Source organism: Centroberyx affinis, unplaced genomic scaffold (genome assembly GCF_046629955.1).
Source record: "Centroberyx affinis isolate AG114_WGS23_722 - 3 ecotype Tasmania unplaced genomic scaffold, CSIRO-AGI_Caff_v1 ptg000079l_1, whole genome shotgun sequence".
In the NCBI taxonomy this organism is placed as follows: Eukaryota; Metazoa; Chordata; class Actinopteri; order Beryciformes; family Berycidae; genus Centroberyx; species Centroberyx affinis.
In genome coordinates this window covers 25,724-156,444 of record NW_027278788.1, presented here as the reverse complement: position 1 = coordinate 156,444, position 130,721 = coordinate 25,724, and the positions used below count along the sequence as shown (strand labels likewise).

Sequence of the window (130,721 nt, the reverse complement as noted above, 5' to 3'; positions counted from 1 at the left end):
AACACAATAATAAGCATGGCGAAGATGCTGTATTTTTCTCTTTATGTATTTTATTATCTTCAGTACATTCTTTTTGATGTAATTATTTCCTCCAACTTTATGCTTGTTCTCATCTATATCATATTATATTTGCTGCAATGATTGAGTTTCCCCACTGGGATCATTCAAGTATCTATCTATCTATCTATCTATCTATCTATCTATCTATCTATCTATCTGTCTATCTATCTATCTATCTATCTGTCTATCTATCTATCCATCTATGCCCAGTATCAGTGTAAAAATGGCATTATGCTAGTATCAGGAAGAGTAACCTAACATCTATAATGGGTTTTTATAGCTTCTGTCCACCCTGTTGGTTAGCTGAAAGCTTTTTGCAGGCCAGGTTTGCCCACCAAAGAAACAATTATTAAGAGAGAAGAAAATAATGGCCAAAGCTAATTGGACAGAGTACCAGATAAGTTGCAAGATAAGTTGAAATAACTCTCCCGTTAATTATTAATTGTTAAATATCATAAAATTAAATTCAATAGCACTTAAATGACCCGCAGTACGGCATAAACACAAATTTATATAATTGGAAAAGTTTGAATGTGTAAATCCGCCAAGTTTATGCGGTTCAGTCACACTTTTAAGTACCTGACAGAATAATTCATGATATGCAGTGAAAAACTCAAAAACAGGATTAGAAACTTTAATTTCCACAGGGGTTCAACAGCGCTATACTTACAGTCCCTGATGCTGTTAATCTATTCTTATATTTTGTTATAATTTATTAGGCTATTACATCCTTTTGTTTTCCAATGCTGAATTACATTTTATTACAATGTAGCATGTCACATGTCACTATATTTTTTCTGGCATTAATACCGAATAATTCAATCCTTTGGCAACTGAAACAGTTCATACATATTGAATAATACTGTCACCATTGCTATATATGCCCATAACATGGACACACCAATCAATTTTCAACTGTTTTGACTGTTTTCGACCATGTGGTTAAAAACAAACAAGTGCCAACAAATTAAAAATAAAAATCCGATGCAGAAGTCGCAGCTGAATGATTAATGTGTCTATGCATTGTCATTATCAAGCCTTTAAATCAGTCAGCCTGTTTGATGAATGATGAGTTGGAGATGTTGGAATTGAGTGGCTCTGAGGCCGGTGTCAGCGATAAATCAGGGAGAGGAGTCTGGCTGCATATCTGGCACCACATCCTGAGAAACACTACAGTTACACAAACAGGCAGCCGCACCGAGGCTATGAAACTAAATGACATTACATTCACACAACAGGATAGGCAGCTAATGCACTCTGTATAATCACTTACTCCCTAACAAATTGTTTATGCTTTATGGTCCTAAAAGTAAGTTGCTGCCATCCACAAACCCAGCGGAAAACGGCTGTGCTAACAGTAGACAGCGTGCCTCAGAATGAAAATTTCTTCATTTATATTCATCGAAACATATTGCCTAGATAAAAAACATGGGAAAAAAAAAGATCTGTGGTGTAATATTCGCTTGAAGGCAGACTTACTGATTGCAAATACACCAAATAAGCCTGGTTGCATACATGTTTGCACATAAAACAAATGGAGCCGTTATTGCAAAATGTCCCAGTAGATACTGTACTGATTCTTTGAATCTCTATCTAATGGCAAATGCACTGATGGCTTCTGGGCAGACTGTGTGGCTGAGTTAATATTATATTGTAAGGAGGGTGCACATCTACTTTCATGGCCTCATGAGTATGACTCATGACTTGCGGTGCAGGCAGTTTTTTCTAGAGGAACCACACTACTCAGATTTGTTTTGAAGTTTACAGCAAATACTAGCACTCCAATATGTTTGAAGTGTATTGAAATCATATTAAAGGTTTGCTGAAAGGAAAACATGTAGTGTCAAGGAAAACATGCTATAACTCGTAACAGTGGTGGTACATAGTCACTGCTGCTCTAGCCATTTTAAACACAATTTACCTCAGTTAAGCATAATTATGTGGGCACAGTGTGCAGCAGGAGGGCTGATTACTGTTCTACATCTGAAAGAAATGGTGGAAGTAACAAACAAAAGACAGGAACACCAACCTCTCAGCAGCCATTGAGATGCAACACACATTTTGCTTTCCTGAACTTTCTAGTATGATTGAATTAGGTTACTTGCCAGTTTTGCCAGGATATATTGACTCATTTCCACCATTAAATGGTGTAATCAGGGAGTGGATTATATGCACAATAACTATGCATCTGTAATGTGATAATGATGTTAAGATGCCATAGCATGTATTAGCATGTTAGTTCTATATCACAGACTTTTTCTTGTTTCTAAACTGACCCAACAGGCAAAACATCTCCCCTCATCTCACTTGCATGAACCCCAAAGCCACAACTGCAGCATACACAGCGGGTAAGTAAACATTTTTGATCCAAGTGATATGCCCTAATTATTCCTGTGTGAAAAATATTTACTGTAATAACCCTGGGGTTAGGAGGCAGTCTAAATGCTTTCATTTAGGCAGGACTGCATCGAGGAACGTTTCAAGATGCCAGTGAGTGCACCCCTAGCGTTGGCATGAAAGAAAGTCTGCCACTGGTTGAAGTGCTGAAAACAACATTAAATATTTATCAATCAATCCGCTCGCAACCTTGTTGAGAAAAGGAAGAGTAACGCTTTGAGAGTCCCAATCATTCACTGTACTTACACAGCTAACTAAACATTGGGCCAACATTGCTAAATCATGTCTCATCTATAACTGCCACATCGTAATGTGAAGGCATATCATCCACCACCAACTACTAAAATCATTCGTTAAGCTGATTAAAGGCTTGGTGATTTCGCCCCACCAAATGATCTTTGCTCTTCATGACAAAAAAGAATATGATGTCATGTGTGATGGCATTTCAAAATTTGAGGAGGTGCTAATAGCTAACTAAAGGTGTTTACAGACTGTGCGATTGTGGCCATCTTTTGCATTCACTTTATGTCAGACTGTGCGATTGGAGAGAAGTAAAATCTTGATCGTCAGCCTGTCAGACCATAGGAATTGAAGCCGTTCCACAGCTGTGTGATAGGTTGAACGACTACGTCAGCCGATGGCACACCGACTGAGCTTTGTGATACTAGCATGCTAGTAGCTAATAGCTAACCAGCCACCCCTCAGCACTGAGCATAGCCCCCAGGTCGCTTTTAGGAATTTCAAAATGGCAATGACAGCAATGTTTTGCCTCAAGAAGCCCAAAAAGAGGAGTCTGCCCTCTTTTATTGTATCCCCACGGATTTTGGTTCCTTCATCATGCTTTCTTTTGAGTTGGGGGGAAATATGTTTGGTTGTGTTTACATTTTATTCAGCTGAGGCACTAATATGCCATCTTTCCTGCCGTGCTCCCATTGGTCACTCGCCAGAATAGTGTTCTGGCACCGCGGTAATACTAGGCTACACAAATATGGGCCCGAATTTCTAACATTGCCAGAACTTTGTTGGAGCCTCCATGGATTGGCTGTCCTTTACCTTGTCACACTGAACAAAGAACAAAGACTGACTGTTGACAAAGACTGACGGCCATCGTTTTACGCCGAAGATTTTTCCCAGACATGAAAAATTTGTCTGGGACGGCATTAAGACGACAAAATCTCACATTCTGTGAACACCTTTACTACCACTCAGCTTCAATCAGTGCTCAGTGCTGAGTGGTGGTTAGCTATTAGCTACTAGCATGCTAGTTAGCTAGTATCATAGGGTAACTTAAAAACCTAAATCAAATCAGAATCAGAATCAGAATCAGAATCAGAAATACTTTATTGATCCCCGAGGGGAAATTGGGTTACATTGCAGCTGCTCACATTGTAGAAGTGAATATATACAAGCGTAGAGAAATTATAAGAAATTATAAGAAAAATAGAAATACAAGAGTAAGAAATATGTAAAATATGTGCATATTTCTTACTCTTGTATTTCTATTTTTCTTATAGTGATGCTCATAAATGTACCATCTGATGTATAAAACTGGATGATGTGACACAATTAGAGACTCCTCAATGTGGAATTTCCTTTCAGAGGGTAATACACAAAGCAGCATTTCTATTGGCTAGCTTTGCGGATTCGCAGGTCAGAGTGAACTCTGCATGGACAAATGGGGCTAAATTGCTTCTCAACCAGAAAACACTTTTCAATGGAAGTGAATGGGAGGCAAAGCAAATTTTCACCCTGACCATGCCTTAATGGAACGTATGAATTAGCTGAAGATTCTGTGCCTCCAAATCTCTGTGGTAACACTAGTGCTTACTGCGACATCTGAGAAATACAAATTACAAATGCACATGCAGTAGTGGTTGGGAAAGTTAGAGATAAGGCCTTGGCTTAGTGGTTGAAAAAAATAGATAGTGGGTCTAAAAGACATTGAAATGAACCCGACTTGAAAGCAATTCTATCTTAACCTTCATTTTGGCATCTGTTTGAACTAATAGAAGAAGCAAAAGACAGATTACTTTATTGTGAATTTACACAAGACAATTGAAATGTACCTTTCTGCCTATGCCTCCTTGATAGACACACACATAGCCTCCTATACATATGAATTTCTTCAGAGAGGTCAGAGCACAGGACCGTCGTTGGAGTCTTCAAGGTGCAAAAGTTTCTCTGCAAGAAAACCACCTAGAGTACAGTGTTTGTTTTAGTACAATCTAAAAATGAACCTTCTTCTTGAATATCCTTCTCTCTCCCTCTCTCATGCATGCAACATTACCCCTTCTCCGCTATTGCATATCCCACACGCTACCCTACTCCTCAAGCAAAACTGATTGATATTCTCTACTCACCTTCAGACAGTAGTGGGGAAGCACCCATGCTTACAGCCAAACATCCACGTGTGAAAGGATTGCAAATGTCTCTCGCCTGTCATCCACTGTATTTTTTATAGAGACAGATCTACACATCATCTTTCAGCAGTGGTAGCACATTCGGCGCTCCTTACAAAAAGCCACAGGGCTTTTTCTTATTTGTTGAAAACACATCAGATGAACTGCCTTTTCCACTGTTGCATGTAATGCCAGCGAGTAGGGAGGGAAATTAACAGTTGTCTTTTTTGCCTCTATGAACTGATTTTGGATGTACTGTAATTTCCTGGCATTTCATGGTCAATATCATCACAAAATTATTTATTATCCAACACTCACTTTTCCTTTTCGTTCATTAGTTTATCAGGGGCATTTCTGCAACTACAATCCCAATTTTAAGGACATATAAACTTTAATGGTGTTTCTTTTTTGCCTCAAGCCCCTATTATTACCCTACCCGGCAACAGAAAATAACCTGAGGAAATTTTGTTTGGAGAATCTAATATCATCCTGCTCTTCAGCAATCACAACAGGATCCGTTCAAGAGGGAGAGGTAGGACATGATGAATACAAAAAGCCATAAATGCATTCAAATCATATTCATTGTTGGAAAGTATGAGTGCAGTGAATGGAGAGACTGCATATCTCACCTTAGTATCAGAATAGTGCCTCCAATTCCATAATATTCTCAGCCAAGAAGACACAGAAAAGAAACAAACAATACACCTCTTTCAAAGGTGGGCAAACCTCAGGGGAGCTTCCCTTTTTCATTACAGTCATACAATGTAGCTAAAATAGACTTATCAAATTTCCACAAGATGGGAGCTAAGTTACAGACCCGGTCAGCTTTGCTCATGAATCAATTTCTCTCCATCTCATCTGGGAGCGTATCAACATGGAAAACGTGATGAATATTAGATGAAAGAAATGATGTACCACAGATGAAGTATAAAAGAATATGTGTTACCCAACGTGTTAATATAACAGGTATTGTCTTCTGCCATAAAGCTGTGCTGTGATCTACTCCCATCAACTGAAATGTATTAGGATGCATTCGGTTCCACCACTCCCATATAGCAGCACTTCATTCTGTAGATATAAGACAAAGCAAATGGTGATATGACACGCTTCTGGTAGCTCACTGCACGGCCGTATAGCATTAGAATTCGGATCACAGGTCTGGCTGAAGCAAATCTCTGAGGAAATTGGAGTTCAAGTGTTCTCAATGGAGATAGAGAGGGCTCAAACATCTTTGCTCTTCTCTCCCTCTTGGAGCCACAAAAAAAAAATGGTATGGATCTGCACAGGGACCTTCTTCACACCACACACACACACTTATATGCACTCTCATTTGCATGCTTGCACATATGCATGCCTGCCTGCCTGCCCGCGCACATAAGCTGTGTTCGAAACTGTTCCCTATTACAGAAATAGTGTACTATATAGTGTGTCCACCATTTTCTACTAATGTCTGAGTTCTCAACGGTTAATTTGATTCAATATATAGTTCACTATTAAATACCCACAACGCACTGCAAACTGTAGTGACCAGACGATTTACCCTACAATTTCTCCTGTATACCACAATGCAATGCAATCATGTCAGAAGAAGGAGGTGAAGCTAGCTAACATGTTTGCTAATAGAAGTTGGTCTATTTTCCGGTTGACAGCGTTGGCGAATCAACAGAGGACTTCTTAGAAGCCTCATTCGACCACAAGCAGCAAAACAACTACAGGAATCATCATTGCAGGTCAGCTAGCTAACTACTTTAGCCACCAATACAGGAGGTAGGCCTAGTATGAAATCTTGTGCTAGTCGCTAGCTCATGAGCCAAAGTTAGCTAGCTCACAAGCTTACTGTTTGCCAAACCAAAACAGCTTGCTACCATTAGGAGACAGCGCCTTAGTTGACAGAAGAATTTCAACAATTTTTTTGTAATTTAATTTCAACCTGCTGTCATGAGTGCTTGGTTTGTATATGAGATGCTGGGCGCATCCAGGTGCATGACACACATTTCCAGCAAATGAATTTGAATGCATTGTTTGAAGCAATGATGTTTAATATAGTGTCCGCAACTGTGTGTTTGTGTGTGTCCATTTACACACGTTTCCATTTCCATTTACTATAGCAGAAACTATTTCACACTAGAGACTATTACCTATGTAATTTCTATGCAACTCCACCTCTCACGCATTACCTACAGGGATTAAGTTTGGGTAATAAAAGCAATTGAGTTAATAGCATTCCCATCATCAGCAAACCGAATGACTGTATGCACATCCAATTATTATGATCCTCAGTGCGGCGAGACCTCTTCCTCCCTCTCAGTCTGACGGCGTTAGTCACACCATCAGCCCAAGAAAAAGAAGAGACACATGGGGTGTCAGCAGAAGAAAGACAGACTCTCCATTCACACAACTGAACAGTGAGATAAGTGACCAGCAGTGAGTCTCTGACGGCTTTCAATGAAATATTGCAGATTTGTGGAGGGCCAAGAGGATGTTTTTAAAAGTTGTTTTCTTAATGTATTGGTAGACTGTGATAATACATCAGCTGTAGTCTATAATGGCAGGCTATTTAATTTGGCCCCTGTGCCAAATGAGTTTGTGTCCTTATTTCAAAATCACTGCCCTGCAGTGGCACAATAATAAGCGATATTAACAAAAAAAAAAAAAAGCTGAGTAATGGTGCTTTGAATAAGCACCATTGCACCACCTGTGTTTAAAGACCTTATATACAGGGTCAGCTCCAACACTAAATATAGATTTTCATTCAGTCAAATATTGGTGGGTATTTGTCCAAAGCATAAGAGAAAAAGATACACGTCTGATTATGTCCAGTTGGTCAAACAAGCATAAAAAGAGTATTAGTCCAGTGTGCAGATTTTCTTTTTACTATTCTGCCATTTGTATCAAATACCTGGCCAAGTTTTTGGAGGAGATCACCTATGCTACCTTTCTGCTTCGGTTTTGGCCGCCACATTTGACAACCTTTGTTTCAATAAAGGGATCCTCAGTAGACAAAAGGCTTTTCAAACTTTGTTCCTCTTCTCAGGGCACTGAATCACATAGTGGAGAGGGAAAGGCTCTTTCAGAGGAAAGATGTTTGCTTACTGGAGCCGAACACGCTGTGACATCCTCCTTTTCTCTTGACGCAACTGTCCAGGGGCTACCTGAGTCGATATCCAGCCCGTAGCATTGTGTCGGTTCTACTGGGACTGATTGTGGCTTTGGGGGCATTTCCATTTGATAGTATACTATCTGACACTAGAAAGATCCAGACCTTTTGCTATTTCCTACTTTGTGGCAGTGAAAAAAGTCATTTAAAGCCTTGTATGGCATTCTAGTCTGTTGGCCTTCATTTCCAGAGGGAATGTTCTGCTATTCAGATGCCAACTGAGCCCCCTTCGCTGTCATGTTTCAGCACGATCAAAAGGTTACAGTGGGACAAGTGACCTATTGGATTGCAATGGTAACCCTCTGAAAGCCAGAAAACAGAAGAAAATCAGAAAAGTTTTTGAGAATCAAAGCTGAACTAGATTTTTATGCAAAAATCCAGCAATTACAACAGCCTAAATCAAGTAAACAAGTAAATGGGGCTGCAACAGAGAAGAGCGTCCCATCCCCACTAATTGAGACACCATAGATTCACCCTGTTTACTAAACTGAAATTCTGGTGTTGGATATTTACATTTTTCCACACAAGTAGAGACAAATCGAGACTTAAGACGGAAACTGTGTCCTAAACAGCAGTGAGCAGCGCTACATTCAGAGAAAGCTGGACTCAGCAATGTTGTATCTTTGGTATCCTTTGGTATAGTATTAAAGTTCCTTTTTTTAAATTTTGTTTACTACCTTGAAGTATGACTACCTGTAGCATGACAATTTTGGCTTTAAATCTCTACTGTAGCCTACTTGTAACCTGTTTATATTCAGTCTATTGTCATACAATATATCATGTGAAGTCCTGTTATGTTGTCCTGGTAGTGTCTCAGTCCTTTGTATTTGGCAAATCAAACCAATTCTGATACTGATTCTGATTTGGTTTCCTCTCATATGTGAAAGCAGTCCACATATAGGATACGTATGTGGACTAGTAATAGTACAAAATATTTTGTATACTTTTCAATTGCTGCTGTGTTTGTAGACTTATTTGAAACAACACAAATTAATGTATATCACAGGTGTATTTGCAACACACACACATCACATAGCCTATGTTATTTTTATGATGTGTGATCAACAGACAAAGCATGGCATACTGCAGAAAAATGCCATTTCACATTTTGTACCTATGCACTGTTGACACCACCATATTTCTGCAAGTAGACTATATCCCAAATATCTATTACAGCTGTGAAGTCCAAAATGTGCTCCTATCTCTGTTCGATCACTGTGTTCTTGCTGGGTCTGTGTCTGTCACTATATTGATCGGCCATTGCCAAGAGACATTACTGCGAGAGTCTTGTTTGATTTGTTTCAAGCTTTGAGGGAGGCTTGTTCAAGTTCATAAATCTTGACCAGAAGGAGCAGCATGTGAATCATTTTTTTGTGGGGCTTCGTCCCTTAAAGTGGTAATCCATGAAATCCTTCTTGTTGTTGTTTTTTTTTCCATCTTTGGTCCTAAGCGCTCATTGCTGTGGTGTTTTTTTTTTAATTTTGTGCTCTGTGCTCATGCCAACTACTCACTTCTTCTATTTATTTCAAACAATCCTGAAATGTAAATCGTCAGAGAGTAGCAAATGGACATTTATGAATATAGAAATGTTGCGGATTATTGCTATAATGCTATAGGCCAGGTTCAGTGTAGAAACAGCGTTCTACTCAATTCAGTCAATTCAAAATGTATATTAAATCTGCAATTCATGTAAAAACAATAAAATGTCCTTACAGATTGAATGTAAAATCCTTTTTCTGAGGTCCTTGTAGAAAATTCATACATGTGAAATACTGAAGTCCACAACAGCCTGTTTGCTCACTAATTTACCATCAGCAGTGGGCATTGAACCCTATTTTTCCAAGGCAGCCTAACCAATCCTATTCTCCATATCTCGCCCATTGATGTGTCTGTTAAACTGCTTCAAACAGACGCTCGCCATTAGCACCCCCATAACAACAACAAAGAGAACCACCTCACCATGGCGACAGTGACAGCTTAGCGTAATTGGAGTGTCAGATGCATTGTGGGATTTACAGAGAGGATTCCCACAGCGAGACACAGAGGATGAAGGAGAGAGAGGAATGAGGTGATAGAGTGATTACAATGACAAGCCAGTTGCTCATGAACAGAGCAGGAATGTGTAAAACTGCTGGGTCACAGTGCGTGGCCTTCTGTAGACTTATTCATGTGAGTACCATGCACATTTGCACATTATGCATATTGCTGTAAATTCACCTGTATGCTCCTTCAGTTTTCAAACATTGTTATATGTATTTTCTGCATATCACAAACATGTTTGTATACATGCATACACAGCACATATTTCATATTTAGTAATACATAGCTTTCACTAACATCTGTATGCAACAAGATACATAAGATAATTGATATGGGCACATTAGGTAATGCTTGTGACTTACTCACTTTAGCATTTACTTTAGTTAATGCCAGGATACATTACTTAATGCAGTTTCTTTTATTGTGCATTTACTATGAACTCATTTTTGTTAATGTCACTGTTCATGCTTAATTCATGTTAGTAAACACAGTTAGTTTACATTATTAACAAACAATAATTAATGCAGTTGTTCACATGCATTTAACATGAAATAATCTTTGTTAATGTTGTTATTCATGTTTAATTCATGTTAGTAAATGCATTAGTTAACATTCGTTAATTAACACTTTTGCTGTATTGTTTTATCATTTCTACTGTTTTTATTGCTAATTTTGTACTCTATGTGTGTGTTTATGTCCTGTTTTTCTTTTTCCCCACTGTATCATAGTACTTTTGCTGCTGCAATAACCTAATTCCCCATGAGGATCAGTAAAGTTTCATCTTGTCTCACCTTAGGTCAAGTCAAGTTTATTTCTATAGCCCTTCATCACAAAGTAGGACTCAAAGGACTTTACAGAGAACAAGCCAAGATAGTACTCAAATCAATCAAAACAAAATGATGCAATGCAGTATGCAACAAAAGTAAACACAAGGAAACAAAGTAGCATGTTGAAAAGACATAACAAGTCTACCTAAGCTGCCTAGCCTGACCAGCCTGGCACCACCAGCTGGAGACCCTCAGTGAAGACAAGGAAAAACGCCCAAGAAAACCTCATTAGGAAAAGAAGAAGAAACCTTGAGTGGGTCAAGTCAGAGGGATCTCCCACCGGGACGGCTGAGCATGCAATAGGTGCTGGGACAAAACAATACAATGGACAACAATATGGACAATGATGATGAGAAAGCAAATAAGCAAATAAGACAAAGAGAAACATGATGAGGCAGGATGATGGTACTTTGATGGTACAAAAACTAGAGTAGCACCCACACCCCAATGCCAGGTAAATCATATCAGTCTCTCATGGCAGCTATTTCACAGCTCAGCTACAAATATCGGCCGTTTGTGTTTAGATTTGGTAGTTTAGGCAAAGTTCACAAGCTAGTGGTGAGAGGCCGACAACTGGCAGGAATGCCAAAGAGACGGACGAGGGAGCTGGCAAGGTATTGCCCTGTGTCAGCAATTATAGGCCGTCGTCATATTGGGAGAGAACTGCTGCTTTTTGTGCTCTTAGTGGGCCTTGTTAACATCACACTAGATATGTGACTGTGATGAAACTATGTGTCTAAAGAGTGAGACACATAATTTCTTTGTATTCATATTGTTTATGTCCTGTGAGCATTGTTGATATGTGGACATACATAGAAATATTAAAATGTGCGTGTGTGTGCATATACATACACACCACACTGCAAAAAATCTCCATCTTAACAAGTCATTCAGTCTAATATGGAGTCCTACAAATCCTAATATTCATAAAATAAGTGAAAAAAAATTGCTACTGGGGTGAGATCATTTCACTTGTTTCTGATGCAAATCAACTTGTTTCAAGAATTTTCTAGAATCAAGTGTCATTTTCTTGATAGTAGTGCAGTGATCTGCCTTATTCTGACTTTTTTCAAGATACTGAAACGAGCAAAACTGCATTGGAAAAAAGTGAAATTATCTCACCCCAATGGCAGATTTTTTCAAAAGATTTTGATTTTAGGACTCAATAATAGACTAAATGACTTTGCAGTGCAGATGTATGTGGTACAGTATACAGTAAAGACAGGGCTAGAGAGATGACTTGTAGTGCTCCAAGTGTCAGTCTTTGATAGAGGCTGTGGCTCTTCTGCGAATTGAGTTGGCAATCCCCAACTGCTGAGACAGGGCCGCGTTTGCTGGCTCAGAGTGTCACTGCACAAGGAGAATTATACTGCTTAATTATAATGAGTTTGGCCAGGCTTCATAGGGTGTTGCTCTCACCCATCGCTTTGACCCTTTGGACTGAAAAAGGGAAACTCAATTAATTGTAGATGTTGTTTGGTTAGATTCTGCTGAGTCGGGTCGCTTTCCAAATGAGTGAGGGCCTTCTTACTGCCAAATAAATCATATTTCATGCCATAAGTGGACTAATTATGAGCTTTAGTAAAACCAGTGTCCACACAGACTCCCACAGATATGGGCTTGTAATTGTCTGTTGACATTTTGGAGTTGTTTTTCTGTTTTATTCCATCTGAAAGTAACTCTTCATTAAGTTCATTGATCTGGATTAATGGGATGATCTGTTTCAGATGCAGTCTTACACACTGTGTACAAAATGCTAGGATCACTTGCTCTTTCAAATAAATTCATTAATTAGGTGAATCCTGGTGAAAGCTATCACCACTCATTGATTGAAGCCATTATATCCACTGCAGTCACTGTAAAGGACACATTGAATAAGAATGTTGGCCTTAGACAGCTGATACATGGGTATTATTATAATTCAGTGGGGAAATATGCAAGACAAAACATTGGCAAGTTTGCTAGTAAGCTCCTGAGTATATTGGGAACTAAAAAGCTGATTGGTTTTTCATGTCCAACAGTTTCCTGTGTATATCAACAGTGGTCCACCATGCAAAGGATGTCCAGCCAACAGCATGACAATGGTGAAAATGGCTAACTGATGAACAAGGCCCAAAAAGACTTTGCAGAGTGACAGATGGGCTACAATTTGCCAGCTGACAGTCCAATACAATGATGGTGCTGAAAACTCCATAAAATGAGGTCTGGTTCTTGTTGTTTCACACTTATAGGATAGGGATATGGAGAAAAGCACAGAAGCGTAGATCTATCACGATCCAGGTCAACATCGCAGGGTGAGTATATTTTCTCGGCACACATTAGGCCATTGATGAAAGCCACAGGATATTGAACCTAATTGCAAATTATGTGCATCCCGTCATGGCAGTAGTGTGAATGGGCAGGGCTGCAGTCAAGACCACCTTAGGGACCGATCACACTGAAGCGCGTCACTTGGAGCATGCAAAGAAAAAAGTTTAAATATTTTCAAATTTTGCCGTTCCGCTCACTCTCACGAAGAGGAAGTAAGAAGGATAACGTCAAAGAGGGAATTCGGGATGCATTTTATTAGAAGCTGTAATCATTTCATACACCATGTTAAACTAGTAGCCTATTAGATCTCAGTAGAGTTTCATGATGATTACACATATGTGTGTCCATGTGATTAACAAGCTTTTAGAGCTTTCTACAGATCTAATTTTTGGCTGGACTGCAACAGCGGGGCCAGCCCTACAAACGCGAATGTCTGTCACTCACTGACTGACTGACTGACTGACTGACTGACTGACTGAGTGATCAAGTTACACCATTGGTCGGCCGTGGCACATGGCACACTCATACACGGTCCAGCCATATACTAGGTTTTGACCTAGTCTTGTTATTCTAGCGAGAGTTAATAAGTTTGCATTTTGTCACCGAAATCATACAGTTTTATGGAATAACACACATATTGAATCTACTCAGAATTTTATATGTCTAGCCACTGGTCCAAAGGGGGTTGAGACCAAGTCAAGACCAAGACCAGAGCAGTAATCACTGTACATCTGTACAGTTTCTTAAAGTTTCAACAGATGTAAATTAGCTACCAGCTAACTCTGGTGCAATTACTTTTAATTGTGCGCTGTCCCTGAAAAGGGGCATTAAATAATTTGCGACCTCTATTCACGACCAGTAGGAAATGTAACAACATGACAGGTCTCTGGCACAGTTTACAGTGCCTGTAATTGACACAAATAATAAAGTCACATTTTCACAATAGAGACGAATAAGCTAGCTAATTAGAGCAGAGATCTGACAGAAAAGAGGTAATGTATCAGCATGCAAAATACTGGAATAGTAATACTGATTTGTCATTTGCTTTTTTGGCTTGAGAACCATTTTTCTGGGCTTCATTGCTAAATATAGATACAAAAATACGAAAAATGTTGAGTCAATGTTGAAAAGTAGCTGAGACCAAAACAACTTGAGACAGATCGAGACAAGTCTGAGAGAAAATAGGCATGAGACTGTGACACGTCCAAGACGTCAGAGAAGTGGTCTGGAGACCGGACTAGAATGCTACAGCTACAGGTGAACTGACATTTTCAGCAGGCAGAGATTATCCAGGACTGGTTCGACAAACATGACAGTGATTTCAGTTAAGTGCAGCGGCGTGGCCATTGGGAGAGAAACAAGACTAGGTCAAAACCTAGTATATGGCTGGACCGTGTATGAGTGTGCCATGTGCCACGGCCGACCAATGGTGTAACTAACTCCGCTGTAGACTGCTAATACAGAATAATAGTCCATACATCCATACTGATCGTTCCAGCGCGTCCCGTCTCTCTCTCCACCGCTGTCCTCTTCACCGCGCCCACGGCCCGCATTGATCCTGCCGATCCAAGCGCCAGGCGCTCTGTTACCCGTCGGTGCCGAAAACGCTGTTCGCCGGACACCGGGGGCGTATCGTCATCGGGACCCCGGCCGAAATCTCGGCCGGATCACTGGGAACAAATCGGCGCCCAGCTAGCAGCATTGGCCGGAACCGTGGCCCCGGGAAACCTCGGCGTGATGAAACCTCCATGCTTGTTTGTGTCTCTCTCTCCACCGACAGAACAGAGGGCTGTCAGGTGGACTGAGCTCGCACATATGCATCGACATAAACGGTGATATGGTATAATTGTATAGATTCTACTTTAGCTTCAGCTTACATGCATGATATTGGTCAGCCTGCTTACTGTGTGGGAGAAACGGGCTCCCGATCTTAGCGGAGACAACAAGATGGCGGAGAAAACGAAACTTAACTTTCTGGCTCTGTGATCCTATGATGTGCCACGTGCCACGGCCGACCAATGGTGTAACTTGATCACTCAGTCAGTCAGTCAGTCAGTGAGTGACAGACATTCGCGTTTGTAGGGCTGGCCCCGCTGTTGCGGTCCAGCCAACAAAGTTATATCGAGTCCACGATTTACTGTAACGTGCGCATGTTTTAGTCCATTCGTGCGCACGAGATACAATTCGTTCCCTTGATTTTGTTAAACTGTGCAATTTAGGAAAAAATGCAAAAAAAAAAGGTATTGCAGATAGGCCTAGTAAGGATTTGGTATGTTAATATCCATTGTCTGTTTACACTGAATAGGCATATCCCCCAAATATTGCAACATATTTAGCCACTTAACCTTCAGGCCATGTAAACACAATCAGGTGGCTGCAACACACCCAGGACGGAGCCACATTTAAACATAATCACCAATATGTGCACTGACTCTTTATAAGCTCGTGAAGAGCGCATGTATTATATATCGAGAGCACGATATCACTATTTCGAGGCACGTTTTGGCAATTTGTGCGCACGTAAAGAGGAAATCGAGGGAACGAATTGTATCTCATGCGCAGGAATAAACCAAAACGAGGGCTCATTTTAACCAGATCGAGGAAACAAATTGTATCTTGTGCGCATGAAAAAAGAAAACGAGAGCTCGAATTGCATATCGTGCACACTTATGTCGTGGCCACGATTTACTGTAACATGTCCTCGAAATAGTGATATCGTGCTCTCGATATATACATGCGCTTTTCACGAGCTTATAAAGAGTCAGTGCACATATTGGTGATTATGTTTAAATGTGGCTCCGTCCTGGGTGTGTTGCAGCCACCTGATTGTGTTTACATGGCCTGAAGTTTAAGTGGCTAAATATGTTGCAATATTTGGGGGATATGCCTATTCAGTGTAAATAGACAATGGATATTAACATACCAAATCCTTACTAGGCCTATCTGCAATGTGTAAAAGGTACCTTTTAAGTTGCATTTTTTCCTAAACTGCACAGTTTAACGAAATCGAGGGAACGAATTGTATCTTATGTGCACAAATGGCCTAAACCATGTGAATCGTGGACTTGATATAACTTTTTTCTCTCCCAATGGCCACTCCCGGGCTCCGTACCCGGGCTCTGTACTCACCAGATCTAATCCAGCTGAACACTTGTGGGATCAGCTGATAGGAGATATTCAGAGTCGAGGTCCACTACCAGCCAACATTGGAGGCAACATGGGCCAGAATCCCTGTGAAACAACTTGACATCTTAACGATTCCAGGCTGTCGTCTCTGCCTGTGTTAGTGCTGTTGTTGTTGTTGTTGTTGCTGTTAATGTCTATGTGAATGGTCCATGACGTTGGTAGTGTGCCCACCAAAGTGGATTAATCAATGGCTAAACGTCTTGAAATGGATTGCCGTGCCATGGTGTATTAGTGAGAAATAAACTGCTTTGGGGGCATTTAATTTCGAGACAGCTACAACAAAGTCATTACATAATGAGTTTAGCAATAATACAATGGGATGTGAACAGATATACATAGAAGAGATCACATTTTTTTTCTCTTTAGCGGAATATGTTGTTCAGAGCATTAAAAGTAACTCAGAGCAACAGAAGAGTGAAGTGCAAAAGCTCAACAAATTGCAAAAGTGGAAAGTTAGACAGCACTAATCATCTACTGTGTTTTGGGAAAAAATAAATTACCTGTGTCTTTAGTCAGTAGGCTTAAGCATGTATCAGCTTTACAGTCGAGGTAATGTCATATGTCAGAAAATAACTATCTACTTCCCTCTGGTGGTATTTAATTGCAGTGCAACCAAAGGGGAAGAATCAGTGCAGAAAGATGTTCCATTCTGGCATGACCACTGGTGTTTGGTTTATTCATAGTGCCCTCTACTGTGAACTGAAATTCAATACATCAACCTTGAATGTAAAGTACTTGAAGCCAATAAACCAAAATTATGATCAAGGGTATACTATGGATACATTTCTGCTCAACCAACAACGACAGGTCTTTGCAATATACTCACATACACAGTCTCTATTTTACTGAGTGAACAAGGGAGCTCAATTAATTGATATTATCAACATGTCATGCATTGGGTACTCCAAGTTATAATTGTTAATTCAATTTCCATATGATGTCTATCTCAGGACCACCAGAATCAATAGCCGTTAAAGCTAATCACCTCTGGATTAGCAACATTAATTACTTTGACCGCACTCCAAGAGGTAATGTTGAGCTGGGAGGCATGCTGGATCGCTGCCTTCCACCACCAGTTGGTAACGGATATGGGGCATGAAGATAAAGCATGTAGCCAGAAGTGGAGCAAAATAAATAATTCACATGTAGCACCAGACTAACACCCATCTAATAAGAACATCATTAAAACAACCACAAGGCTGGTGGGGGGAAAAGGTCAATGAACTTGTTACAAGAACAAAAAAACAACATTTTAATTAACCTCTTTGTGTGTACTGAACTGGAAGGAATTCACAGCATTTATGAGCTACAAATGATAAAGTACAATAAAGTGTAATGAATGACTGTATCGTAAAAATAACATATTAAAGGAAGCCTGATTGCTTTAAAACTAGTTTATCATGTTAGAACTATTTTGCACCCGCTGCCACTTATCGATCCTATGTGGTCACACTCTCCCACTTCTCAATTTCATGCTCTAATGTCAGTCATTGGCGGCACTAATTGTTATCAACATCAATTTGAGTTGAAAGGAGGTTATATAATGGCATGAAATATGCATGGCTTGATGTTGACGATCAGCCGCACCTTTGTGCTTTACAAACTGCCCTCTTCTCCCATAATGCTGTCAATGATCGCTTTACAAAGAGACAGCCATATGGTGAGTGGGGAAGCAACTCACCAACTCCTAATACTGGCAAGCCAACAAAACAACTCCCCACTGCTTGTGCCACATCTGCACATTCGGGAGATTTGTTCAGACTGCTCTTTTTCTCCTTTTTGTGTGGGTGCTAAGGGGATAATTTTATTAATAGCTGACATTATGTTAAAAAATGACTCACCAAAAGTGAGATCGTATTTGAAAGGAAGGCATAGAAAGTTTCTCTTTGTATTGAAAATACATATATGGAAATATATTCTATATAATGGTGTTTTTTTTAAAACAGCCAAATCAGGGTAATCATTTTATTACATTTTATAGAGCTGATTACCTTACAGTCCATCTGACAGGCCCTTCATTATACTGTCATGTAAAGGACAGGGTCCTAATTATCACAGTAAGCCTCAAGCCCCACACTCTCCTGTGCAAAGGCTTTTGCTGGAGTACTTCTCTTACTCTTTTCCCCCATGATAATGGCAGCTACCACTGTTATCACCACTGTGACTGTCAGAATAAGAACAGTCACCGTCTCAGCTATACAAAGTTGATCATGCACGTTCTCCATCACGCTCCCCTTTAATTCGGCAGGCTCGCTGCACCTCAGCTTCTTGTAGTCGTCCAGAAATAGTCGGTGGATGGTGGCCAGCTTCTTGAAGACCCTCTGCAGGTCACAGTCACAATGCCAGGGGTTGCCTTCCAGGAGGACATGCACGCTGGAGGTGCAGATGCTCAGCAGGGTCTTGAACTGCAGTCTGGGCAGCTGGTTGAAGGCCAGGTCCAGCTGTGCCAGGTTACAGAGCGGAGTGAAGACCCCTGGTTCCGTGGTGTTGATTTGGTTCCCCCGCAGCCCCAGCACCTCCAGGGAGCGCAGCGTGGAGAAGAAGTCCAACTCCAGGACGGTGAGGCGGTTTCCGTCCAAGCGGAGCCGGCGCAAGGCTGTCATGCTGCTCAAAGCTCTGGGTTTGACCTGCTGGATGAGGTTGGCGCGCAAGTCCAGCTTCACAAGACTGTCCAGGTTCTGGAAAGTTCTGCTTTCCAGGACAGTGAGGTAGTTGTGGGCCAGGAACAGCTCTGTCAGGGAGTCCAGGCCCAGAGAGAAGCCATCCCCCAGGGCAGAGAGGTGGTTCTGACTCAGGTCCAGCCTTTGTAAGCTCTGGAGGTTGATGAAAGCTCTGTCCGCCACAGAAGTGATGTTATTCTCTTTCAACAGCAACACCCTCAGGCCCCAAAGAGCCCCAAAGGAGCCCGGAGGGAGCTCTGTCAAAAGGTTCCTGGACAGGTCCAAATACTCCGCGTTGAATGGGAAGTTGCTGACAGGAGTAGAGAAATTCCCATCTGAGCAGTTGACATATTTTATGTCTGGGAGCCAGTTACATCCCTTGTAACAAGCTCTAACTGCCCTAGATAGAGGCATGAAAGAAGACTGGAACAAAAGCCACCAATAGGCGGAGGCAATCATGTCTCTGGGACAAAAAGAAAAAAGGTACATGTGTTACACAGCATTTTGAAATGACTTGTGCATTGTACTGTCATGCTTATACTTCAGTTTGTTTAGTATATATACAGTAGACCTAAATTCACAAACAAAGCAGCTCCCATGTACTTTTGAATCTGCATAAATTCCTCCTCCTGTTTCCCAGTTTTGACTTGTAAGTATACATCCTACACAAACTGTCTGCATTTAAGCTTCATTATTACTTAAATCAAAAAGTTGTGAGGAGAGTGTGACATAGCCTACTTCACTCATCTCCTCCGACAACAGCTGGCTAAAAGGTTTTTTTTGTGCTGAAGTGAATGGCTGTTTGCCAACTGTATAAAAAGCATGAAAAACAGCACCAATAACTTACTCTAAGTATAGCAATATAAGAATTCAACTCTTACCTGTTGTAGCTGTCTCTGTTATGATCACACTCTGCCCAGACAGCTAGCAGACAGCGGAGGCCAGACGCCTGTCAGCGGTTGAAAAGGGGTCGTCTGCTTGCACTCCCACTGCCAGAGCATCTGTTGATAGGTGAGGGCTGCTCAGACAATGGCGATGTGAATAATTCAAGGCACCGCAGCCTGGTGCGGTCACATTGAACTAATGGAAGATGGAGGATATGGGCTCTGGAGAAGGAAAGTTGGGACAGCTCCTATAACGCTTAGCTCTAATCAGGGGCACCGCTAGTGGGGGGTAAAGGGGGAATCCTTTCGCAGAGTGGAGTTTTAGTGCTATAAACGTTTCTCAGAGGCAGAGCCGCTCTGGAGGTAGAAATAATCTCATTGGTTGAGTTCAATCTCAGTGGACGGAGCCAAAGAACCACAGTTTTTCTGGCTAAGTAGCGTTAGACTGAAGCCCAGTGAAAAAGTCAGGAGCTAAGAGAGGAGGTAGCTAATATTAGGAAGCCTAGTGCGCTGCTACTGACAAAAATGCTATGTAGCCGTACTATGTTAGTTAGAGCCCCCTTTCCATCTGGTATTAGCATGTGTCTCTTGTTTGCTAGGTAGCTAACTAGCGCTCCAAAAAACTCCAAAAGGCAGCTCTGCCTCTGAGAAATGTTTGTAAAACTAAAACTACAATCTGGCATACTTCCAGGCTGTCCCAAGAGGGTGCCAGTCAGAGAGGTGAGGTGCTACTATACTAAATTAGAAGCACTGAGGTGGGGTGGGTATGTCACATCCTGTGTCAACCCATGTAGCGTGTACAGAGCTCAAACCTGGGTAACCTCAGTGTAACCTCAGTGTTTTATCATTATCATTCAGCAACAATGTTACACTTTCTATGCCTGTTCATTATTACATTCAATATTGACTTTATGAATAACTGGAGACATTCCTGTATGATTTCACTGAAACAGTCAGCCTATACGCTCATCCTCTAGTGGAGCACTTACAGTCATAACAATGCTGTAGCCAAATCAAAGTGAGCACAGTAAGTGCTGTCAATAAACTAAGACAGATGTTACTTAGTTGACTAAATATAGTGAGAACAGAAAATCACGAAAAAGAAGAAAAAAAGTATAATTTGTGATTTTTCTTCTTCTACAAAACTTAATCCAGAGCTGACATTTTTCTAAATTACTTATTGGTTTGGGGATATTCCATTTAAACACTCCAGTAGCCTGATGTTACTTTTGGTACGTTTTTGGTCATATTTGATAACAGAGTTTAAATGTAGAGCATTTTTGAGTGACAGGTATCATTTGCCATCATGATTTATTATTTGCTCTTTTTTATTGATGGGAGTGAGCTTATACTGCCTCCTGGCTTCTGCAGCTAGGCTATAATATACTTACAAGCAAAAAACACAGACAGAGACCCATACAACTAGTCACTTTCAACAATGTGGGGAGAAATCCTAATTAAATGGTAACATTAGATTATCAACAAAATACAGATGGTGTGGTATTGTTATTGAGCTGGTTAAGGACTCAAGGCTGTATCACATGATAGCTAAACTAAAATGAACTAAGCTAAACTAAGAAAAGCTAAGCTAAACAAAGCTAAACAGAGCTAAACTAAGCTAAGCTATGCTAACCTAAGCTAAAATAAATTAAGCTAGGCTAAGATAAGATAAGATAACATAAGATAACATAAGATAACATAAGATAAGCTTTATTGTCCCTGCAGGGAAATTCGTCTTGGACACCAAGGACTTAAAATAGAATGAAGACAACAACAAAGAGCAGCATAGGACAGGAACCACATACAACCAGCATCATGTGTTAAAAAAAGTAAATAAGCACAATCATACAATCCATCAGTACACATAAATAAATAGAGAGGAAAGCGAGGTACTGTGTTGGTGTATAGGGAGGAGAGTTCTGGGCTAAGACTAGACGTGTTGACTTGGGATTGAAAGTTACTTCAACAGACTATTTCACCAATCCATCAACTTTTTACTTGAATCTAAAAGAACAGTATAGAATAGAAAGATATTGCCTGGATGTTGAGCCAGGAAGCAAATTTGGAACATGGCAATCTAACATAACAATTTAAGTGAGTCTAAATCTTGATCTTGTAGTTATTATGGCTATAATGAAGAGCAAGGATCAAGAAAAGACTGCTACACAAAGATTTCAGAACCAGTGTTCCGTCTAAGCTGATAATTTGGGGACTTACATCTAATAATTTTCCATATTGACCTAATAATATCTTGACAGTCATCAGTTGCTCCACTTTGACCTCACAAATGTAGTGGGTTTTGGTGGCAAATGATCCTGGGTGCAGGGGCTTTGCCATAGGGAACCCATGCAGACCTTTCCCAAGCCACTGACTTTATACTTCCATCAAAAAGTCACAGCTTCCAGAGGAAAAAAATAAAAATAAAACAGCGTCGAGGAGAATGATAGCGTGTGGATGTTGAGCCAGGAAGCAAATTTTGCTCCGTAAAGATGCTTTCAGAAGCCCCTGCAGCAACATGGGTGATGAAGCTGAGGAAACATTATTGGCGCCGAGGTTCATTACTCAGCCGCGGTGAGCTGGAGCTGCTGCCGAACGCCATGGGAGCCGATGAGCCCGGAATATCAAACCAGACCAGGAGGGGGAAAGGGAAAGGGAAAGGGATGTCACAGTAATCAACAAGGCTAATCTAAGTAATTACCATTCATTTAACCACTCTCATCATAACCGCTCAATTAAATCATTTCTTCATATCTTATTCAGGGTTTGGTTTGTGTGAGACTGGAAAAGGGGGCTGATCTGATGGGCTCCTGCTAGGCTACGGTGTCCAGGCAGCAGATGGCACTGTTGCTATCTGGATGCATGGAGTCTAATAGCATTGTCCAGGAGAAGGTATTGTTTTGACAGTGTGTAGCTCTGGGCATGCTGTACCTCTGAATAACACCATTTAAAGGCAAAACACCAACCCTAAATTAATTGTGTTTTGGTGCGAATAGGTGATGTTATTTTCTTTTTTTTTCAGATTTGCTGTTGTTTGCTCCACAGGGTTACAGGGGCTGCCTATGGGCAGGGAATTAAAACACTATTTCGAGTCCTTCACATGTAGCGATGGCACTTCCACATCCTCCGAAGGCACCATTTCACACATGACCTCATCATTTTTTTTTCATCGCGCGATGGCGAGAAAAAACACAATTAATACAGCAGCTTGTCCACAGGCAACTATGTGAACTAAAGCCATCTGGAGGCTGCTAAAGCCTGAAGTATTAACACGCAACACCATAAAGCATCGGCGTCGGCCACTGTAATGGTGAAGACGAATAACAAGATGTGTTTTCAGGTTGTTGTGGTCTGACTTGGTGGCAGAGCTCTCTGTCATATCTCCTGACAGGCCATATAATAGGGTTATTGATAATCTGTCACCTCCGGCCCCTAAGACGTTGCTGTGGTCGAGGGTGATATTTGAGTGAAAGGGCCTCCGGTACTTGTGTTCTCTTTGACACGCGTGTCTGATATGTGCCGGATCATGTTTCGGCTGCGTTCCAACATGAAGTGATGCTTGCGTTTCTAAACAAACTTTTACCATAACTGACTCTAAAAGTGTTGCCAGTATCCTCTCCAGAAAATATGCGCCTGAAGTTTTGCTGTAGTGTAAACAGGTGAGAGCATGTGGGTGTCGTATTGATGTTAATAAAGAGCCAGCTACTAGTCAGACACAGCCAGACAACATCAATAAAACCTAATAAGCGTAACCTTAACCTGTTAATCAGATGAGGATCGATTATTAGGAACAATGAGTGCCGGATTCACAGCAAACCGCCTTTGCCCTTAAGCAGTCGCCCAATTCTTTTGGTTTTCCCATACAGTTTGAATATAAAAAAAAGCAGCTGAGGTATTATTCTCTATCCTGACATTTATCTCCTTGATGTCAAATCGCACAAAGTTTTATGGAGTCTATTTATTTACCATTCAGGTCTATATTATTCCTTCCAAAATCAATGATTTAAACCTTGGGATCTGCAGCCTGTTACTGTGTCAAAGTCTTTGAAACAAGGCCATAAATGATTGAGAGTTACAACACTTTTCTCTCTGTATCTGCGCATTAGTCACTGTTGTTGTGTGCCTGCAGTGGGAAGTGGAGGTCTGGTGGAAGGAAAGGGCCGGGCTGTTCAGGTAGAGCTCTGCAGGATGTACAGTGCAGTGGCAGCGGAGTTGGATAAATCTAGCCGTTCCTTTGTGCAAAACACTGAACCAAAATGTAGCCTAATTGAGTTTCCCGCAGCCCCCGATACGCTGTCAGTCCTTTTGGCTTCTTTGTCGCTTTGACAAAATAAAAAAATAGAAAAATCAGTGCTTTGTGACACTTCTGTTTTTTTCCTTGCGCTATTTCAAAGGATGACTAATCAATATGTTGTCTGGGCCTTTTTGGAGAAAAGAGTGTGAAAGTGAAGACATTTTTGTTCCTAAGTTTTGTTTTTTTTTGCTGTGAGACAGAGAATATCCAAGGCTAAGCTCATTAAAATCAATGGTGCAGAATGTTTCATTTCTTTTCAGCAAAAGTGTTAAGAGTGCAAATGGAGAAAACTTGGTTGGAGTGGTTGGACAGCATGCTGTGCCCGACAAAAACCTATATATGTCGCCCATGTTTTAGCAATCTATGTTGTTAATTAATGCACATTGTAATCTGAGCTCGCACCCTGAATTTGCATTTATAAATTCTTGATCAATCTGCAGATGACAGCGATGTGAGTGAATGGAAATTTCCCTCATTATCCTGTGACTGATATAAATGATCGCGTGTGGCAACTGTAATTTCGCAGTTATCTCCACCTCGTGTCTTCCCCTGTTATTAGCTCCCCTTGCACTCGATAAGATCATGAGAGGAATGACATCATCCCTTTCTTTCGTCTCAATTGTGCCGGTATAGGCGGGATTTATGTTTTCCATTCCCTTCGCACCGGCAGCATCAGACTCCTCCATGCACTCTCAAGGACTTGTGAGAGATGAACCCGGAAGGTGCCTTTTACATTAGCTGAAAGAACAAAGCGCTGGAAAGGAGCAGTCAGCTGTCTGATTGACAAGCTGTTGCTAACCTTCCCATGTGAGTGCTGGAATTATCATGCAGGTCCTGCTCCCCCTTGACTAAGAATAAGAACTCAGGCTTGGGAATTAGACAGCACTAGGACTATTTTCTACATTTTCACTCAGCCTGGACCTAAACCCGAACAACAATTTTTTTTGTGGAAAAAAACCCCCAAAACTGTTCTATTATTAATTGACCACAGTGAATATTCAAGTTCTACCTGAGCAAATGCTACCCCTGCCTCACTATAAAGCTGGATGGTAATTCACGCTTCCATTGAAAAGCACCAGCCTCAAAAAATAGTACATGAATCAAACTTTCTGAAGTCAAGCATGTTTTGCCAAAGTTTTACCTGGAAATGCACATTCTTTGTCCACATTATGGAAATGTATGGGATACTGCTTTGCATTTGGTATATAACCTGATGTATCACCTGTCCAACATGTTTCTGATCTTAATGGCAAATCCAATAAAAAACAAATAGACATTGCAGGTGCATTGGAATTTTGTACATGATAGAATTGGCGAGGTGTCAAGGCGGCACAAGCCTATGAGGCCATGCACCCACACAAGCACACACACACACACGGAAAATCAATATCAGATCAAGAGGTGAGATATCCATCACTGCATCTCATTGAACTACTGTATCTAAATTGATACATTGCCGTGGCATGTTCAATTGTTGCTGCTATGTTTGAAAGGAGACGGCATCCAACAAATGAGTTTGACATTATAGGAAACAGATGAAAATACAGTGTGTGAAAATGAAGAGCAACTGTTGGAAATCCCATCAACACACAGCGAGAGGAGGAACAGTGCATTATTCCATGCATATTTCACATATACCCTCCTACCCTTTGTTTGTGTTATTTTCCATGCTCATATTTAGGAGTCTATTCATGCACTCAATTCGTTTCTCCGTGAGTGGGTAGAATGGAGGGGATTGCTTTTGGTAGAGTTGGACAGATGTTCCTCTCCATGCCGGGACCAGCTTGTTTTCAGTCCTCCGGTGGAGCCCGGGGTTCATCTCAATGGCTAAAAATACCTGAGCAAAACTGATGGGTCTCCCTCCAGAGGGGACAGATGTCACTTTGTCACTCTGTCACATTTCCAGCTGGGAAAGGGTCGTTTTCATAAAGGTATTCCGGCCACCAGGGCTGGAAACAGGGCTGAAATATCCTGCTCAGGCAGAAGTACTGTTACTGCAATTTCACTTAAGTAGAAGTAAAATTGTTGGTGTTGAAATCAATGTAAAAAGCAGGTCATTTAAAATGTACTTGGAGTAAAAGTTACTGAGTTACCTTTGTACAAAACAGAACATTGTTACATAATGATTTTTCCCATGCAATTCTACAAGGACATGAGGAAAACTATAAGACAAGCGTTCAAACTTCATTATTTTAATTGCCAAAAAAACCCCCCAAAAACTAATAAATAAATGAAATACATGCATAAACAAAATAAAGCCAGATTTCTCTGACCGTTCACCACAAGTGGCCAATGCAATTTAAATTGCAGTGAAGTATAACACTTGAGTCAAAACATACTCAAGTAAAAGATAAAATTAGTGATTTCAAAAAATGCTAGTGGACAAAAAAAACCTCAATTCACAGCAAAATCGTTGAGTATTAAAAATCAACACTATCTCAGTATTCCAGTGTTTCTATCAGTATCAGCTCTATGAGTGAACAAATGGCCTCCAATCAACACTTGTCAACTCCAAATAATTGTCAATGAATAATCAGTTATTGTCATTGGAAAATCGTCTGTGTACAGTAATGAGAGTAACTGTATTTAGTTACCTTCCCCCTGGCAGGCCACAGCACAAGGTCTGGCTGACAGCATAGGAAAACCCAATTGATTTGCATTTTCACCAAACAGTTATAAAGGATGTATTATTTGACATTTCATCTACTTGCTCTCAGCAATTGCAAAGTATTGATAAATTAATGGTCCAGAGACAACATTGGTTATCTTGTCATGCGAGCTGCAGTCGCTGCTCCTCACTCTCTCTCTTTCTCTCTTTCTGCCTTTCCTCTCTCCATCTCACTTTCTTTCACCATCCATAAACAAGCGCCATCTCCTTCCCCTCCTCTGCCCCTATAAGTGAGTTTATACGCTTTTCTGACACTGGAGTGAACATGGAATTAAGACCGAGGGTATAATTACTTGCCTTCGACGATATTGCAGAGCCTATTTCCAGCCCCCCAGTAAAAGCCCGTTTTTTATTCCAAATCAAATGAACCTGTTGAAAATGATAAACAATGCAATGAGGCCCAACTTCAACTTGATGAATAGCTCCGCAATCTTCGGCGCTTTAATGGTGGCAAGCTTTAATCAGATGCCATTTTAAAACACCCAAGTGCAAAAACAATTAGTCCCACACGCCGATGAAAAGGAAGGGGGAAGAAACCATCTGCCGCCACAAGGCTCTATCAGCCCGACCCACGACAAGCCTCACGGTGCACCCAACACAGGCACCCAGTACAATATATTACACATGACACGCTGCACCCTGCATGCCACTTCATTTACCAACTGCTACTGTGTGTTAAGCAAAGAGAACAACTGCCACTGAAACATATTAAATCATCTTCTGCTGAAATGTAACTTTGTTGAACAGTAATTATGGCATGAGGTATTCAGCCCAGAATTACAATCAGAAATGCTTTGTAATACATTAAATGCATTTTTCATGCAGAGTATCCCAGCTAATAATTCATATCCCGGCATTATAAGATGTTATTCCTGTTTATATGCATTTTTATATCCTGATCACAAAAATCCTGGCATACTGGATATTCAGAATATTATCAATTATCAGGTTTCTCATAGTTAAGCATACACTTAGTAGTGTTATTGTAAATAGGCTATTGTGTTTAAATGTAGCAACTCAGAATTCATATAGGCTACTTGACTATACTAAATAATACTGGAATATACATGTGCATGTAAACACAATCATCTGCTTGTTAGTATATCTCAGTAGATTGGTGTTAGAACATACTAGCACTATAGCACTATAAGCATAATAGCACTAAGACTAAAATAAGATAAATAAAACGATAAAATCAATATCAAATACGTAAACATTACCATGTTATATCTTTCTATGGTTGTACAGATTGAATTGGTGCAGTGCAAACATGTGATCTAACACATAGTGAAAGTGTACATATAGGTGTAAAATGTAACACATGGAGGTGTGAATATACAGTTCTGCATTTTTATTAAAGATGCAAACTTTAGACAGAGAGGTTTAACAATGAAGGTGGCAGTATGTGGATATAGTGTGCAATTATTGTAGTATGCATCTAACTGACTAGCTTTTCCCCTCACATGTGACACAGACCTGATGTTTTCTAATCAGTATGAACAGCAAAAAAAAATAAAATAAAAAAATGGAGTCACATTTTTTTCAATTCCCATCTGGACCACATAGATATGTGCTACAAAAAGGTATGCAACCTACATGTGACTTGTATTTGAACGCTCAAATCAGAATTTGTCAATGTTGCCATGGTAATAAGTTAATCTTGTGTCATTCACCTGAGATGAGTCTCATAATGTTTGCATCACGACAAGACGCCTCAGTTCAGTCAAAACTCAAAAACACATACAGCAACCGAAACAGATGTGATGTCTCTCGTTACTGTGACACACGTGTGCCTTTTGACAACGCTGTCACTTCATATCAGTATCAGATTTGAGTTACATCCTAGAATAGATATGAACAGTCGTCCAAAAAAGAAAAAAAAACAGATATGAGCAGCAATTCAGAATCGAGCATGAAGGCCTGCAGTGTGAACGCAGACCCGGACATGACAGAGGGCTGAGGGGGGGGGGGGAATTAGTGCGGTCCAGATGGCTGCTTGATGAGGGTCATGATAGGAATGGAGAAATTGTTCGTTTGGCACGCGGCCTCGCTCACGATTGACCCCGACATTTTCTGTTTCCGCAGAGTCCAAAAGAAGCTTGAAGCCCCTGCCTCTTGTTCCCTGTCATTCATAAGGAGCGCTCCTTGAATTTATTCATGACTGTGTGATTTATTTATTCATTCATTCATTTTTGTTTTTGTTACCATCAAATTTTAACAGATCACAATATTCATGAAAGAAAGAGATTACACCTTTGCCTTTTTGCTCCCCCTGAAAATAGGCCCCCGGAAGAGCCTTTGTGTTCTTGACCTTAACCTCTGCCCTGTTGAATGTCTGTTGTCGGGGCAAAGCCCTACAAAGCCCTACACAGCTGCGGACTACGCAGCTGTGTAGGGCCCCCGCGACCTCGAATATAAATGGCCACTTTTGGTAACCAAGCATCCTCATGTGTTGTTCAAAAATACATTAAAAATACATATTATACATTATAAGCACATAATGGCGAAAATAAAATGTATTTATTGTATGCTTGATAGATCAAAAAGCAGCTATTCTTTCGAGAGCTCTTTGCCTTCCAAGCAAACCAATTTCAAAGTCAGCATCACATTCTCACGTACTAACGTACTACGTTGTTGATGGCCTTCAGACAGATCGTGATCTATGTATCATGGTATTATTAAACTGCAAATCTGACCACGTGTGCATTTTGTTTCTGCATTACTTATCGGCAAAAAACACATATGAAAATATGACGTGAGACTTTGTTATTAACTGATAGGGTGTTCTGGGAAATTCGGCATGTATATAATCATCCAAACAGCTCGCATGGTGGTTGTTAACGGGAGGGGGGATTAAGGACCCTCATGCGGGATTATCATTACAAACACACGTTTCACAGCCTACTCAAGATCCCAAGGTTTCCAAATATACCAAATATGTCATGCTGAATTACAGGGAAATATGTATAAAATGATGGACAAGACATCTGGATCTTACCATTTGATGTAATGGCGCAGCCATAAAAAAATAATGATGTTTTGGTTTGAATATTTCACTCACTTCAATGATGCGTTGGAAGGAGCAGATACAGAATATGTAGGCCTATATGACATTGTCCTACAGTATGGAAAAGGTATTTTTAAAACTACTTAAGGGGGGATTTTTAAACTACAGTAACTATGGCAGGCCGTTTTAGCATTTAATCCTTAAAATCCACTAAATTAGGCACTAGTGCTTATTTTCTAATGACTAATCGCTATTCTTCCAGTTACTAGTCACTAATGTAATTTTACCAACGAACAGGTTTTGGATTTCAACAGTATTACAATATGAGTAATAATTATGATAAAATATGTTCATTCGCCTAGAAACTTTATGTCCCTGCAGGAGCACTTCTGAAATACTTTTGAGGACCAGCCTCAGCACAGCCAGACCTCTCTGCTTGTCAGGGGACACCAGGTCCATCATCATCTTCCTCAGCAGACCCACAAACACCAGATACAAGTACCTCTTGTCTGATTTGTGAACTTATTTTGCATAATATAGGCTATATATCATTGGATTGTTATTTGTCATTTGCATTTTTGTCCTGATGCTAGTGTCATTTTATAGTAATTAATTCTATGTGTATTCTTGTTCATACGTTTATAATTTATTCAAAGCATTCTGTTTTTGAAAAAAAACAGAATGCTTTGAATTTTATGTGAAAAATGTAGCATTCGGTCTGATTTATATGCATGTGGAATTTGTGTCGATGCAGATTTGATGTGTATTCATGAGTGCCTGAAATAGGGAACAAGATTTTGCATAGGGCCCCCAACAAGCTAGAAACGGCTCTGTGTCGGGGTGACGAGGGGTCAGAGATAGTTTTTTCTGGCATGTTCAAAGGGCCAGCCATCATGCGGGACCTGCAGGAGATAAAGGACAGGTGAAAAGCCAGTGACCCTCTCCACATGTGAAACAAACACAACACTTGAGGAGTGAAAATAGGCGTGAGATTTTCCATTTGGACCAATTCGATCTAACCAAAACCGATTGAAAACAATCGAAATCCTCATAAAAATTGAGGTCAATAATACAATACAATACAATACAATACGAGAGAGTTGGCGTTTATCGGCGAAGAGTCGTAGTTTTGACTTTGGAGATTCTGCGCCAAGCTGGACAGTGATTTGACGGTTTGCTTAAATCCAGGCCAGGATTGATTGGGAGAAGTTGTACTTTGTCAGCTGGCACAAGAGGTACATCCTCCATCAGGCTTTACTTATGATGGAGGTGATGCTCTCCTCCCACTTGCCCACAGGGTGATAGTGGTCCTGGAACCTCAATGAACGCGCTGATTTGTTGTGTCCTTTAGGACAAGGGTAAGGGGTGGGGCAGTATTTCAGAAGTCTATTGTTATGTGTACAGTTTTAAGGGCATTGAGTTCCCAAAGCTACTCAAGCTTTCCAAACATGGGTAAATTCTCTGTTGTTTTCACTTGCTGCTGGCATAAAGTGATAAACCATTTACCTGCAGTACTGCAGTATAACAGCTTTGCACCTATCCCTTCGCACATTTATTTATGTCCCTCAGGTCTGGCACACAGATCTGATCTGCAGAAATTTCCCGAAATAACCACAAGTGTTAAAATGCAAATATGTGTGCACGAAAAGTGAGAGAATTACATGTTTTCAGGGCAAAAGTGCATTTTCCTTCAATCCAAAGACCCGGGTTCATACCATGAGTCATGTTTTAATTTTTATTTAAAGTTTTTCTTATTTAACCATGACCAAAGCATTTCCTTGAGAATGTAGAAGATGACTGTTTTGATCATAGTTTCACTGTTATCTCTCTACCTATAATACAGATAGTCATGGAGTTCTGGACAAAATTATATCCGTGGTTCTGATGTGGACTAAATTAGGGGTCCTTGATATGAAAAAGGTTGAGAATCACTGTCTTAAAGGACAGGTTTGGTATGTATGTCAGGTATGTAAGAGACAAATTATATATAGGTCTAAAATCGCTGAACTTATACTTTAACCCAAACCTTAACCAAAGTTGTTTTACTTAACCATTAGTCAACCTTTAGGTGAACATGCCATGTCCAATTCATGCTGTTGCCACAGAATCCAAATCATTGTAATCTTCACATAATTTGTGTCCAGAGTACATAATGTGCTATTCCTACACATTATGGTCTCTGCCTGTGCTATTGCCTGAGTTCATTGTGTGTTCCTCACTGTGTGTTTCTGCTGCATTGTCTTCCATCAGAGAGCAGGGTATTGGTTAATTGGCATTTTCTTGTGGCCTGCAAGTCCAGGCATGCAGGCATGCCAAAGCTAGGGCATGCACACACACATACATACATGCGCGCGCACGCACACACACACACACACACACACACACACACACACACACACACACACACACACACACAGGTACACTCAATCAATCTGAAGTAAATTGTGCGAACCAGATCCATTAGTATCTTGCCTCTAGAAGATGCTAATTATCGTTGATGTCCAGTCCGTACTTAATTACTATCATTATGGTTATGGAGTTGATGGGGCAAAATGATGCGCATGTGAGTGTGAGAGAGCGAGAGAGAGAGAGAGAAAATATAGAGAGATAGAGAGAGAACCATTAACACCTCTTACTGGTATTATGGGAATTATGATCAGCATATGTGTCTTTTCAAGCATTTGCTACCCTTCAGCCTTGCACATGCACATGTGAATGCAAATTAACTTTAGCACCGTTTAATGACATATGCCGCACATTTCAAGCGAGTAGAGAATTTGATTACATGCAAGCCCTATCAAGTAAAGGGCCTCATTTTGCTGTTGTCATGTGAAAACCTTGTAACTCCAAGTTTGGTCATTTTTATGCTTTGACTTCAGTTGAAGGATTACTTGGTCCTCTATTGTTTGATAGAAATTCTACGACCCTTGGGCTTAGTAAACCAACTCAAGAACCCATGGTGGTCCAGCTAACACCTTTGCTGTTTTTCTTAGCTCCAGAAAAGCTCATATTTTGGAGATGCAAGGTTTTAATGCAACAGCAGCGATTTATAGAAATGTACTTGGATTTAATCTTTAATGTGATCTTAAGATCATTTTTCAAGTTGTGTTCACGCCTAATTTAGATAACCAAAATGAGACTGAATAAAGCTGTGTATGTATTTAAAGTTCATTCATTTCATATATTCCCAGGGAATATATGAAATGAATATGAGTTTGAAAGCTTGTAAACAGGCTTTGCATTAGTTGGCCTTGTGAATGCAGCCCAACAGTCTCTGTCCTATTGATAAATAATCAGTGCAGCCATGGTTGAATGACAATTGTTTATTATCGTTGCCTATTTCGACAACTGACTATATATTGGATATCTTATCCTATTTCTAATATAAAACACCTTGGGGCTAATGAATCTTGCATTCCTCATGGTTCAATGTATAAGCTTATACACACTACCAATAATTGGCCTCTTAATATAAAGTTGTGAAGACTTAGGATTCAATCCTAAACCTATCAAGTGTCTTTTAAAATGAAACTCATTAACACCATTAATATTTTTAGGCCACTTAGGCCACATTAAAGTCACTGTGGGGGTTCAAGCCTGCAATACCTTGACATAACCAGCAGGTGCGTATGTCAATGACATTTCTAGAAAAGAGGCCCAGTACCTTTTGCCTCCCTTGGCTTGGCCCATCATATCAGCCGGGCTCCTGATGGCAGTGCAGCGGGGAGGTGGCATGCTGGACGTCCTGCAGCACAGAGAGGGGCAGGTGAAGGGGAAACGAGGCAGAGGAGAGGCATGCATGGGGGTGCTTTTAACTGGTCATGTTGTATTATGTCTGGCTGTGAAGATGAGTGATGAACTGTTGCCACCCAGCGAGGTTGGCCTGCTTTAAAACCTCCATGAACTCCCATATTTCAACAGAAAATTCCTCTGCCACTGCAACCTTTTCCCATCTTAATCCCGTCATTCCCTTCCCATAGTTTTGCCTACGATGTATACTGCAACATTTTTATATTATATTTCTACATGATATTATTGCCTACCCCTCTGCCTTTCCAACTGTTCCCTTCACAACAGTGTGTGCTTCTTTTGTGTGTTTGATTTCTTTTTCACTTTGACATCAGTTACGCAACAATGCCATTTTGAAAATATCTGCTTATTGCACTGCACAGCCTTGAGTTTAAAATATCTCAAAACTTTATCTTTATCTTAATATGCAGACTGTTGCCTTTATTTCTACCCAGTGAATAGAACAGACTTAGACATTTTTTCCGCCTCATGTGCTAATGCCCCACCATTACTAGATGATAAAATGCAAGCCCTCTTAATGAGTTGTTCATGCATAGAAGTTGACATCAATTCTTAATCAGGAGAGCTCCCTGAAGTTGAGACTACATGTTTGTTGGTTCATGCAGAGGTTGATATCATGTTGTGAAAATATGTGTGCATGCAACATTACTACACTGCATATTTGTATGCAGCAAAATATGATGAGTACAAGCAAAACCACGATTTTGTGATCTTTGCATAATTCAGTCCGCAAACACAATAATCAAATAGCTCTCATACATTAAGTTAAAAGTAAACACACTCAGCCCCATAAAGAGTTTGCTTAAAAGAGCATTCCTTAGGCCACAGCTCATTAGATATTTGGCGGAGAGAAACTTTGCCTCAAACTTTTCTTAATGCAATAAAAACGGTAGCTGTGCTCCCCAGAGTTTGTGTAGGTGGCCCTGAAGTCATTATGTAAAGTGCAGAATCTGATGAATAAGCAGTGAAAGTGATTCTAATCACTTTGTTTCACCTCCTCTGGTTTGTTGGATGAAAGCTGTGTGCCTGTGTGGGAGAGAGAGAGAGAGAGAGAGAGAGAGAGAGAGACGGAATGAGGCAGAAATTCAAATACGCGGGGAGCAACAGTTGGTGACTAAAAAGATGGAAGCGAATCAATCTGGGTTGATTTAAAATGATCACCAGCTGTGAGGGCGTCACTTACAGTGATGCAGGCAATGTCATTACATGACTTCCATCTATCATTTCATTACATAAAACTGCCAGAGGTTCCCTAATCACACTGTTAGTACTGTATATTTCCTGCCCAATTTAGCATGATTGGTATTTTAAAGTTTTCCAAAGTTATGCAACATATAACATGGTGTTGACTGTAGGGCTGGGCAATGTATCGATATTATATCGATATCGTGATATGAGACTAGATATCATCTTAGATTTCGGATAGCTTAATATCATGATATGACATAAGTGTTGTCTTTTCCTGGTTTTAAAGGCTGCATTACAGTTAAGTAATGTAGTTTTCTGAACTTACCAGACTGTTCTAGCTGTTATATTATTTGCCTTTACCCACTTAGTCATTATATCCACATTACTGATGATTATTTATCAAAAATCTCATTGTGTAAATATTTTGTGAAAGGACCAGTAGTCATCCCTACAATATTGTCGGAATATTGATATCGATATCGAGGTATTTGGTCAAAAATACTGTGATATTTGATTTTGTCCATATCGCCCAGCCCTAGATTACTGGAGGAGCTCGACTTGAGTAGTTTGACCATAAACGGTCTATAATTTTTTGTCCTTTACTGTGCATAAATTCCTTCATAATAATAGAGATTAGTGTGCTCGCTTCAGCAAGAACACTTACAGTATACCCCCTCATTTACTGATTAATTATTTCTCTGCTCGCTTCAGTAAGTACACTTATACACTCTTACTTTATTCTTCTGCTTATTCTTGACATGTTCTTGCAACCTTTATGCTATCAGCACTGTTCAAAGTTTCAAATGTTCAGCTAGTTATGCTAATGTATGCCTGTAATTTTTGAGATATCTAACTTTTCATTTCCAATACACACTAATGGTGGAATGTTCAGAGCAGGTGATGTCGTTAACTGCCATGGAACACTGGCACAGATGTGACTAAGGAATGAATGAATTACCTTCTCCAAGTCAGCTGAAGATAGGACTGTTTTTTTCTTGGACATATTTCTCAGTCACAAGAAGCAGGACTGCACTACTCTTATAACCTGCTCATCAAATGTGAGGTGGGTGTCAAAAAATACCCCTAGGTTTCCAGCCACAGGTTTTATTTGAGGTGAAGTTTGATACTTTACCTTGGACTCTATTCAATGAGTCAGCGGGGCCAAAAAAGACCATTTCAGATTTGTTGTCGTTAAGCTGTAAGAAATTCTAGAACATCCAGCTCTTAATATCAACAAGGCTCTCATTTTGGTTGTCAAGACAACAAGGGTCTCTGGGCTTGAAAGGTAGGTATAACTGGCATCTGCATAATAATGGACAGACACGTTATGTTTCTAGATAGCATGACCAAGAAGGAGTATGTACAGGATGAATAGGATAGGGCTAGGAAAAGAGCCCTGTGGAACCCCACAGGTTAAATACTGTGAGGAAGATGTATTACTAATTGAATGAGAATATTGTATTAGAGATAAGAATTGAATCTTGTGTCAAATGCTGCACAAAGGTCTAAGAGAACTAAGACTGCACAGTTCCCTGCATCTACTGTTCATTAGTGACCTTAGCAGTCTCTAAAACCAGATTGGATAAGTATTAAAGAGCTCATTCAGGAATTTGATGGACACAATATCAAGTGGACAGGCAGAAGACTTCATGTGGAAGATAGTCTTTTCTAAATGTTGTAGCGAGATGAATTCAAAACTGCTCCAAACTGCTTTGTTTTCTGAGCAAATACACAGATCACGAATGGGGGTAAAATATGCTGTCTAATACGTTTTCAGAGAAAAATGCCAGGAATTCCTCAGATTTTGCAGAGGAGGCCTCAAAAGCATAACTGGGGGAGGGGCTAATTACTGAATTAAATAATTATCACAATTCTTAGAGATAAGATCAGAGAAAAAAAATTGCTCGTATCCTTAACTGCATTTTGATACCTCTGCATTGATTCTTTTAGAATTTCAAGTGAGACTCCTAACTTATTGGCTTTGCTTTTTCACCCTTTCTGCATTCTCTTTTTACAGCCTGAGTATGCTCATTGACCCCGTATTCTTCTATTTTATAAGGCACAACAGTGGCAAGTATACTTGAGGAGGTGTGATTGAAAAGATGAATAAATATCTCTGTATTCTATATCTCTGTCTGAATTTCTGATATAGTAGTAGTGTAGCCGCACAACTAAAAGGTCTCTGAAAACACAATGGTAGAGTTAAAGATGAGCAAACCAGGACATATTATGGTCAGACACACAGATATGCTTTAACTCAACATTGTATAAGGTAAACCCATAGGAAAATACTAACTCAAGTGTGTGCCCTTTTGTATGAGTGGGCTCCTTAACAGGCTGGTTCAGATGAAAAGATTCAGTAAGATTCAAAGAGTCGGTAGCATGTGCAACTTATGGGCAGGACACACGAATGTTGCAATCACCCAGCATTTAATTCTCTGTCATATTTATGCATAATAATTGACAGGAGTTCAGAGAAATCTTGAATAAAAGTTGCACTCCACTTATGCAGTCCACTTAGGAGGCCTATATACTAAAATACAGAGCAGAGGGACTTGGTCAGTAAAAACAAAACCCAAAACTTCAAATGAATTAAAATTACCAATGGAAATGGGGTAGCATTTGAAACAATGTGTGTGTATATCTGCTACTCCTCCACCACAGCCCGAAAGCCAGGGATGGTGAAGAACTCTGGTGGAGTTGCTTCAATTAAGGGAGTAAATTCACCCTCATTCAGCCAGTGTTTGTAGCCATAAAGAACTCATTTATTAATAGGCTAGTAATGAAATCCTGGAAAACAAGGAACTTGTTAACCAAAGATCTTACAGGAATATAAGGAATATACTATATATCTATACAGAAGAGAACAAGAACAAGTACAGCCCACAAGAACTGTCTTGTTCTTGTAGGCTGTCCAATTTGTATGATCCAGAGGTGAATGAAGATCAGTCTCTAGGGTCCAGAAGTTGAGAGTACAGGGAGTGGAGCATGTCTTTGATCTCTCTCACTTCCAGATCTGATGGTGAGGAAGGGGGAGTGATGGGAGAATGTCGGGCTCTGGACAGAGCTGCAGTGTAAAGGGCTTTTTACACAGGACGCAATAGTCACCTGGTCCTCATTCATTTACAATGAGAGGTGCGCGGGGAGACGCGGGGGAGCGGGCGGAACGGGACGCGGGCTCGCTCTTGTGAAAATGTTGCATTCATGCTCGTATCACGACGTACACGCCCGCCTGCCTGCTCAGCCAGAGTTGAATAGTCTTTAACTTTTTGACAGCGCAACGCAGAGTTTCACCACACAATTGATTAATCGGTGGATACAATGTAGCTAGTAGTGAAATGAGAGATTGTTCTGTTGTCACCAGGTTTAAAAATGGAGGAAAAGTTAATTCTTGACGTCTGTGATTTTCCCAAACTTCAAGACTGCTTTCTAAGCAGCTTCTGGGACATTAATGAGACATCCCAGTTAGAGCCCTGCGCGGGACTGTTTTTTTAATCCCGCTCCCGCTGAATTGCTGACCATTACCGTCCGCTCCCACAATGTGTGTGTTATTGACCGACCACTCCCGCCCGCAGCAAAGTTAAAACTGCCCGCTCCCATGAGATTTGCGTCGGGACCTGCGAGATCACAATCCCAATGCAGTTCTCTAGTCCCACCTGTCGGTAATAACGTAGCAAAATTACGTTCTAGTGACAACTGACGACTGAGAAATTTGTCCAAATGTCAGACTTGCCTTGCTTTGCTTTGGTATTGTAATGACCTGCTTTGATTTTATTTTCAACTGCATGTGTTGACTCTGTCTCCATCCTTCTGGTTAAATCCCGGCACCCACAGTTTATTTTTTGACCGCCCGCTCCCGCCCGCAGCAACGTTAAAACCGCCCACTCCTGTGAGATTTGCGTTGGGTCCCGCGGGACCCCAATCCCAATGCAGGGCTCTAATCCGAGTGTCGGTGCAAGAGTGGGTGTCTCAGGTAGGCCTACGTACATTACAATGCAGTAGTTACATATACAGCTATGTACTGTATATGCAAACCTTAGCAACATCTTGTAGACTACACAGCTGTGCATTGCGGCCGTTTCTATGGCTACCATGCACGGAGCGTCACCTATTCCCTTCACAGGAGGCATAGTGAGTGCCATGGAGAGTCTGCATGCGGTTGTTACATAATTTGTGTAAAAAGCCCTTAACCTAGCAACCACTAGTAATCACAAACCACACACAACCACCTAGCAGCAACCTAGCAACTACTGTTAATTACCTAGCAACCACTTACTAACACCCTAGCAAGCAGTAGTAATAACCTAGCAACTATCTAGTAACATCCTAGCAAGCAGTAGTAATCACCTAGCAATCACCTAGCAATGCCCTAGCAACCCCTATGAATGACCTGGCAACTACCTTGTAGCATCCTAGCAAACACTAATGATCACCTAGCAACCAACTATTAACACCCTAGCAACCACTATAAATGACCAACTACTGAAAGTACTACTGCAACTACTCCTGATTTACTGCAACTTCTTCAACTAATACTAGTACTATTACTACAACTACTACACTACTGCAATTACCACTTCAGCTAGCACTGACGTTACTTTCAGTCAACACTGATGCTGCACAGTCAGTTAGCCACTATATCCATGGTTTGCCAGCGTATTTACCAACTTTACCACAAATTACACTGATTTGAAACAGCCTCGATAGCAGCATCTATATCATCCAAGGCCATGGCCATTTTTGTTATTATGATCTGTCTGGCTCTGGCACAGGTTGAAAATGTCACCAACTTAAGTCCTGCCTGCAAAGGTGCTGATTGGCTCAATTGTTACCTCCGCCAAGGAGTTTATGTTTTCGGTTTGTTTGTTTGTCGGTTAGCAGGATTACGGAAAAACTACTGGCCTGATTTTCATGAAACTTGGTGGAAGGGTGCAGCATGGGCCAAGGAAGAACCCATTAAATTTTGGAGCGGATCCGGATCTGACTCACAAACAAGCAATAATAGCACAAACCTTGGTGGAGGTCTGCGCTCTCCGAGTGCCCTTCTAGTTTCTCCCAGCAAGAACAAGCTGTTGATGAGGGCAACACCAGACTCTCTGAATCATCTGGAACCAGGCTACACACATCTAGCTATCCTTACTAATTACACTGATTGGCTTAATGGGGGTACTATAATTAAAGATCAAAATTTCTGAGCACATGCATGCAAATTTCAGTGCGCTGAGGTGACAAGATGAGTGGCTTAGCCAATAGAGCCTCGTTATAGGGCTCCGCCTGTGATCATAGAACTAGAGTTACAATATGTATCTATCGTTACTGTGGTAACAAGTTGGACTCAATTTTAAGCTTGCTTCAAGGAACAGAAAATCCCAGGCTTATATCAGAGATATAATAAATGTTTGTAGCGTTTCCAGGCCATTTGCCCACTCTGGCTATAAAAGAGGGCTTCTATGAAAGAGCAGGTAGCTTCCATTATTTCACTATAGTTATCAATAATGAATGGAATTTACCATTGCATATTAAGTACGCTCTTTCATAGGATTCCTGAGAGTCATTGATGCATTAGATTGCACCCATATTCCATCACTGCAGCCCTGGAGAACATGAAGACGTCTTTATGAATAGAAAATCTTTTCACAGCCTCAGTGTGATGGTACAGTATTGTATCAATGAAAAGTATGCCAACTGTGCCTTAATGACAGGCAGTGATAAACCTATCTACCTATGCATTTACACTATCTGCAGTTTTCCTCCTGCAGTCCTCTCTAGCCTTGGCAGCAGTGCTATGTTTTGCTGTTCCAGTGTTTTTGTATTGCTCATATGTATTCATTATAATAGTTTGTTTTTCTTGAGAAGAACGCAAATGTTAGTAATCCATTTCTGTCCCATACCCACTTTTACAGTCTAGTTAACATGTTGAAATTGTCGGCAGTATATATTTACATAACCCCACAATTATTTATAGTCTACTGTTACTTTGTTTTTTTGTCCCATTCCTCCTATTGCTTCGTTTTATATTCTACTTGTGCGCCAATATTCTATTTCCTTTTAATATTACTTTTGCCAATGCAACAACCTTATTTTTCCCACGGCGCAGCCGAGGGCATCAAAAGGCAAATTCAGGTCAGTCAGGCAGTCAGTCAGTCAGTCAGGCAGTCAGGCAGTCAGTCAGTCAGTCAGGTAACGCTTAGTGAGATGATGTGCTTTGTCAGATGGCCTCTAGAGGGTGTTTTTTTTTTACTGTGAGTGCGATGCAGTGTTTCCCATACAAAGGCACAAAATCAAAACTTGGTCAGTGTGTAGAAATCTATCTAAATCGATCTCTAATGCACCTGATGTCGCATCACGTCACGTCTGTAATTTGGAGATGCACAGACAGCAGACCAGCAGCACTGAACTCAATCCACAGAGTCTCCCGGTGTGAAAAATATAGTGAAATTTAACATTCCAGTCTGTAACGGGGATTAGCAGACAGTAACTCGTCTTTGCTGCCCTACAAACTTTAACAGTAGGTGACATCATCTTGTGGTATTTAAGTAACGTTAGTGGATTTAGGTAATTTAACCTTGTCGCAGTGCTTCAGTGCAGAGAATTGAACACAGGCGCCATGGGTCTGTACAGGATCTGTGCTTGTTTCTAAATATGTTGGAGACATGAAATGACAGGAAAGTGACGTTAATAAATTTTGTGACAGTAATCCTAAACAGCAGAGTTTGACTGTAAGGAATAATTCCTGATTGCATCTACAGAACTACTGATTAATCACATCAATTAACATGCTGGGTTTTACAATCTGACCTGACCGTCGAAAACTAGATCACTCCGCCAGTAACACACTTTCACCCCACAGCAATCTGTGCTGCATCTGAGAAAAGTAGTTCTATGATTTCCTGATTAGTTAAAGTGTGAGTAATGGCAGAATTGTGTTATGTTTACTCTCAACTCTCCTGTGGAGCCTACAAATGGCTTTTTTTGAGATATTTTGACAAACCCCATCTGGACTCCTTGTTAGCAACAAGAGGCAACGGAGCTTGCTGTTTAAACTGACAGCTGACTCTGGAGTCAATATTAGTAAGTCAGAGGAGTTATCTGTAGTGGTGGTAAATGAGTTCACCAGAGTGAATTAATAAAGGTCGGGGAAAATGTGTAACAGCATTGTGCAAAAGAAGAAAAAATATTTAATTAGTAACTGATAAAGTGAGCGAGTAAACTTGTTAAACTAGTAAACTTGCTACCTACCTCTTCACTTGTCATTGTGGGACATGTAACCTTCAATGGGAGAAAAAATATGGCAAAGTGAGACTGGTAACCGGCGACACTTCTCCGTAGGTACGGTTAGCTTAGCTATTAGTCTTTATGCATGTTTTGTCCTTGGGGGGCCTCCGTAGTCCACCAGCTTTGCTGTAGTTTGTTGAAAAAATGTGTTGCTGTTTATGTCACCCTCTAGTGGTCGGAAAATAGCTTACTGTAGCTTTAAGTGTGTATATTGTAGGCTAATATAGCCCAAATAACTAAGGCTTATAGAATTAAACATAACTTAGAAAATTCTAAATTATGTACTGTATTATTGGATAATAGCAGGCTAATTTTGATTTTCATCTGTGTTGTTTTATAGTGTGGTCTGGTCCTGCAGTGTTCAGTGAGCACACTGCAGTCTGAACATTCCTTTAATGTACAGTATACAGTACTTAGTGGTTAGTGTGTAGCGTGTAGTGGGTTAGTATCTGGTTTCGAACACAGCGCTGTTCCTCGGGTGTCAGATTACTGCTGGTTTTCTATCCTACCAGGTAGTTAATTGCACTCACCTGGCATCCCAGGTGTAATACAATTCCTGATTAGATGGCTAGAATGAAAACCAGCAGGACTCTGGGTCCTGAGCAGCAGGATTAAGAACCATTGCCCTCTACTATCATAATGGGTATGGGTAACATAATGCATCATATGTGGGGGAAGACATGTTTGCTGTTGCCTTCTTTCCAATTTTGCAATGAAGGTTAGAATGACAACCACAATAATGTTGCTTTTGCATGTGACAGGTCAATTACCTGTTGCATGCAAAAACTGACAGGTATAACATAATTTAAAATTTTACTTAATGAACCTCTGTGCTTCATATATAGCCCTTCATCACAAAAGCATGTCTCAAAGGACAAAGACAAGCCTAGCTAGACCTAACTAATCAACAATCAGTCACAAAGACATGCAGGTCAGGTGGACTGAAGACCCTAAAAACTGCCCATAGGCATGAGTGTGTTTGTGTGTAGTATATGGTATATAATGTATATAATCTATAAAAATTATGTATATGACATAGTATATTATGTATAGTATGTTTATGATGTGTTTTAGAATGTATATGATGTGTATATGTAGTATGTATATATGATGTAGTATGTATATGACATGTACTGTGTATGATGCTATGTAAAGCCCTTTGAGGCATGCTTGTGATAAAGGGCTATATAAATAAACAAGACTAGACTAGACTAAAGCAAAATGGAAAAAAATTGAGGAAACCTTGTCTGTTTTGCTACTCTCTGTGGCTGATTGCTATAACACAATAGTGATTCAGCCTATAGCCAGTTCATGAAAGCTTTGGTCTGGTAGAAGAAGAACTGGATAGTTAGCATGAGCAGTGATAGCCACCATGGCAGAACAGACAAAGAAAAGAGCGCCACCTACAGAAACTCAAACTGCATCGACAGAAAATCCAAGGAAAAAGACGTCACAGTACTGGACACACTGTTTGATTGACAGGTGATCTGTGGGAAGAGCAGTGCAGGAACAGCACAGCAGCAGTAGCGGCTGCAGATAATTGCGGCTGGAGGAGCTTAATTATTTACAGCAGGTGCTAACTTTTTTCTAAATAATTTTTCTGAACGGTCAAATCAGTTAACATGGGCGCCGAAAGGAAATGATGGCGGCTCGTTTTAGGATGCAGAGTCAGCGAGGGGGCGAGGCCACGAGGACGAGGAGAAGCACTTTGGCCAAATGGAACGCACCTAGGGTCTTGCAGATGATCACTTTAAAGCAGTATTCCACTTAGTTTTAACATGGGAGGTTATTTGGCTCTTGACCACCATGGAACTTCCCATTCATTTGAATGAGGCCATGAAAATAGCCTGAAAACTGACATTTAACACAGATCCTGCTACTGTGATTTTCAACTCACTATGGGTCCAAAGTTTTAACAGTGGGGTTTGGCAAAATGACATTCTAAAACGAAGTGGAATATTGCTTTAAGTACAGTTGCATTGACAGTTGTGTTGCTGGCTCTGCAAGGGGATTCCACTTCAGCTGAAAGTTGAATTGTAAAATAGACCTTATCTGTATCTTATGTCTTTAACCTGATGTTTAGTCTCAGCAGGACTGCAACTTTGCTTTTAAAGGAAGTGTTGATCTCTGTCCACACAGCTGAGGGCCACTGCTGAGGGCCAGGAAAAATTACAGGCCGCTCCAACCCGAGACCACATACTGGAGCTGGGTGAGTTTATTAGATGGATGCTGCCTTCAGTGTATAACAGGCTGTGGCAGGAGAAAGACAGCTGAACTTACTGGAATTACTGGCTTTTGGATGTTAACCTAAGCCTTCTGGATTAAACTCACACTTGAATAAGCCTGAAACCCTATCCCTGTGTTTGTTAGTTGACTGGGAAGCCAAAACTGCTCCACCTGCCTGTTACAGCATATTGTGAATAGTGATTTTTGTCATGTGATGTACAGTCATCCTTGCCTGTGGCATTACTGAGAAGTAATTAAGGAGATGCTAGAAGGGTGAGGTTAGGGTTAGGGTTGGGTTTAGGTTTAAATCAGGTTGAGGGTTACATAGTCTGTGGAGATGCATCAAATAAGCAAGTGGACACTTAATTGACTTTTTGCCACCCGATAGTTGATTATCAACATTGGACTATCCAAATAAAGTGTTACAAAGTTACTTTTCCTCATTTTAAATAATGGCCTCTGGTAGCTCATTAGCAGTACACACCGGTAGTGGATTCATTGAGGAATGCTTAGAAAATTAATGATCCATTTCAGGGCAGCTTAAGGACAAACAGCGAAACATATTTCCAATAATGTGACAAGTATCTGCCAAAGAAAATCAATTGAATAAAATTCTAAATGAAAAGGTGTCCCTTGACTTTTATAGCCGTTAAAAGCTTCATCACAGAGCCAGAAAAAAGCATCTGTATGGAGAAAGAGTGAGAGAACCCCAGGCACAGAGAGCTGCCCAGAGCAAACACAATGAAGCAGTGTATTTGATGTATTCGTTTGGGTCTAATTCTCCATACAAGGCTGTAGCCAAAGTAAAACAGCACACCAGCCGTCCAGAGGCAATGGGGGTAAAAACAGTACAGACTGCAATATTCCTGTTACAGTGATTCTCACCTCGCTTTGGACTAGAGGTTGGGGGGGGGAAGGGCTTCTATGGGCTCAGATTTGTCTTAAAAATAAATAAATGCACCAAACAAGATTTACAAATGTATATCATGAGACTGATCACAAATGTATTTTCATGTTAGTTTGTATTTCACTCTTAAGTTTTGATTTGTCACTTCCAGTGTGGAGAAGATTTCCCACCAGTGTCCATACTGACACCAGAATTTAATTTAGGCAAATAGAATAAATGTACGGTGTCTCAATTGTGCGGATGGGACACTCTTCTGTGCTGCAGCCTCACTTTATTTAGCCTGATAAAACAGGTGTATTTTTACATAAAAATGTTGCCTAGTTCAGCTGTAATCCGATTAAGGCAATACTCCAACTCCAGAAATTGCCATGTAAATGCCTTTATCTGATTATCTTTATGGGTGTAAAGTCATAATCAGAATAAGTATAACACCATTAACACCTAGATTTCTGCTGAATGTTTCCATTTGTTGGGGCATGTATTTACGTGTGAAGGATTGCTCGATTTGAAGAAAGGTTGGTGCACAGGGAATACGTTCTCAGCAAGCAAAAAACTGTTTTCTCAATGATGCCACTGACATGCAGAACCTTTTTTGATGAAAAATGAAAAGCTTGCCAGTTTTTTGGCACAGTATTACAAAGAATGCTAAGCCTGGTTACTGTAACAAATTGCTAGTTGCACGTAAAAGCCAAGCTGAGGGCAGAAACACGAATCTTCGTGACTTTTGCACAAACATACAACGTTTTTGCTTGGTAGATGAGGCCAAACATAGTAATTGAAAGCAGAGATGCTGTTAGATGTCACGGAGGTCTTGTCCCGCTGCTAGTCTGAGGGAAAAGGAAGCGAAAAAAGCAAAGATGTTTACCAAAAAGGCTGTGGAAGAGAAGGGTCCACTCAGTAGAACAGACCCAGGATCCAGCAAAAAGCTTTGTAAAAGTCCACATTTTGTTTCCATCACTCTGCCACCTTCTGATTTCAAATTACCTCAGGTGCCACTAGAGTGATATCTTTTTCTCCCCCTCATCAACCTGCCCAATGATGCTTTGGAAAAACTCAAACTGACCATAACAAACTTACATTCCACGAGCAACGTATTTGAATTTTTACATGAGCGATGGACTGGCATGTGAAGCAAATGAAAAATGCTGTTCATTATCTAAGTCATAAATATCCCAAGACATCATATGGCATTTTACAAAGTTTTTGCAAAGATTGAAAGGTCATACATCTACCACTGAGCCATGTTGAGAACAGAATACATCATTTGATATAGGATAGGATTACAGTATATTGGATATTTTGTCCTATATACTATATTTACTGTAAAAATCATTATTACAGTTTGTCCAAAGCAATAAACCTGTTTGTCCCTCTTGGAGCCCGACAAACATCTTTCTGAAGACAGAGAAGAAACAATGTATATGATAAAATAATTGAGATAAATATCCTCATACACGACTTCTGCAAAAAATGAAAACGCCAACACAGTAATCCAAAGGCGAAAGTAGAAACATGGTGAAAACACAGTTTGCGCCTATTACCGTAATCCTAATCTGGATTTGTATTTGAAGCTAGGAGAAAGGACTGCAGCTTCCCTACATGTTTTCCCCCCTCATTCCTTCCTTGGTGAAAGGCCTGGTGAAGAAAAATGAGAGAATAGAAGATAAAGCCAGGGAAAAATGCTATCACTGACACTACTTACACAGTAGTGATGTTTGGCGGTCTTTTTCGGCAGTGCATGCGAGGTAAAATAAACCAGACTGGCCTTCTTTTCTTTACGTCCTTACTTGCAGTTTAAAGTCACAATGAAATAACACAAATTACTTTTTATCTTGTTAGCTAGTTTCCACGTTATAATATACACCTATTTAACAATTTTTAACGATTTTTATCAAAATCAAAACATTGTATGTTGTTTAGTGGTTATTTCATGGCATACCCGTAGGCAAACATAAAAATTCCAACCAATGGTATCATGACAGACTTTTGACTCTGGATTTAACTGAAAAAGTTAATGTCTGTTTGGAAGCACTGAAGGCTGCAGAGTGCAGACAGTTATGGAATCATGTAAATGGCTTAATCGGACTATTGCCTTACTTGCAGTATTGGCAATAGTTGCATTATTGTGCGTATGTAAACATGGGCATACACCGCCTTCTTGATATGGCAACAGAAAAGCTTGCCTGTATTTGTTATGACTAAAATGTAAATTAAATTGCCTGAACTAAGTCCTGCAACTAATAAAGATATAGCCCCATGCTACTCTATATAGCCCCAAATCAGCTGACTCAATCCTCTTCCCTCCATTAATGGCCGTTAATGGTAGTTCAATAGCTCCAACACATAGCAAACAGTCTTGTGTCTGTTGTTGTTCCTTTTCCAGGAGGGAAGCTGGGTTACCTTTATTAGTTGCACCTAGGTAGTGGCTGACAGGCTGAAAAGGGCTGCTTCTCCTTGCAGTCTCTCTCTGTTTGGTTTTGGCCTTTGACTTTTCACACATCACACTTTCCACTCATCCATGCACTCCACCTCATCACTGACATTGCTGACCTACAGGCTCCATTCCCTTTTTTTGGTTATATTCTTTATAATACACCATTTTGGGCATTTTGGAACTGGTGCATAGTCCCTCATTGTTGCTTGCCTGAGCCAGGTTGTAACAATGTGAATCAGGATGTTAGAAAAGGTACGCAGTCAACCATTTGTGGTAAGAAAAGGTAAATAAAACCCTGATAAATGTTTGTTAGATGAGGCTGGGCAGTACAGTCTCAGTCAGGAGGGCACGAAAAGATTTCAGGAGTCTTGATCCACTCCCTCCCAGCAAACATTTTGACATTTGTTGATACAATGTCCATAGTAGGCCCGGGAGTTTGATTCAATGTTTTATTGATGCGTGTGCAAAGCAAATAGAGTACCACAAACAATACTGGAGAGGTACACACCACCAAAGGATTTTAGGAATAATAACACAATAACCTAATGAAACACCCCCCCACCCCCTGTCGTTGAACTTGATTTTCTCCAACTGGAGGAAAAACATAATGTCACTGATCCACATAGAGTGTAGGGGCGGAATGGGAGATTTCCAGGATAAGAGTATCTTTCTTCTGGCCAGGAGCATTAGGAAAGCGATCATGTTGGACATAGCAGCGCTGCAGGGGAGTGGGACTCTAGGCACGCTGAAAATGGCTAGCCGAGGGCAACCTTCAATTTGAACATTTAACCCCTCTGAGATAGTTCTGAAAATAGCTGACCAAAACCTTCCAAGCTTTGAGCAAGACCAGAATGTAAAAGGGTTGCAGGGCTAGTGAAGCAGTGAGGACACGCTGGGCTAACATTATGGTATAATTCTGCCAAACAAGCATTACACAGATAGGCTCTATGTATCAGTTTGAGCTGGATCAGACTCAAGCGTGCGCAGGAGGAGGAGTGGTTGATCCAATGTAAGGCATCGGACCACCATTCATCATTCAACTCAACTCTGAGTTCTGACTCCCATTTAATCTTAGTCTTGGAAGCAGAATCACTATAGACGTTAGAGATTCATTTTCAAGAGGTGTGGGACAGTTTGAGAATGTCCTCCCAAACCAAATCAAGGGGACAACGTGGAAAAGAAGCGAGCTGAAACTGTAAAAAGTGACGAATCTGAAAGTAGCGGAAAAGGTCAGAGCAAGGTAGACTATACTTAGACCTTAGCTGAGAGAAACTACAGAGTACTCCATCCTCAAATAGTGTTGATTCCTAGCCTGCCCCAATTACCAAAAGTTGAGTCTAGTAGGGAGGGAGTGAACATATGGTTGTTGCTTACGGGCCCTAGTATGGAGGCTGAGCGAAAATTAAAATGCCGCCGAAACTGAAGCCAGATCTTTAGGGTGGATTGCACCAGGACATTAGAAGAATATTTAGAGGGGGATAGAGGTAGGGAGGAGTAAACTAGAGCAGAGAGTGAGGAAGAGTGGCAGGAACGGGATTCTAGAGTACACCAGTCAGTGCTAGGGGAGTGCAGCCAGAACAGAATTTTCTGGATATTGGTGGACCAGTAGTAGGACATGAAGTTGGGCAAAGCTAAACCTCCAGCAGATCTTGGTCTTTGAAGCACGGATTTACTAATTCTGGGATTTTTACCGGCCCAAATGAAAGATGAAATTGCTCTGTCTATGTTCTGAAAAAAGGACTTTGGTATGAAGACAGGTAAGCACTGGAATATATGAAGAAATTTGGGGAGAACATTCATTTTCACACACTGGACTCTGCCGATAATGGGAGATTACTCCAACGCCTAAAGTCTGCTTTCATGTCTGAAGCTAGTGGAGGTAAATTGGCTTCGTACATGGAGGCCATTGAGCGAGTGACAACAATACCGAGATATTTAATGCCAGAGGGGTTTAAACGAAAGGGAACGTCCGATTGATTTATCTGAGAGGCTTGCTCGTTAATAGGGAGTTTGAAGGTTCTGTGCAGAATCTTAGCTGTTCCTAGGACTGCACTCTTCTGGACGGAGATCTCGGATGTTGTTCCTGGAATCTGTTGGAGCCACTCTCCCAACTTTGGGGTCACAGCCCCGAGTGCTCCTACCACCACTATGACCACTTATGCCCTCACTTCCCACCATAGGCGGAAATTATGGGGCAGACAGGGGGGTCCGGACCGCCCCTTCCTGGGAAAAACATGTCCCCCTCAATATATCATTGTAAACATAACTATATATACTGAACAAAAATATAAACGCAATACTTTTGTTTTTGCTCCCATTTTTCATGAGTTGAAATAAAAGATCTAAGACTTTTTCTATGCACACAAAAGGCTTATTTCTCTCAAATTTTGTTCACAAATTTGTTTAAATCCGTGTTAGTGAGCACTTCTCCTTTGCCAAGATAATCCATCCACCTGACAGGTGTGGCATATCAAGATGCTGATTAAACAGCATGATTATTGCACAGGTGTGCCTTGGGCTGGTCACAATAAAAGGCCACTCTAAAATGTGCAGTTTTATCACACAACACAATGCCACAGATGTTGCAAGTTTTGAGGGAGCGTGCAATTGGCATGCTGACTGTAGGAATGTCCACCAGAGCTGTTGCCCGTGAATTTCACTGCCATAAGCCATCTCCAATGTTGTTTCCAAGAATTTGGCAGTACATCCAACCAGCTTCACAACTGCAGACCACGTGTAACCACGCCAGCCCAGTCCACATCCGGCTTCTTCACCTGCGAGATCGTCTGAGACCAGCCACCCAGACAGCTGATGCAACAGTTGGTTTGGCACTTTGGAGAAGTGTTCTCTTCACAGATGAATCCCAGTTTTCACTGTACCGGGCAGATGGCAGACAGCAGATATGGTGTCGTGTGGGCGAGCGGTTTGCTGATGTCAGCGTTGTGAACAGAGTGCCCCATGGTGGCGGTGGGGTTATGGTATGGGCAGGCATAAGCTACGGACAACGAACACAGGTGCATTTTATTGATGGCAATTTGAATGCACAGAGATACCGTGACGAGATCCTGAGGCCCATTGTCGTTCCATTCATCCACCGCCATCACCTCATGTTGCAGCATGATAATGCACGGCCCCATGTTGCAAGGATCTGTACAGAATTCCTGGAAGCTGAAAACATCCCAGTTCTTGCATGGCCTGCACATGTCACCCACTGAGCATGTTTGGGATGCTCTGGATCGGCGTGTACGACAGCGTGTTCCAATTCCTGCCGATATCCAGCAACTTGGCACGGCCATTGAAGAGGAGTGGACCAACATTCCACAGGCCACAATCAACAACCTGATCAACTCTATGCAAAGGAGATGTGTCGCACTACATGAGGCAAATGGTGGTCAGGTGGATGGATTATCTTGGCAAAGAAGTGCTAACTAACATGGATTTAAACAAATTTGTGAACAAAATTTGAGAGAAATAAGCCTTTTGTGTGCATAGAAAAAGTCTTAGATCTTTTATTTCAACTCATGAAAAATGGGAGCAAAAACAAAAGTGTTGCATTTATATTTTTGTTCAGTGTAATTTTAAATAATATAATAATATGCATTGAAAGCACTTGTGCTAATTATAGACGCAAAACAATGCGTTTATAAGTTTCGAAACATTGCGTCCCAACAGCATATGCCTACCATCCCCGAACCCCCACACACATGAACCCCCACACACATCAGCCCTCGGTACGAGTGTCAGTGGTGACTGACCTCCAGTATGTAGCTACTTTGCAAAGGTTAACTTAAAACAAAGGATGTGTCAGACATTTTTCTTTACTTTACCAACTCAATATAATAAAACACATTTACAATTGTAACCAGACTATAATTTGTTCACTCCATTACCTCGCGGTTGAATCTTGAGCGCCAACGCGGCCGCCATATTGGTACGGGGCAGCTGCGTCTCCTAATGCATGTCTGTCTATGGAGGCAGGAGGTCTATCCACAATTAAAATCATGATAACGCTGAATTTTCGACCGATTTTCAAGCGGTTTGGTTTGTTACAAATGCCAGACGTGTATTTATGATACAGTATACTTGGTTAAATTAAAATGCGGGTTTTCATACCAAACCAAACCATACCAAAATACTTTATCTTTTGTAGATGGTAACAGTAATATTTCTATAATATAATATTTAAGATTAACTTACCCTACGTATTTAGGTTCTAAGTATATTCTTTTTTTCTTACTGCATGTAAAATGGCTGCCACTATGTAATTTTGTTTCTAATTTTGGAAATAAATGAAGACCATAAGGGTCTCCTCTATTTACATTTAATACAACAGTACTTTTGGTGGCACCTTTGCTGTCCCCTTCAGGAATTGCTCTTGAGAATTTTTTCTGTTTATTGTCCCCCCCAACAGTGAAATCAAATATCCGATCTTGCTTCCCACATCCTTTCTAGTTCCTCTTTCAGCCCTTGGTATTTCTCCAGCTTCTCATATTCCTTCTTCTTGATGTTGCTGTCTCTTGGGACCGCTACATATGTCACCACTTTTCTTTTCCTTGTCCATTATCACGATGTCCGGTTGGTTAGTAATTGTTTATCTGTCTGGATCTGGAAGTCCGACAGGACCTTAACTTTGTCATTCTCAACCACCCTTTGTGGTGTCTCCCATGTGGACTCAGGAGGGTCCAGCCCATACTCGGCACAGATGTTCCTGTACATGATCCCTGCAACTTGGTTGTGCCGCTCAGTGTATGCTGTTCCTGGCTGCATCTTACACCTTGCTACTATGTGCTGAACTGTCTTGGAGGCATCTTTGCACACTCTGCACCTTGGGTCTTGTCTGATGCGGTAGACCCCTGCTTCTATTGACCTAGTGCTGAGTGCCTGCTCTTGTGCTGCTATGATTAGTGCCTCTGTGCTATGTGTCCTTCAGTCCAGCCTTTTCCAGCCACTGATATGATTTCCCAATGTCAGCTGCCTCTTCTATCTGCCGGAGGTACATCCCGTGCAGGGGCTTGGCTTGCCATAGCACCTCCTCCACTTACTCTTCATCCATACTCTCTATCTGCTGCTGTCTGAGATATTCTCTTAGCAGTTCATCCTTGGGAGTCTTTTTACTGATGCACTCATGGATGATTAGTGTTTCATTCAGGACAGTGGCCTTGACGTTCACTTTCCGACTGGTGTATAGTCTCTGGGTGCTGGACTTGGAGTGGAATCCTCTGTGTATTGTGAGGAGTTTCCAGGTCTTGATATCAGTAGCTTCCATGTCCTCTCTTGGCCAGCTTACTACCGGTAGGGCATATGTATTGATGGCTTGGATCTTGTTCTTTCCATTGAACTGACACTTCAGGACCTGTCTTGCTCTGTGGAGGTACTTGGATGTTGCTGTCTTTCTTGCCTCCTCCTCATGGTTCCCATGTGATGGTGGAACCCTCAGGTACTTGTAGCTGTCCTGTCTGCTATGCGGCCTTCTGGTAGTTTGGCCCCCACTCTTGAACCTGTATCCATATCCACTCTTTGTGATGATTTGGCTGAGGAGGCCTATGCAGAAGAGCAGCAGGGATGGCACATCACCTTGGTATATGCTGCACTTGATGGTCACCTCTGGGATTGTCTGAGTTGGCTCCTAGTGTGTTCTCCACAACCCCATTGAGTCCATTGTTGCACACACAGACACACACACAGACTGAAGGTAGGTACATGAATGTGACATGAAAGATGACCATGAGTCAAGCCATGTTACAACAGATGATTAAGAATATCTTCACTTTTATTAGTAAATTATACATCTATACAATATACCCTTAAAACTGCAGCTATACAAATCATTAAGAAGAAGTAACCACATGATATTACCCATTGCAAAATAAATAAAACACTCTGAGAGGTATGTATTCAATTCATCGATACTAGAGATCTGCAGACTATTACATCTTGAGACATACTTGGATGCAAGCACGTGCACAGATAGGGTCAAAAGGTTCAAGTCCCTACCTTTTGGCCATGCCACTCACATAGTGCCCTCTTACAATGTGTCACTCATGTATTTTTTGTGTGTGTAAGGATTTTTGCTTAGCACCACCCATTCAAATAAATACAAAAATAACTTAAAAATCAGGTGTGGGAGTGGGCTTTTGCTTGATCCCTTACCTACAAAAAGTTCTAAGCACTGTTGGCCTGGGTAATTCCAAATCAGATAAACTCTCTCACTGCTGTTCTTGTAGACAATTTACAATTACAAACATTAAGGGATTTGAAGGGGTTTCCAGGTCTGTAAATCTCTATGCTACTTCAAACACTGCAGTGCAAAAGAACTGTAAAAAACCCCAATTGAGAGTCACACAGAACTCAAGTCTTGTTTTGCAACGTAGCCTAATGGTCAACCAGCAAATGTTGTGGTTGAGCTACTCCATCTATTGTAGGTTGCAGAACTGAATGACAATAAGCTCCTCTTTATGTAGATGTGATTGCCATTGTGCCAATCACTCCAACAAAGTTAAAATGTTGAAATTAAAAACGTATAGGCAAATTAGGCACTCTACTACTCTTACAGTAGGCAGTATTGGCCCCCTTTTCCCTTTCCCTTTCAACACCACAACATTCACCACCATACCGTGGAAAACAAAGACGGCAGCGAATGTGCGCCTATCTTACAGGCCTGGCCTACATTTCTTGAGCGTCATTTAGCGTATTCCACGGAAATGTGGGCATATTCAGCATTTTGAATGTTGCTAACAAAATGTTACGTTGTGCGCATTCAGGAGGTGCGACAGCTTGTGTTCACTGCGCTTACAATTGGTTTCCGTCTTTCCCTGTCTCTCATTCGTCTGCTAGTTTACATATTTTGCAGAAAACACACCGGCTTAGTTCCAAGTTTCACCAATATCAAATACACTCATATCCGTACAGATTCAGCTAGCTGCTGTCCACGTCCTACATGTCCTGGAGCGTTTAGACAGTGGGCCAGTTCCTAGTCTTTTGTAGCGTGCCTGGGGGATTTCCAGGACATGAGTACAGAGATTTGTAGTTCTAAGGAATGCTGCAACAACACATCCACCTGACAGTCCTTTATGAGAGAGGTATCTGGTTTAGGTCCAGGGAGGACACGCCGCTATGTGTCCGTCATATGTAGTACTCCTTCATGTTGTCCCTGACTGAGTTGTGGAGGTGCAGCTCTGCCCGGTAAGCTGTTTCCATGCTGTGTCTGTGCTCCTTCTCCTTGATGCTGGCGCTCCTCTGGGCCTGCCGGTGCTGGTACAGGAAGCGGGTTACCACTGCCAGCACACACACAGTAATGAAGACCACCGCTGTGACCACACCTGAGGAGCAGCCAAGGCAGCCGTATTAGTAGATCAGTGGTGAACGGTGTCAACACCAATATGGGTCAGTTTCAAGTGCAAATAATCTGAATGGACATCATGGCTTATTCTAGATCTCAGCTGAGAAAAATATATATTTCATTAAACTGCAGAAACAGGCTTCCCTGTTATGAAAGCATACAAAAATATTGTTTAAATTATCATGATTAACTTAATTTCAATTCCATGGTTTAAAAACATGATTGCACAAGTATCAATAATTGTGTGAATTAGTGGGAACTAAGGAGACAGAGACAGCGAGGCATCAGGAAGAAGAATGAAGACGGAGGCAGACGGAGACAGAGACAAATAACAGACAGCTGGGACTCATTTTAAATTAACACCAGAACAATAAATTAGCACAAAAGAGAGAGGAAAACAGACCTACTATTACAGCAGAATCATTCTGGGTATCATTACCGCGCTGCTCCTTATCTTTATTTGCCGTTGCAGCTTGATCTGGAGAAGGAGAAGTGAGAAACAGGCAAATTCATTAACTTTCAGTAATTAGCGAATGAGCCGTGCCGCCAGTGGATGTTGTTTTCAATGGGGTGTTAGCTCCACAAGATAAGCCATTTCATGTAACTGCCAAAACAATGATAAACAAAACTTCCATTACACTGGAAGGTATCAGTTCATTGTTGTCTCAACTCGTTCCTGAATTATGCCTGAAATGTAATAATGACGCATAAAGCTGTAGGCAAGTCTGCGAACATCCGTAATCGAGTCAGAGCTCTGCAGCGTGCCGCTACGTGGGACAAACAACTGTGGTGGAGGGAGCTGGATAAAGGATGTATCAAGGAATTCATTTATTTGTTCATTCTGAGTTCATCCAACAAGCCGCCTGCTAAGTGAGTTTGGCAGTGATCAGTGTCCGAAATTAACTTTTTGGCTCACCTGCCAAGGGCTGGTAAATTTAAAAAAATGACATGCCAAGAATAATATTTACTGGTAAAAATAACGAATATACATTTTTTGTAGAAATGTCACCTTACCCGTTTTCAACACTCTTTAGAAACAGGTACTGTGTGAAACATTCAATAAAAAGAGATTCATTTAGATTTTAAAACTTTCTCTTTTCACTTTTTGCCTTGTCCTTCATTTTTTCTTTTTGTTAAATTTCAACTAACCTTTGACCTGTTAACCAACCAGATAGTGGACAAACAGGAGGAAAAATGCACACAATTTCAGTGCAGTTTTGCCAACTGTCTTCCAATGAAAGTCGCTACCAGCTGCTCAAAAAGTCACTAGAAGTCACCAGTTGATGTCACACTAATTTGCATATGAATATATTTACTACAACCCAGAGAAGCAACATTGCAAGAGGCATCTGAAAAGTCGCTAAATCCTAAATCCAGCAACAAAGTTGCCGTGTTGGCAACCGCGGTTTAGTCGCTACTGCAACTTTCTGTAGAGCCAGCGTAACAGGCAGCCAATCAGAGCCATGGTTTTGCTTTTATTTGATTGGCTTACGGCCAGAGAAAGTGTACGGTGGTCAGCAGGGACAAAGTCTGAGAACAGACAAAAACCAAAGACTGTATATAACAGACATGAAAATGTTGTCTCTAACAGTTACTGGCAAGTGTGGCAGGTGGATTGATTTATCCACCAAGACCATTGACACTTTACAGATGTTAATTTCGGACCTTGGCAATGACCATAACCCAGCAGAGTGTTTGAGTGTGTTACCTAGCAGAGTGTGTGAGGTGGTGGAGTCTGCAAGTGCCCCGCAATTTGACTGGACCAGGGGACCGCGGATGGTGACCAGTGAGCTTCCTCGATTCAGCAGCGCCGCTTTCAGAGGAGCCACATGATTGAACTGGACTGAGGATAGGCAGCCAATGAAACCCTTTGATCCAGCTTGCATTACTTCCTCATTGAAATTCTCCCTTCCTACAGACAGACAGACAGACAGACAGACAGACAGACAGACAGACAGACAGATAGATAGATAGATAGATAGATAGATAGTGGTGGTTATGTCAAATGTCAATTATTTCAAACAAATAATTTTGAAATCTGCATCCTCATTTACAAGCATGGGAAAGTGAGTTGTTACAAGCAAGCTTGTGCTGTTTAGAGACTCTGGTCTCTCTTTTTTGCTAGCAACCTTGAGCACATAACACCAAATGAATAGTGGATTAGATTGCCGTTTCAACCCTCTTCCATCCTCTGCTGCATAAAAGATCTTTCTATAGCCACAGCAGTGAGCAAGATAACAGGAATTATCCCTGGGTCTTGACGGCCAAGTCTTTACTTTTTTGAAGCATAATAGATTTGTGAACATGCTAATTAGTATCTACAATTGAAGTAAAGAATGGAAGAAAAGCACTTGTGAGAAATGACAACTCAGGAAATGTACCTCTCCAGGGCGATAATGTGTTGGAATCACAAAGGCACTCAAGCAATTTCTCAGGAAAAGCTTAACATCATGAGACGACTTACCAATGACTTTGCCCAATGTCAAGGATCTGATTAAGATCAACTCTGCATCAGATGACAGGGTGTACTTTCTGTGGATGTCCTGGTCGATCTGGTTGAGTGGAAAGTAATCAAATAATAAGCCGGTTACAAGAAATCTAAACCAAGGCAGTAGCGCATTTCAATACATTATAGATTGAGTATTATGTTCTTGACCGCTTCATACAAATGGCATCTGCCCACGACTAGCTTTTAAGTGCTTTGGTTCTTCCACTTCCGTGCTAATACACTGGCTCAGATGCATTGCTCAACTTGATATACATCAGACAATCTAGCACTGAACTATCGTTCGACTCATGATGCACAGATGCAAACATATTGAATAAACACTTGTACTGATGTGTTCAAGAGCCTGTAGGACTTTCATTAGGTCCTTGTTGAACTGCCACATCTGAAATACCTGTGGTAACTTACCCAAAGGTAATCGCTCGTGTTCTAATTCTCCTGGCAAACTCTACTCTAGACTAACTTATCCTCCTGAGCCAACTTACTCAGGGCAACAAACTCTACTCTAGACTAAAAAAAAAATCCTCCTGAGCCAACTTATTCAGAGCCACATTTATATAGCGCTCTAATTTTCTGGAGAGCGATTCCCTCAATATTTCCCCTCTCAGGATCTCTCCCATGGGAGGAATCCCCCGAACCCTCAACCCATCTCGCAGAGAGTCCGGTCTCTCATGTGGGGATCCTGTTTGTGATGCCAACTGATGAATAAAACTGAAATAAAGACTATTTCGCCATCATCCAATTCAGTGCTCTCTTTAACGATACATGCAGCATGGAGAGAAGTGTACAGCAAGACTGGTACAATTCTTATATGGACGAGGCCAAACATTTCCTAGACAGTGGGCCTCATGCAAGAACCACTCGTACGAACAGATTCGTTCTTAAATCACTCGTACGAGCGATTTAAGAGAACTTGCCGCATTCACCAATTTTCTCGTATTTACAATTTTCTCTTAGGTACGAACAAAATCTACGAGTGGTCCAGATCTGTCATACGAGCCACGTACAATCAATCTGCCGTTCTCCAATGCAAAAAAAACAAAACTTTGTTGTTGACTAATGGATTGTATCTCTGTCACTTTGAAGAAATTTTGAGTTTGAATAGCCTATATAAATGACACTGTAAAGTAATGTATAATCACGTTGAGATTAACCAGTACAGTGGTTACAGCAACAGGAAAAATAGCAAAGGAGCACTGATGGCTTTTTCAAAGGAAGATAGTGCGCAATTTATATTACCAGATCCGCATAAAATCTCATAATATGCATGTGGGTTAGTAGCCTATGAGTGCGCTCAATACAAAGAGAAAACAAAAAACACTGATAATTGCCAGGTTATTTGACAAACACTCAGATGAGACAAAGGCAAGGTTAGATTGTATTGGGGGAAATACTTTATAGAGGGAGATAAATCTGATTTCTAGATTTTACTCCAGTTGATAACGTTAATGTGGGTAAGTGCAAGTGAATCTAAATTTTAAAAAGAGAAATGGCTTTAGGTCTTACCATTAGAGTCATGCATAAGCATATATCATCACATGCTGCAGCAGCTTGCAAGTCGCTGTCCAGGGCAACATCCTCTGCTGAACACCTGACAGCCACATCGCCAGTTATGGCAGGTATAGGCCTGTTCTTTCATCTGTCTGTGTAACAGACAATTCCTCCTGGCCCCCTCCTGTTGCAGTCATGGATCATCTTTCTTTTTGCATCTAATTTCATGTCAAGCCATTTCTTTTTTTATTTCTGTGATGGTGCCCTAACAACAAATCACTATAGTCCTATAATATTCCTATAATACTCCGATATGGACTTAGAGTGTCTGTGGTACTCAATAGTGAGTTTATAGTGACCTTATCAGGGTATTTTTGTCTTCTGTAGTATCACTATAATATTCCTATAGGGAATTATAGCTTTGTTGTGATATTTATTTAGTGTTCATCTAAAATGTATAGGAATACTATAGTTGTTTTTCATAAGGGAACATACAGACAACTCTGCATTAACAGCACAAGTTATTTTCTCCCATTCCTTGGCTTTAGCAGGGCCTTTGATTCCACTATTGAATTATATTAAATATTATATGCTTTGGTTGACTTATTTCTGATAGTAGGACGTCAGTCTCAGAGCTGGTAGACTTCTACGTAGTCTTCCGTGTCATTTTTATGAATGAAGCTTCCTGATATATGGGCTGGACCCCTAACCTTATATGGCATTATTGGGGCGTCAATTATGCAAATTCACAATTCTCATGAACGCGCGTTCATTTATAACAGGTGGAATTCATCATGTTTACGCAGGTCATTTACGACTGTTTCCTGAAGATACGAGCATTTGGTGAATCTGACGTGGCACACTCGTACGAGTCCACCTCACGAAAAAAGTAAGAGAAATTTAAGATAGGAATACGAAAATGTTCTTGCATGAGGCCCATTTCGTCTCGTAGACAAGGCAACGTGTCCTTTCTGAGGACACATGAAGGGAGAAAGCAGGTATCCCAGCCTAAAGCAAAGACATACAGCAACAATGCAACATTCTCCAGTTAACTGATCCTGTTGACGCTAGTTTTCACGGCTGTATATTGTTTGATTCGTTAAGATGAGAGTTCGGTAGAAATGTTCTTCATAAGTTCCACACTGCATGATTTCATATTCATCAATAAACTTGTCAGCAACTCTACTCAGCCAGCTAAAATGTCACCACAGTGTAAAGTACAAAAGTAATTCAAGTTGTCCATGTGGATGTAATATCAGTATGAATAATTAAGTCAATGTACACAATTAGATACAGTATATATAGGAATGGATGAATAAATAGATAAAGAAATATGTGGATAATACACTTTATTTACTGTTTTTTAAGGTGCTTTCACTTTTGCTTTTAGTGGTTAAAGGCCTGCACTGTAACCAATACACCACTCTCAAGATCTGACAATTGTCTTATGAGTTGGGTTTTTTTAAGCAAAACATTGCAGAAATTGTTGAATCACAATCGCAGAATGTTGATAATCCATCGCAAAATTTTATTTGCAGCTGATATTTTTTTTACAGCTGATTCCTGCTCCTCTTGCTTTGTTGAGGATGTAATAAAAGTGCATCTTAGCAGTAATGTTAGTTGTGTAGTTGTAGTAGTGAGATATTATTGGTGATTTCTAGGGCTGCAACTAACAATTATTTTCATTGTCGATTAATCTGTCGATTATTTTCTCGAGTAATCGATTAGTTGTTTGGTCTATAAAATGTCAGAAAATGGTGAAAAATGTGGATCAGTGTTTCCCAAAGCCCAAGATGACGTCCTCAAATGTCTTGTTTTGTCCACAACCCAAAGATATTCAGTTTACTGTCATAGAGGAGTAAAGAAACCAGAAGATATTCACATTTAAGAAGCTGGAATCAGAGAATTTTGACTTATTTTTCTTAAAAAATTACTCAAACCGATTAATCGATTATCAAAATAGTTGGCGATTAATTTAATAGTTGACAACTAATCGATCAATCGATTAATCGTTGCAGCCCTAGTGATTTCACTTTAAATTTCATTGCCATCACAACTGGCTAGTATGGAACTAGGACTAAGCCAGTTTTCAGTTGTTTGGGCTTTATTTACCCAAGGAATTTTGTTTACTTTTTCAGTAGTATGCAGTAGTAGTTTATCCTGGACTGCCTGCCCCCCCCCCCCCCAATATCTACATACAGGACATTATGTGTCCATCGCTCACCTGTACATAGACGTCTTTGCCCTCTCGGTGGATTCTGATGCGGTGGAGGCGTCCGTCTGCCAGGCTGCTGAGGCTGGGGCTGAACACGTCTGGGTTTCTGTCCATCTGGAGACGGTACCAGATCTGCAGACTCCCTGGACACAAAGCAAGGCAAACAGTGTGAACAGCCGTGCAGTGCTGGCCTCCAACGGGACCGCTGTGGAAGTCCCCACCTGAGCCTTTTAGGATGTCTCAGAATCTGTATTGCCATGCTGTGTTGCTGCTATTCAACTGCCAATTGCACCTGAGAGACCATCTCAGACGCTGATCGATTTAAAAGCCGCAGACTCGAGGCCAGCCCGCTGAAACGAAAACTGCGTCTTACCTTACACGTATTAGAACTTTGATTTCAAGTACGGTTACATCACGCTGCAATCCAGACTAACAGAGAAGAATGCACCTATTGACTGGAAAGAGTTGGCGTCTTCTTTATAAATAGACTTCTCTATCTAAACTTCTCCAGTCGCCTATTGAGATATATAAATATTTATCCCAAAGCTCTTTGCTCCCGTACTGAATATGTCAATATGCGCGCAGTGTTACTCCCACACACACACACCACCAGATCAAAGAGTCAGAAAGCTTTGCATTATCAAGTGGAGTTGGGTCAATATTACAATTCCAGCTCTGTTGGTGAAGGGCTTTGAGTTGTGTTTCAGCAAGTCCTGAGAGTGCCTCCGTGGATGGAGATTAACGTGGATGAAGTGTCCCGTCGATCCTTCAATATTTACAGAGACCCGAGTCACTCGTGCATTCTGATTAAACACAAAAGAGCATGAAATGGCACTGACTCAGGGACACATAGAGGTATCACTCAACACGATGCTCAGAGGCTCGGATACAGCTTGAGGGCTGTCGGCTTAAAGGTCTGAGGTTAGCGATCCAGAGCTCTCATGTGGCAGAGGCTGAATAGGCTTAGACGCATCACTGTACCTCCGCTATCTGTTGACAGGCGCAGCCTTTGCTTCAAAATTGGGGGGGGGGGGGGTTGGAAAAATAACGCTAATATGAGAAATGGAGTGTGAATGGATTATGATTTGATCCCCCCCCCCCACACACACTTTCTTCTTCTTTCTTGCATTTTCTTTTTTTTCCCTTCAAATTGAAAGCTGTCCAAGGCGACAGTTGGTTCTTCTCATCTCTGTTTAATATGGGGTGATTGGGATTGGCACAACTTGGAATCCTCTCAGAACCTACTTACTGCTGTTGTCAGACAAAAGCAGCGTATCCGCCAAAAGTACGTTTTTCAGGAATGAAGAAAAGAAGGTTTAGTTGGGTTTTTTTTCATCAGTGCACATGAATATTTTAAAACGTACCGTGTTTTTTTTTTTTTTTTTAACGAGCCTCAAGGGCCAACGGGTCAAAAAACTCATAAATGACCCTGTAAACGTAGGTAAGAACAATTGGTAAGGAAAAGAAAAACGCTGAAATTGCAGTTACATGTTTTTTTCTGCAATGCCAGCGTTACGCCATAATACTGTTGGAATACCTCACTTATACCCTGTAGTCACTCTCCATTACTATATCATATTCTCTATTATAAAGATATTTGATAGTGCTTATAAGCCAGACAAGTTGGCCTGGGAGACGAATTTCAGGTGCAGGGAGAGTTACTCTCACACACACTGTCGCCGACTTTAATACCTTGTTTTAGTCACTGAGCTGCTCAGCTGGAAAAAGAGTTTTTGTTCCATGACCGTTCATCCACTCTACCACAAAAACCTTCAAATCAAAGCTGGCAGTCTGCACTTTGACCTCACACTTATGATGTCGCCCCACATCACTGTCATTGTGAACTAGTGAACCGAAACACTGAGGGCTTAATATGTCAAACAATATGCCATCCAAATATTTATGGCGCTCACTGTAAACCGGTTCAGATTTGTTTTCAAGAGCCAAATTCAGCCGGGGAAACTGGAAGTGACACACTTCATTCCTGATGAATGAATTCCTAATTTTGTACGAATCAACTCTGTTCTTTAGTGAGCAGTATATAATGAAGTGAAAGTTGTATTATTGTGAAAAATATAAATTAAATCTTCACTCGTTAGCTGCGGTTTTAATCTCCCACACTTCACTTCGTATGCCAGTTCAGCGATGTCACTTACTTCTGGGTTGCTCATCTATTAGTTTACATGGACTGCTGCGATATGCTGCCATATAGTGATTTATATAGCGTTACACACAACTTACAAGCTCTTAACCAGCGCACAAGCAGACATGAGAGCAGATGCTGCTGCTGTAGCTTGTGTATTTGTTGACTAATATTTCTCCTCACTGCCAAATGTGAAAGGCTGCGTGTGCGTACCGTTCCTGGCCAGGACGACGGCGATGTACTGCTGGCTGAAGGTGCTGACAGTCAGCAGCATGGCCGGACTCTGGGAGGTGAGGAAGCTGAAGGCCACGTTCTCTCTGGCTCTGCTGGTGTCTCTGGAAACGCTGGAGGCCTGGGAGCTCCTGTTCTGCATCACCGAGAAGGGCTCCTGGAAGGTGTAGGTCACCGAGGATTCTCTGTCGAAGGACACGGACACCTCTGCATGCGCGGGGGACACAGAGGAAGCCACTTTAGCACACTCTCTTATAACTGTTTTGTTTTTATTTTAAACTTAAGCCCATTTCTCCAAACTCTTGGGTTATAAATGAATAATACTGAAAACAGAAATAATCTGCTTCGCCAAGCGGTGACATTTGTTGTTTAATCGTACCGCTTTCAGTGTGAGAAAAAAAAGATTCAATGACATATAGCTTTGAAAATCTCATCTACCACCAAATCTCATCTAACGTGCAACTGAATAAGTGTATGTAGCGACTACATTTTACTCCTGGAATTTCAGAAAGTTTAACTCCCGAGCCGAGAGAGACGGCTCAGAGAGACGATGGGATCAAAGGGAGAGTCTATTGTATTTCATACTGGTGACATATCTGATAGGCGCTCTACCACAATAATAGAACTCCAGATGAGTGTGAAAGTGAAAGCTTGATCCTTCTAGACAGACCAGAGACTGCGGAGCAGCCGTAATCTGTCATCTGCTCCGCTCCTACTTTGATCACCTCCTCATATTGAATCTAAATTCCACTTTTTGAATATGGCTAATCTTAACACCCTCCTTTCAAGAGGCGGTGAGCGTTGCGACGCACCGACCTGAACATCATATTCTCCTTTATTATACATAGTCGCTCACCGCGTCCCCCTTCGGTGAATGCGATGCAATCCTGTTTTTGTGAGCGTTTTTCTGACGAACTTAACTTAATTGAAAATGCTTTTCGCTGAGGGACATTTTGAAATCACAAAACTGCACCACATATACTCATAACAAAGGAATACAGCGTTCAAATTATTCAAATTCAAATGATGCTGAATAAACCTCAGAGTGAACAGGAACGCAGTCACATCTAGGAGGGATTGGAAAGTACAGAAATAATAGTCATAGAATGCTTAACAGAAGACAGGTGCAGGTCGGGGGACTTCTGTTCATTTACAACTAGGGAAATGTGAGACTGTGCTGACCCCAGTGGTCTCCTTTCCTCATTTGTCAGCCTAGAAAAGTTGACTGCAGCTGAAACTTGCCCAGCAGTATTCATTAATTCAATGTCTTTACCAGCTTGTTCCTGTTCAGGGTCACGGGGGCGGAGCCTATCCCAGCATGCAAGGCAAGGCAATACACTGAGGCAATTCAAAGTGCTTTACAGAGTAATAAAAAATACAGTAAAGGTAAAAAAATTACAATTAAAAAGTGCAAAATTACAGACAAGAGATCCACAAGATAAAAGACTTAAAAAGTAAACTAGTGCAGTTAAAATCAAGTGAAATCGAAAGATAAAAAGACTTTAGAAAAGTGGATTAGAAAAGTGAAAAGTGCATTTAAAAGAAAATAAAAAGATATAAATAAATAAATATAACAGTGTAGATGAGTGTTGCCCTAGATTTCTTAAAAGGCCCTGGCAAACAGAAACGTTTTAAGCCCTGATTTAAGAGATTGTAAAGTGGAGGCAGACCGCAGATGTTCTGGAAGTTTGTTCCAGGCATAAGGAGCATAAAAACTAAAAGCTGCTTCTCCATGCTTTGTTCTGACCCTGGGGACAGTAAGCAGACCAGCACCTGAAGACCTGAGGGGTCTGGCGGGTTCATAACACTGAAGGAGATCAGAAATGTATTTTGGTCCTAAACCAGCTGCTTTATAAACAACTCAATTCTTTGGCACACAGGAAGCCAGTGCAGTGATCTCAGCACTGGAGTGATGTGGTCCATGTTCTTAGTCCTGGTCTGAACCCTGGCAGCAGCATTCTGGATGAGCTGCAGTTGTCTCATAGCTTTTTTAGAGAGACCTGTAAAGACACTGTTACAGTAGTCAAGCCTACTAAAAATAAATGCATCAGGTGGAAGGCGGGGAAACGCGCTGGACAGGTCGCGAGTTCATCACAGCGCTAACACAGAAAAACTCACATCGATGGGCAATTTAGAGTCTCCGATCCACCTGACCCAGGAGGAAACCCAGGAGAACATCATGCAAACTCGATTCATCTGAGACGGAGCAAACAAGCGATTGGCTGCAGTTTTTCAAATCAGCAAGATTTCCATGCTTCCTTGTTTCCCAACCGATGCAATTATGTTTCATAAACAGCGGTTCCGTCTCGCAACTGCAAAACGGACAAGAAGTTGATTACAGCCGTTCATAATTTCCCAGTTCTCTTCAACTTTTTCAAAGACTGCAGGAATAACAGTCTCAAAAACAACGCTTGGAGGCTGCATCCATCGTTGGTGCCAATTAGGGATGCAAATTTTAAGTAATTTCCTTAATCGATCATCAGCCACGTTAATGACAAATTGATCAATTGATCTATATATGAAAAAATTATGACATTGAAAATAGAAAATAGGCCTTTAGGCCTACTAAACGAGTTAATCAACAAAGCAAGATTCAAAAGATTAACCTTAATAATTCTGCAGAACTTATAGGCCTAATTGTAAACACTAAACATGAGGTCAAACATGCAGACTAAACATGTAGGGCAGGCATAGCAAAACAGAATTTTTTTCTATGAATGAAAAGGGAAAATTTACACCCTGTTGTGTTGGAAAACGATTTCAGAAAAAAAACACAAAAAAAACAATAGCACTGTTTATTTTTCATTTAATGCTGTCTAATTAGTGCTTGCTAGTTATGTTAAATCATCAAAATGATTTAGTGATAATACCAAAGCAATACCAAAGCAGCCAAAAATAGATGCTTTGCCTTTTAAAAACTTTGTAGCTGCAGACCAATGCATAGATGCAACTGGAACCAACACCCACCTTCTTTACAGGCCGGCCCCCCGTAGGCGGACTGGGAGCAGTCGCAGACGTAGCCGCTGCTCTTCTCGATGCACCTCCCTCTGTTGTGGCAGAGGCTGCTGGAGCCGCTGCAGTAGCCGGGACAACCGGAGCTCACCCCCGGCGTCAGCTTGGCCCTCTCCTCCAGGTCGAAGGTCGCGCCGTTGACGCTCAGAGTCCTGATGCAGCCCAGGAAGCCTCTCTGCCGGGACGCCGTTCCCCCTGGGAGGAGGACGGCCGTTAGTCCGCCCCTAACGCCCGCCACTGTGCTACGCAGCATCTATAACTACTTTATAATCATAATTCCCTTCAAGGCTGATGGGGATTTACGACAAGCCTTCATTTAATTCCAGTAAGCATCTAAGGCGACTCTGGGAGCACTCGAGTGTGTGAGGCCTCATTAAGACTAAACATACAAAGTTATAGAATAATATGGATTAGGGTAAAGTGTTGATTCCAAGTCCATATTATTTACAGTATTTGTTAGTTGAATATGGCTTCACTTTTAGAAAAACTATTGCAAAAATAGCGTTCAGCCTCTCACAGTTTTTTTTGATAATTCCACATTTAACATGCAGCATTTTGTCACTGCTTACTGACATAGTAATGAAGAAGGGAGGTAGCTTTAATGTAAATACTTAAAAGTACTACTGTGTTACACAATATATAAATAATAGTATTTATACTCATAATCCCCTGTGAAGCACATGAGGATTAATAGCAGCCATTCATTACGGTGTGCTACACTTTAATACACTTATTCCATTTATTACATATGAAAAACTAGTCTTCACTTAATGACAGAATCTTTTAAGTAGCTGACTAAAATATAGTCATTTGCACTAAAGTTAAAACAATGATACAGCACTTCTTAGATCCATAGTGGTTAAAGTGGTTAACTGCTTTCATTTGTCATTTCATTCTTCTACCAAATGATTTCTTAACAAAGTAAATGGCCCATTAAGTGCGGGAATATTGTCAACCCACTTCAAGAAAGACTTTTTAAATTATATCTCTGTCTCTCCTACAGTGGCAGTACATTATTAAGCAGACACATTGAAAAATCAGTGGGGGAAACAGGTTGTTGAGAAATGTGAAGAGTGTAGTGATGCTGCCCACCCAGAGCTATAACAGGAACGCGATATAATAAATCAGCTGTTCCGAGTGGCTTAATTAAATCCCTGCCTCTGGTGGGGGGTTCGGTGAGGCGGAGGCCAGGCCTACCCACAAACAGCTGGCTGTTGAGCCGCAGGCGGAGGTGTCCGTCAGCCGGAGCCTCCAGGAAGCGGAGGGGAAGCTGGTCCACCTGCAGGGACGCCTCCTTCGCGTTGCGCTCCGCCCTCACGTAGTGCCACTGCCTGTCGTTCAGGGGAACGTGGGACTTCACGGCCAGGACCACCGGACCGTTCCCCAAGTCGAAGGAGAAAGTCACCGCCGAGGGAGCTGGGAGGGCGGCGGGGGGGGGGGGGGGGCACAGACATGACATCTCGGGTCAGATTCAACGCGATACTCGTTTTTTTATGTTGTACTATATCATCCCTCGGCGACGCAATGTGATACAATGATGCTGGGAAAGCTTGATGACCTGAATGGATTTATGAGGGGGCTCGGCTGACAGCTCGTCAATATTTCACAAAGTCTCTCGGCTACAGGAACCTGCGGTAATACATTATGGCTCCAAATATCCTGAGAAAAAGTGAGAACTTCTTCCTTTTTACAAGGCTTACAATGACTCGCTGCACAATAACTGTAAAGGGTGATACAATTTCGGTATTTTATATATATGCATATTTGTACGTAGTTAAATTTTTAGGTTTACCTCTGTTCATCTTGTTGTCCTTGTTTTTAGCTGTATATTAATTCTGTGTAAGTACACTGAGAGTCAAATTCCTTGTATGTGTACATACTTGGCCAAAGCTGATTCTGATTCTGATTCTATACATTAACCATATTATTCATTATTTAACCTCATTTTGTTTAAAACATATTGTATTCCACAACCTCATATATTTTTAACACCTATGATAAATACACTTATCTACTTCTGCCTTAAATACCTCTCTGGTGACTGGAAATGCACTCCATGCATATTAAAACTGCTGAGAGGAAGATACAAGCTGGTGTCCCTGAATTGTTTTATATAATCTAGGATGCTCAAACACTACAGTGTATTGCTTCATTCAGCAGATGGCGCTTACATATAAGTAAATTGCTATTTATAGCAATAAATCCTATTTAGCTTGATTTGTCTGAAATGCCATTAAACCACTCAGTAATGTTTAATTCACAGCTTCCCTGGATACCTGGTGTGTGCTGCAGTGACACAATATAACTCTTTTTTGATCAGTTGTTACTTCTATATTCATCTCTTCTAGTTATCGAGGATCTCAACTTCATCACACAGTTGGTAGGGAAATTATCCTCTGCTTTTAAGGCCTTGTATGACAGCTTGATCATATTGCTGTTCACTGTGTCATTAGGATTACATAATGCTGTGCACAACTGACAGCTACATTCTTGGGAAATTGGACTGTCAATTATGGCTAGCATTTCCATCTGAAAAAAAAGAAGCAAAAAACATCACTGCCAGCTTTTGTGTGGGTGTTCACATGTATGAAAGTATATGGCTATTTTTTTTTTTTGCTATTTATTGTGAACATGCCCATGTCCATGTCCTTTTCAATCATATTTTAAGTAATTTGTGCATGCTCTGCAGGTCTCTTATTACGGTCAGCAGGTCTCAAATGTTCACTCACTGCTGAGCTCCACTCTGATGAAGTCCTTGAGGCCCAGGTTCTCCAGAAACACTCCTGAAGGAGCGCTGGTCTTGAAGTAGAAGGAGATGTCAGAGCCGAGCTCTGCCTGCAGGGTGGGGAAGTGGAGGTAGGACGACTCTTGGTAGAAAGAGGCTGCATTCCAGATAGATTCTGAAAGAGAAGAAAAGGAAAGGAAGGACGTAAGAGGAGGAGGTAAAGTGGAGGTAGGGCAATTCTTTATATAAGAGACTGCATTCCAGATAGATTCTGAAAATAAAGAAGAGAAAAGAAGAGAAAAAAAAAGGAATGATGTAAGAGGAGGAGGTACAGTGGAGGTATGACGATTCTTGATAGACGAGGCTGCATTCAAGATAGACTGACAGAAAATAAAAGAAACAGAAGGAGGTAAAGTGGAGGTACGCTGATTGGTGGAAGGCTGCACTCCATATAGACTCTGAAAGAAAAGGAAAGGAAAGGAAGGCGGTAAGAGGAGGAGGTAAAGAGGTAAACAGGGCTCTATTTGCTTAACCACTCATCTAGTCGCCTCAGTGCGCTGAAATTTGCATGCACGTGCTCAGCCAATCAGGAGGAGCCTACTTATGAGCCGATTGCTCAGCATCCAATTTTCTTAAGCGCCTGAAGACGACAACATTGCCGAGGACGGCATCACCTGAACACTTCACTAGTGAAGTGCTCAGACGTGCCCCAGACTGGTTACTGTCGTTGACTCCCTGTGCGTACTACTTTGAGTGTTTCAGAGCTGATGACAGTGAGGCAGGCTGAGGCGACGCCCTCATCGGGCCGGCAGCCTCTCGTCTATCTCTGCCCAGGTGGCGACATGCTTTTAAGTTGTTCAAGCTCAAGGCAGTGAAGTCATCAAGCTTCGCCCCCTAAGCCAACAGAGCCATGTTAGAAGCCGAAGCCTGTGTGAAATAGATCAATAGTTAAGTATTGTAACTCTAGTTCTATCACCTTATATAGGGCGAGGCTTCATAGAGTTGACTAGACTTGTCCTGATTGGCTGAGAATTTGAGTGCCCTGAGGCGACTAGATGGGGGGTTAAGCCAATAGAGCCCCGTTAGCGGGCTCTGCCTGTGATCATAGAAGTAGAGTTACATAACAGAGTTAAGTTTATATTGTTAGTGATCCTCATCATCCTCCTTCTGCCCAAAAGCATGTGATAGGCCTCTAAGTCAAGAGGCATGTAAAGGGGTGAGAGAAAGAGAGAAAAAGAGAAAGGCAAAAAAAAAGTAGGCTAGAGTCCACACAGCAAGTTGACACGGTGAAAGAACAGAGAAGTTTATCTACTATTTTAGTGTCATCTAAATCACGGATAAACACATAATTAGTTCCAGTGAATGAAACACAATTTTAAAAAATGAAAGAAGACATAATCAGTGAACGGCAGGTGAAAATCTGTGATAAGCAGGTGACAGGACTGGACTCTCACAGCCATGAGGGGAAAAAAGGATGAGTTGAAAGGTAAACAGAGCATTTGAACATGTTTTATCTCAGATCAACTTCAAGTGTAGGAACCAAGCCAGCCATCTGCAGCCAAAGCCCATACTGTAGCTCCGAAACTGAAGTGACCACCTACTGTCTCCATAACAACGCAGAGGACCGACTCGATAGATGGCCTCGGATCCCGTTCTGTTGGTGTCTCCAATCACAATCTGGCTCACTGGCAGGTGGTCTTTATAGGAGAGGATTCCCGTGTCATTAGCCCTGTAACGGAAAAAAAAGAGAGCCCTCTCACTTTCAGGGTCCAGATAAAGGAATCCATTCCTCTGCATTAACTGGAACGCAGAGTAAACACATTAAAAGGGGAGCAATCTATCACAATCCAGACAACTGCCTCTGGAAATATGCAAATGAAGCTCCCCAATGCGGAATCCCAGGGCAGGCTCGCTGAGGTGAAGATTAACATACAGTATACAGAGATTTAGAAAGTGTAACGTACCAAACTGTAATAGGGTCTTTATTCAATGTTTGGATCTTCATTCGGTGCTGGAAAATTCGGATTAGTCTGATTATAATTCTAATATATGTACATACTGTAATGAACCATTTCTCAGCAAATACTGGCATATGAAAATTGCAGGTTTTATGGTCAGAGGAAATTCAGCAACATGTGATTTATAACTACCACACAAACATAGCATATAATGGTCACCAAAAATTAGAGTGAGGAAATTATATTTTCATCCAAAAATTTTCTAGATGCAAATTTTGAATGTATGTAGATGCAGATAGATGCAAAATCTGGACACCCAACAGAATACTGTGCTTGTTTTTAATGCACTGTGAGTAGTGATTATTGTGAATTAAAGAGCCACATGTAACATTTTGGTGGTTCATGACTATTCATTTTGGACTTGAAATAACTTCATTTCCACATGATGATGCGCACTTCTACGTCCGCTCTTACTTCATTTCCACAGTTTGGTATTGCAGGAATAGCTTATGCCGGTGTATTCATTTCGTATTTGTGTGTTTGCATTATCTACCATGCATCCGTGTCGGCGTCGCAGTTGCAGAAGTAGTTCATGTCCATGCAGTTCTCCTCCAGGCTGCATGAGCACTGCTGAACTCCAGGCAGGAAGCCTCCCCAGTAGGTCCGCCTCTCTCCTCCCTGGTCCAGCCACCAGGACAGCGGGGTACCATCTGCACCGACACACACAGCGAGACAGTCAGAGAGGGCTGCGGCAGCCTGTGTGCCTGCCAGTGCCAGAGCCCAAGTGGGTCAAGGTCATGGATTATATTTGGAGCATTGTGATTTTTTGCTCCATTGGTTTTATCTTCAAAGGGGCAAAGATGTATGCGAAAGCACATCGAAAAACACAAACAGATGCCGCGAACGAAAAAGCCCATGCATCTGTATGAGCAGGGAGTACGTGATGCATTAAAAACTCATTGATATCTTATTATATTTCAGTGGGTCGTATCTAGGCATCTCTAGCAATATGTACCAAGAGCATATCAATGGTATCTACACTGCATAAAATCACTGGCATCTACAACACTGTGTTTAAATATAATCCTCTTCCTGCTGCTCACAGAAAGTCATCCATGCCTTACTCAGGCGCCTGCTAATTGCCTTGAGGGTCATTTTTGTAGAGCAAGCAGGGTGAGTGTAATCAGAGCTATGGGTGGCCTGTCTGTTGGCATCCCATGACATGGTGTCTGTCAGTGTCAATGAGGCCTCAGCGATGCCACTCAGGCAGGACTCATTACCTCCAGTGTGCCTAAGTGGTCCGGCTTCAGTCATCTGTCACACAACGTGACCCTGCATTAGAGGTAGTGCAAGCTAGCAGGGAACGGGACCTCGGCTCACTTAGCTACACCGCGCCATGCATAATCAAGTGTCACGTGCTGCGATGCTTTCTTCCCACCCAGCATACATTAAAGCTGCACTAGGCGAGATTTTTATGTAAAAACGCACCTCGGTATAAATCACGAAGCTGGGCCGGCGACAGAGAAAAGCGACCCATCTTCGCTAATTGAGACGCTGTAGAATCACCGCATTGGCACAAATGAAATTCTGGTGTCGGGTACGGACACCGGTGGGAAATCTGCACCCACACAAGAAGTGACAAATTGAAAATTGAGAGCGAAACACAAACTTTCGGTCACCAATGTTACGTCTTTCACCTCTCTCGTCCTTTTGGCATCCTTTGGTATAAAGCATCACAGGATTTCTGGGCACTGAAGTTCAAACAGTTTTCAAACACTCACTGCAGTTACCTAGAACAGCTTTAGAGGTCTCATACGGAGCCTTTCTGACACATTAATGACTACATGAATACTGAAAACTGTGGGTCGCGAAGAAGGATGCAGAAAATTACATCATGATTACAGTGTAAGACCCCAGAATAAGAGAAGTAATTAAATTGATGTTGTGAATGTTAATTACTTGTTTCTTGTCATGTTAAAAGCCGCTGCGTTGTCTCTACGCTATTTTGCATCCTCAGTTAATTCAATATGGATATTAAATAATGAACGAATTAAACTTGTAATTAAAATAATTCATAACAATACAAATTAGACCGCACTTGAACATTTCCCACCCATATGAAGATATTGGATGACTTCACATCTGTTTTTTTTAGAGCATTTTTCATGTGGTCCCTGCTCTAATAAGTGAGCGATATTCAGACCCCTTGAAAGGTAATTTTTCTGGATTACAAATGATACTTACATATATTGTTCCAATCAGTATTTTTATTGTAACTCATTAGCCAATTTTCAGCAGAAAATCTGAAATATGTTGCTTGGGTTAAGTATTCAAACCCCACACATTAATATTTGGTAGAGGCACCTTTTGCTGCAGTAACTGCTTTAAAGGATAACGCCGGTGTTTTTTAATTGCTTGCCATCAACAAATCCTATGAAAATAACAAAATCAGCAATGATTTTGTTTTGCAAGCAAGTCTCGTCCATGTAGCCGATATCCAATGAAGCCATGTCCCAGCAGCCATAGAACTCCATTGTATTTAAAAAAAACCGATTAAAAACACGTGACAGAGCCATGCCTTGCTCTGGGCAGCATATTTCATCATTGCGATGCACCGGGCCGGCCGACTTTTTCCTCAAACAACTTAATAAGCCGATCTAAGGAAAGTAGTTCCGTAGCACCGAAAATAGTCCCCAGCATAATGAAGAATTTGTTCCCATTTGAATTTGATTTGATAATAACTACAACAGTCTGACTTTTCGTGGTAACAGTTAGCGATTTTTAAAATTGAAACTATGTCTTTGTGAGCTGTATTTCAAAGTTTTTAGCTTACAATTGGAGCCAGTGACTTCCAGGTTGACGGCTAAAAACGGTATGTGGGAAGTCAGAAAGTAATGGGAGTAGAGCAAACGCATTGTTGATTTTGTTATTTTCATAGGATTTGTTGACGGTAAGCAATGCATTAAAAAACACCGGCCTTATCCTTTAAGTCCTTTTGGGTAAGTATCTACCAGCTTTCTCCATCCATTCTCTCTCAAATTTTAACAAGATGTCCAGTGCCTGCTGATGAAAAGCACCCCCACAGCCTGGTGCTGCCACCACCATACTTCACTGTAGGGATGGCGTTTCTTGAGGCATGGACAGTGTGTTCGCCACACATGGCACTTTGAATTTTGGCCAAAAAGATCTGACTCATCGGACCACAAAACCTTTTCCCACATCTCAGCTGGGTATCTCTCTAGCTTTGTGGCGAACTCCAGACATGTTTTGAGATGGTGCTTTTTCGAATATTGGCCTCTCCGTGGCTCAGATGTTGAGTTTTGAGGGACAGCCTTTTGTATGTAGTGCTTGAGTGGTGTGATGCAGCTTCCACTTCCTGATTATGGATCCAACATTGGGATTTGTATAACTTATCTCTCACGTCTGTAGAATTCTCTTCAGTCATCATTTTCACAATTTTCCTTCAGATTTAGTCTGACCAGTGTTCCAACAGAGTGTGGTCTTTATGTAGAAAACGTGACAGTTGAATGGTTTAAAGGTAGAGGCCAATGGTAAGGAAATTGTGTCCTCATTAGCAGGCGTGGCGGCAAGGGGGCGCTAGGGGGCGCTTGAGCTACCCCTGGAATGAGCCAAGCTCCCCCTAAGCACCCCCTGCAATTTTCTTTGGAGAAAAAAATAAATAAAACTTAGGATACAGAATGAATATAACAAGGCTAATTTCTATATGAAAATATAAGACATTTATTATTCTTTCCAAAAAAAAAAAAAGATCCCACTGACCTCTGCTAAAGTGTGGTGTGATTGGTTGCTCTGTTCATTATGTATCGGAGAGTTTTGTTGTGAGAGTCAAAGAGATTAGTATAATTTAGCTATAGGTGCTCAATTAAGTTGTTTAGCTGTGGACTGTGGTGTGTGAAGATAGACCGATTTGTCATTTCTTTAAAACGAGGAAGGATGGAGGACGGCGAACGTGAAAAAATGGATAATGGCAAGGTGGTGAGGCCTATAACGTTATCGCTACGGAGGAAGAGGAAGGTGATGGCCGAAGAGGGACCCGAAGCCTAGAGAGGGACTCGGAGATTGAGGAAAATTCTCCAACTGAAAATGAAAGTGTGGGGGAAACCTGTACGCTAGCCCTGCAAGCAATCCCACCACTGGCCCCGTGGATTTAAGTCAAGGTGAAGGACCAAGGTGTCCTCAACTAAAGTTGTACCCCACTCGACCATTTGGCTCTCAGCAAAGTCACGGCAGATGCAGCTTTCTGTTATGCATGTTGGCATTTAAACAAGCTATGGAAGCTATGGATTGGACATTGACAGTGTGATTGACCGCTTTGCTGTGAACCACAAAAACAGGCAGATCGTTCTTCTGTGACTAGTGAGTAGAGTACACATTTTTTTGGTTGTCAATTTTAAGTGACTAGTTATTATCAGCAATTAGTGGGCCAATCATCACAGTGTGATCATGTGAGAAGTACCATCTACACAGCGAGTTTCCTCAATTGCTTGCTGTCAGTGGTGTGCCGTCTGTATAGGCTGGTTGTTGTGTAGCAAAACTGGTTGTTATGTAGCGCTGTCTATATGAATGGATATATTGTTTTTTTCTATAACACATACTGTATGATGAATAGATGTGCCTGTGTATGTGGCACTGTTTGTTTACATGACTAATACAGTGATTCATTTGTCTGATATAGCACATTTTAAAATCTTTTGTGTAACTATAAACACTTGATTTGCCATCTAAAACTGTGTGCATAGCCTTGTGTCTAACTGGACTCGGTGTCCAGTATCATATCATATACATCATATATCATATACAGTCTAATACAGTCTAATAGGCATAGGCCTAAATACACAGTCAGTCTTCAGCTCAATTGGTTCCCATTTGGTTCCCAATGGAAAAACAGTGGACCCTCCTTGTGTAGCAGTATAGACTAATTCACACCCTAGCCTAATAGTATTGTTATTGTTGTTATTATTATCATTATTATTATTTGTAATATTATTTAGAAAAAAAAAAAAATTAAGCTCCCCCTTAGCTCTTCCAGCCACAATTATCTGCAGCCGCTACTGGCTGGATCAAACAAAACAGAAGTCATGCTGTAAATTAGTTTCAGCACCTACACCAGTGATGCACCGACAGCCTCGTTAATTATTTATGATTTAGCAAATATAAACAGTATTTGTCCAATAACTGGCAGTATATTTCATATGAATATAAGATTTTATTAGTATCTGTGAGAACATGCTTTAGAAAACTGAAGGTGTAGGTGCACCACAATAAAAAATAACATTGTAAAAGTAAGCCATTGTTAAGAAAAATCCATTTATTAAGAAATCCAATACCTATGCTTTCAAGCCTATTAGAAGAAATGCAGTAGAATGACCACTTTGTACGGAGGAGGAGGACGACAAAGGGATGACTGAACTTCTACATTATAGTCAGTGCGTAGGCAATAATAGGTGGTGCCAGTGTGCGGCTTGTGATGCCTGATGCCAGCCCATGAGGAGAGTATGTGTTGCCAAGAGGTCAGTTTGGAGCATCTCACACAACCAACCCAACCTTTCAAATGTTGTGTGGAGATAGAGAGGTATAGGAGGTCTCAATCTTGTCTCTGTGGGACGTCCTGCTGAGACACTGGATGCTCAATAAACAGCAAGTGAGCTTAGAGCATACCAAGAAACCAAACCACACAAAACACAACTCTCCACACCAAGTCTGTGCTCTACCACTGTCTCCATCAACTTGTCACACCAGCAGTCAAGGCCACACACCACCATATCATAACTACTTACAACTACTTAAGCTGTCCAGCACAGTCCACTGTACAGTCCTGTCAGTGGTGTGCCGTCTGTATAGGCTGGTTGTTGTGTAGCAAAACTGGTTGTTATGTAGCGCTGTCTATATGAATGGATATATTGCTTTTTACTATAGCACATACTGTATGATGAATAGATGTGCCTGTGTATGTGGCACTGTTTGTTTACGTGACTAATACAGTGATTAATTTGTCTGATATAGCACATTTTTAAATCTTTTGTGTAACTTCTGACTATATAAACACTTGATTTGCCGTCTAAAATTGTGTGCATAGCTGCATAGCCTTGTGTCTAACTGGACTCGGTGTTATATCATATACAGTCTAATAGGCATAGGCCTAAATACACAGTCAGTCTTCAGCTCACTGAAGCACGCGCATGCATATAATGTTGGGTTGGGGATTTGGCTCCCAATGGAAAAACAGTGGCCCTCCTTGTGTAGCAGTATAGCCTAATTCACACCCTAGTTTATTATATTTGTATTATTATTTTTTATTATTATTATTATTATTATTATTATTATATTATTTTTTTGTATTGTTATTATTATTTAGAAAAAAATTAGCACCTGCTGTAAATAATTAAGCTCCCCCTTAACTCCCCCAGCCACAATTATCTGTAGCCACTACTGCTCATTAGCACAATTTTTTTTCATCTGTGTAAGCTCCCAGAGCACAGGGGTTGAATACTTATGCAAACAACATATTTTATTTTTTTAGTTTTTTCTAGTAGTATTTTTTCTAGTAGTATTTTCTAACATAAAACCAATGTCACCTTAAACTAATTAGTTTTGAGTTTCAGTGTTTTTAAATAAAATATCACATAGAACAAAATTTCAGTGTATCATTTGTAATTCAGTAAAATGTGAATGCTTTTGCAAGGCACTGTGCAGCCAAGCTCCACAACTGGATGTGAACTTCACAGGTACCTGGCACATGCCTGAGTCTGCAAAGCAAACAGGCCACTTCAAACAGCTGTTTTTTCCCCCCCTGTAGATTACCGTGATTAGTGAAATTAAATTAATGAAATTATGTCCAATCATCTATTCAAATTTGTTTTAAAGTGTGTTGTTAAATAAAGGGATTTGTCCGCGTCTACGTGCGCAACAAGGCAACAAGGCAAACACAAGGCAATGAGCGAGACATTGATAGTCGCTGACCTTTTTTCCATAGGAGACATCTGTGTTCAAGCAACAAAGGCAACCACTAAGCAATTCAGGCTATATCTGATAGTGTTCATAGAGCTATAAAATAGCTTGTTTTCTGTCTCTCTTTGATCTGGTGTGATAATGAACTTGTTTGTTTGCACACACAGGGTACCTAGGGAATGGTGGAATTCAGGACTTCATGAATGTTTCATGATTTAGGAGCAAATGTGGGATGTCTGGAACACCACAGGCTCCCACAGCAATTCAAGATGAATGCATACAGAAAAGATTGGAGATCGCCTTTCAAGTTATTGCAAAAAAAATAAATAATGAGAATAGCAGCACAGGAGGCAGTTTATATATTCACTCACTGGGGTCAGAATCGGGTTTTCTCTCAGTGTAGTACAAATGGGTCAGGGGGAGGATGGAGAAGTTGATGTTTAGAGAAAATAACACTCTTAATCAGCCGGCTCACCTTTGGTGTTGAAGAGTCGGGACTTCCTGCAGTTGTAAACCACTTCCTGTTGGCACTGCTCTGACCCTGTGATGACGGCGCGCAGCTGCTCAGCCGAGGCGCTGTAGTTGAACTTCATCATGTAAGGCTTCTGGACGGAGGATCCCTGGACTCTGACTGGAGCTGTGCTGTTGTGGGTCACCACTGTCCACACCTTCTCCTCTGCATACAGAACCACATTACACTGTTAGCATCATATACTATTAGCATGAACCCAGTGTCCACACCTTCTCCTCTGCACACAAAACCACATACAATATGTTAAACTGTTAGAACCCAGTGTCCACACCTTCTCCTTTACGTACAGGGGAGATACCCTGATCAAGAAGGTGGTTCACCCAGGCCGAGGCTCAGCCACTCCGGTTGTGCTGACCTCTGCGAATTCCCCAAATGTGGGAATCTGCATAATTTCTGATAGTGGGGGACTGTGTTCGTGCTCTCCCCTAATAATGTTTTCTTTTTTTCCCCCGAATTTTCCCAAGGGGATTAATAAAGTGATATCTTATCTTATCTACAAAAAACATGTTACACTGTTAGCCTAATATGCTATTAGCATGAACCCACTGTCCACACCTTCTCCTCTGCATATAAAAACACATTAAACTGTTAGAACCCACTGTCCACACCTTCTCCTCTGCAAACAAAACCACATAGCCTATGTTAAGCTGTTAGAAACCACTGTCTCCTCCACATGAAACCACGTTAAACTGTTAGCATCATATGCTATTATCATGAACCCACTGTATACACCTTCTCCTCTACATACAAAACCATATGTTAAACTATTAGCATCATCAAATGTTAACCTTCCACTGTCCACACGTTCTCCTCTATGTACAAAACCACAAACTATTATCATATGTTAAATTATCATCATGAACGCACTTTATAATGGTGTGCACACGTTCTCCATACAAAACCACATAGGCTAATGTTATGCTATTAGTATATGTTAAACTATTATCATGGTATTAGCATATGTTAAACTATTGTCATGTTAAACTGCTATCATTATATCTTAAATTATTAGCACCATATGTTAAGATATTATGTTAAACTACTATCATCATATCTTAAAATATTACCATGAACCTACTATACACACCTTCTGCTCGATCACACTCTGTGTTAAACTCATATAGCAGATGATAGTAACCACCGCCTATGCCAGCTCCTCTACACGCACAGAAAATGTGTTGATTTACAGATTTGATGCTTATCATATGTTCGGTATTACAGTGCAGAAAACCACAGCTCACTTTCACAGTCTACTTCATAAATTATCATGTGAAATCTGTCTATTTTGCAATTTTGGAATTGGCAGATTTAGTTTTTAATTCAAACGATGGCAGACACTTGTGATTTTGATCAGTTTTTCTCTTATCCTGCATAACACCCCTCAGATTCTGTTGAAAACAAGGCAAGCAGACCCTCAGTCCATTGGCCCAGTCACGCTACCACCTAGATGCATTTGTGGGGGATTTTCACAGCGCGATATTGTGACTCAGTTCAACAGTGAGTCAGTCAGAGCCATTCCCTGTGGTTGGCTGAACCATTGGGTGCCCAGCAAAAGATTTTGTTACCAACATTATCACAAATCCCTGCAATTTTGTGGCACTAAAAAGCCTATGTACTTGTTTCCAAGCAGATCACTTTAACCACTTTATCTATCCCTGCTCTGTGGAAACAAATAAAAACAGAAAGCCTTATAATTTCTAATCACAGGAAAAAACAAAGCAAAACAAAAGAAAAAAACCCTGCAAACAATTTGTATGTGTTGCTTAAGAAAAACATCTTTCAATCGATTTGCTTCAAGTTCTGAAATCTGATAAAGATGCAGCATTGGTGGTGAATACCAATAGATACTGAATGTGCAGGACCAAATTTTGCTGACCGTGAATGGAGTAAGATTTTGCATACATTCCCCGATGAAAGGGTTAACAGTTTGTACAATTAATTGAGGTGAGGACTCCAACTCATTCACATCCCCCACTTAGTATGTATTATGGGGATTTCATGTTTACCTAGCCTAAGAGAAAATCCCACTCCACTTTGCGATTATTCACAACCTAGGTTGTTAGGCTGAGAGTTATTTACATCTCTAATGGATTCTTTAATTGAGGTCAACCTGAGGCATCTCTACAGCCAAATGATTAGGGTTTGTGAGGGGAGAAGATTGAAAACACAAAATGGTCCAGAGCCAGACAGCAGGAGGCAGCGGCGCTCACTTCTGGCATGACATCACTGTTGAATTAACCTCTGGGAAGGACATACAATAGTGTGTAGTGTGTAGTGTAGCTGTGGAAGTTATGACAGTGAAGTGATGAGAACAGTCTCCAGTGTGTCAACACTCAACTGAATGGTTGTGTGTGTGTGTTGGGGGAGGGTCAAGTGTTGTACACAAACAAATGTAATGACAAAATTACACTATAATTAAAAGTCAATTTTAAACTTTGAAAGGTGATAACTGCTACACCACCACCCCTGTTTTAACGAAACATAGTGGGATGATCATTCTTGTCTCTGATTGGCCCAAGGGGTGCCTGCATCATCCGTGGCGGACGGCATGTTTACCCTCTCTTCACTCCAGACATGTGTATGCGGTACTTTAACTGTTGTTTTCAGTAACAGTAAGCTTTTTGATGGGTGGTATAATTTCACACACACACACACACATTTGGAGTATCCACATGGCCCTTGATAAGAGATGTTTACTACACACAAATGAAGTTCCAAACTGTCAGTGATTCTTGGCAGGAAGCGTATCAAGTGACCGTAATGATTTCTTACTGGACGGCAAGCTGTCAGATGCCAGTTGTGGCAGGGATCAGTGCAATGTGATCTGTAAGTGACTGAACTCTTTTACTCGGCGCTTTCTGTTGCGATCCCGCCGGAGCTCCGGGAGAGTAAAGGTGACAACGGTGCACTATGGTGAACTCACCTGTCATGTTGCAGTAGACCTGTGTGGGCCCCAGGGGGCCGCTCCCATCTGGATCAATGGAGTAGAAGCCCGAGGAGCTGCCAATCAGCTTGTAGGCTTCGCAGGATGGCTCATAGATGGCTGGAGGGAGCAGAGCGTGGATGGGAATCAATCACTCATCCTTCTAGAATAAACAAGCGCTCCTACAGCTTTCTACCGGCTGAATCATCAGAAGGCACTTAATCATCATCACTTGGTCAACTTATTCATAACTCATGTTTCCGTTGTGATTTTTTGTTGCACTTTTGGTTGTAATCTAGGTTTTGATTCCATGTTCATTTATGTTTTAACCCAAGTTTTGGTTTTTCTGATGCAGGTCGTAGCACAGAAAATATTCTTACCTGCATTACTTCATTATGATAAATGAAATTAAAAACACTGCATGTTACTTGTGTTGTGTTTTAGGGGGAAAATGGCAAATCATTTTTTTTTTTTTATTATTTAATATTTTGGTAAATCTTTATTTTCCGGGTCCACAGTTTCATTACATTGTGTACTAATTATAGGGAAAATAGAGAAAGAGTTCAATGGTAGTTGGTAGTTGCTAAGTACCTGGTAATTTCTTTTGGAGCTTCCAAGACATGAACAATTGGACATTCCCAGCCATGAAATTATGTAGTAATTATATAGAAGATTAGAAATTAGAGGAAGGAATTCAACAAACAACTACATTACATAATTATATGAATAATGGCTTTGGTTACCAAACTGACAAATTGATGAAATTATGAACCCAGAAAATACAGTGTTACTAATATTTTCTCTTTTATTGGTGATCTGACCGTTGAAGCAATATAGGAAACACTGCACAGCTCTTACTGCCAGGCGCTTTCACTGCCAAGGACAGGGGTTTACTTCTTTTTGTGGCACCCATTATAAACACTTATGCTAGTGAAATGGCCTTTGAATGAAAATACCTAACAAATGGAATAGATCATACGATACGACATACCAACCGACATACAAACCAAATGTAACAAAATAGCATTGTGCATAATGTGAATAAGTTGATGAACAAAGTTGGAAAGGGGCCTATTTTTAATTCAGGTGGTGCTCTTTTCTGTCACGTCGCCTCCGACATGCAAGGACAACTGCATTTGCCTGCATACAAACAAGAAATCAGTATTCCGGGGCAGGGGGAGTTTCACACATACACACACACACACTCCAACACCCGGCTCCACGGTGCATATCAAGGGGCTGCCGCAGGATGTCAAGAGTTGACACCAGCCAGGAAAAACTACATATATATGTCAGTCTGAAGCTATTTAAGGATATAGTGACAAAAAAAAAAAAAAAAAAAAAAAAAAAGAAATCAATAGATTCTCAGAAATTTAACAGCGAGAATAGCAGGCAATGATTATAAGGTCACGCTGAATTGAACCAGGACATGTTGTTGTCTTGCCTGTCAGCAGCGGTGCGAAGAGATGACAGCCGAGGAGGCATGGCGCACGCTAGGTAAAGATGTGTGTGTGCGCTGAGGAAAAACGCCACAGCTCAGTACACCGAGAACGTATGGGAGTGGCGGCGGGGTGTAAGAGTAGGTTTGAGACTAGCTGGGGGAAATGAAAGTGAGACGAACTGCTCACAGTTGTGACAGGTCGCTCCGGAGTAGCCGGTTCCTGAGCAGTCGCAGTAGAAGGAGCTCCAGGACTGGGAGCACTGGCCTCCGTGTTCGCACAGGTTAGGAAGGCATCTGGAAAGGAAAATCACAGTTTTTACACTGCAGTTTCTTAGCTGTAATATACTTCTATCTTCACAGTCGACGCCACACTTTAATACAGCTTTTTCAGAGGAGTACTCTTAGCATAAAAAGCTGTAAGGAGGGACAAAACATGATAAAGGAAGATTTGTTGACAGCGAAACAAAAGGTCATACAAGGACATGAGGTATTTTGATTTGGTAACAATGGGCAGATGCTTGTTTTGTATGTGCTTGCTTGCCTAATCTTTTCATTTTCAGATAAGGACTCCTCCTCACCCAACGCCATTATTAAGACCCCCCCCCCCCCACCCCAAATTAAGATCTGAGACAATCTTGCTTTTGTATTTTTCCCGGCAGGTGTTTATCTGTGATCTGCGAGGCTCGCTTTGTAAATCCCAAACAATTGTGGAGCGATCGCGTCTCACATTGTGGTGCGGTCGGGAATAAAAAGCTAACACATTGTGGTGCGCGGCTAAAAAAAGAAGCGTCGCCATCACGCTCAGACTAGAGTGCATGTTTACGGGATTCGAAAAACAAGCGCTTCGCGGAAATTCCAAACCACACGCTTCTGATTAATAGTCCCTTCCTCAAGCCTCCTTGAGTTTCACATAATTGCCAGCCTTTCAAGCATGCATCTATAATTTCATACACTTTCATCTCTCGCCCATTAATTGCAGTGGAGCGGGCCGGCCGCAACACGGATAAGGTTGCAGCCCATGCTTTAATTACCATCAAGCTATTTCTATTGCTGTGTTCATGGGTGCCCTCGCAGGTCATGAAATTACAGTAGCCGGTGCACAGAAGTGCACACTCGCCATAAATTGAGTCATGAAGTTTGATTGGACACAGAGAAAAGGAGATTAACTCTCATAAAGGTTAATCTTCCCGTCCTCTTAACAAAGCATAACTGTGGTCATTACCCTAAAATATGCCTCAGTGAGAGGAAGTAGACATGAAGGGAAAGATTTGCAGAGAGCTGAGCAGAAACGGAGGATAAACTCGTGTCTGTACAACAGCCTGGTCTCAAAAGTCTCTGTGCAACAAAGGATTATAGTGGAGGATATTGCATGGTGGTCAACTATAAGTCACACTCAAGGGTGGAAGTAACTAATTACATTTACTCACATTACTGTAATGTACTGTGTCAGTAATTTTATATTTACTTAAGTACATTTTTACTGAAATACTGTACATTTTAAATTGCGTCCATTACAAAGTACACAATTTGTGGCTCTCAATCAGCAACAGAAACTGGACCAACGTGAATTGACAAATTGTGGAGCCATTCACAGTGAAAATAGTCAGCAAAGAAGAGAAGAGTAATGTGGGTTTACTTTGTTTCTGTACTATATTTTCAATTTCCATTTTTTCCAAATGAAAGAATCTAGCTTGATCTCTGTCCTCTTGTCGTTTTAAAATTGCACAGAAAAGATCAAAAACATCTAAAAATGTTCTCTTTTCTAAAAAGTAACTCAGTAACTTTTACTGAGGACATTTTAAAAGAGCTGCTTTTTACTTTTACTTCAGTAGATTTTTAGACCAGTACTTTTACTTAAAATATTAGGAAAGTAACAGGAGTTCTACTTGAGTAGGACATTCTAGTGCTCTTTCCACCACTGGACATACTCTCCTTAACATACTGCATGTGTAAGTGCATTAATCTATCTGTCATGTAACAATCTTCTTCCCCTTCTACTCTTAATTAAAAAAAAAAAAAGAACTCACTGATTCTACAAATGCTACTATTCCTATTGCAGGCTTAGCTGACATAATTCATTCATAGTAATTCATAAATGACATAATGGAATAACATCTTGTTTCCGTCATTCAGTCATTTCTTACAGTGCATCCTTTACCCCACTGACAGTGCTAGCACCCGCTCATCTGTTGTGTTGCATATATCCTCTGACAGAGTCTGAGTCAGGCTGCGGCGAGCAATCTGGGCAACAGAAAGCAGGTAGTTTGAAATCTGACATGAGAGGGATTCCCCTCAGGGTGAATACAAGAGAAAGCGGCAGCTAACTTGTTTGTCTCCTCCCTATAAATGTTCCAGGCAACTTGCGGCGTGACATTCATCGAGCCGGTAGGTCTGCTAATCCTGTTCGCGGGGCCCACAACGGTGCGGAGTAATGAGGGACAGGATGCCATACAGTACAGGGAGCAGCTTGTTAGCGGGGTCCTCTGCCAGGGAGGGTGTTACCAAGCTCTGTTGCAATTTAATTGGATGATCCTGTCAGTAAGCCTGTCTCTATTGGACAAGATGTCAGCGACTTTCCGGCACTGAATGCTCTGGAGACAACATGCTGCCATCAACAAATTAACAATGTAGCCACAGATAATTCTCCATTACCATGCAGACTTGGAGGAGTTTTTAGACCAGACGAGTCCAGTTTGACTCCTGAATAGCCGAGCACTCTTGACAGTTAGTTTCCATGAATGATAAATGTGCCTTACCTGTCTCTTATATTACATGTGTCAAACTGAAGCTCATTGTAGTATCCCAGCATCCCTTGCTGTACATGACTGAGGTTGATTGGCTGGCTGTTGATAAATATCAGCCGCATACACCCCTGGAAGGCCAGTGTGGGGTTCATACAGCCCGTGGAAGGACAGCCTGGGTTGGAAATGACACATGATGCAGGCAGACACTGCTTTAGTTTTACATGCCACTGTACAGTACAAATCATGTCATGCAGCTGGAAAGTATAAACCAGGAAGTTTCCAGAAAACTGACCTCCAAAGTAAAAATTGCCTCTTGATTCCAGTTGCTCCCACAGTTCTATAGTGGAGGCTGGTTCATTATCCAGCGTCAAGGTGATCTGGAGATTCCTTGTGTCGAGGCTCACAGAATGCCAGAGTCCGTCGTTGACTCTGTGACCTGAGGAAGAACATTTGATTGAGATGGCACACAATCCAGTGGTCTATAGCACAAAAAGAGGGCCAGGAGGCTAGTTTAGTCATAGATGAGAAAACATCTGGTCATGGATAGTTTCCACTTTCTATTTCACGTGGAGTTTTCTCTCTAACGGCTTTTGGCAGCGGTTTACTACGCCGCGCGACGGTAGCCTCCCTTCACAACATCAGACAATCAATTAGAAGTCCTGGCACAGCACTATGCAAATCCGGTGTGTAATAAGCCGAGTCAGCCTGATCCACTGAACCCCTTTCTTTTTTTCTTTTTTTTACCCGCGAGACTGAAAACTGCATCTCACAGTGCCACGGCTATCAAAGAAGAAGATGCGGCGATGACAGGTGTGAATGGAAATTACTGAGACACGCCGGGGCCGCTCTGACAGCGTCTGTGTCAGATCGGGGAAAAACAACCGCAACCGCCGTCCCCCCTTGGCTTTGAGCTCAGAGGAGCCAAAAAAGGAGTCATGCAGAACGCACAGTGGTGGAGATTTATTTTAATAAGTCATAAATAAGGGGCTGTTAAGTGTAAGTTTTGGTCCCGGCTCTCGGGAGAAACGTACACTACACCCCCGCTCGATGAGTCTATCAGAATCCAATGATGCCTAACGCGTACAGTAGGGCGTCATCCCAGAAGACCGCGAGCGCCACGGGCTGCTTTCTCTCCACTCGATCGCTTGTTTCACGGAATAAGCACCGTAGCCGCGAGGGACCGCCGGCGAGTGCCATCAGTGGGAGGCGCATCCCCCCCTTTACTAGCTCACATCTATCTTAGCTTGTCCCCCGCCGACCCGCCGGCGGCCAAGCTTGAAGTGACGAAGTAGCGGGGTTGCAGCGCGCGCAAAGTAGCCGCCACCGTCGCACTACATCTGTGTGAAGGCTCTACTGCCTTGTATATGACATCAGTGATCTGTTTATCTATTGCTCACCTGATGTGAAATAAAGTATTTGCCTACACAACATCGCAAAAATATTTTTTTTCCCTTTCCGATCCTGGTAATTTCCCCTATGGCTAACGTTTGAGTCTAGATCTATCATCTGGAAATATCCTCAGTTTGTTGACATCACTCCCCAAGTCTTCTAGATGAAAGCCAGTGTGATGGCTGCTTCATGAGTTCATTTTTTTTCTACTTTGGACGACCAAGTGCAGATGAAGAGCGACACAAAAACTGTCATTTTGAATGCTGCCACTCATAACAAAGCATTTTAACCACAGCAGACAGCTGAGTCATCTGTTTCCTTTGTATTTATAATATCCTCTTAGCGCTGATATTCTGAAACATCCTCACAAAGCTGTTTTTCACACAGGTACAGCTAATAAGTTTACTGTTGTTGACATTTGTATTTAGCCAAGATATTTTTTCTCATTGTTTGTAGCCTACTTGTCAAATCTCGAAGCATCTATAAAAACTAAGAAGCTGTCAATCATGCATCTAGATTGCAAAATCAGTCTCCTGTTTTGACTGTAAGGCGAGGATGTTTGCTCTTGTGAGAATTATACTCCAGGTGCAATCAAGACTGCTTTTTCCCCCTAGATTCTGTAAGCTATGGAATGGACAGAGTGAGGTACAGATCAATATTCTTTCCACATTAGCGCTCTTGTGCACTTAGCACAAATACAGTACTTTATCAGGCAAGGCCATCGACAGTGACAGTGCACTCCAAACTATTCTATTATTTACTTGTCAAATTGAAAAAAAAAAAAACAAGGCTGGAATAAGTGAGAAGGACATGTAGTAAGGTATATTGAAACGAAATGACGCCACATCTTTGCAGCTCAAGGTTATGCCGAAACACCCCCACTATATTTGACATTGCTGTAGGAGAGCAGGCATGTGATATTGTTGTGACTTGGGAGGAGAATGGAGAAGCAGAGGGCCAGCGGTCATTGTTTCAGATCCATAGAGCAGACAGACTTTTCAAAATTGGAATTCACAGATTCCCTCTTTTCAGTAACTGAGGTTGGCATGCATGGAGAAGAGCATGAACTCCCACTATTAATGCATTCATTTCAATTTAGCGAAGTTAGTGAGGCAAAAGATCTAATGTTGGTGAGTCCATCCTCACTCTCTGCTGTTTAGGATCTGGATTTCACTCTTTAAAGTTTTGATTTGTCGCTTTCTGTGTGGAGAACATTGCCCACTAGTGACCATACTGATGCCAGAATATGATTTGGACAAATAGGACGAATCTACAGCATCTTAATTAGTGGGGCTGGGACGCTCTGCTCTGTTCCAGCCCCACTTTGCGGGTGTATTTTTCCATAAGTGGTTAAAGATGTAAATAATATGAAAGGGAATATCAGTTGACAAAACTTCCATTAAACTGTTTCCACTGAGAACAATGCAATAAACGACCCTTGACAGTTGGAGGTGAACATATTAGACACTGAGCAGTTGGGGGGGAGTATTCAGTCTTCCAGATCTCCAACAAATGCCTGTCGGTGGATCGAGTGGCTGCACATGCTGCTATTATTACATAAGGGGTTCATTTGGCATGGGGTTCAGCCTTCAAAAAGAACCAATTGGCGGTTTATGAATTTTGATTGAGCATAGCCTTTATGTTGAAGGGTTCTCCAGCTGCGGCCATCCTCTCTGTCTGTTTTTCCTTCTGTGCCCGCCATCTGCTGAAAGTTTGGCTTTCCCAATCAAACGTGATTATACGTGTTATCTCTGAAAAAGCAATCCCACGATCCCCTTTACGAAAGGCTGTGTGCAGAGGATGACATTTTTCTTCAAGTAATTCCAAGGAGATGAAGAATTCATTTGAGTTTATTGAGGGCAAAGGTGGCGAAAATAATAGGATGAAATTATGTGTACTAGCCAACATTGTCTCTCTCTGGATGATGGATTAGGTCAGCACTGTCTCTCTGTGTCTGCCTCAGTAGAATAAAGCATCACGCACATTGCACAGGCACAGAAACAAGCAGCCAGATGGACTTTGTGCAGCCCATATTGCAGACGGGGCATTTTGGGGTCAGTGTGTGTGTGTGTGTGTGTGTGTGTGTGGGCATGTGTGCATATATGAAAATCCTCCAAAGTGAGGACATTTTGCAGCTCCTCACTTCTTTAGGTAGTTAGCTAGTTTAGGGTAAAGACTTGGGTTTAGGATTAAGATTAGAATGATGATGTTTAGGGTAATGGTTAACGCTTGTAGTGGAGAGGTCCTCACAAGTATAGTAATACAAGCATGTGTGTGTGTTTCTCTGTGTGTGAGTGCATGTGTGTGGCCTGTAGCCTCACCAGTGGAGACCTCGGATTTCTGCTGGCCAGAGGTGTGGAGGGTCAGCCGGAGCCGGCTGTTGCTGATCCGCAGCTCCAGTCTCTGGGGCTCCGGGTTCAGCCGGGCGGAGAGCAGCAGCCCGTCTGGGTTCCATGTCCTGAACTGGAAGCGGACGGAGAAACCTCCCACGGCGGACGCCGCCGCCGCCGGCAGCGACAGGAAGCTGCTGCTGGAGCTCAGGAAGGTGGAGGCCACCAGCTGGGACTCCGAGCACGAGAAGGTCACGTTGCCCTGGAGAGCGAGGAACCCCGAGGTGGCTTACACTTACACATATCTCCATCCACATTATTAATAATGCATTCGGAAAATGTTGAGACAACCATCTTAACTGCTACATGAAAAATCTCTCTGAGATAATTAACAAATAGCAGGCCTAATAACTTATTCTATTTTATCCATTCTATTTCTTTCCTGTGGAATAATATGGATTTTCCCCATGATACTAAAGAACATGATTAAGTTCAGAGTGAAATTTAAATTGCCCTTTTAAGAAGAAGCAGAAATGCTTCATCCCGAGATGAATCTATGACATTCTCAATTTGCTCCCAACCAATCTGCTCGGGCCAATGGTAAGGCAGACAAGAAAAAAACACAGACTTTAATTCTGAGAGGTGCAGAGGTCGAGGTAGGTACATGCACCCGAAGACCAGTCATATCAATTGAGGTCAGAGTCATATCAGTCCCGGTGCCTGCGAGGCAGCGAAGAGCAATCATAGCTCTTTGACTCTCAATGTGATTCCCTCCCAACCACCTGAGGGAGAATTCCCCATTGAAATTCCATTACAGGTTCCATCATGGCAGTCAGTGAGCAAAACTGACCGCTCTCTCTCTCTCTCTCTCTCTCTCTCTCTTGCTCTTGTAAGTAAAGGCCTTTTAACATAGCAATCAGAATTTTGACGGCAAAGGGTGTCTAAGATTAAATGTGGCTCGTGGCTCTTTGGCCCCCATCTGATTTGTGTGGGAGAGGAGGGCTCTCCAAATGATAGCTTCCTCCCTGGGCCCAATCCATTGATAGATTTAGACTTAATGACATAGTAGTTAGGATCAGATTGAACGTAATGATGAAGCAAAAAAATATATTTGTTTTCACACTGATTTTCTCCTTCCATGTAGGCAATTTCTGCCCCAAATCCCTTCAATCCATGTGACTATGCAAATGTCATTATATGTGGTTTTGGAAAATGTGAAACCCTGCAGCAAGGACAATTAAAACTCACTCACTGTTAATTTTTTTTGTGCTGAGTATTAAGAAGTCATTGACTACCCTCCTATGAGCCATGACCACCTCGTGCCTCGTGGCTGAATGATGCTTTAATAATCTGCGGATCTAACTCACCACGCTGTATATCTGCGGCTTGCGTCTCTTTGCCAGGTCTATGATATTGATTCCGTTGTAGTAGAGGTTTTCGATGCAGCCGTGGAAGTTCTTCCTGAGGAAGGTGCCGGGTTTGCCAGGCAGCGGGATGCCTCCGAAGCTCAGCTTTGATGAAGGGAACAAAAGAGAGGTGGAGCCCTTAGCACTATACACAAGTTGTTCCAATACACACTAGTACTACAATCTATATTCACAACTATGCACTATGTTATTTATAAAGAATCATATTCATCAAATTCTGCTATTTGGCCATATAGATTTTAGCTATTCACAGATTTTTTAAAAGTTTGACTTGACGAACGAACTAACGGACGGAGACCGATCCATAGTCCCGTCTTTGGTGGGGGACAACAAAGCCAGTAGTAGAGTGATAGTGTTTCAGCATGGGGTGCCATTGTAAAATTACAACCTGGAGATTTTCTATGTGTAGCATTTTGTTTCTCAAAATTACTGTTAGACATTTCCCATAAACCCTACTGTTAGAGGATGTTGCTACTTGTCCTTCCTCCTCCTCCCTGGCGTAGTTTGTTTTGAAGAGCAACAGTCAATATGTACGTAAGCTAATGTGAAGTGGAAATTATGCAGTTAGAATAGTGGAACTGGAATAAAGTTGCATATTACTTCCAAAATAAAAGCGTTTCTGTTTTGTGCCGTAAAGCAATCCAGCAGATTTCCCGGCAAATTTACATTGGGGCACTCAACGTAAAATGCAGTGTAGAGGCCACTAGAGGCTGACAATCTTCTCAGTGTCTGGTTTGTTTTTCAGTAACAAATAAAAGGACCCACCTCATAGTCCACCTCCAGCGAGTCTCCTTCCCCTTTGGTGCGGAAGTGCTGCGTATGGGAATCCACCGTGAGGTTGACCTGCTTGTTGAAGCGCTCGATAAGGACGGAGTGCCAGTGCTGGTCGTCCAGCAGGCTGCCCAGAGTGACGGCGACGCGCCCGCTGCTGAACCTCAGCCTGGTGTCGTCTGCAACACACACAGCGTGAAAACACTCGCAGCGGCTCGCACGCCGCCGGTGTGAACCTTTAAACTGAGGGCAGCCAGTCAATGGAGCTCAGGTGCACCGGTAATTGGAAGAGCAAGGATACAAACCCATGTAAACACACACACACACACAGACAGACACACCAATATAATGTACATGCACACAGAGGGGAAAGAGACAGAAAGGGATAGATAGATAGATAGATAGATAGATAGATAGATAGATAGATAGATAGATAGCATAAAGCTGCATTAGCTGCTAAATTTGTAGATTGCTGTCACACTTTAAGGGAAGAGGGACACACAGTTGAATGAGAAATGTGAAGAATAATATGTGAATGTATGTGGAAAGTTCTGTTTTTTTAATTGGATAAGTTTATATTTTGCTGGTTTATGTTTCCTCAGAAACACAAGTGACATAAACACAGAAACAATGATAGTCAGTAGACAGTGGAGGCACAGCAACACACACACACACACACACACACACACACACACACACACACACACACACAATAACACATGGGAGGGGATGGAATTATTTGGAATTATTTTTTCTAATAATTTCTTAATAATTTAATTGATGATTCATCTCTTGTTACATGCTTTGGCAATATTGTTTGTTTGTGAACTGTCATGCCAATAAAGCACCTTGAATTGAATTGAATTGAATTGAATAGATAGATAGATAGATAGATAGATAGATAGATAGATAGATAGATAGATAGATAGATAGATAGAAACAGAGAGCTCGAGAGAGTAACCAACAGAGGCACAGAGGGACGCACAGGGAGAGTGACTAATATTCACAGTGGTGATTGGAAAGGCCAGGACAAATACCTACACACACACACACACACACACACACAGAGCCAACTGTAAATCCCCACAACACTCCCCCGATACTAGTTGGTATAAAGAGGCTCATCAATCCATCCTTTCATCCACCCAGTCCCTCTTGACCAGTTAACCGTGACCCATTGCCTCCTTCTCCTGTGTTTCTCACCCAGGTTGACTACATTAACCCTTTAAATTCTATATATAGAGGCATCACAGATCTATACTATGTTAGTAGTAGCCTATATCTTCTGGTATATTGATTTCTAAAGGTTGAAATGATGACTTGTTAGCTCTTGTTTGTTTGTGGCATGCTAGCTGACATTATTTGCTAATGGCGTGGTTGCGATGGCTGTTTATTAGTAGCATGTTTGCTAGGATATTGATCTGTTGTTACGTTGTGTTATGCTGGCTTGTTAACTTGTTCATAGCATGCTATCGGACTGTTTTTGGTAGTAGCATGGTTTGTTAATGGCATGCCTGTTGGTGTGTTGCTTCTTTTGATATGTTGGTGGAATCGCTTTTGTCTGTCTCTAGCATGCTAGTTGACATGTAAACCATTACACTCAAAAACAATGGCAGAAACAGCAATGGGGATGGGTCTCATCCCAAAAAAACACAGGAAAGAAATTATAGAAACCAGCAAAATGAGGAACTGAGTGATTGACTCTTCTTTTTTAACTATTGGAGTGCTACATCTGACCTTGTTTTTGAGGGTAATGGTTTACTGTTATCTAGTTTATGGCAGCCAGCAAAAGTTTTTGGAGAAGCGTGCTTCTTGGTTGTTTTTCTCACCTTTTAATCTCCCTAAGGGGAAACTTAAAGGTAAATGAAGTTGAGTTATAACAGATAATACTATTTGTAGTCAGTGATGCAGTGAGAATTAAAAAGGTGGGTAAACTATGACTTTCAGTTGGTGATTACAATTACCAAGCACTAATATGATCAAAAATCAATTATACTTTCATAAAAGTGTTAATTTCTGCTTTTTTTCCTCTTAACTTATGTCAGTTTGACGGCACTTCCTCATAGGTACATTATGAATTTCTGTCAACCAGGTGTGTGCTTCTCACCCAGGTTGAGGTAGAGGGCCAGTTTTCCTCGGTGCAGCTCCAGAGTGATGTAATCCCCCCTCTGCCCCTCTCCGTGGAGCAGAACCCCCTCGGCCTGGCGGCTCTTGAACCGCAGAGAGATCACGTCCTTCACCGTCGACATGGATTTCTGGTTGAACCGGTACAGCAGGGAGCTTCTGCCGTCAAAGTCCGCCACATCCGACTCTAAAAGAAAATCAGTTCAACAGGATTCCCCTTAAAAATGTTATTAAATTGTGTAAATACAGGATGATGATAATAATAACAACGCTATTACAGCAACTATTATAGTTGCTATTATTATACCACTACTATTATTACTACTAGTATTATAACAACTATAGCAAAAATAATAGTGATGATAAAAACAAAAAGAAGAAGAAAGATTATACTATACACTGCACTGAAGCCCTGATAATAATAATAATACCAGAAGAAGAAGAAGAAGAATAATAGCGATACTACATATCGCCAAGGAAGATAATGTGCTACACTGGAGGATGCCTCCATGTCGAAATGGAGAGAATCTCAACCGCACAGCTGTTATTTTGCTTATATGCTCCCTGGTTCACCCTTGCCGTTCATATGAAATTGATTCTTGTGTGTCCTGAAGAACATGGTTGAGACCAGTTATTATTTTGGAGGGCTTTTTCAGCGTTACCTATATATAATTCTGCTCCAGAGAGACACTCATGCATAGATTCATGAATTTATGGATTGCCAGTCTGTAATGCAAAAGTGTGAGAGCTGCATAGCAATGTTCCCTATCTGTCTATGTCTCTCTGTCTCTGTCATTCTGCGTTTTCTCTCTCTCTCTCTCTCTCTCTCTCTCTCTCTCTCTCGCTCCTAAGTTCTACCTTCCTTTGCATAGTTTGAGATATTAGAAAACTCTGATGATTCTATGATTCATGTCCATCTGCCATCATTCAAAAGTGCTTTCCTGGAAGAGCTGTCTCATTACAGACCAGTAATTTCTGCAATTTAAGTATATAGTAATTCATATAGTAATTTATATACATATATAGTACTGTGCAAAAGTCTTAGGCACCCTAGATTTTTTATTTTCTGCATTAGTGTGTCAGTAGACTGCTCTTTATAGTACATTTCTTTGATATGGATGGATAAACTTTTCATTTCATTATTTTTGAAAGCATCTTTGCTTTAGATTTTTTTTTACATGTGCCTAAGACTTTTGCACAGTACTATATATATAATGTGATACTCATTACTATATATAGATATATATACACACACATGATGCTTCTGAGACAGCATATTAGTGGTGTACTCGCTCATCCAACATTAATACAGGGAATCATGCTGTGGAACGGTTGGGCATTATAAAACTGCTCACTCAGGGATAATTATAACTGTCTTTCACAGTGCAGTAATTCACTGGCTGATCCAGTTAGTGCTGCTTCACAATGTGTGGGAGAGGCGTCCCAGTGACTCCCCTTTATTTTATTTAGGATTGCTCAGGCAGAGGCTGCCTGCCATTACCTGTCTCGATTAATGTTACTGTGTATGCTACTGTGTCTGCTCAGCGTTTCCTCCTATCATGCAAGATCACAAAAATCTGGCCTTTTTTTACTTCTCATTACTATCACAAGTGCAGCCTTTAACCTCCAGTGTATTAGCTGCAGTGACGAGAAAGATAAGTGAGGCAAACAAGATGGTGAGATTAAGATTAATACCAGTGTTATATACATGATGATGATACAATAATTTAGATAAAATGTACTGTATAAATAAAATGCATCACAATGCATTAGTAGCATTAGCATTAGGAGTGAGCTTGTAGCCAGAAAATGTCTGGTTTGAATCTCCCAACCTGAGAATCTGGGTGGGGAAAGTGAATGAGAAATACTCTCTCCTCCCTCGATAACTTCCACTGCAGTGCTCTTCAGCAAGGCACTGAACCCCCAATTGCTCTAGAGGAGCTGTTCAGTGGCCACCTAGAAGCATGTGAGTTGAGCTTATTCACATGGTGGCCATTTTGGACACTCTTGGAAACTACCTCGAAGATCAAGCTACAGCCCAGCTCTGTCCTACTGTTGTGTACCAAGCTGTACATCATACAAACATTCACATATTCCCCACTGAAAAAACATCAGAAACATATGAATTCAGATAGGCCTAGGTTCACACTACCACTCTAGCCTAGCTAGCTAGTAGCTTATAACTAGCTAGACAACTAACCTAGGCTACCTGCTAAACTGAAGTCCTCACTTATGTGTTGAAGTAATGCTAGTTGTATATAGAGCCTATGCTAATCTTCCAGGGAGTTTCCCACCCCAAGTGTTCAAAATGGCCACCAGCTTCCATGTCTGTAACTGTATGAATGTGAAGCAGGACATTGCTGGAAAGGAGCATGGTGGTCTGTCCCTGGATAAATAAGGGTTATAATAAATTGGATTTATGTTAGTATTATTTGGCATTAATTTTAGTATTGCTACTAGTATTAGCATTATTAGTATTAGCATTAGCATTATTAATACTAGCATTAGTATTATTAGTAGGCTTAGTCAGTGGCAGCAAATAGTGGCAGCAAAAAAGATCTTTTGCTGAGTCCCAATACTTTTTTTTTTACTCCTATTGTTGTTAAATAATACTAAATAATTATGAATGGGATAACTTGCAAATTCTCTCAAAAATGTTTTTTCCTATATTATTCATATTATATATCTACTGTATATTCCACTCTCGAAACCCATGATACACAAGCGTTTAGATTTTTCTTTTGTTTTCCTTTTTTTGAAACTCTAGTGACGCCCCTGGTATTAGCATTAGTATTAGTATTAGCATTAGTATTAGTAACTGTGATGTAACTACTTATCTAATCTAAGCTTGGGCTTGATTAATATCTGTATGATTTATATTGTGATCTATGTTGTTAGCATTGTCGCGTACAACAATGTAAACAAAACAAACACCTGTGTTTTGTGCATAACGCAAATATGAATGAGTCAGTCAGATTACCTCTATTTGGTAGATGACAGCAAAACAAACACAAACACAATCAAAAACAAACACAATCATTGCAGTTGCAATCATATAAAAGTAGTTCCATTCTGGCAGAATTGAATCATCATCATGCATATTTGCCTCCCACTCTTTGTTTTGCCATAAAGTATGTAACAGTGCGCAGTTAGAGAAAAAATATGTTATTCAATATGATAGATTATGATAGTCAAGGCCGCAGTACATCTCTGCCAGCTGTTTTTAATGTATTTTTGAAACCAATGGGACTTCCAGGATGTAGGACTAAACCTGCAGGAGAACAGACAGTAGTAGTTTCTGACTGTAGCAAATACATAGACATTAATGGTGACTGGAAAAACTAAAATTACACCAGTGTTCAAATCTATACCAATCACAAAGGAGGAGATGTAAAGAAACAGATGAGTTACAGAATGATTTTTAAGCTTTGAGACAATTGAGATGCGGACTGTGCAACTCAACATCAGGAAGATGTCCCTAATATTTTGGACATTCAGTGTATAAATCAACCATCCTTGATGGTGTAACTGCAAGGTTTGCTGTATAAATTTACCCTTCTAGGTGGTGTAAATGCAGGGTTTGCTGTATAAATTTACGTTTCTACTGCAGGTGTTTGGGTGCAAATGAGTTCTTGTATGTGGTGGTGTAACTGAAGTGTTTGCTGTATAAATGAACTCTTCTATGTGGTGTAACTGCAGGTTTTGCTGTATAAATGAACTCCTGTATGTGGTGGTGTAACTGCAGCATTACTCACTGTAGGAACAGCCATACACCTCCACTCTGAGGCCCAGCCAGCCACTGGGGTTCCAGTCCAGAGGGATGAAACGCAGGAAACGGGTTCTGACAGAATGGGAGAGCTTGTTCTGCACGACGGCCTCCGAATTCACGTTCCCTACAAACCTCTGTTGGCCCACAGAAACACATAGTTTGATAGTAGATCTTGGTTATGATGGCAGTATATAACTGATGCAGAAAACTTACCATAGTTCAGCTGAAGAATAACAGAAATGACCTTAGATGCGTATAAAATGAATAGTAATCTTTTCACCAGGGAGTAGAAAAGGCCTTTGTTTTTAGCTGAACGCTTGAAATCGAAGCAGAAAAACATCTAAATCCTTTGAATAGCACGGAGAACAACAAAGTGCTGACGAGGCAAACCCAAGGGCAATATCTTTTCCTCTCCTTGAACATACTATTTGATGAAAAGAGATAAGAATCATTGTGTGGTGTGGAAATATGAGAATATCCGCTGAAACAGGTCTGAGGCGGGGGGGGGGGGGGGGTATGCAGCGGTAAAAATGACCAGTGTGGCAAGTAGCAAGTAGAAAAACAAGGGGTCTCACATTGTGTCTTCTCCCCGGGAGATAAAAATGAAAACCTCTCAGTGAAATGGTGAGATGTCATTATTCTTCTTCATTTCCATCCCCCTCTACCCTCCACAGCATCAACAGTCTGCGCCCATAAAAGCCAGGGGATATAAACAGAGAAATAGAGAGAGGGAGAGAGGAATACAAAGACAGAGAGAGAAGCCGGGGGGAGGGGGGAGGGGGTGTTGTGGGGGAAAAAAAAAACCCTTCAGATGACTAATTACCAGGGCTCTTCATAACAGATTTGAGGCAGGTGACGCGTCAAATCGATAACGACGTGTATTAGAAAGTAACGGAAAGATAGATTGTTGACACCGGAGCTCCGGGCTTTGTGAATAGCCCAACAAAGTCAAGCAAGGCCAATAATTCAGCTTTCTCCGGCAGCTGAAAGCACAATGGCATACGAGAAAGGCATGCTGACTGGTGGCACAAATGACTGTACCACGCCTTTGGAATGCTGCAAAGCAAAGGCAGAATCTCTCTCCGAGGAAATAAATACACCGGGATCCGGCTTCTTTGTAGATAATGAAGGAGACCCTCCGACAAGGTAACTATTAAGGCTGTTATTGTGATTTATGCCAGCTCTTTCCTATTTTGAGCCATTTAAGTGGAGCCTCGCGGCGGAATCTTAAAAGAGGTGCAAGCTAAGCACTTACACATGCACAGTAATTCACGTCGGTGCAGAGAGAGGCATTAACAAATTTCACTGGGGGTTTTACACGTTCGTTCCAAGGCACATGTATTATTTCAGTGTTCCGTGCCGCGAAGAGCATCTTTTGGCAAATGAAATTACAGAAAACATGTTTGCCTCGTCAAAACACGGAATACATATTCATGACACTGGAGTTTCCTAAACGCTTTCAGCCCAAGACTCAAATTTAGTCAATTTTGGTCCTGTCTTGGGAATCAGGCTAATGAAAACATGCTGGTATTTTTGTCATGCAGAGGTTGAGCCATGACCTATTTTGGGCCCAGTTTAAGAAACTAGTGCAGTGCATGTTCGCTTTGAGCCCCACTGCTGCACAGAGCGCTGTTCGCTTGTTTATTCAAAGTTTATTAATATTGAACGTGTCGCGTGTCCAATCCAACACTACACGTCCTTGGGTCCCCAGCAACACACCCGCCAAGTGTGAAGTAGATCGGACGAACGGTTCTCGAGATATGCGAAGGACACACATACAGGCAGAGATTCCTTGCTTTATAGTATGATGCTGCACTGGGCAGACAAGTCTCAGCAACCCGAAAGGAAAAAATAACATTCAATATCAAATTAAAATTTAGTATTGTGAATAGAACAACAGAGGCATTGTGTTATCTCAGTCTTTTCACTAGACTCCCAACTTTCTGTCTGGCTAATTTGATAAAACAAACAACCGCTGATTAAAGCTGCAGTACAGTCATTCTAATGATTCATTAGTCAACACAGCAACAGAAAGGGCACTCGTCGGCGTGAGTCATTACCAGTCATGTGTAATACCCCTACAGACTGTTTTTATTCATACATCGGAAACTTTGGCGAGCACACCTTGAACCATGACGTTTCTTCTGCTTTGGAAAAGGCTCACAACGATACATCCTCCCAATTATGGCGCGGAGATGAAGCAGAGTCTCCGGATAGAGGCCTGAGGGTGCAGAAGAGCTCCCAGAGGGCCGGAGGGCTGAGGTTAGTCATTGTCCACATAAACAGTCCTAACCCCACAGTGACTTCATTATTTCTATTCCTGTATCGACTGTTGAGCCGCCTCCCTCCCCGTTCATTAAGACTCTTTACTCTTCCTCTCCTGTGATGAGCTCCCTCGTGTCACTTTTCCTGTATGCCGGTGTTACGTACAGTAACGGTAAGCATCGGCACATGCATTAATCCGATCCATAATCAATTCAGCATGGAGAAATATACAGATACAGTGATGATAACAGTGAGGATCCTATATGCTGTGATATCATTCAAAGGCTCATTGAGCAGCTAATCAACTGAAGGGAAAGGCATGCTGCAGAGAAGGCAGGGTTGAGTCCAGCTCCACCATGACCTCAGCAAGGCTGAATCAAAACATCCCAATTACCCTCGCATCAATTCCCCGAGTGCCAGTCAGTCAGCAACACATGAAGTAACACGACCAGAATCAAAACAGTGTTACAGTAAGGATACCACTGTATAGCAAATGATCTTAAACAAAGTCAACAAAGTCTCACTGCAATTAGGCTCATAACTTTAGAGTAGGGATGGGACCATATGGTTATCTCACGATTCGATACGCGATATGTGTGAGTTTTACGATTCAATACAACCACGATACGATGTAATAAATAAAAATTCAATGACAACAAAGTCTGACTGTGCAGAATTATGTTTCTTTCTGAGCCACAAATCGTTCTAGCCATGCCTTTGGCTCGCCAGAAATGTAAACAACAATTTAAAAATGTCATTATAAAGTGACAATTGTGAAATTGTGATGGTCAAGCGTCTCATTTATTACAGCAGAATAAAATGGAGCTAATATCATGATTAATTTTTTTTTCCATTTTTTTCAGTTTCCAGCAAATTCCACCTTCCGCAGCTACAATTTTCATTTATGAAGTTAAAAATACACGGGTATTTCTATTCTGGTAATCAAAGAAATTAGGAGCAGCAAATGCGCGCTCAGTAAAAGACCAATTAGCACTCTCACAAACGAGCTTTCCTCCTCATTACAAATCGCATGGGTATTCCCATCTAACATACCTGAACAACTAACAAGCATGAAAATTAATGTTTAAATGATCCTGAGGAGGGGGAAAAAATCCTTCCACCTCCATTCGTAGCTGTATAAATAAGCGCTCTTTACACACGGCTCTTCAAGGGCGATGATGGTAATCTGGACCCCCCGCCAGGAACTATTTTCAACTTGCCCACCACGCACATTTGCTATGAGTGTTTAGCTAATTTGTTTAGACCGTGGTGTAGATTGCAGATACTGCACAGGGAAATAGCGTGGAACCAGTTAGTGATAGTGAGTTACCTTTAATGTATGATCAAGCATAAAATGTCTTTGCTTCTACTTCCTCTAAAAACTCGTTTTCTCATATAGAAGAAAGGGCATTCAAATAAGCCAATGCAATTGTTCTCTTCATTGCATACTACATTGCTCAAACAAAGTCCAAATTTCATCACCTCAAAGCTAGTCTTCCGCAGACAGAAGTCATTTTCATGTCTTTTTCTCCCTGACTTTGGCTAATTAGGCCATTATCAGCTTGTAGAGGAGTGCCATCCTGTTGTTTCACACGTTCTCCGCAATCCCCATTGTGCCTTTTTGCAGCTTTGCTTATAACACTCCCACAGACCAGCATCGAGGAAGATTTGCAGGAATAGATAATGATGCTGGCACTGAGGCCCGGGTCAGGGACAGGGCACAGATAAAACAGGCAAGTGAATCTTGAGAGAGAGAGAGAGAGAGAGAGAGAGAGAGAGAGGGAAACAGAGAGAGAGAAACTCTAGAGGCAAATGTGTGGTGTTTGCACGGGAGAAGAGATTACAGTGAGTGTTCAGTGCAGCTATCACTGTGGAAAACATTAATTATTTTACTTCCACCCTCCGTATTTTTATGTTTTTTTCTATGGAGTTATACAACATAATGCTAAACCTAATCTGGCAGGAGGAGGGTGGCTCAGAGTTAGCAGTCATATCAGCAGCTGCTGCTCTCTCATTAGCCCCCTCAGTCCAGGTACCGGCAGCAAGCCATTACCTTTGAACTTCACTTGTTAAAATGCCAGACGGACGTCAATTAATATCACCCAAAGGCCCGGGTTAAAGCTGTGGTTAGCCACCTTTGGAGTGGGTTTCATTAGAGATGCCTCGCTAATTAGCTGCCACTCACCCCACAACATCCTCAGATCCAGGTCTGCCGTCGCATATCACCAAGGAAGAACCCAACAAGGTCTCGTCTAATAGACACCAACAACAAAACAAGACGTGTCTGGTTTCCAGCTTGTCAGATTTCAGAGGACTGATGCAGCTTATTTTGAGTGGTATGACATGATATGCCCCTGGTCGGCTGCAATACGAATCTTAATATTTGAAAGAATTGCAAAGTCTCTCTGTCTCTCTCTCATGAGTCAGACACCAAGTGCAAAAGGCCCCAGGTCATGTTAGGGACAGTTACGTAGTTAGTTGGGCTAGTTCAAAATGTTTGAAGGCAAAACAGCATGTAGATTGTAATAAAACACAAACATTATTTTACACATCTTTAAATAATCGATGCAGCACTGGTTGCAGGCGATGATAATAACATAATTCAGATTACTGTCTTGTCTACTGTTAGTCAGTAGTCAAAACTTGAAAATGTCTCAAAATAAAAATGTCTCAAATGAACCTTGACATATTGTTTGTTCTGTTTGATTTCATCCCTAATTTTTACATGCCAGTGTACTGTAAATAATACATTTTCACAGATCTGTGGAGGAAGATCAATAATTCAGAACAGTGCACAGTAGTGGACGCGCTGCTCACCCTCACATCGCCATGTTCTTTTAATTTCAACACAATGAAAGAAAGACCATGACACAGGTATGACATGACATGCCAATTCACACTCTGTTAATCGCACTGATTAGCAGACAACCCCACAAATGTGGAGCTTAACCAATTTCCCTTTTATGTTTCCACTATGATTATTGTTACCTTTTTTTTTTTTTCCAACCAATTTAAACACTTCAGTAACAGCGTTTGACATAACTGGGGCGAACACAATAGGTCATAAAGAATTGATGCGAATGCCAACATCAGGCGGCAAAACAGGCTCTTTTTTTTTAGACGTTGACTCAATTATGCACAGGCTGGGCTAAAAACACCATGACATCACATGGGAGATGAAAAAAATGCACTTAGAATAATGTATATACACCACACACTTGGTAAATCTCACGCCAGGGAATATCTCACTCAGAATGAGATCGAGACATGTTACCGTATGTGAGGACAACCTGCAAGAAAGCGTCATACATGATGTTTGGCCCATGGTGATCAATGCCCGAAAAAGAATTGAGAACATTTCTCTGTCACTGACCCGACACCAGAGGTGACCATAGCTTCTATGGCAAAAAAACTAGAAAAAGTCAAAATCCTGCTATGTACAAAAGAAAAAAAAAAATCAAATAAAACCTCCATGCAAAGACTCACCCCTACTCCATTCTCCTGTCTGTACTGTTTCCAGGCCCGGCCCGTGTCGCTGTAGAGCAACAGATAACTGCTGACCCAGTCGGAGCTGTCGTAGCGCCCCTGTGTGGCCACCGCCGTCACCTCCATCCTGTCCCTGAGGTCCAGCTGGAGCCAGGGTTCTCGGTCTGTGACCAGGGGAGACCAGCCTCCTGCTCCTTGGGAGAGCGGAGACACACAGGACAAGGGGATCCGTTTAGCATTCTGTCGATGAGCGGAGGATTGTTGTGGTTTACGCTCAGTCTTGCTGTCCCCTCTGCCAGTGGGCTCAGTTTGCAGGAATTGTTGAATACCTGCACATGATGCCGGCACAGGAATAGTCTTTGCTGTGCTGCTGTTTGTGTATAGAAGGCTTTGAGGTGACGTAACCAGGGAGGCAAAGTAAAAGTCTGGATATTCAGTGGTCAGCAGTGGGGGAGAGGTAAAATAATCCCTCATATGAGCAAATCAAAATTGTGACATTGACTTGCCTATGTGAACAAAATGTATTTACCACAGAACTCTAACTTTGGTTTAAAAAAAAAAAGGTACAGTATTCTATCTGTAAACCTTTATTAATCTACCTGTAAATGCATTTATGAATATTCAATCACCACAAAATGTCTTTTAGTGCCCAGCTATGATGCAAGATAATCTCTCCATTAAAAAGCCATCTTTATTATTAAAAATGCAAGAACCTTCATCACAGTTTCAATAAATAAAGATGGCTTCTTAATAGTGAGAATGGCACCTCATCTTCCATGGATCCTATGCTCATTTCAGGTAGCACCTGTCCTCCAGTTGTTCGAGCCAGTGTCCAGCTATTATTTAATTGCAGTGTTCATAGCGAAAATAAAAGACACCAAAGGTGAGATGAATCCAGTCTGGTGAATTAGACGGTAATTCTCAATTTGATGTAGTTCTCAATTTTCAAAGCCTGTAACTGCTAGTGCATTTCTAACTTATAACTTATCACTTAGCTGTACAGCTAGCAAAGTCCAGCAGTCTGTCACACAGTAGCTAACAAAAGCAGAAAAGAAAATATTAAAAAACACAAAATGTTGGAAGATAATTGGTAGAAGGAAGTACAGACTGGAAGGCCTTCAGAATGTTATGCGCGCTCGTGTTTCTAACTACGTCAATGCTTTCCCCCCCTGGTTGTTAGCATAGTTACAGCTGCTAGCATTTATAGCGTGCAGACTATCGGCTAAAGTTAAGCAAAATGGCGACCAGGGAGCGAGCGATTTCTAGCCGTGCTTCGCCACTGAGCACACCCCATTAGAAATAAACGAGGTGACGTCATATACAAGTCACTGTGTCCGTTATTTTTCACAGTATCTGAACATGAGGAAACAGAAAATAAATGTACAAAGTTGAGTGAGTTTTATGAGACTTGTAAAAGATTCCACTGTTTAAAAAAAAAAGGGAAGAAAAAAAAACAGGTAATAGGGCATGGGATGCGAGGTTGGTGGGTGTATCTAATATCTAATATCTTGACATGATCTGGCTACTCTTACATCTGACTCGAACAATTTGAGAACAGGAAACGGTCAAAAGATCCCTCAGGGGCCATATTTACGATGGCTCCATATTTGGGGAGGTTATTTGTGGAATATCGAACCATCGTTTGGTGAAAAAAAAAACACGCTGTCAGGTATATAAACGGCAACAAAAATAGTTTCTTATGATAGCACATACTTCAAATGCACAGGTGTATTTGATATGCTAAATACAGTGCTGAACAAGCGGGGGGCACGGACTACATGAAAACGCTAATGTAAACATGTGATGTGACTGTGTAGTGTACAGTTAGGTGGAGACCCCACACATTACTTCAGCAGAAAGGTTCATTACTCAGCCGCTGTGGGCTGGGAAACAACACCATGGGAGCAGATGAGTGCAGAATATCAAAGCGGCGCCCCCCCCAACCCCCCAAGGAAAAGGGTTATACTGTTTGTTAGAGGCACACATAGCAGAGGCTGCGCTTGCTTCGGGCTAATAATAGCCTGAGGTCATTCCGGACCATTTTCTCAGCTCCATCTCCTCACATTAAACTAATCTCCCTGTACTGCTCACAAAATGTTCCATCTGCCATATTTGTCTTCAGGATGTTATTATTTCATGAAAACTTCGCACTTCAAGCGCCACGGGAATGTCGTATCGCGACGCAACTGTTTTCCGTTGTTGTATTTTTCCATTCTAGCATTCCTTACTCCATTTTCCTGCTTTGCATTTTCCACTTTGGATTGCCCCTTTCATTTCTTTTCTAGCCTACTTACTGTCGTTTCCCTGATGAAAAATTGTGATTTTAATAAAACGGCTGCATTAAAAGTGAATATCACAGCATGTGGGAATCATTTTGTTTTTGCACCATCTGCTTCCTTGCAAATATAAACAAACCATTGTCTTGGAAATAGACACAGATATAAATAATACAGATGAGAAAAACACACCAGTCAGATACACATTCATCCCCTGTTCATAGATTCCCATCCGTTTTGGAGATTGTCAGTGAACCAGAACTGACAAGATATTTTGATATTTTGTTAGCCTGTCATGATGAATGAAACAAAAAAACTTTTCTGGAATTGTAACAGGCATGAGGAGGGATTGATAGTAACACTGGTGTGTGTGAGCGGTGTGTTTCTATAGGGATGGGACGATATGTTGGAATTCAATATATCGCAATACAAAAATGTGACAATACGTATCGTGGGGCAGAAAAATGAGTTGCGATATTAGCTCCATTTTATTCTGCTGTAGTAATCACAAATGAGACACTTGACCATCACAATTTCACAAGCTCTCCATCCAAATTATATTATTTGCACTTTGTAATGACATTTTAAAATTGTTTACATTCTAGCAAGCCAATGCCATTCATAGAAACATTTGTATCTCAGAAAAAGTCAGACTTTTGTTGTCACTGAACTTTTATTTATTACATCATATCGTGCTTGTATTGAATTGTGACCCTCATATCGCGTATCAAATCGTATCGTGAGATAAGCATATCGTCCCATCCCTAAAAAATACTGAATACTGAATGGAGGAACTTACCATCTCTTCTGTTAAGCTTGGCATTGTAAGGAGCGTTACTGATTGAGGACTGTGAAGAGCTCTGAAAGGAGGCTTGGGGTAACATGGATACCAGAGGACCGTTGCAGTTATCTATGCGAAGAAAATAGAAAACAGACAATTCAGAGTCAGTAATAATGAAAACAAAATGATGAGCCCACGGCTGCAATTTCAATGAAACTGGCTTGAAAATACATAAAATACATCAGAACTCTAGTTAGACATGCAAAAAAGGAAATATCCCATGTTGTGAAAATTGTTAATTGCAAACCACTGCTGTTTTGTTTCATTTTGTTGTGACATAATTTATTTCACCTGAATATTGGGCTATATCTGTGTATACGTGTTTCATAATTTGAAACATTAAGCACTTCACTGATCTGAGAAAGATTCCTGGAAGGCTCCGATGGGGTTCCACTGCTTGCCATACATGGATTTACTCTGCTGAAAAAGAAATAAATAGAAAAAGCACCCTTCAGTAGTTAAATGCTTTGCTTGAAAATAAATCTTGCCAGTGGTGGGATCCTCACACTATAGAGTTTTAAAGCAAGAATTGCGAAAATAACTTGGCTGCCTCGCTTATCCGCACCTCAAATCTCTCCAACAGTCCATTAACTCAAGCAGTGACCCTTAAAAAAAGGACAGTGGAACCTAGAGCGCTGTGTGTGTGTGTGTGTGTGTGTGTGTGCGTGCATGTGTGTGTTCCTTGGGAGATTAGAGCACTTCCAACACACAGGAGGAGATTAAGAGGCCAGTGATCTAAGCCTGTCCGTCTCATCTTCCCCTGATCCGGCCCTGCCAGGCACAATAAGAGCAGCGAGTCGGGGCGGAGCCTCCCTCCCTACGATGAGCGCGGGTCTGCATTAGAGCCCAGCATCTGAGGACATAATGGAAACTGGCACCGGCTTGATTACAATTATCCCCGTGCTCTCTCCATCAGCGTGCGAGTCACTCCTCTCAGTGCAAAAAGGCATTTTGTTTTGGATGCCGTTCCACTTCGAGTCTGACTTATTCTGAGCACATCTGCAGTGGCAATTGGCCATTCATCTGGTAGACAACAGCACGTTAGAACTGACAGCATAAGCTCGTTTACTGTACCGCGCACGGGGCTTTCTGGGCGTCCCACCGAATTTCATCTGACCCGATTTGACTGCTCTCAGATCACTTGCCAAGAGATTTTTCTAATGCTGATTTGAAGTGTAACTAAAGTGGATCAAGCTGTTTTTTCCAAGGCCCAAATTATGGCTGAGCTGTATGTAGTTGCAGATGTTCATTGGAGGAAAGGCGAAAAACACTGGCATGGCATCTTACCGCGCCATTACTGGAGCTGTTATTATTAAGCAAGCACAAGACTCTTAAGCTGTCGAAAGTCAGCGAGATCCTACTTGGCATTTTAATCCCGAAAGATCTTCAGCCTCGCTGGCTGAAGATCTGACAAACGTCTTTGGCCAGCACCTTTGATGGCCAACACCTATGCCTGTTCCCCAAACTGGTCGCGACTACAGCATCGCTATAAATGTCAGGTCGCAGTCTTTCACCTCTGTAAACTACCTCAGAAGCCTGATCAATTGCTTCGCCATTCCATCTGAGGTTTACACCAATACAACAAATGAGACCTTGACAGCCTGGAAAGGGAAAACAAACCAATAACATTTTTATGACACAAGACATGTTCTCAAAGTGGCATGTGGGCCATAACTCTCGGGCCGTGTGAATGCAAAGACAGTTTCTCCATGTGCAAAATGTGCATCTTATAAACCGTGTTGTTGTTTACAGCCTCCATCTACGGACTTGGTGGTGAGCCAAATGCCGGGCTGTCAATCAGGAAGAATTATGGATGGAGAATGATTTGCCTGCAAAGCTGTGCTGCCGTGCTCGGTGCCTCCTTGGCCTGTGGGATAATTGAAAATCCTCTCAAGCTATGAATGCGATCGTGCTACGGCGCACTCTCTATGCAAAGTGCAGGGGGCTTAAATCTTATAGTCACGCGCGCGCCTGCGCAAACCAGATGCGCACGTGCATGCAGCGACATAAACGCGCACACATGCGCGCAATTATGACCCGAGTGTAAACACTTGCATTCTGCCTCTTCGCTCGCTTAAAATCATAAAAACATCAATTGTTAAGAAGCTAGTAAGAGCAAACACTTTCAACTGTAGACATCAGAGATTCAGGAGCACTAAGATAACGTTTCCCTGTACATATTGTAGCGCTACAGCGAGTGTGAATGCACAATAGAGTCATCTTGACACCCCTGGGCTGGTATTACACCACCAGAGGTTATCACTGATTCTGTTTGGGATAAAAATAATAGACACCACCACTCCCCTCCTCCGTTCCCCAAGGAGAGCGATCATGCACTGATGCATAGGAAGATGGATGACTGCAAACACATTTAGATTCAGAGTGTGAGCACTCACTCACCTCTTTGGCCTATAAGATGTACATCAATTAATAACGAGCGCCATGAAGAACGTCTTTGTCATGTGAAATGACGATCCGTAACTAACTTCATGCAAAGGAACTTTAATTGTAAGGACATGCAGTGTCTGGAAAGTGAAGCTGAAATACGGTTTTAGCTGTAGTGACAAAAATGAATCTATATGTTGGGCTTCGCCGTTAATTTGAAATGTCATGTGATATCATTGGTAAATGATTCTCCTTGAAACTAACAGCAAAGTCACATGTTTTTTTTGGGGTTTTTTTTTTCACAACCAGTCATCATTGTCAGCTATACATTAGTTTGACAATTGTATTTTTGACTGTCTGACATATAAATACCCCTTTTCCAGTGTGCTGCTCTGCTCATTAGCAATCCTGCGTTAATTGGAGCGCGCAAAACAAACGCTGCTCCACAAAGAAATCAAACTCAATTATCCCAACAAACTGCCTTTTGTAGCACATGTGGGCAGGGTATTTTTAGCTCTTGCTGCAGGGCCCCGGTGCACCTGAAGATGACGAGGCGGCGAGCGGTTGAGATGGAGAGCTGTTTGCTAAGCCTAAATCAAATAAACTAGGCTCGCTAGATATGAGGATGAAGGCTTAGTTCCCTCTCTGATATTGACTCCCTGGAAACACGCAAAAAAAAAAAAAAAAAGAAATTGGGAGATGGAAAATGCAAATGCATAGGGGTTCCTACGCATAGAACGCCCTGCAGTGATTGGCTTCTCGAACCGGTCCCATCCTCTCTGCGCTGTTAGAGAGTAGATCAGACCGGTGTGATTAATATTCTAATTTCACAGTCAGTATACAGCATGCCTACCTAGCCTAAAGAGGTGTTAAGTAATCTATGACTTTTATCGAGCTCTATCAGTGACCGAGGAATTGCAACATCAACAGGTCTCTGGCACAGCTTACGATTTGCACAAATAAAGTCATATTTTCTCAATATAGAGGAGTAAGCTTGCTAATTAGAGCAGAGATCCAACAGAAACCTCAAGTGAAGAGGCAATATATGACCATGCTAAATTCTGCAATAATAATAGTGCTGTGTCATTTGATTTTTGGCTTCAGAATGAAATGTGCTGTGCTTGGGAATGTCCAAGGTGTTGGGAATTTGGGGGTACAGGCCTGAAAGTGAGAATTGAGAGCCAGAAATCTCAGCACATGGAGTAATCGTTCAGCTATTGGTATTGATCAATAACACTATCATATATTACGGTTATTTTGTGCTATGGGGCGTCAAAAAACTCCTTTAAACCTGTGACATCTCCACCGAACCCCACCAGCGCATATAGGGAGTCTGTCAGAGGGTGTAGAAGTTAGCAGCCCTTCAGTCAACATAGACCAAAATGTCAATAATATCAAAGCGTGTAATGATAGCATTCGGTATCAGGGCGGCTCCAGACCTCCGGGTGGTATCGATAAAGCTCATACGATACCTAGCATGGATTAATAGACTTTGGGGCCCCGGCGATTTCTGCTCAGCGATGCCTCGAGTAGAACCAAGGTATCGGTTGACAATTAGCCCCAGACGCAGGCTGAATTCGAGGAAGCGCGCGTCAATACAAGTGATTGAGAAACACAGGCCGGTTACTGTAGCACTTCATTTCCAACAAGATGGAAAAACGGAGCCCAGAGACTCCCGGTCCTGCACACAACCTAAGGGGGACCTAACTTGTTTACAGGCTGGATATATTGTACTGGGCTACTGACAGCTTTGGTGATTATTCGCATTTTATCTCCCAAGCATTAATTATTCAACTTCCATTCATGCATTTTGTGAAACAGGATTTCTGTTCATTATCAGCTGGATTATGAGATTTCCTTTGGCCGCAGTCTACCCATGGTGGCGAGATAGCCCACTAGTGAACCCCATCATTAGACGCCGCTGTGTGTTACTATGCAAAGAAACCAGAGGTCAGAAGCTGATTAGCCTCTGCTGAATATCAGGCCGGTGGTCGGGGGAATCCGTTGGCGGGGACTGACAGATTAGCTCCAGCGTACCCGCAGCCCCAGACGCTGCTCCTGATACAGCTGTCCTCTCGTCTGCCCATAGAAATGTCACGCAAGTCACTCACATAGAGATAATCAATGATGCACAGTGGCTGCAACAGGTTGAATAAGGCCTGCCCAGGACATAGCGATAGATTAATAGACAATAAAAAAGCATATTGACACGCTAAGAATAGTAATTGCTGGTTCCCTTTGGATGAGCACAATCAATATCTGATAGACAAAGTAGACATGTAAGTATGTGCTGCTATACCATTCTCACCACGAGAATTAATACAATAAAGCACATATTGATTTTGAAATTGTGTTATATAATGTGTGAAATTCTGCATTGCAAGTCTGAGCCGTAGAACAGACGGATGCCTTCCCAGTGCAATTTCAGGCCTTGGTGTTTTTTCTCAGTTGAAACCCCAAGTTGTTTATTCTTGGAAATTAAATGTTCAAAAAACAGTATCTTGCCATTTTTCATCACTATAGCAATCCCTTGCTGCATATTGCATTTGTCTTATTGGCACGGTCAATAGAAAGTGGGTGTTTGTAATCCTTTAAAACCCTTTGCCAGTAACACCGAAAATAAATAGAGGATGAAACTTACGGACTATACAGCTATTTGAAGCATATTCATTGCAGTCTATAGATCGGGAATGGGTGCAGCATTAGTGTGTGAGCAATACAGTTGGAAATGGAAAGGCCTCCACTGGCGCCACATTCATCAAAATAGATTTTTTCCCCTCCCAAGAGGCCGAGTAGAAATTATTGCTCTAAATAGCCTTATATCATGTATCCATCGTGTTTTCTTCTTTCTCTGTAATTTTACTCATTACAACCAAGTAGCAATTTGTTCGGTACAGTGAACCTGCACAGGAACAACAATGTAATAAGCTCTCTTGTTCCCTTAGTTTTCAGAACAAAGACCTCCGACAATAGATAGACATATACTACATTACATTTTACCCATTTAGCAGACACTTATCCACACTAACTTATTGTAAGTGCAGTAGCAGAGGAAATAAATCCATATATCACCAACATTTCCAATAATGAGTGGGAAAGGTTACAGTGTGAAGACAGCAGAGCAAGTCAAGAACGTTGCTGTGCCACAAGTAAGATTCATATATTGTCTGCAAAGCAAGCAGCCAAAGAACAAAATAACAGAACAGAAAAGTACGTGAATGATGTGAGACCAAACAAAATGTTTTGACAGAGATAAATGAACGACTAAAAAGTATTTTCACTCGGTGTCTCCGCAGAGCAACAGTAAGACAGCAATCATGCAGAGAGCCCTGCAAGGCCGTATTAGCTGTCTTTAACCCAGTAAAAGCACAATCCTCTGTGGCAGTTCTTGAACTCAGCATGCTCTTTATTCCACGTCACTTCTGTACCGTGTGAAAAAGAAGCCTAAGCCATCTGTTTTCTTCAGGCAAAACCTATTCCAGCAACAGCTTTTCCAATCAAATAACTCTAATGCATTCAACACCTTTCGGTCCCCTGTTGCTTTCCCCTCACGACGGGAAAAGGAGGTATGCACTCCCAGAAGTCAAAGACAAAGAGGATGAGCGAAACATCAGTATTAAAAAAAAAAACAACAACCACACCAGACCGATGGACCGCTGGCTCCTTTCACTGAAGCTTCCGTAATTGAAGTCTTTTGGGAACATGTCGGGATCTGTACAAATGGCGCCGGTAAAAAAGTGGAGAGGAAATCAATTGCAATCAACATGAATGTTAGAGTCCAGTGCCGGTTATTTATTCAGTGTTGAGGCTGTCTCTGCACAGTAGCCGGTGCCCTTCATGGATAACAGCCCCCCCCCCACCCCTGCCAGCAGGGCCGTGTCACTTCAGCAAAAGCTCCTCCAAACCCAGATGTCCACTGAATGTCCAATGTATTTGCAAAAAATCCCAAAGATTAAGGTACTTTTGAGATTTCACAGATGTTAGTCTTTCACATATACACCATTGCAGCCTCGAAGCAAAACCAGTTGATAACAGTGATATTGTGTTTCCACATTGCTGAAAGTGTTAAGTAGATAAATTGGTCATTTGTCTTTTCATTTTCCACTGCCAGCCCTACAAAATGCCACTGCCTTCCCACTGCCAGCCTCAGCTATTACTGCGAGGTAAGGGGATATAATTCATCTAATATTGCATAATCATACGCTTTTTATCCCCCAGTAGCGGCCTCCGCCTTTGATCACATGTATCCTGCGTGGTTTGTTCCCGTGTTTGTGGAGAGCCGCTGCCTGTGGAACGTCTGGACCGAATATTCCGTCCAATTACTTTTGTCTCTGTGGAGAAGTGCGCTGTATGTTTAAACCGTGGGGAGGTAAAGTGCCGGTGCCATCGCACCGCGGTGTTCTGCCTCATTTACCTTTTGATAAATTCATCAGGTCTTCATGAATATGTACAACAGTAGGAGTTCCTTGAGAGCCTCCTTTACATTAATTAGCCGAGCGAGTGGAAGCGCTGCTCTCGCAGCTGCACCGACTTGCGGCGCACTGTCATTTCCAATGTGTTGCCGGGTACTACTCCAACATGTGCCGAGTGCTTCGGCTGGGAAATAATTTGCCCTGAAGTATCTGCTCACTGAGCTAATTTGAAGCGTGAAATTCTAAGTAAATAAAACAACGTATAGGTATGACGCCGCAACGCTCCCTGTGACAGATTCTAGGTTATAAAAGATGGATGCTCGGTGCACCGGGCTCCACCAGCTGTGAGGGAATCACTGAAAGCGAAGCAATATTCCACCCACAGACCCTTGGTGAAGAGTGTCATATCAGACAGTGCCCCGGTAATGAAAGCCCCCGCTGTTCCCAGCCAAAGGCAAGCTTCAAAAAAATCACACTTCCACTCCCAGCAGGAAACATTCCCTTAAAAGCAACCTCACTTTGGCCTTAATAAAAATATGATAAAGGGAAATATTGAGGGCCCAAACCCCTGCAGTTCCAATACGTTGTGAATAGCTCCTGTGCTGCCAATCATCTGGCACTAAAAGGACTTCATAATGTACAGCATGAATGGATGCCCGCTGACAGAAAGACGTATCGGATGTTTCTTAGCGGGGACAAGAGCAAATAAATGCCTCTTGTCTCTTTGTAAAGGCAAGAGAAGCGCAAAAGGACATTGTCCTCTGAGAGGATGTGGCTGCCATTATCTCTGTCACCTGACACAGGGCCACATAAACCAGCCATGATAGATCTCTGCTCCCTCCTTTTGTTTCTCAATGGTAAATATGAGAGCAGTTGCTTGTCCTCCAGGAGCATCTTGCCATTTCATCTCAGCACAGCATGTCAATTCTGATCACTGGATACATTTGAGAACCACAAGAACGTCATAAATGAGTAATGCAGCTGTCAGTTTAGCTCAAGTCATTGGCTTACATCACTCGCATAAACTGCTTATGGCCCAACACAGTCTGGTTTCGTGGTCATCCCCCGAGAACAGAGATGTCCGAAAGATCAAGTGATGTAATGCCACTAGTATGTTCATAATGTTGGTATTCACACTGTACATTTTTAAAAATGCATTCTACTCTTTGTTTTTGTCTCCATCTTTGGTCTTAAGCGCTCATTGCAGTGGTGTTTTTTACATTTTGTCTCCATCTTTGATGCGAAGCGCTCATTGCTGTGGTGTGTCTCCATCTTTTGTGCTCTTTGCTGCGGTGTTCTTGCACTGCACTTCCCAGAGATCACTTGTCAATTAGTCTAGTTTAGCAGATGTTGGCTGCTTGGATAATCTCTCTCTCCCCTTCAGCTCTGCACTGTGTGTTACCGCTTTCAAAGTCCCACTACAACGTGCAACAACAACAATGAAGCTAGCAATCCAGCTAGAGGCAGAATGCGAGCACGTTTATGATGGAAAACTGCCAGAAAGAACATTCTTGAAGGGCTGTACGATTCATTCAGTTGATAGCTTAAAAGCAACCATTAGTTGACTACTGACATGACTACTTGTCAATCAAACAGTGTGTCCAGTACTGTGACGTCCTTTTCTTTGGATTTTCTGTTGATGCAGTTTGAGTGTCTGTAGGTGGCGCTCTGTTCTTTGTCTGTTCAGCTATGGTGGCTATCACTGCTCATGCTAACTACCCAGTTCTTATTCTTCTTCTCTGATTATTCCAAACAAACAGGAAACATAAAACGCATCACTTCCTTTGCGCCCAATGATTTTTCCCAGGAAAGAGCTAACAGACACCGGCTGTTTAGAACACAAAATGTTAAAGCTTTCATGAACTGGACATAGGTTGAATCACTATTATGTTATAGTAATCAGAAATATAGAGTAGCAAAACATTTATTTATATAAAAATGCCACAGATTAGGCCTATTACGTCAAGCCCATAATTTTTATATAAATGTCTGGTGACCTTTGAAACACTAGGCTGTATGTATGCCTTGCCAAAAAAATCATTTAAATAATGATAAAACATAAACTAGCTTAAACGAGAAAAAATTACCATATTGTCGCATCCAGGTTAATTTCATTATTTAACACTATGACACAATGTGATAGTTATTCTGAGCAAATAATACTCAAGTCAATTTTAGGCATTATACATGAAATGTAAAATGCATGTCTCTAATTTCAGGAAATCCATTGGGCAATTTATAACTGACTTGAAAAGATGGGGGATTGCACCTTTAATTTTCCACCTCGACTGGAGGAAACACGACCTCTAGTGTCTGTTAAATTACAGCACTTCAACCTTTAAACTTCAACTGTGGTATTTAGACATTAGTAATGAATGTTTCGCTCTTTGAACTGTAGAGAAAACAAATTACTGATTTCTAGAAATGTCACATAAATTTAGTACCACAGCCTCAATAACCCGAGGCGTACCTACCGCTATGCAAATAAACACAGGATCTGGCCGCAGAGTGAGCAAATTCGATCTGAATTGAGGAGTTTCGAATGAATAAAATTAATCGTCATATTTTGAGTAAAAAAAAAATCCCCTCATTGTTCTGTATGGCGGCACATCCTAAATGAAAGCGAATGGCACCAACTTCTCACTGATTGACACTCGATGATTTTTATTGAAGTAGATCTCAAATGGCAACAGCATCAATTTCTAATAGTTATGATGCTGTTTTCTGCAGGAGAGACAATGAGAACGATGCGATCCACGGGCTGGAACTTGTTAACGCACAGTGAAACCACCGCCGCATCCTATACATCAGCAACTTTAATCTGATGAAAACACACGCAAGCTGCTGTTTCCACGCAGCCATGAACAGACCGGACTCGAAGGGAACTTGCCATAGGTTACTACTTACAGTGACTGGCGGCGGATGCCGAGCTGATGACGCTCAAAGCGTAAAGAGTAATGATATTCGGCGGCATCTTTTTTCGCAAATCCATCTTCCCGGTGGCGGGATGTGTTGCTGCCGGTGTATATCCGTGCGTCAGCGGGTTCATAAATCTCGGGGAAAGAGGAGAGCGGGTTCCTTCTCGCGTCTCCGGCATGGAGGGGATGGAGAGAGAGTGTGGTGTGAAGGAGTAAACCGCTCCCACGTCGACACTCCCTCACCGAGGCGCATCCCATCACACACACCGCGCGCGCACGCACACACACACACGCACACACACGCTCTCTCTCCCCTTCTCTCTCTCTCTCAAATTCCATTTCTCATTGACAATTTACATTTCTTCATCCTCACCCTCCTCGTTTTTGTATTTGTGATATGGGTGCTAAAAAATAGGGAATATATTTTAAATGTAAGGTTATGAGTTTTCCTTATATTGTCATATTTGGAAGTCTTTCTCTCTCTCTCTCTCTCTCTCGCTCTCTCTCTCTCAGAATCTGTATTGGCAGGACAAGAGAATGACTAATGATAACCAACAAATGAAAACACAATAATCAAGCATAGAGACATTTAAAAAAAAAAAATCAACAGAACATAGTGTACAACAGCAATTCATATATGTGCATATTCATTCAGATAAACAAAATGAAATATATAAAACATATGACTAATCAGAGATTCATTTGCAGTGGTAGAGTATTGTGGCATACTGATCTTCATCCTCACCTCAGGACTACTGGTCATTTTTTGTATTTGTGATAGGGTGCCAAGATTTTATATTTCTTTAAATTTGGTGGTTATAAGTTTCTCTTATCTTGTCATATTCTGGGCATGAGAACAGATAGTACCCCCCCTCTCCCTCCCTGTCCCCTCCTCCTCTCCCTCTCTCTCTCTCTCTTTCTCTCTCTCTCTCTGGCTGTAGATCTTTTCAGCACCACATTGGCGGACAGCTCCCCCCTCCCCACTCCCATACACACACAGACAGCCAAGCCAACTGTCTGCACTTTCTCCGTCAATGCAAATGATTTCTGAAATAAACACACGCACGGAGCGTCTATATAGGGGTACGAGTCTAAATTTGATGGTGCAGGTTTTGTCATTATAGTGGAGAGCAAAGGTTAGGCGAAAATGGACAGAAATCTATTTGGAAGCCATATCTTATAATCATATCTTGTCTAATAATTTATCTCATTGACCAAATGATAGTATCTTGTGTGTAACCAGTCATTGCTGCACGTGTCCATGAAAAAAATAGTGGATATAAATAGTTTTCAGTGTTTTATTTATATTAGATGCAGGGGTTTAAGGATTTTATAGGCATAGGAAAGGTGTTTTGTATTAATCACATACCAAAATATATATAGACATATTCTGTATTAGCCCAACTGTTGTGGTGCAACTGGTGATATGGAATATTTGGAACGATGGGAACATTATGTTCCCCTGTCACCACACCTTCACCATCGTTTTTACATGGTTTAAATATGGGTGATTTTTTTGTGAATTGTTATTTTCATGCTTGGATGTATTTGTATTACCTTGGCAACAGTGCACTGCAAACATGCCCATCTTAATCCATCTTAACAAGTGATTTAGTCTCGTATGGAGTCTTAAAATCGTGTTTCCCTCAAAAACAAGGGAAGAAATGAGCCAATGGGGTGAAATAATTGTTTCCAATGCAGTTTCACCTGTTTTGACAATGTTCTTGATTCAAATCAGACAATATCTTGAAATAATCTCACTAATTAAAGAAAGCTCTTGAGAGTTTGATTGGCATTGCACACAAGTGCAATTATTGGCATATTTGTGTACGTATTTGAAGAAAAATAAGAATAAGGATATTAGATGAAGTGACTTGTCGAGATGGATATTTTTTGCAGTGCAGTACTCTTTGTAATTAGATGCATCAGAACCACTTAGCTTTTGCAAGTCGCGGGGGAATAATGTTTGCATAATACAAACCTCCACATTTTATAGATTTCTCATAACGGACCTTGTTATCAAATTATTTTCCCATTACAGGTAGATACTTCTTCTCTAGACCGAGCTCTTCAAATAGCTTTAGTAACATTATTGCTATAATATTTGAACTGAGCGAAGACGCCAGAGCTAATATGAAAAGGCTAACACACCGATGATCAGATTTGGAATTTCCCTGCAGTCCATGGATAATACAACATATGAACACTCGCATCGATCTGGAGTACAGCAAACCAGAGCTTGACAAAACAACTGGGTGCTACAATTTCAAATCAGACAGTTAGTTTGAAAGAAGATTCATCTGTTGAACTAACGCTCGGGTCATGGTGCAATGCTTAATTATTAAAGACAAGAGAGAATACTTTTTCTCAAAGTCTTGGATGGGAAAATCTCAAGGGCAAAATCACCTAACGAGCTCGGTGTGATGCACTTACTGCTTAATTAAACTCTTTTAATGCGAGAGACACCGGTGTCATAAGGTGTCTTACAATTAGGCAGAGCTCAGAGGTTAAAAAAGAGAAAATGTGTTCAATATAAAAAAAAAACTGTTTACGTTTACTCTTTGCATGACTAGTTTCACACCAGATAAGAAGCACAGGTGGAGATGTTCATCGTGACCAGGAGGTTTGAGTGTACGTTGCTTCCACCTGAAGCTATGGAACTGTGTTTTCTGGTTCCTCGGGCACTGCGATTGTGAAGGGGAACAATCGCTCAAGGGCACTATTATCAGAAGTGCTCAGCCCTAAATGCGAGAGTTCTTTGCATCCGTAAATTCCCGCTCATCCATCATCCATATGAGTGAAACTCTCAGCAGTGTCTCCGTTTCCCAAATTAAATTCTCCACAGTGGCTGCATCTGAGGACGGTTCAACCAAGGAGTTATGTGCCAGATAGGAGATCCTGAGAAAGCTGCAATCAGAGAGGTGTCACAGATTCAGGTGATCTGTGAGCCCCAAAAGGAGAGGCCTTTTTTTGGTTACTTTGCTCCCACAGATAGCCTTAGCCGCAACATTTCACAGCTGACAAGCTGACAAAAGCCTTGCAATTCCAGCGTTGGAAGAGTGACATAAAATTAGATTCAGTTCTTCAGTGCCAAGCAATTTTTTCCCCAACATCTTACTGTCTAAGTGGGTTCTTGTGTCCACATCATGCGAACATAATTCCCACATTTTAATTGCGTACAGCTCCAGTCACCTAAATAAATGTGGCTATATGTGCCGCTCTCGTCTGGACGCACAGCGGTTCACAAAGAGATCAAAGGAATGTGTTGCTGAGAGGAGTTGAACACGGGCGGTGCTACAATAGCACAACGGAAAAGGCTAACTGTCATTGTCAGCCATTTCATTTTAATTGCATGGATTATGGAGCTCGTTTCCAAAGATAATGTTTCTTGTTTCATTGCCTTTTCAAGTCCCGCCTTGCTTTATTGCTCTCTCGCAGCTTTTCTTTCCAATGAAAAGCCTATTCATTTCCTTCATGCTTTCATCTGAATCACATAGCTCTTTTCATTTACTCCGAGGCAAATGCCCAAATGGGAAATCCGGAAGTGCTTATCATCACCGACTAGAATCCATCATGGAGAAACTGCGAGAAATCCATGGCAGTGACTCTGTGAAAGCAGGTCCACGGAAAATATAAGGGTATAATTTACTGATGTCTTCTTTGGGCTATAGTGAATGCAAAAATAAGTTAGCAGAATGTCACACATTTTCATAAAAGCCTATATGAAATAATTGCAAAAAACCCTATTGTTTAAAACCCTGTAGTGACTGTTTTGTCAGCTTTATGGCATGGTTTCCATGGTCTCCTAATTAGAATCACATTTACTGTCTATACAGTATGTAGAACTGACAGAAATTTGCCCATCTGCTTATGTCATCTGACAAAATTGCTCACTTAGTTCTCTGGCTGCAATGATAGGAATTGTGTAAATATGAAATTGCTAGAGACTATGGCCCCAAGGACAAAAGAAAATAGCCTCTCAGAGTAAAAAAAAACATTTTGAAGAAGCTTTGTATCTTGAAATACAAAATTACTCAAATGCAGTTATGCATTGTAATGTGTCAATTTGTTGCAATTATTGCTCAATACTAGAATGATCTCAATGCAACTACAGCTAGATGAATAATAACCCATCAGAATGTACAGATGACTGCAACCCAAAGGCCCAAATGTACTGATCTCTTGGCTGGGGATATTACTCATATGACTGTATTCAGTTGCCAGAAATGTAGACACTGTAGCTGAATGTGGCCCAATTTCAGCTGCTTACTTCTTCCCCTGTTGCTGCATCAATGTTCTCTCCCCAAGAAAAACTGTTTGAAAAATAAAGGAACAAAATTATTTTGTTCTCTCTACTCACCTTTCTGCTTCTCTCCCCAAAATGGAAAACTATAAATATGTCTGTTTTTGAGAGTTTGATCCGTTGGTCAACTTTGCTAGTACTGATAGTAGGCTCCATGCTAACACTTTAACATACACTATGTTGAGTGATAGCAGGCTACCAGCATTATCTATGTATGTCTCAAAATTGACGATTGTGTTTCTTGTTGTTGTTAGTGCCCCCAAATTGATCAGTCGCTATTTCGTACTACTGTTTAAAGTTGTTTTTGTTTGCTTGGCGGTGTTTTGTTAGCATTGTAATTTTGCAAAAATGGACCGATTTTTTAACAATGTATTGGTAAGTTGGTAAGTGAGAATTCTCATTTTATTCTTATGTTACTGCTTAAGCTGTTGGTCTACTTTATTTACTTAAACTTTGGTTAAAGTTCCAGTCCTTGGTAAAGTCTTCCTTCATGGCTTTTTTTTTTTGTTGTTTTTGTTTGTTTTTTAATGGGAAATGCAGTTGCAGGCATGTTTATGGGCCTTAGCCAAGGCTGGTTCATTTATGTGATGGATGGTTATTGGTGCGTTGTTTGGTCTAATAGTGGGTCAATTAATAGTGAATGTGGGATTTGTTTGTGCAGAAATTTCTGTCTGTGTCAGAGCTAGTTGTGTGCACTTGTCAGTCTAAAGAAGTGTTTGCAAAAGGCTTGCATGCCACACAATACTGGCTCTCCATTACTGTGTGGTTTGGTCTTGCACATTCATATTCCTACAAATACCAAAGCACCCTCGAATTTTAGTCATGACCTTTTAATTGTCAGATTGTCATTAGAGAATTGCTGAAGCAACAGGGGAATTTGGCATTGACTGCTTGACATTGGAAGAGTCAGCATTAAAATGCCATGTGCCGCAATGCAGTTGTTGCATGGAGTTGCATTTTACACTCAAACTGACATGATTTCCACCTTTTGCTCCTGCTTTCTTGCTGTCATCAACTCTGTCTGCTGGTGTTCATAACAGAGGAATCAGATTTGTCTGAGAATTTGCTGCTGTGAGTGGATGTTAGTTTTTCATTGTGCTGATACTGTAAAGTAAATGTACACACCAAAGGTCAACAATCTCATCTCCTTTATTAAACTAGGAATGACGAAATATTGAAATGCTCATTTCACAATAACAATAGTGACGTCTTTGTTTAGAAGACACACATAATAACTTCAGTGTATTTGCAAAGCAGGTAATAAATTGGATGTTCCAAGAGAGCAGATAGACTATTTGTCTTTTCTGGTCCACTAACAGCAATGTTTACAGTCCTTGTTGATTTTTAGAAAATCTATTATTAAAAAAATACAACTTCTGCTCTTCAGTCTGGTCGCATTGGAATTTCAGTTGCATGCAATACTTACCTTCCATATCTTGCCAGCAGCGTTGAGAGGCGCTAACCTCGGGCAGTGAGATAAGATCAGTCATTTTGCAGAATAAAAACCTGAATTAAACGCTATCACAATGGATAAAGTGCCTGCTGTATGTGAGTTATGCCAGTGATGTGTGTCCCTAGTTCTGCCTGGGAAAAAAAAAACACCTTGATGTTTTACGACTAGATAGAAAAAGGAGAGACTGCTATCACTGACTGGAAAATGGTGAACCTCTGAATGAAAGATATCTAACTAAACATCCTTTTGAATTAACAGGCCATATAACATTTATATGTTGCTTGAGATTACACTGCCGCCTTCCTTTTTAATGTAGATGGACAGATGATGAGGTGAACTGTGAAATCGTTTGTATTCATGCAGTAAAATCCTAACGTGGGTTTAAAAATGTATACGAGGCAAAGGCTTATTGTACATTCAGATCAAAAATAAACTCCATCACTCACTCATTGTTCTTCGGTGTATTCAAATGTAAAAGCTGTTGCTGTAACATAAAGGATATACAGCAATGATGGCCGCTGAGGAATTCTGTTGCCCAACATTTTATCTGCAGACAACTTGTCTTTGCTGTCCAAATGGCAATCACTGTCAGCTCATAAAAAAGTGAGTTGTTTGCAATGTACATGCTTGGTTAGTTTTGTATTTAGAGAGCTGATACTGGGCACATGGTTTAAAATACGGGGGAGCCAAGGGGATTTGAGCTGAGACCCAAGCTCCGCTGAAAGCAATAAAAGTATAATTTTGGGGGGTTCTCTAAAAATTGCAATCCATCATCTTAAAGGCATACTGAGTAGGATTTTGCTGGTTGTGGCTTGTAAACACAACTTTTAAAGTGGACCCCTCCTAGCTAGCTCAACAAGACGCGAAGCACACGGCACGTAGTTGCCAGAACGGTACGAAATGTACAGCGAGTCGAAATGCCTACCAGACAAGGCTCTTTCCAAAGCTAGAAATTACATTACTAGAGTGAATCTGCAGAGAGTATTGAAGGAGAGGATGGGGATGAAGAGCGACACAGAGTTTTCTGTTGGACAGGTAGGTGCTGGTTAGCTTAGCTAGCTAGCTAGGTATCAGCTTTTCTACTAAAACGAAGTGACAACGGTAGCTAGCTGCCAGCTCACAATACACACTAGCTCTGACCAGAACTCCAGTTACTCTGTATTAGAGTTCGGGCCACTACCGTAGCCGGCGTGGCTTTTAGATATAAAACAATTCAGCAGTGGTTTTGGTTGCAGCCAACATTCAGAAATAATAAAATCCAGCCAGAAGGCAGGCTCTCTGCAGACACACACACACTGTCACACACTACCAATGGACCAGAAGGAATGATTGACTAGGATCATTTTTGGATGAGTTTATGCTATTTCAAGGGGGGATATCCTGCCTAGAATGCCTGTAAATGTTTCCTAATTTGTATTCTATGATCACTGAAACTATTAAATATATTATTGGTGTCCAATTGATGGGGAGATGAGGTCACCCCGTCTCATGAAACCAGGCTGCTGCTGCACTTCTTCACCAAGCCACAGAAGTGGCTGCAGGTTGAACTGGGAATGTGGAATAACACTGACACACTGACTGATATCAGATATTAGGTTATCAGTGCGGCACCATTGTGTGTGCGCGTGTGATTCGGTGGAGGATTTATTGTCATATTGCTGCATATTGCTGGTTTTATATTTATTAAATTGATTTCTGATCAGATGTGCACTGTGTCTGCATGTGTGTGTGTGTGTGTATGTAAACATTTTTTCTACAGCCCTATAAGTTTAGTTCTGCAGAGCAGAGGAAATACATGCCGTGTACACATCTCAAAATGGAAAGAGAGGCTATATTGTGAAATCAATTGACTGATGAATGCTAAGTGCTACTCCACCATTTCCACCCAGATAGCTGGAGTACATGCCTTTCATACCTAAACATGCACAAACACAATCTGACAGTCTATTTGCAATTTGCAAGTGTTTGGCTGAAAGGTGAATTGTGAAATCCCCAAAACTGTCACTCTTTAAAGTTACAAAAGAATTGGATTTAGATACTAAATGCATTATCTGGTTAAAACAGTATTCTCCAAGCTATTAAATCCCAAGCAGGGCAGTGGACAGTTATGTCTGAAAAGAATTAAAAAATTCGTATTCAATATTGGTGTTTACTATTTTGCGTATTTTGTGCTTTGTTTTCCTTGTGTTTGCATACTGTATCCCTTAATTTTGTTCTGTGATTTATTGTTGATCAGTTAGGTCTAGTTAAGTTAATTCTCTGCAAAGTCCTTTGAGACATGCCTGTGATGAAGGACTATATAAATAAACTTGACTTGAAATGTCCTCTCTGCCTTGTGCTCTGTTATTGTTCTGCACCATATTGCTAGACCAAATATTGTATATTCAGTAGCCGGTATATTAGATGTGCCACCCTGCTCATGAAAATGAATCACTCCTACAGTACACAGAGTGAATCACATGGATGTGCTTTGCTATATAAAGCAGTTAGACATGCACTGAGTGATTCATGTATTGTTTAAATTCAAGAATGGTCAGAATGACTTCATATCAAGGACCCTTAATTTTAGTCCACATTAGGGCCACGGACCCCAATTTGATGAGATTTTGTCTGTCTGACCCAAATCTGAGAATATTTTTATTGTTAGATATGATTTTGCTTTTCATCACATTTTTCTTGTGTTGTATTAAAATCTCATATGTACGTTGCTTTGGATAAAAGTGTCTGCCAAATGGGAAATTGTAATTGTAATTTTGTCCAGAATTCCATGACTATCTGTATTGTAGGTAGAGAGATAACAGTGAAACTATGACCAAAACAGTCATTCTTATGCATTCTCTAGTTCTGTTAACGTCTTGTAAATGAAATAATACTAAATTTTAACAATTCATCAATTTGCTGGGGACCCCTGGAACCCCCTTAAGGACCCCTGGTGGTCCCCCGACCCCACGTTGAGAACCACGGACTTAGGCGACTTCAGAGGCAGACGCCCCCTGTTGATTGTTAGGTTGAGGTTTACGGAGAATACTGCAACAAACAAGAGCCATCCAGTCAGCAGCAGTCCTGTGGGTGAAAACAGCACGATGATGAGGTCAAAGGGGAATGGTAAGAGTCACACAGGCTAACAGAAGGGCCACAAACAAGCCAATAATGGGCCAGTGCAACAGTGACATGGAGACCACCATCTCAGAAGGCACAAGGTTGGGTCTTGTTAGGGATGGGCTGCAGTGGCAGGCGACCACCCACTACTGGATGGGTGGAACTAGTACACTCACTATATTGTAGGGATGGGACGATATATCGAAATTCAATATATTGCAGTACAGAAATGTGACGATACGTATCGTGAAGCAGAAAAATTAATCATGATATGAGCTCCATTTTATTCTGCTGTAGTAATCACAAATGAGACGCTTGCCCATCACAGTTTCACAAGCTCTCCATCCAAATTATATTATTGTCACTTTGTAATGACATTTCTAAATTGTTGTTTACATTCTAGCGAGCCAATGCCATCGCTAGAAAGATTTGTGGCTCAGAAATAAACAGACTCTGTTGTCATTGAACTTTTACTTATTACATCGTATAGTGGTAGTATCAAATCGTCAACCCGATACTGTGTATTGAATCATATTGTGAGATAAGCATATCGTCCCATCCCTACTATATTGTGTACTGTATATCATTCATTTGAATACTTTTCTTTTCTGCATTGTTACTGTCCCTTCAACAAACCCTGCAGCAACTGACAGTTAGCTGTACCCCACAATTATCTGGATATGCTGTGTAGGCCAGTGATTCTCAACCTTTTTCATATCAAGAACCCCTAGTTTAGTCCACATTAGAGCCACGGACCCCCATTTGATGAGATTTTCTCTCTCTGACCCAAATCTGAGAATATTTTTATTGTTAGAGTTCAGAATTCCAAGACTATCTGTAGAGAGATAACAGTGAATCTATCATCAAAACAGTCATTCTTCTATATTCTCTAATTGTGTTCACTTCTTGCAAATGAAATAATGGTGAAGTTTAACAATTCATCAATTTGCTGGGGACCCCCTGGAACCCCCTCAAGGACCCCTAGTGGTCCCCGGACCCCACGTTGAGAACCACTGGTGTAGACAATAAGAAGCTTTCAGTGAGAATGTATGCAATATATAACACATCACACTGTAGCAAGATTTCTTTCCAAAGCAAATACTGCTACAAGAGACAAAAGCTTCATTTTGGAAATTGCTGACTCACTGTAATCAGGCCAAACAGACACATTTTGGATGATGGGTAAACTTGACTTGTATGCTTTACATTTCTGATGTAACCCCCTCCTTTTTCTCTTGTAGTCTCTCTCTCTCTCTCTCTCACACTGTATTCGACTTACATTTGAGGCAGAGGCTCTCAGAGGTTTTGCACATTACAAAAAGGGAGGGGAGTTGTTGAACATATAACCAGAGGCGGGTTGGAACGTTATCAGAAATGGTTAGAGGCAAAGTAATAGAGCTAAGCGTTTCGCTGAAATGTTTGCCATGCCCAAGAGGGACCTGAGATTTGATTTGATTTCGCCAATTTACATGTGAAAATCAATTTCAAAATGTGACGCAGGAGATCATTTTGAGGCCGTATTGCCGGATCTGATTCAGGTTTAGATGAACAGGGGGATTGAATATTGACTCTGTCCGATGTGATTGAGTTTGCCACCTTTTTCAGCTGACATACATCTTTAGGACGGAAATTCATAGTATACATCATAGTAATTAGTAACAAACTGATATATGAGGAGAGGATCTTTTAAGGGAAAAGCATAAATGAATAAAAATATAATTGATTTTTGTTTATATTGGTGGTTGTTTGCCTTATGATGGTCATACTTCACCCATCTTTTTATTTACATCACTAGTCGAAGTTAATCACTTAATATAAAGATGAGTGGTAAGATATATAATTACCTGTCTGTTTTAGTGTAAGTACTGTATCCTACGCACACTCATTGGATCTAATTTAGACCACACATGCACACACACACACTCACTGTGGTAAATCCACATGTGTGGACTATTCCCCAGTGGAAGTTCTCAGAGCCTGTGTGCTTTGGGAGGGGAATTGTTGAACATATAACCTGCGGCTGATTGAATTGTTATTGAAAATGGCCAGAGGCCAAAAAATGAAGCAAAGCATTTGCTGAAATGTACTCGCGGGGGGGGACCGGAGACTTTATTAAAAATAGACATAAGGCTATTTCCATGTCAATGTAACATCTTTAAGTTGGAGATTACTTTGCATGACCTGACAAAGCGTTGGGTGCAAGGATTTATAGATTTGGCCTTAAATATGATTATTTGTCTTGAAAAATGTGTAGTAAAATCACGATTTTACTACACTATATTTTTGCAACTGTTCACACTCGATTTAGAAGATGGTAAAACATGCCTTTAATTAGCGATATCTGTTTTACCGTGAATGTCATATTCATACAGCCTGTTCTATTCTGCAGAAAACCATCATTTTCTCAAGTAGATAAGAGAGGAGGCAGCCAGATTGCAGGTGCTGGAATCATTCAGGGCCACGAGGCACAGCTCCTATCCAACATTCTGATATATTGCAAGCGTACTCTCATTTTGAGGGAGATTTGTCATAATACCCGAGTCGGCCAGATGCATTCCCCCATTGTAAAAGCCTTTACTCACCATTGGCTCTCCCTGTCAAATACAGAGAAATATACTCTTTGTCATAGTTGGGGTCCAACCATCTTACATTTACCAGGAGGGATGGAATGGAAAGTCCTTGGCTGAAAATCACGGGAGCTGAACAAGTTGTACCTGTGGTTTCATCTTGGGCAGCTAGGTGCGTGTGTGTGTGTGTGTGTGTGTGTGTGGCCTTTCATAATGGAGAGGAGGAGGAAGTAGAGCAACAAACAAACGATGAATCAGAGCTGTTACTTTTAGAAAAACACTTGATCATTCCACTTAGGAGATCCAATACTGCATGGCAATGAGCTGATCTATTCTCTCTGTAGTCTGTTAAGAAATTTCCCATCCATACCATCTACAGCACTCCGCCTGGACCAATAAATATGATGTCATCTCTACTGAAATGCCTCCTTTAATGTACCATGAATATCCTAGTTTTACAATCAGCCACTTCAAGCATAGAATGTGTGGTATCACTGAGAGATAACATTATTGACCCTTATTTTTATGAATTGAAGAGATCCTTTTCACTCTCAAATTGCTTGACTGAGCTATTAGCACAAGGACTGACAGTTTGTGACAGGTAAAATACATTTTCAATGTATTTTGTGGCTGTAAAAGTTACATTTACATTGGCGATGCCAGTAAATATGGAAGTAAAACATTTTGTTTCATGAGTTATGAAAACTGCAACAAGCTTATTTTTCATGTTCAAGTTAAACTGTTCAAGAGTCTCTGTGAGTGCAAGTGCACACATACTTCAGTCTGGTCTACGGCAAGTCAAATGGGTCAAAATGTGTATTGCCAAAGTAGTCCTGCCTGACCTGCAAACTACAGAGAGAAAACTGATATATCCACAGAAGAGATGATGTGAAACAGCCACAATCCAAACTGAATGACTGAAATAAACTTGTGTAAGGAAGCCAGTTGTTTTCCCCACCGCACAAGACCTGTTCATTAGGTAGCCTACTGTAGCGATGGCTTTGACACTGTGGGTGCTAATTGAAAAATATTTTTTGCTGGCGAATGTTTTCGTTACAACTAGATTGAGAATCTGTGTGGATAGTGCTATCCCGTGATGCAAAAAAATAGGGTGGATATACTTCTTCCTAACTGTTGCTAGTTCTGTCATTTATTTGAACAATCATCAAATAAGCATAGCCATCAGAGACCGTGATGAATACTTTATTTCCCCAAAATATAAAAAAGACAGTTACAGCTGGTTAGTTACAACAGGCAGGCATGTTTTGTTTTGAAGCAGCTTTTGACATGAACTAAACTTCAACAGAACTCAGAAAGTGTGATCATTACTTTAAAAAGTAAAGGACTATTAACAGCTACATGGTTCATCATAGCTACTCTCCTGAGCAAGACAGTCTAGCTTTTTAATTGCCTATGTGCTGCCTCACCTTGCTGTTTTTTCACTGCAAGAAAAAAAAAACTACCATTCCTGCAAAGTGTGACTTTGGGGGGATAATAGATATACCCCTTTCTAAATGAGACAACACCAATATGGCCCATAGCAGCATGTACATTCCTAAGATGTTCAGCAGGGGAAAATTATCTTGGTGATGAGGGAGCAGAATCTCACGGTAAGTATAAACTCCACTTATTTTTGTCTCAGCAAAAAGAGTGTTTCAATTATGAAGAGGTACTATGATTTGGCAGTGTCAGCTGGCCATGGTGTGGAATCCCCAGTTGGGAGCTTAGCCCCTCTCAATTAAATCCACAACAGAGCACTTTGACGGTCGAGGACTTCATTGTGAATCAGCCTCTATGTGAGGCTTTTGTAGCACTGCCATTGGCTGAGTGCACTCACGCTGACCTTTTCCCTGTCCTCAAATAGAGATTGAGAAATGATAATGGAAAAAAGAGAGCAATCAGCCTCAATTGAAAAGTACAGCACTATAACAATAGTGAAAATAAAGCAAAATATTAGCTGGGTGTCGCTTTGCAATTTCATTATGTCATGCATCAGAAGGGTTGTCATGAGTGCTTGTGATTAATTTTTCAGCACATCGGTTTAGCCTCAGTGCTAAATTATTATAATTTATACTATATACATATTTAGTATACATGCCCCATTTAGACTAATTGTTAGCAGGCCTAGCAAAGAGCTCGCTGTTTTAACCGACAGCTGACTCTTGAGTCAATATTCTCTGTGGGTCCAAGTACTACAGGCATGTAAAAGACTAATTTTATATTGGTCCAAAATCACTGAACATATCCTTTAAGGTCCCACCAGTCAAATCAGCAGCAACTAAACACATTTGGAGTATTTTTTTCTTTATCGTTGTTTCTTGAATTGAATGCTTGCAAGCTAGTTCTCAAATTTCTTAAAAACGGAAACTGGACATAGAATTTGCACTTCGTGATAGTGTCCAAGATCATTTGGACACTATTTATCATATTGTCCTCATATTGTCCATACAACTTTCTCAAAGACTTTGGCTAAAAACGGTAATTTAGAAATAGGCCTATAATTGCAGAGGGCAAGAGGATCCAGGTTAGGTTTTTTCAAGAGAGGTTGAACAATGGCATGTTTAAAATAAGAGGGGACCAGACCAGTAGATAGTGAGATGTTTATGATTGAAAGGATGAATGGGGCAACAGTGCCAAGAACGTCTTTTAGCAGTTTTGTTGGGATTATATCTAAGGTGCAGGATGAGGATTTAATGTGGGAAATAGTGACAACTAGGACTCAAAACAACTAAAAAAGGTGTGACAACTAGGTGGGGTGGACAGGGGGCGGGATCTGTCCATGAATAAGATCCACCTTCTCACTAAAATATCTGAGAAAATCCGCACATCTTTCTGGGGAAGCCTCCATAGCAGTTTGATTTTTAGGTGGAGTCAGAACAGAGTCTAATACAGAAAAAAGGATTTTAGCATTGTGACGATTGCTGGATATCAACTCAGAGAAATATGCTACC

At 41.2% G+C, this 130,721-nt stretch overlaps 2 protein-coding genes and 1 pseudogene across 2 annotated transcripts; 1 reads left to right on the top strand and 2 right to left on the bottom strand.

The window, feature by feature from the left end:
• Positions 1 to 18,367: 18,367 nt before the first annotated feature.
• Positions 18,368 to 50,863, bottom strand: LOC139645989 (phospholipase A2 inhibitor beta-like). Its single transcript, XM_071521881.1, has 3 exons — positions 50,606 to 50,863; positions 19,918 to 19,985; positions 18,368 to 19,499 (listed from the first exon to the last, which is right to left on the bottom strand). Exons 1-3 carry the CDS (start codon positions 50,861 to 50,863, stop codon positions 18,422 to 18,424), a joined length of 1,404 nt encoding a protein of 467 aa, XP_071377982.1. The 3' UTR covers positions 18,368 to 18,421.
• A 3,985-nt stretch (positions 50,864 to 54,848) lies between these two features.
• LOC139645912 (contactin-associated protein-like 5) lies at positions 54,849 to 116,422 on the bottom strand. Its single transcript, XM_071521784.1, has 24 exons — positions 116,338 to 116,422; positions 106,592 to 106,702; positions 103,517 to 103,710; positions 97,752 to 97,899; positions 93,980 to 94,183; positions 91,867 to 92,051; positions 91,042 to 91,185; positions 89,666 to 89,936; positions 86,248 to 86,391; positions 85,968 to 86,127; positions 83,399 to 83,505; positions 81,771 to 81,890; positions 78,791 to 78,991; positions 71,900 to 72,056; positions 70,990 to 71,117; positions 69,393 to 69,563; positions 67,861 to 68,079; positions 66,619 to 66,858; positions 63,634 to 63,858; positions 61,287 to 61,420; positions 57,530 to 57,617; positions 56,774 to 56,977; positions 55,469 to 55,543; positions 54,849 to 55,045 (listed from the first exon to the last, which is right to left on the bottom strand). Exons 1-24 carry the CDS (start codon positions 116,420 to 116,422, stop codon positions 54,849 to 54,851), a joined length of 3,912 nt encoding a protein of 1,303 aa, XP_071377885.1.
• On the top strand, positions 79,127 to 79,275 carry LOC139646000 (U1 spliceosomal RNA; annotated as a pseudogene).
• Positions 116,423 to 130,721: the final 14,299 nt, after the last annotated feature.

Coding starts and splice junctions, on each gene's coding strand:
- LOC139645989 (XM_071521881.1), bottom strand. CDS start 50,863: ATGGGGCCGTGCATTATCATGCTGCAACATGAGGTGATGGCGGTGGAT. Junction 19,986..50,605: donor TGCTGTCTGCCATCTGCCCG/GTACAGTGAAAA, acceptor AACCGCTGACAG/GCGTCTGGCCTCCGCTGTCT. Junction 19,500..19,917: donor AACAGAGACAGCTACAACAG/GTAAGAGTTGAA, acceptor TTTTTGTCCCAG/AGACATGATTGCCTCCGCCT.
- LOC139645912 (XM_071521784.1), bottom strand. CDS start 116,422: ATGGATTTGCGAAAAAAGATGCCGCCGAATATCATTACTCTTTACGCT. Junction 106,703..116,337: donor GGCATCCGCCGCCAGTCACT/GTAAGTAGTAAC, acceptor TTCTTCGCATAG/ATAACTGCAACGGTCCTCTG. Junction 91,186..91,866: donor CGCTGGAGGTGGACTATGAG/GTGGGTCCTTTT, acceptor CCTTCATCAAAG/CTGAGCTTCGGAGGCATCCC.